The sequence below is a fragment of the Aphelocoma coerulescens genome, chromosome 15 (genome assembly GCF_041296385.1).
Source record: "Aphelocoma coerulescens isolate FSJ_1873_10779 chromosome 15, UR_Acoe_1.0, whole genome shotgun sequence".
Classification (NCBI taxonomy): Eukaryota; Metazoa; Chordata; class Aves; order Passeriformes; family Corvidae; genus Aphelocoma; species Aphelocoma coerulescens.
In genome coordinates, this window is record NC_091029.1 from 11,083,654 (window position 1) to 11,221,819 (window position 138,166).

A 138,166-nucleotide genomic window follows, 5' to 3' on the forward strand; every position below is an offset into this window, starting at 1 on the left:
GGCTGTTACTTGTGGAGCCTTTTGCTTTGGTAGCAGCAGCTGCTGCAAGTGGGCGACGGAGCTGCGAGAGTGTACACAGCGTGACGGTACGTCTATCTGAGAAGGAAGCCGCCGAGCCGCAGTGTGTTGTGCTCAGTTTCGAGGCTGCTTGGAGGAGGGGGGGTCCCAGAAGAACGCCTTCTTTCTGGACGCGTCCTTCTGGGCGTGCTCAAGCTGCACGGACGTTGCAGCCCTGAAGGTCGAAGAACCTGTTTCTGGCCAGGTTGTGTGCTGGAGTGCAAGGGCTGCGCCTTACTTTGTGAAGCAGGCAGAGCATTCTCAGCTGAATCTGCTTGTGAAGCAGCTCTTGGCTGGACATTTGAAATTCGCTCCACTGAGTACATTAGCCCGGTGCCCAGCTGCTTCGTTCTTCGCCTTCTGTGGTCCGGACAGAACTGAAGCGCAGCGATGGCTTGGAGCTTTGCCGCTCTTCAGCGTGAACACTGCAACGCAGCCACAGTGTGCTGTGCACGGATTTCCCTCAGCTCGACGTACAGTCGTTGTCTTGCCGTTTTCCCAGCGTCGAAAGTGTCCGTGGAGCTCTCGCTCAGCGAAATGCGTCAGGAGAGAAACACTTGCTGGATTAGCTTTTCGCTGGCCGAGACTTTCCACGCAGCACCGCAATTCGGGCAAGGAGGAGGAGAAAGGCAGAACATCTTTGCGTCCTGGCACCTTCTTCTTTGCGAGACGCCTATCCGCGTCTTCCCTCCCTGCAAGGCTGTAAGGTTCGCCGTGCTACTTGGACCCGAGAAGGAAGGTGCAGAGAGCACCGCGATCTGACGGCGCTGTGCGGGCTGTAAAAGAGAGAGGGCTGCCGCCGGAAGGTGGTGCAAAATACAGCTTTCCACGCGTCCAGGGCAAGCTCCGGCTGAGCTTCTTGACCTAAAGCTGTTCTCTGTGCCAGACGCAGCTGAGACCCTTTACATTTGGACGACAGCAAAGACCCCATGTGCTGGTGTACGTCGCTGCGAGGGAAAGTGCATAGGCCAGGCGTGTTACGGCAGAAGCAGTCGGCTGGAGCGTTTGGCTGCCGGCGCAGTGCTCTGTGCGACCAGTGAGACGACGGCTCGACTCCGGCAGAAAGGAAAGCGCGACATCGTGGTACGAAGAGCATAAGAATGACGGCAGGGCACCGAGCTGCTGTGCGCATCGCACAGGCTGCCAGAGGAAGCGTGGCTGTCACTCGCTTCTTTGCGGATTCACGTTAGCAGCTGGAAACAGAAAGTTCAACTTGCAGCTACTGGTGCTGCTACCCATTTCTCTTCCAGCTTTCCCTGGAAAGAGTCGTGCCCAGCTTCGTGCTTGGAGATGCAGAGGCGACCAGTGGTAGATGCGGCAGAGACTGGAAATACTACCGAGTGCAGCGGACAGTTTCTGCTGCTTCACGTGAGGCAAGGCGAAAGTGCAGCCCAGCAGTGGCTGTTACTTGTGGAGCCTTTTGCTTTGGTAGCAGCAGCTGCTGCAAGTGGGCGACGGAGCTGCGAGAGTGTACACAGCGTGACGGTACGTCTATCTGAGAAGGAAGCCGCCGAGCCGCAGTGTGTTGTGCTCAGTTTCGAGGCTGCTTGGAGGAGGGGGGGTCCCAGAAGAACGCCTTCTTTCTGGACGCGTCCTTCTGGGCGTGCTCAAGCTGCACGGACGTTGCAGCCCTGAAGGTCGAAGAACCTGTTTCTGGCCAGGTTGTGTGCTGGAGTGCAAGGGCTGCGCCTTACTTTGTGAAGCAGGCAGAGCATTCTCAGCTGAATCTGCTTGTGAAGCAGCTCTTGGCTGGACATTTGAAATTCGCTCCACTGAGTACATTAGCCCGGTGCCCAGCTGCTTCGTTCTTCGCCTTCTGTGGTCCGGACAGAACTGAAGCGCAGCGATGGCTTGGAGCTTTGCCGCTCTTCAGCGTGAACACTGCAACGCAGCCACAGTGTGCTGTGCACGGATTTCCCTCAGCTCGACGTACAGTCGTTGTCTTGCCGTTTTCCCAGCGTCGAAAGTGTCCGTGGAGCTCTCGCTCAGCGAAATGCGTCAGGAGAGAAACACTTGCTGGATTAGCTTTTCGCTGGCCGAGACTTTCCACGCAGCACCGCAATTCGGGCAAGGAGGAGGAGAAAGGCAGAACATCTTTGCGTCCTGGCACCTTCTTCTTTGCGAGACGCCTATCCGCGTCTTCCCTCCCTGCAAGGCTGTAAGGTTCGCCGTGCTACTTGGACCCGAGAAGGAAGGTGCAGAGAGCACCGCGATCTGACGGCGCTGTGCGGGCTGTAAAAGAGAGAGGGCTGCCGCCGGAAGGTGGTGCAAAATACAGCTTTCCACGCGTCCAGGGCAAGCTCCGGCTGAGCTTCTTGACCTAAAGCTGTTCTCTGTGCCAGACGCAGCTGAGACCCTTTACATTTGGACGACAGCAAAGACCCCATGTGCTGGTGTACGTCGCTGCGAGGGAAAGTGCATAGGCCAGGCGTGTTACGGCAGAAGCAGTCGGCTGGAGCGTTTGGCTGCCGGCGCAGTGCTCTGTGCGACCAGTGAGACGACGGCTCGACTCCGGCAGAAAGGAAAGCGCGACATCGTGGTACGAAGAGCATAAGAATGACGGCAGGGCACCGAGCTGCTGTGCGCATCGCACAGGCTGCCAGAGGAAGCGTGGCTGTCACTCGCTTCTTTGCGGATTCACGTTAGCAGCTGGAAACAGAAAGTTCAACTTGCAGCTACTGGTGCTGCTACCCATTTCTCTTCCAGCTTTCCCTGGAAAGAGTCGTGCCCAGCTTCGTGCTTGGAGATGCAGAGGCAACCAGTGGTAGATGCGGCAGAGACTGGAAATACTACCGAGTGCAGCGGACAGTTTCTGCTGCTTCACGTGAGGCAAGGCGAAAGTGCAGCCCAGCAGTGGCTGTTACTTGTGGAGCCTTTTGCTTTGGTAGCAGCAGCTGCTGCAAGTGGGCGACGGAGCTGCGAGAGTGTACACAGCGTGACGGTACGTCTATCTGAGAAGGAAGCCGCCGAGCCGCAGTGTGTTGTGCTCAGTTTCGAGGCTGCTTGGAGGAGGGGGGGTCCCAGAAGAACGCCTTCTTTCTGGACGCGTCCTTCTGGGCGTGCTCAAGCTGCACGGACGTTGCAGCCCTGAAGGTCGAAGAACCTGTTTCTGGCCAGGTTGTGTGCTGGAGTGCAAGGGCTGCGCCTTACTTTGTGAAGCAGGCAGAGCATTCTCAGCTGAATCTGCTTGTGAAGCAGCTCTTGGCTGGACATTTGAAATTCGCTCCACTGAGTACATTAGCCCGGTGCCCAGCTGCTTCGTTCTTCGCCTTCTGTGGTCCGGACAGAACTGAAGCGCAGCGATGGCTTGGAGCTTTGCCGCTCTTCAGCGTGAACACTGCAACGCAGCCACAGTGTGCTGTGCACGGATTTCCCTCAGCTCGACGTACAGTCGTTGTCTTGCCGTTTCCCAGCGTCGAAAGTGTCCGTGGAGCTCTCGCTCAGCGAAATGCGTCAGGAGAGAAACACTTGCTGGATTAGCTTTTCGCTGGCCGAGACTTTCCACGCAGCACCGCAATTCGGGCAAGGAGGAGGAGAAAGGCAGAACATCTTTGCGTCCTGGCACCTTCTTCTTTGCGAGACGCCTATCCGCGTCTTCCCTCCCTGCAAGGCTGTAAGGTTCGCCGTGCTACTTGGACCCGAGAAGGAAGGTGCAGAGAGCACCGCGATCTGACGGCGCTGTGCGGGCTGTAAAAGAGAGAGGGCTGCCGCCGGAAGGTGGTGCAAAATACAGCTTTCCACGCGTCCAGGGCAAGCTCCGGCTGAGCTTCTTGACCTAAAGCTGTTCTCTGTGCCAGACGCAGCTGAGACCCTTTACATTTGGACGACAGCAAAGACCCCATGTGCTGGTGTACGTCGCTGCGAGGGAAAGTGCATAGGCCAGGCGTGTTACGGCAGAAGCAGTCGGCTGGAGCGTTTGGCTGCCGGCGCAGTGCTCTGTGCGACCAGTGAGACGACGGCTCGACTCCGGCAGAAAGGAAAGCGCGACATCGTGGTACGAAGAGCATAAGAATGACGGCAGGGCACCGAGCTGCTGTGCGCATCGCACAGGCTGCCAGAGGAAGCGTGGCTGTCACTCGCTTCTTTGCGGATTCACGTTAGCAGCTGGAAACAGAAAGTTCAACTTGCAGCTACTGGTGCTGCTACCCATTTCTCTTCCAGCTTTCCCTGGAAAGAGTCGTGCCCAGCTTCGTGCTTGGAGATGCAGAGGCGACCAGTGGTAGATGCGGCAGAGACTGGAAATACTACCGAGTGCAGCGGACAGTTTCTGCTGCTTCACGTGAGGCAAGGCGAAAGTGCAGCCCAGCAGTGGCTGTTACTTGTGCAGCCTTTTGCTTTGGTAGCAGCAGCTGCTGCAAGTGGGCGACGGAGCTGCGAGAGTGTACACAGCGTGACGGTACGTCTATCTGAGAAGGAAGCCGCCGAGCCGCAGTGTGTTGTGCTCAGTTTCGAGGCTGCTTGGAGGAGGGGGGGTCCCAGAAGAACGCCCTCTTTCTGGACGCGTCCTTCTGGGCGTGCTCAAGCTGCACGGACGTTGCAGCCCTGAAGGTCGAAGAACCTGTTTCTGGCCAGGTTGTGTGCTGGAGTGCAAGGGCTGCGCCTTACTTTGTGAAGCAGGCAGAGCATTCTCAGCTGAATCTGCTTGTGAAGCAGCTCTTGGCTGGACATTTGAAATTCGCTCCACTGAGTACATTAGCCCGGTGCCCAGCTGCTTCGTTCTTCGCCTTCTGTGGTCCGGACAGAACTGAAGCGCAGCGATGGCTTGGAGCTTTGCCGCTCTTCAGCGTGAACACTGCAACGCAGCCACAGTGTGCTGTGCACGGATTTCCCTCAGCTCGACGTACAGTCGTTGTCTTGCCGTTTCCCACCGTCGAAAGTGTCCGTGGAGCTCTCGCTCAGCGAAATGCGTCAGGAGAGAAACACTTGCTGGATTAGCTTTTCGCTGGCCGAGACTTTCCACGCAGCACCGCAATTCGGGCAAGGAGGAGGAGAAAGGCAGAACATCTTTGCGTCCTGGCACCTTCTTCTTTGCGAGACGCCTATCCGCGTCTTCCCTCCCTGCAAGGCTGTAAGGTTCGCCGTGCTACTTGGACCCGAGAAGGAAGGTGCAGAGAGCACCGCGATCTGACGGCGCTGTGCGGGCTGTAAAAGAGAGAGGGCTGCCGCCGGAAGGTGGTGCAAAATACAGCTTTCCACGCGTCCAGGGCAAGCTCCGGCTGAGCTTCTTGACCTAAAGCTGTTCTCTGTGCCAGACGCAGCTGAGACCCTTTACATTTGGACGACAGCAAAGACCCCATGTGCTGGTGTACGTCGCTGCGAGGGAAAGTGCATAGGCCAGGCGTGTTACGGCAGAAGCAGTCGGCTGGAGCGTTTGGCTGCCGGCGCAGTGCTCTGTGCGACCAGTGAGACGACGGCTCGACTCCGGCAGAAAGGAAAGCGCGACATCGTGGTACGAAGAGCATAAGAATGACGGCAGGGCACCGAGCTGCTGTGCGCATCGCACAGGCTGCCAGAGGAAGCGTGGCTGTCACTCGCTTCTTTGCGGATTCACGTTAGCAGCTGGAAACAGAAAGTTCAACTTGCAGCTACTGGTGCTGCTACCCATTTCTCTTCCAGCTTTCCCTGGAAAGAGTCGTGCCCAGCTTCGTGCTTGGAGATGCAGAGGCGACCAGTGGTAGATGCGGCAGAGACTGGAAATACTACCGAGTGCAGCGGACAGTTTCTGCTGCTTCACGTGAGGCAAGGCGAAAGTGCAGCCCAGCAGTGGCTGTTACTTGTGGAGCCTTTTGCTTTGGTAGCAGCAGCTGCTGCAAGTGGGCGACGGAGCTGCGAGAGTGTACACAGCGTGACGGTACGTCTATCTGAGAAGGAAGCCGCCGAGCCGCAGTGTGTTGTGCTCAGTTTCGAGGCTGCTTGGAGGAGGGGGGGTCCCAGAAGAACGCCCTCTTTCTGGACGCGTCCTTCTGGGCGTGCTCAAGCTGCACGGACGTTGCAGCCCTGAAGGTCGAAGAACCTGTTTCTGGCCAGGTTGTGTGCTGGAGTGCAAGGGCTGCGCCTTACTTTGTGAAGCAGGCAGAGCATTCTCAGCTGAATCTGCTTGTGAAGCAGCTCTTGGCTGGACATTTGAAATTCGCTCCACTGAGTACATTAGCCCGGTGCCCAGCTGCTTCGTTCTTCGCCTTCTGTGGTCCGGACAGAACTGAAGCGCAGCGATGGCTTGGAGCTTTGCCGCTCTTCAGCGTGAACACTGCAACGCAGCCACAGTGTGCTGTGCACGGATTTCCCTCAGCTCGACGTACAGTCGTTGTCTTGCCGTTTCCCAGCGTCGAAAGTGTCCGTGGAGCTCTCGCTCAGCGAAATGCGTCAGGAGAGAAACACTTGCTGGATTAGCTTTTCGCTGGCCGAGACTTTCCACGCAGCACCGCAATTCGGGCAAGGAGGAGGAGAAAGGCAGAACATCTTTGCGTCCTGGCACCTTCTTCTTTGCGAGACGCCTATCCGCGTCTTCCCTCCCTGCAAGGCTGTAAGGTTCGCCGTGCTACTTGGACCCGAGAAGGAAGGTGCAGAGAGCACCGCGATCTGACGGCGCTGTGCGGGCTGTAAAAGAGAGAGGGCTGCCGCCGGAAGGTGGTGCAAAATACAGCTTTCCACGCGTCCAGGGCAAGCTCCGGCTGAGCTTCTTGACCTAAAGCTGTTCTCTGTGCCAGACGCAGCTGAGACCCTTTACATTTGGACGACAGCAAAGACCCCATGTGCTGGTGTACGTCGCTGCGAGGGAAAGTGCATAGGCCAGGCGTGTTACGGCAGAAGCAGTCGGCTGGAGCGTTTGGCTGCCGGCGCAGTGCTCTGTGCGACCAGTGAGACGACGGCTCGACTCCGGCAGAAAGGAAAGCGCGACATCGTGGTACGAAGAGCATAAGAATGACGGCAGGGCACCGAGCTGCTGTGCGCATCGCACAGGCTGCCAGAGGAAGCGTGGCTGTCACTCGCTTCTTTGCGGATTCACGTTAGCAGCTGGAAACAGAAAGTTCAACTTGCAGCTACTGGTGCTGCTACCCATTTCTCTTCCAGCTTTCCCTGGAAAGAGTCGTGCCCAGCTTCGTGCTTGGAGATGCAGAGGCGACCAGTGGTAGATGCGGCAGAGACTGGAAATACTACCGAGTGCAGCGGACAGTTTCTGCTGCTTCACGTGAGGCAAGGCGAAAGTGCAGCCCAGCAGTGGCTGTTACTTGTGGAGCCTTTTGCTTTGGTAGCAGCAGCTGCTGCAAGTGGGCGACGGAGCTGCGAGAGTGTACACAGCGTGACGGTACGTCTATCTGAGAAGGAAGCCGCCGAGCCGCAGTGTGTTGTGCTCAGTTTCGAGGCTGCTTGGAGGAGGGGGGGTCCCAGAAGAACGCCTTCTTTCTGGACGCGTCCTTCTGGGCGTGCTCAAGCTGCACGGACGTTGCAGCCCTGAAGGTCGAAGAACCTGTTTCTGGCCAGGTTGTGTGCTGGAGTGCAAGGGCTGCGCCTTACTTTGTGAAGCAGGCAGAGCATTCTCAGCTGAATCTGCTTGTGAAGCAGCTCTTGGCTGGACATTTGAAATTCGCTCCACTGAGTACATTAGCCCGGTGCCCAGCTGCTTCGTTCTTCGCCTTCTGTGGTCCGGACAGAACTGAAGCGCAGCGATGGCTTGGAGCTTTGCCGCTCTTCAGCGTGAACACTGCAACGCAGCCACAGTGTGCTGTGCACGGATTTCCCTCAGCTCGACGTACAGTCGTTGTCTTGCCGTTTCCCAGCGTCGAAAGTGTCCGTGGAGCTCTCGCTCAGCGAAATGCGTCAGGAGAGAAACACTTGCTGGATTAGCTTTTCGCTGGCCGAGACTTTCCACGCAGCACCGCAATTCGGGCAAGGAGGAGGAGAAAGGCAGAACATCCTTGCGTCCTGGCACCTTCTTCTTTGCGAGACGCCTATCCGCGTCTTCCCTCCCTGCAAGGCTGTAAGGTTCGCCGTGCTACTTGGACCCGAGAAGGAAGGTGCAGAGAGCACCGCGATCTGACGGCGCTGTGCGGGCTGTAAAAGAGAGAGGGCTGCCGCCGGAAGGTGGTGCAAAATACAGCTTTCCACGCGTCCAGGGCAAGCTCCGGCTGAGCTTCTTGACCTAAAGCTGTTCTCTGTGCCAGACGCAGCTGAGACCCTTTACATTTGGACGACAGCAAAGACCCCATGTGCTGGTGTACGTCGCTGCGAGGGAAAGTGCATAGGCCAGGCGTGTTACGGCAGAAGCAGTCGGCTGGAGCGTTTGGCTGCCGGCGCAGTGCTCTGTGCGACCAGTGAGACGACGGCTCGACTCCGGCAGAAAGGAAAGCGCGACATCGTGGTACGAAGAGCATAAGAATGACGGCAGGGCACCGAGCTGCTGTGCGCATCGCACAGGCTGCCAGAGGAAGCGTGGCTGTCACTCGCTTCTTTGCGGATTCACGTTAGCAGCTGGAAACAGAAAGTTCAACTTGCAGCTACTGGTGCTGCTACCCATTTCTCTTCCAGCTTTCCCTGGAAAGAGTCGTGCCCAGCTTCGTGCTTGGAGATGCAGAGGCGACCAGTGGTAGATGCGGCAGAGACTGGAAATACTACCGAGTGCAGCGGACAGTTTCTGCTGCTTCACGTGAGGCAAGGCGAAAGTGCAGCCCAGCAGTGGCTGTTACTTGTGGAGCCTTTTGCTTTGGTAGCAGCAGCTGCTGCAAGTGGGCGACGGAGCTGCGAGAGTGTACACAGCGTGACGGTACGTCTATCTGAGAAGGAAGCCGCCGAGCCGCAGTGTGTTGTGCTCAGTTTCGAGGCTGCTTGGAGGAGGGGGGGTCCCAGAAGAACGCCCTCTTTCTGGACGCGTCCTTCTGGGCGTGCTCAAGCTGCACGGACGTTGCAGCCCTGAAGGTCGAAGAACCTGTTTCTGGCCAGGTTGTGTGCTGGAGTGCAAGGGCTGCGCCTTACTTTGTGAAGCAGGCAGAGCATTCTCAGCTGAATCTGCTTGTGAAGCAGCTCTTGGCTGGACATTTGAAATTCGCTCCACTGAGTACATTAGCCCGGTGCCCAGCTGCTTCGTTCTTCGCCTTCTGTGGTCCGGACAGAACTGAAGCGCAGCGATGGCTTGGAGCTTTGCCGCTCTTCAGCGTGAACACTGCAACGCAGCCACAGTGTGCTGTGCACGGATTTCCCTCAGCTCGACGTACAGTCGTTGTCTTGCCGTTTCCCAGCGTCGAAAGTGTCCGTGGAGCTCTCGCTCAGCGAAATGCGTCAGGAGAGAAACACTTGCTGGATTAGCTTTTCGCTGGCCGAGACTTTCCACGCAGCACCGCAATTCGGGCAAGGAGGAGGAGAAAGGCAGAACATCTTTGCGTCCTGGCACCTTCTTCTTTGCGAGACGCCTATCCGCGTCTTCCCTCCCTGCAAGGCTGTAAGGTTCGCCGTGCTACTTGGACCCGAGAAGGAAGGTGCAGAGAGCACCGCGATCTGACGGCGCTGTGCGGGCTGTAAAAGAGAGAGGGCTGCCGCCGGAAGGTGGTGCAAAATACAGCTTTCCACGCGTCCAGGGCAAGCTCCGGCTGAGCTTCTTGACCTAAAGCTGTTCTCTGTGCCAGACGCAGCTGAGACCCTTTACATTTGGACGACAGCAAAGACCCCATGTGCTGGTGTACGTCGCTGCGAGGGAAAGTGCATAGGCCAGGCGTGTTACGGCAGAAGCAGTCGGCTGGAGCGTTTGGCTGCCGGCGCAGTGCTCTGTGCGACCAGTGAGACGACGGCTCGACTCCGGCAGAAAGGAAAGCGCGACATCGTGGTACGAAGAGCATAAGAATGACGGCAGGGCACCGAGCTGCTGTGCGCATCGCACAGGCTGCCAGAGGAAGCGTGGCTGTCACTCGCTTCTTTGCGGATTCACGTTAGCAGCTGGAAACAGAAAGTTCAACTTGCAGCTACTGGTGCTGCTACCCATTTCTCTTCCAGCTTTCCCTGGAAAGAGTCGTGCCCAGCTTCGTGCTTGGAGATGCAGAGGCGACCAGTGGTAGATGCGGCAGAGACTGGAAATACTACCGAGTGCAGCGGACAGTTTCTGCTGCTTCACGTGAGGCAAGGCGAAAGTGCAGCCCAGCAGTGGCTGTTACTTGTGGAGCCTTTTGCTTTGGTAGCAGCAGCTGCTGCAAGTGGGCGACGGAGCTGCGAGAGTGTACACAGCGTGACGGTACGTCTATCTGAGAAGGAAGCCGCCGAGCCGCAGTGTGTTGTGCTCAGTTTCGAGGCTGCTTGGAGGAGGGGGGGTCCCAGAAGAACGCCCTCTTTCTGGACGCGTCCTTCTGGGCGTGCTCAAGCTGCACGGACGTTGCAGCCCTGAAGGTCGAAGAACCTGTTTCTGGCCAGGTTGTGTGCTGGAGTGCAAGGGCTGCGCCTTACTTTGTGAAGCAGGCAGAGCATTCTCAGCTGAATCTGCTTGTGAAGCAGCTCTTGGCTGGACATTTGAAATTCGCTCCACTGAGTACATTAGCCCGGTGCCCAGCTGCTTCGTTCTTCGCCTTCTGTGGTCCGGACAGAACTGAAGCGCAGCGATGGCTTGGAGCTTTGCCGCTCTTCAGCGTGAACACTGCAACGCAGCCACAGTGTGCTGTGCACGGATTTCCCTCAGCTCGACGTACAGTCGTTGTCTTGCCGTTTCCCAGCGTCGAAAGTGTCCGTGGAGCTCTCGCTCAGCGAAATGCGTCAGGAGAGAAACACTTGCTGGATTAGCTTTTCGCTGGCCGAGACTTTCCACGCAGCACCGCAATTCGGGCAAGGAGGAGGAGAAAGGCAGAACATCTTTGCGTCCTGGCACCTTCTTCTTTGCGAGACGCCTATCCGCGTCTTCCCTCCCTGCAAGGCTGTAAGGTTCGCCGTGCTACTTGGACCCGAGAAGGAAGGTGCAGAGAGCACCGCGATCTGACGGCGCTGTGCGGGCTGTAAAAGAGAGAGGGCTGCCGCCGGAAGGTGGTGCAAAATACAGCTTTCCACGCGTCCAGGGCAAGCTCCGGCTGAGCTTCTTGACCTAAAGCTGTTCTCTGTGCCAGACGCAGCTGAGACCCTTTACATTTGGACGACAGCAAAGACCCCATGTGCTGGTGTACGTCGCTGCGAGGGAAAGTGCATAGGCCAGGCGTGTTACGGCAGAAGCAGTCGGCTGGAGCGTTTGGCTGCCGGCGCAGTGCTCTGTGCGACCAGTGAGACGACGGCTCGACTCCGGCAGAAAGGAAAGCGCGACATCGTGGTACGAAGAGCATAAGAATGACGGCAGGGCACCGAGCTGCTGTGCGCATCGCACAGGCTGCCAGAGGAAGCGTGGCTGTCACTCGCTTCTTTGCGGATTCACGTTAGCAGCTGGAAACAGAAAGTTCAACTTGCAGCTACTGGTGCTGCTACCCATTTCTCTTCCAGCTTTCCCTGGAAAGAGTCGTGCCCAGCTTCGTGCTTGGAGATGCAGAGGCGACCAGTGGTAGATGCGGCAGAGACTGGAAATACTACCGAGTGCAGCGGACAGTTTCTGCTGCTTCACGTGAGGCAAGGCGAAAGTGCAGCCCAGCAGTGGCTGTTACTTGTGGAGCCTTTTGCTTTGGTAGCAGCAGCTGCTGCAAGTGGGCGACGGAGCTGCGAGAGTGTACACAGCATGACGGTACGTCTATCTGAGAAGGAAGCCGCCGAGCCGCAGTGTGTTGTGCTCAGTTTCGAGGCTGCTTGGAGGAGGGGGGGTCCCAGAAGAACGCCTTCTTTCTGGACGCGTCCTTCTGGGCGTGCTCAAGCTGCACGGACGTTGCAGCCCTGAAGGTCGAAGAACCTGTTTCTGGCCAGGTTGTGTGCTGGAGTGCAAGGGCTGCGCCTTACTTTGTGAAGCAGGCAGAGCATTCTCAGCTGAATCTGCTTGTGAAGCAGCTCTTGGCTGGACATTTGAAATTCGCTCCACTGAGTACATTAGCCCGGTGCCCAGCTGCTTCGTTCTTCGCCTTCTGTGGTCCGGACAGAACTGAAGCGCAGCGATGGCTTGGAGCTTTGCCGCTCTTCAGCGTGAACACTGCAACGCAGCCACAGTGTGCTGTGCACGGATTTCCCTCAGCTCGACGTACAGTCGTTGTCTTGCCGTTTTCCCAGCGTCGAAAGTGTCCGTGGAGCTCTCGCTCAGCGAAATGCGTCAGGAGAGAAACACTTGCTGGATTAGCTTTTCGCTGGCCGAGACTTTCCACGCAGCACCGCAATTCGGGCAAGGAGGAGGAGAAAGGCAGAACATCTTTGCGTCCTGGCACCTTCTTCTTTGCGAGACGCCTATCCGCGTCTTCCCTCCCTGCAAGGCTGTAAGGTTTGCCGTGCTACTTGGACCCGAGAAGGAAGGTGCAGAGAGCACCGCGATCTGACGGCGCTGTGCGGGCTGTAAAAGAGAGAGGGCTGCCGCCGGAAGGTGGTGCAAAATACAGCTTTCCACGCGTCCAGGGCAAGCTCCGGCTGAGCTTCTTGACCTAAAGCTGTTCTCTGTGCCAGACGCAGCTGAGACCCTTTACATTTGGACGACAGCAAAGACCCCATGTGCTGGTGTACGTCGCTGCGAGGGAAAGTGCATAGGCCAGGCGTGTTACGGCAGAAGCAGTCGGCTGGAGCGTTTGGCTGCCGGCGCAGTGCTCTGTGCGACCAGTGAGACGACGGCTCGACTCCGGCAGAAAGGAAAGCGCGACATCGTGGTACGAAGAGCATAAGAATGACGGCAGGGCACCGAGCTGCTGTGCGCATCGCACAGGCTGCCAGAGGAAGCGTGGCTGTCACTCGCTTCTTTGCGGATTCACGTTAGCAGCTGGAAACAGAAAGTTCAACTTGCAGCTACTGGTGCTGCTACCCATTTCTCTTCCAGCTTTCCCTGGAAAGAGTCGTGCCCAGCTTCGTGCTTGGAGATGCAGAGGCGACCAGTGGTAGATGCGGCAGAGACTGGAAATACTACCGAGTGCAGCGGACAGTTTCTGCTGCTTCACGTGAGGCAAGGCGAAAGTGCAGCCCAGCAGTGGCTGTTACTTGTGGAGCCTTTTGCTTTGGTAGCAGCAGCTGCTGCAAGTGGGCGACGGAGCTGCGAGAGTGTACACAGCGTGACGGTACGTCTATCTGAGAAGGAAGCCGCCGAGCCGCAGTGTGTTGTGCTCAGTTTCGAGGCTGCTTGGAGGAGGGGGGGTCCCAGAAGAACGCCTTCTTTCTGGACGCGTCCTTCTGGGCGTGCTCAAGCTGCACGGACGTTGCAGCCCTGAAGGTCGAAGAACCTGTTTCTGGCCAGGTTGTGTGCTGGAGTGCAAGGGCTGCGCCTTACTTTGTGAAGCAGGCAGAGCATTCTCAGCTGAATCTGCTTGTGAAGCAGCTCTTGGCTGGACATTTGAAATTCGCTCCACTGAGTACATTAGCCCGGTGCCCAGCTGCTTCGTTCTTCGCCTTCTGTGGTCCGGACAGAACTGAAGCGCAGCGATGGCTTGGAGCTTTGCCGCTCTTCAGCGTGAACACTGCAACGCAGCCACAGTGTGCTGTGCACGGATTTCCCTCAGCTCGACGTACAGTCGTTGTCTTGCCGTTTTCCCAGCGTCGAAAGTGTCCGTGGAGCTCTCGCTCAGCGAAATGCGTCAGGAGAGAAACACTTGCTGGATTAGCTTTTCGCTGGCCGAGACTTTCCACGCAGCACCGCAATTCGGGCAAGGAGGAGGAGAAAGGCAGAACATCTTTGCGTCCTGGCACCTTCTTCTTTGCGAGACGCCTATCCGCGTCTTCCCTCCCTGCAAGGCTGTAAGGTTCGCCGTGCTACTTGGACCCGAGAAGGAAGGTGCAGAGAGCACCGCGATCTGACGGCGCTGTGCGGGCTGTAAAAGAGAGAGGGCTGCCGCCGGAAGGTGGTGCAAAATACAGCTTTCCACGCGTCCAGGGCAAGCTCCGGCTGAGCTTCTTGACCTAAAGCTGTTCTCTGTGCCAGACGCAGCTGAGACCCTTTACATTTGGACGACAGCAAAGACCCCATGTGCTGGTGTACGTCGCTGCGAGGGAAAGTGCATAGGCCAGGCGTGTTACGGCAGAAGCAGTCGGCTGGAGCGTTTGGCTGCCGGCGCAGTGCTCTGTGCGACCAGTGAGACGACGGCTCGACTCCGGCAGAAAGGAAAGCGCGACATCGTGGTACGAAGAGCATAAGAATGACGGCAGGGCACCGAGCTGCTGTGCGCATCGCACAGGCTGCCAGAGGAAGCGTGGCTGTCACTCGCTTCTTTGCGGATTCACGTTAGCAGCTGGAAACAGAAAGTTCAACTTGCAGCTACTGGTGCTGCTACCCATTTCTCTTCCAGCTTTCCCTGGAAAGAGTCGTGCCCAGCTTCGTGCTTGGAGATGCAGAGGCGACCAGTGGTAGATGCGGCAGAGACTGGAAATACTACCGAGTGCAGCGGACAGTTTCTGCTGCTTCACGTGAGGCAAGGCGAAAGTGCAGCCCAGCAGTGGCTGTTACTTGTGGAGCCTTTTGCTTTGGTAGCAGCAGCTGCTGCAAGTGGGCGACGGAGCTGCGAGAGTGTACACAGCGTGACGGTACGTCTATCTGAGAAGGAAGCCGCCGAGCCGCAGTGTGTTGTGCTCAGTTTCGAGGCTGCTTGGAGGAGGGGGGGTCCCAGAAGAACGCCCTCTTTCTGGACGCGTCCTTCTGGGCGTGCTCAAGCTGCACGGACGTTGCAGCCCTGAAGGTCGAAGAACCTGTTTCTGGCCAGGTTGTGTGCTGGAGTGCAAGGGCTGCGCCTTACTTTGTGAAGCAGGCAGAGCATTCTCAGCTGAATCTGCTTGTGAAGCAGCTCTTGGCTGGACATTTGAAATTCGCTCCACTGAGTACATTAGCCCGGTGCCCAGCTGCTTCGTTCTTCGCCTTCTGTGGTCCGGACAGAACTGAAGCGCAGCGATGGCTTGGAGCTTTGCCGCTCTTCAGCGTGAACACTGCAACGCAGCCACAGTGTGCTGTGCACGGATTTCCCTCAGCTCGACGTACAGTCGTTGTCTTGCCGTTTCCCAGCGTCGAAAGTGTCCGTGGAGCTCTCGCTCAGCGAAATGCGTCAGGAGAGAAACACTTGCTGGATTAGCTTTTCGCTGGCCGAGACTTTCCACGCAGCACCGCAATTCGGGCAAGGAGGAGGAGAAAGGCAGAACATCTTTGCGTCCTGGCACCTTCTTCTTTGCGAGACGCCTATCCGCGTCTTCCCTCCCTGCAAGGCTGTAAGGTTCGCCGTGCTACTTGGACCCGAGAAGGAAGGTGCAGAGAGCACCGCGATCTGACGGCGCTGTGCGGGCTGTAAAAGAGAGAGGGCTGCCGCCGGAAGGTGGTGCAAAATACAGCTTTCCACGCGTCCAGGGCAAGCTCCGGCTGAGCTTCTTGACCTAAAGCTGTTCTCTGTGCCAGACGCAGCTGAGACCCTTTACATTTGGACGACAGCAAAGACCCCATGTGCTGGTGTACGTCGCTGCGAGGGAAAGTGCATAGGCCAGGCGTGTTACGGCAGAAGCAGTCGGCTGGAGCGTTTGGCTGCCGGCGCAGTGCTCTGTGCGACCAGTGAGACGACGGCTCGACTCCGGCAGAAAGGAAAGCGCGACATCGTGGTACGAAGAGCATAAGAATGACGGCAGGGCACCGAGCTGCTGTGCGCATCGCACAGGCTGCCAGAGGAAGCGTGGCTGTCACTCGCTTCTTTGCGGATTCACGTTAGCAGCTGGAAACAGAAAGTTCAACTTGCAGCTACTGGTGCTGCTACCCATTTCTCTTCCAGCTTTCCCTGGAAAGAGTCGTGCCCAGCTTCGTGCTTGGAGATGCAGAGGCGACCAGTGGTAGATGCGGCAGAGACTGGAAATACTACCGAGTGCAGCGGACAGTTTCTGCTGCTTCACGTGAGGCAAGGCGAAAGTGCAGCCCAGCAGTGGCTGTTACTTGTGGAGCCTTTTGCTTTGGTAGCAGCAGCTGCTGCAAGTGGGCGACGGAGCTGCGAGAGTGTACACAGCGTGACGGTACGTCTATCTGAGAAGGAAGCCGCCGAGCCGCAGTGTGTTGTGCTCAGTTTCGAGGCTGCTTGGAGGAGGGGGGGTCCCAGAAGAACGCCCTCTTTCTGGACGCGTCCTTCTGGGCGTGCTCAAGCTGCACGGACGTTGCAGCCCTGAAGGTCGAAGAACCTGTTTCTGGCCAGGTTGTGTGCTGGAGTGCAAGGGCTGCGCCTTACTTTGTGAAGCAGGCAGAGCATTCTCAGCTGAATCTGCTTGTGAAGCAGCTCTTGGCTGGACATTTGAAATTCGCTCCACTGAGTACATTAGCCCGGTGCCCAGCTGCTTCGTTCTTCGCCTTCTGTGGTCCGGACAGAACTGAAGCGCAGCGATGGCTTGGAGCTTTGCCGCTCTTCAGCGTGAACACTGCAACGCAGCCACAGTGTGCTGTGCACGGATTTCCCTCAGCTCGACGTACAGTCGTTGTCTTGCCGTTTCCCAGCGTCGAAAGTGTCCGTGGAGCTCTCGCTCAGCGAAATGCGTCAGGAGAGAAACACTTGCTGGATTAGCTTTTCGCTGGCCGAGACTTTCCACGCAGCACCGCAATTCGGGCAAGGAGGAGGAGAAAGGCAGAACATCTTTGCGTCCTGGCACCTTCTTCTTTGCGAGACGCCTATCCGCGTCTTCCCTCCCTGCAAGGCTGTAAGGTTCGCCGTGCTACTTGGACCCGAGAAGGAAGGTGCAGAGAGCACCGCGATCTGACGGCGCTGTGCGGGCTGTAAAAGAGAGAGGGCTGCCGCCGGAAGGTGGTGCAAAATACAGCTTTCCACGCGTCCAGGGCAAGCTCCGGCTGAGCTTCTTGACCTAAAGCTGTTCTCTGTGCCAGACGCAGCTGAGACCCTTTACATTTGGACGACAGCAAAGACCCCATGTGCTGGTGTACGTCGCTGCGAGGGAAAGTGCATAGGCCAGGCGTGTTACGGCAGAAGCAGTCGGCTGGAGCGTTTGGCTGCCGGCGCAGTGCTCTGTGCGACCAGTGAGACGACGGCTCGACTCCGGCAGAAAGGAAAGCGCGACATCGTGGTACGAAGAGCATAAGAATGACGGCAGGGCACCGAGCTGCTGTGCGCATCGCACAGGCTGCCAGAGGAAGCGTGGCTGTCACTCGCTTCTTTGCGGATTCACGTTAGCAGCTGGAAACAGAAAGTTCAACTTGCAGCTACTGGTGCTGCTACCCATTTCTCTTCCAGCTTTCCCTGGAAAGAGTCGTGCCCAGCTTCGTGCTTGGAGATGCAGAGGCGACCAGTGGTAGATGCGGCAGAGACTGGAAATACTACCGAGTGCAGCGGACAGTTTCTGCTGCTTCACGTGAGGCAAGGCGAAAGTGCAGCCCAGCAGTGGCTGTTACTTGTGGAGCCTTTTGCTTTGGTAGCAGCAGCTGCTGCAAGTGGGCGACGGAGCTGCGAGAGTGTACACAGCGTGACGGTACGTCTATCTGAGAAGGAAGCCGCCGAGCCGCAGTGTGTTGTGCTCAGTTTCGAGGCTGCTTGGAGGAGGGGGGGTCCCAGAAGAACGCCCTCTTTCTGGACGCGTCCTTCTGGGCGTGCTCAAGCTGCACGGACGTTGCAGCCCTGAAGGTCGAAGAACCTGTTTCTGGCCAGGTTGTGTGCTGGAGTGCAAGGGCTGCGCCTTACTTTGTGAAGCAGGCAGAGCATTCTCAGCTGAATCTGCTTGTGAAGCAGCTCTTGGCTGGACATTTGAAATTCGCTCCACTGAGTACATTAGCCCGGTGCCCAGCTGCTTCGTTCTTCGCCTTCTGTGGTCCGGACAGAACTGAAGCGCAGCGATGGCTTGGAGCTTTGCCGCTCTTCAGCGTGAACACTGCAACGCAGCCACAGTGTGCTGTGCACGGATTTCCCTCAGCTCGACGTACAGTCGTTGTCTTGCCGTTTCCCAGCGTCGAAAGTGTCCGTGGAGCTCTCGCTCAGCGAAATGCGTCAGGAGAGAAACACTTGCTGGATTAGCTTTTCGCTGGCCGAGACTTTCCACGCAGCACCGCAATTCGGGCAAGGAGGAGGAGAAAGGCAGAACATCTTTGCGTCCTGGCACCTTCTTCTTTGCGAGACGCCTATCCGCGTCTTCCCTCCCTGCAAGGCTGTAAGGTTCGCCGTGCTACTTGGACCCGAGAAGGAAGGTGCAGAGAGCACCGCGATCTGACGGCGCTGTGCGGGCTGTAAAAGAGAGAGGGCTGCCGCCGGAAGGTGGTGCAAAATACAGCTTTCCACGCGTCCAGGGCAAGCTCCGGCTGAGCTTCTTGACCTAAAGCTGTTCTCTGTGCCAGACGCAGCTGAGACCCTTTACATTTGGACGACAGCAAAGACCCCATGTGCTGGTGTACGTCGCTGCGAGGGAAAGTGCATAGGCCAGGCGTGTTACGGCAGAAGCAGTCGGCTGGAGCGTTTGGCTGCCGGCGCAGTGCTCTGTGCGACCAGTGAGACGACGGCTCGACTCCGGCAGAAAGGAAAGCGCGACATCGTGGTACGAAGAGCATAAGAATGACGGCAGGGCACCGAGCTGCTGTGCGCATCGCACAGGCTGCCAGAGGAAGCGTGGCTGTCACTCGCTTCTTTGCGGATTCACGTTAGCAGCTGGAAACAGAAAGTTCAACTTGCAGCTACTGGTGCTGCTACCCATTTCTCTTCCAGCTTTCCCTGGAAAGAGTCGTGCCCAGCTTCGTGCTTGGAGATGCAGAGGCGACCAGTGGTAGATGCGGCAGAGACTGGAAATACTACCGAGTGCAGCGGACAGTTTCTGCTGCTTCACGTGAGGCAAGGCGAAAGTGCAGCCCAGCAGTGGCTGTTACTTGTGGAGCCTTTTGCTTTGGTAGCAGCAGCTGCTGCAAGTGGGCGACGGAGCTGCGAGAGTGTACACAGCATGACGGTACGTCTATCTGAGAAGGAAGCCGCCGAGCCGCAGTGTGTTGTGCTCAGTTTCGAGGCTGCTTGGAGGAGGGGGGGTCCCAGAAGAACGCCTTCTTTCTGGACGCGTCCTTCTGGGCGTGCTCAAGCTGCACGGACGTTGCAGCCCTGAAGGTCGAAGAACCTGTTTCTGGCCAGGTTGTGTGCTGGAGTGCAAGGGCTGCGCCTTACTTTGTGAAGCAGGCAGAGCATTCTCAGCTGAATCTGCTTGTGAAGCAGCTCTTGGCTGGACATTTGAAATTCGCTCCACTGAGTACATTAGCCCGGTGCCCAGCTGCTTCGTTCTTCGCCTTCTGTGGTCCGGACAGAACTGAAGCGCAGCGATGGCTTGGAGCTTTGCCGCTCTTCAGCGTGAACACTGCAACGCAGCCACAGTGTGCTGTGCACGGATTTCCCTCAGCTCGACGTACAGTCGTTGTCTTGCCGTTTTCCCAGCGTCGAAAGTGTCCGTGGAGCTCTCGCTCAGCGAAATGCGTCAGGAGAGAAACACTTGCTGGATTAGCTTTTCGCTGGCCGAGACTTTCCACGCAGCACCGCAATTCGGGCAAGGAGGAGGAGAAAGGCAGAACATCTTTGCGTCCTGGCACCTTCTTCTTTGCGAGACGCCTATCCGCGTCTTCCCTCCCTGCAAGGCTGTAAGGTTTGCCGTGCTACTTGGACCCGAGAAGGAAGGTGCAGAGAGCACCGCGATCTGACGGCGCTGTGCGGGCTGTAAAAGAGAGAGGGCTGCCGCCGGAAGGTGGTGCAAAATACAGCTTTCCACGCGTCCAGGGCAAGCTCCGGCTGAGCTTCTTGACCTAAAGCTGTTCTCTGTGCCAGACGCAGCTGAGACCCTTTACATTTGGACGACAGCAAAGACCCCATGTGCTGGTGTACGTCGCTGCGAGGGAAAGTGCATAGGCCAGGCGTGTTACGGCAGAAGCAGTCGGCTGGAGCGTTTGGCTGCCGGCGCAGTGCTCTGTGCGACCAGTGAGACGACGGCTCGACTCCGGCAGAAAGGAAAGCGCGACATCGTGGTACGAAGAGCATAAGAATGACGGCAGGGCACCGAGCTGCTGTGCGCATCGCACAGGCTGCCAGAGGAAGCGTGGCTGTCACTCGCTTCTTTGCGGATTCACGTTAGCAGCTGGAAACAGAAAGTTCAACTTGCAGCTACTGGTGCTGCTACCCATTTCTCTTCCAGCTTTCCCTGGAAAGAGTCGTGCCCAGCTTCGTGCTTGGAGATGCAGAGGCGACCAGTGGTAGATGCGGCAGAGACTGGAAATACTACCGAGTGCAGCGGACAGTTTCTGCTGCTTCACGTGAGGCAAGGCGAAAGTGCAGCCCAGCAGTGGCTGTTACTTGTGGAGCCTTTTGCTTTGGTAGCAGCAGCTGCTGCAAGTGGGCGACGGAGCTGCGAGAGTGTACACAGCGTGACGGTACGTCTATCTGAGAAGGAAGCCGCCGAGCCGCAGTGTGTTGTGCTCAGTTTCGAGGCTGCTTGGAGGAGGGGGGGTCCCAGAAGAACGCCTTCTTTCTGGACGCGTCCTTCTGGGCGTGCTCAAGCTGCACGGACGTTGCAGCCCTGAAGGTCGAAGAACCTGTTTCTGGCCAGGTTGTGTGCTGGAGTGCAAGGGCTGCGCCTTACTTTGTGAAGCAGGCAGAGCATTCTCAGCTGAATCTGCTTGTGAAGCAGCTCTTGGCTGGACATTTGAAATTCGCTCCACTGAGTACATTAGCCCGGTGCCCAGCTGCTTCGTTCTTCGCCTTCTGTGGTCCGGACAGAACTGAAGCGCAGCGATGGCTTGGAGCTTTGCCGCTCTTCAGCGTGAACACTGCAACGCAGCCACAGTGTGCTGTGCACGGATTTCCCTCAGCTCGACGTACAGTCGTTGTCTTGCCGTTTTCCCAGCGTCGAAAGTGTCCGTGGAGCTCTCGCTCAGCGAAATGCGTCAGGAGAGAAACACTTGCTGGATTAGCTTTTCGCTGGCCGAGACTTTCCACGCAGCACCGCAATTCGGGCAAGGAGGAGGAGAAAGGCAGAACATCTTTGCGTCCTGGCACCTTCTTCTTTGCGAGACGCCTATCCGCGTCTTCCCTCCCTGCAAGGCTGTAAGGTTCGCCGTGCTACTTGGACCCGAGAAGGAAGGTGCAGAGAGCACCGCGATCTGACGGCGCTGTGCGGGCTGTAAAAGAGAGAGGGCTGCCGCCGGAAGGTGGTGCAAAATACAGCTTTCCACGCGTCCAGGGCAAGCTCCGGCTGAGCTTCTTGACCTAAAGCTGTTCTCTGTGCCAGACGCAGCTGAGACCCTTTACATTTGGACGACAGCAAAGACCCCATGTGCTGGTGTACGTCGCTGCGAGGGAAAGTGCATAGGCCAGGCGTGTTACGGCAGAAGCAGTCGGCTGGAGCGTTTGGCTGCCGGCGCAGTGCTCTGTGCGACCAGTGAGACGACGGCTCGACTCCGGCAGAAAGGAAAGCGCGACATCGTGGTACGAAGAGCATAAGAATGACGGCAGGGCACCGAGCTGCTGTGCGCATCGCACAGGCTGCCAGAGGAAGCGTGGCTGTCACTCGCTTCTTTGCGGATTCACGTTAGCAGCTGGAAACAGAAAGTTCAACTTGCAGCTACTGGTGCTGCTACCCATTTCTCTTCCAGCTTTCCCTGGAAAGAGTCGTGCCCAGCTTCGTGCTTGGAGATGCAGAGGCGACCAGTGGTAGATGCGGCAGAGACTGGAAATACTACCGAGTGCAGCGGACAGTTTCTGCTGCTTCACGTGAGGCAAGGCGAAAGTGCAGCCCAGCAGTGGCTGTTACTTGTGGAGCCTTTTGCTTTGGTAGCAGCAGCTGCTGCAAGTGGGCGACGGAGCTGCGAGAGTGTACACAGCGTGACGGTACGTCTATCTGAGAAGGAAGCCGCCGAGCCGCAGTGTGTTGTGCTCAGTTTCGAGGCTGCTTGGAGGAGGGGGGGTCCCAGAAGAACGCCTTCTTTCTGGACGCGTCCTTCTGGGCGTGCTCAAGCTGCACGGACGTTGCAGCCCTGAAGGTCGAAGAACCTGTTTCTGGCCAGGTTGTGTGCTGGAGTGCAAGGGCTGCGCCTTACTTTGTGAAGCAGGCAGAGCATTCTCAGCTGAATCTGCTTGTGAAGCAGCTCTTGGCTGGACATTTGAAATTCGCTCCACTGAGTACATTAGCCCGGTGCCCAGCTGCTTCGTTCTTCGCCTTCTGTGGTCCGGACAGAACTGAAGCGCAGCGATGGCTTGGAGCTTTGCCGCTCTTCAGCGTGAACACTGCAACGCAGCCACAGTGTGCTGTGCACGGATTTCCCTCAGCTCGACGTACAGTCGTTGTCTTGCCGTTTCCCAGCGTCGAAAGTGTCCGTGGAGCTCTCGCTCAGCGAAATGCGTCAGGAGAGAAACACTTGCTGGATTAGCTTTTCGCTGGCCGAGACTTTCCACGCAGCACCGCAATTCGGGCAAGGAGGAGGAGAAAGGCAGAACATCTTTGCGTCCTGGCACCTTCTTCTTTGCGAGACGCCTATCCGCGTCTTCCCTCCCTGCAAGGCTGTAAGGTTCGCCGTGCTACTTGGACCCGAGAAGGAAGGTGCAGAGAGCACCGCGATCTGACGGCGCTGTGCGGGCTGTAAAAGAGAGAGGGCTGCCGCCGGAAGGTGGTGCAAAATACAGCTTTCCACGCGTCCAGGGCAAGCTCCGGCTGAGCTTCTTGACCTAAAGCTGTTCTCTGTGCCAGACGCAGCTGAGACCCTTTACATTTGGACGACAGCAAAGACCCCATGTGCTGGTGTACGTCGCTGCGAGGGAAAGTGCATAGGCCAGGCGTGTTACGGCAGAAGCAGTCGGCTGGAGCGTTTGGCTGCCGGCGCAGTGCTCTGTGCGACCAGTGAGACGACGGCTCGACTCCGGCAGAAAGGAAAGCGCGACATCGTGGTACGAAGAGCATAAGAATGACGGCAGGGCACCGAGCTGCTGTGCGCATCGCACAGGCTGCCAGAGGAAGCGTGGCTGTCACTCGCTTCTTTGCGGATTCACGTTAGCAGCTGGAAACAGAAAGTTCAACTTGCAGCTACTGGTGCTGCTACCCATTTCTCTTCCAGCTTTCCCTGGAAAGAGTCGTGCCCAGCTTCGTGCTTGGAGATGCAGAGGCGACCAGTGGTAGATGCGGCAGAGACTGGAAATACTACCGAGTGCAGCGGACAGTTTCTGCTGCTTCACGTGAGGCAAGGCGAAAGTGCAGCCCAGCAGTGGCTGTTACTTGTGGAGCCTTTTGCTTTGGTAGCAGCAGCTGCTGCAAGTGGGCGACGGAGCTGCGAGAGTGTACACAGCGTGACGGTACGTCTATCTGAGAAGGAAGCCGCCGAGCCGCAGTGTGTTGTGCTCAGTTTCGAGGCTGCTTGGAGGAGGGGGGGTCCCAGAAGAACGCCCTCTTTCTGGACGCGTCCTTCTGGGCGTGCTCAAGCTGCACGGACGTTGCAGCCCTGAAGGTCGAAGAACCTGTTTCTGGCCAGGTTGTGTGCTGGAGTGCAAGGGCTGCGCCTTACTTTGTGAAGCAGGCAGAGCATTCTCAGCTGAATCTGCTTGTGAAGCAGCTCTTGGCTGGACATTTGAAATTCGCTCCACTGAGTACATTAGCCCGGTGCCCAGCTGCTTCGTTCTTCGCCTTCTGTGGTCCGGACAGAACTGAAGCGCAGCGATGGCTTGGAGCTTTGCCGCTCTTCAGCGTGAACACTGCAACGCAGCCACAGTGTGCTGTGCACGGATTTCCCTCAGCTCGACGTACAGTCGTTGTCTTGCCGTTTCCCAGCGTCGAAAGTGTCCGTGGAGCTCTCGCTCAGCGAAATGCGTCAGGAGAGAAACACTTGCTGGATTAGCTTTTCGCTGGCCGAGACTTTCCACGCAGCACCGCAATTCGGGCAAGGAGGAGGAGAAAGGCAGAACATCTTTGCGTCCTGGCACCTTCTTCTTTGCGAGACGCCTATCCGCGTCTTCCCTCCCTGCAAGGCTGTAAGGTTCGCCGTGCTACTTGGACCCGAGAAGGAAGGTGCAGAGAGCACCGCGATCTGACGGCGCTGTGCGGGCTGTAAAAGAGAGAGGGCTGCCGCCGGAAGGTGGTGCAAAATACAGCTTTCCACGCGTCCAGGGCAAGCTCCGGCTGAGCTTCTTGACCTAAAGCTGTTCTCTGTGCCAGACGCAGCTGAGACCCTTTACATTTGGACGACAGCAAAGACCCCATGTGCTGGTGTACGTCGCTGCGAGGGAAAGTGCATAGGCCAGGCGTGTTACGGCAGAAGCAGTCGGCTGGAGCGTTTGGCTGCCGGCGCAGTGCTCTGTGCGACCAGTGAGACGACGGCTCGACTCCGGCAGAAAGGAAAGCGCGACATCGTGGTACGAAGAGCATAAGAATGACGGCAGGGCACCGAGCTGCTGTGCGCATCGCACAGGCTGCCAGAGGAAGCGTGGCTGTCACTCGCTTCTTTGCGGATTCACGTTAGCAGCTGGAAACAGAAAGTTCAACTTGCAGCTACTGGTGCTGCTACCCATTTCTCTTCCAGCTTTCCCTGGAAAGAGTCGTGCCCAGCTTCGTGCTTGGAGATGCAGAGGCGACCAGTGGTAGATGCGGCAGAGACTGGAAATACTACCGAGTGCAGCGGACAGTTTCTGCTGCTTCACGTGAGGCAAGGCGAAAGTGCAGCCCAGCAGTGGCTGTTACTTGTGGAGCCTTTTGCTTTGGTAGCAGCAGCTGCTGCAAGTGGGCGACGGAGCTGCGAGAGTGTACACAGCGTGACGGTACGTCTATCTGAGAAGGAAGCCGCCGAGCCGCAGTGTGTTGTGCTCAGTTTCGAGGCTGCTTGGAGGAGGGGGGGTCCCAGAAGAACGCCCTCTTTCTGGACGCGTCCTTCTGGGCGTGCTCAAGCTGCACGGACGTTGCAGCCCTGAAGGTCGAAGAACCTGTTTCTGGCCAGGTTGTGTGCTGGAGTGCAAGGGCTGCGCCTTACTTTGTGAAGCAGGCAGAGCATTCTCAGCTGAATCTGCTTGTGAAGCAGCTCTTGGCTGGACATTTGAAATTCGCTCCACTGAGTACATTAGCCCGGTGCCCAGCTGCTTCGTTCTTCGCCTTCTGTGGTCCGGACAGAACTGAAGCGCAGCGATGGCTTGGAGCTTTGCCGCTCTTCAGCGTGAACACTGCAACGCAGCCACAGTGTGCTGTGCACGGATTTCCCTCAGCTCGACGTACAGTCGTTGTCTTGCCGTTTCCCAGCGTCGAAAGTGTCCGTGGAGCTCTCGCTCAGCGAAATGCGTCAGGAGAGAAACACTTGCTGGATTAGCTTTTCGCTGGCCGAGACTTTCCACGCAGCACCGCAATTCGGGCAAGGAGGAGGAGAAAGGCAGAACATCTTTGCGTCCTGGCACCTTCTTCTTTGCGAGACGCCTATCCGCGTCTTCCCTCCCTGCAAGGCTGTAAGGTTCGCCGTGCTACTTGGACCCGAGAAGGAAGGTGCAGAGAGCACCGCGATCTGACGGCGCTGTGCGGGCTGTAAAAGAGAGAGGGCTGCCGCCGGAAGGTGGTGCAAAATACAGCTTTCCACGCGTCCAGGGCAAGCTCCGGCTGAGCTTCTTGACCTAAAGCTGTTCTCTGTGCCAGACGCAGCTGAGACCCTTTACATTTGGACGACAGCAAAGACCCCATGTGCTGGTGTACGTCGCTGCGAGGGAAAGTGCATAGGCCAGGCGTGTTACGGCAGAAGCAGTCGGCTGGAGCGTTTGGCTGCCGGCGCAGTGCTCTGTGCGACCAGTGAGACGACGGCTCGACTCCGGCAGAAAGGAAAGCGCGACATCGTGGTACGAAGAGCATAAGAATGACGGCAGGGCACCGAGCTGCTGTGCGCATCGCACAGGCTGCCAGAGGAAGCGTGGCTGTCACTCGCTTCTTTGCGGATTCACGTTAGCAGCTGGAAACAGAAAGTTCAACTTGCAGCTACTGGTGCTGCTACCCATTTCTCTTCCAGCTTTCCCTGGAAAGAGTCGTGCCCAGCTTCGTGCTTGGAGATGCAGAGGCGACCAGTGGTAGATGCGGCAGAGACTGGAAATACTACCGAGTGCAGCGGACAGTTTCTGCTGCTTCACGTGAGGCAAGGCGAAAGTGCAGCCCAGCAGTGGCTGTTACTTGTGGAGCCTTTTGCTTTGGTAGCAGCAGCTGCTGCAAGTGGGCGACGGAGCTGCGAGAGTGTACACAGCGTGACGGTACGTCTATCTGAGAAGGAAGCCGCCGAGCCGCAGTGTGTTGTGCTCAGTTTCGAGGCTGCTTGGAGGAGGGGGGGTCCCAGAAGAACGCCCTCTTTCTGGACGCGTCCTTCTGGGCGTGCTCAAGCTGCACGGACGTTGCAGCCCTGAAGGTCGAAGAACCTGTTTCTGGCCAGGTTGTGTGCTGGAGTGCAAGGGCTGCGCCTTACTTTGTGAAGCAGGCAGAGCATTCTCAGCTGAATCTGCTTGTGAAGCAGCTCTTGGCTGGACATTTGAAATTCGCTCCACTGAGTACATTAGCCCGGTGCCCAGCTGCTTCGTTCTTCGCCTTCTGTGGTCCGGACAGAACTGAAGCGCAGCGATGGCTTGGAGCTTTGCCGCTCTTCAGCGTGAACACTGCAACGCAGCCACAGTGTGCTGTGCACGGATTTCCCTCAGCTCGACGTACAGTCGTTGTCTTGCCGTTTCCCAGCGTCGAAAGTGTCCGTGGAGCTCTCGCTCAGCGAAATGCGTCAGGAGAGAAACACTTGCTGGATTAGCTTTTCGCTGGCCGAGACTTTCCACGCAGCACCGCAATTCGGGCAAGGAGGAGGAGAAAGGCAGAACATCTTTGCGTCCTGGCACCTTCTTCTTTGCGAGACGCCTATCCGCGTCTTCCCTCCCTGCAAGGCTGTAAGGTTCGCCGTGCTACTTGGACCCGAGAAGGAAGGTGCAGAGAGCACCGCGATCTGACGGCGCTGTGCGGGCTGTAAAAGAGAGAGGGCTGCCGCCGGAAGGTGGTGCAAAATACAGCTTTCCACGCGTCCAGGGCAAGCTCCGGCTGAGCTTCTTGACCTAAAGCTGTTCTCTGTGCCAGACGCAGCTGAGACCCTTTACATTTGGACGACAGCAAAGACCCCATGTGCTGGTGTACGTCGCTGCGAGGGAAAGTGCATAGGCCAGGCGTGTTACGGCAGAAGCAGTCGGCTGGAGCGTTTGGCTGCCGGCGCAGTGCTCTGTGCGACCAGTGAGACGACGGCTCGACTCCGGCAGAAAGGAAAGCGCGACATCGTGGTACGAAGAGCATAAGAATGACGGCAGGGCACCGAGCTGCTGTGCGCATCGCACAGGCTGCCAGAGGAAGCGTGGCTGTCACTCGCTTCTTTGCGGATTCACGTTAGCAGCTGGAAACAGAAAGTTCAACTTGCAGCTACTGGTGCTGCTACCCATTTCTCTTCCAGCTTTCCCTGGAAAGAGTCGTGCCCAGCTTCGTGCTTGGAGATGCAGAGGCGACCAGTGGTAGATGCGGCAGAGACTGGAAATACTACCGAGTGCAGCGGACAGTTTCTGCTGCTTCACGTGAGGCAAGGCGAAAGTGCAGCCCAGCAGTGGCTGTTACTTGTGGAGCCTTTTGCTTTGGTAGCAGCAGCTGCTGCAAGTGGGCGACGGAGCTGCGAGAGTGTACACAGCGTGACGGTACGTCTATCTGAGAAGGAAGCCGCCGAGCCGCAGTGTGTTGTGCTCAGTTTCGAGGCTGCTTGGAGGAGGGGGGGTCCCAGAAGAACGCCTTCTTTCTGGACGCGTCCTTCTGGGCGTGCTCAAGCTGCACGGACGTTGCAGCCCTGAAGGTCGAAGAACCTGTTTCTGGCCAGGTTGTGTGCTGGAGTGCAAGGGCTGCGCCTTACTTTGTGAAGCAGGCAGAGCATTCTCAGCTGAATCTGCTTGTGAAGCAGCTCTTGGCTGGACATTTGAAATTCGCTCCACTGAGTACATTAGCCCGGTGCCCAGCTGCTTCGTTCTTCGCCTTCTGTGGTCCGGACAGAACTGAAGCGCAGCGATGGCTTGGAGCTTTGCCGCTCTTCAGCGTGAACACTGCAACGCAGCCACAGTGTGCTGTGCACGGATTTCCCTCAGCTCGACGTACAGTCGTTGTCTTGCCGTTTCCCAGCGTCGAAAGTGTCCGTGGAGCTCTCGCTCAGCGAAACGCGTCAGGAGAGAAACACTTGCTGGATTAGCTTTTCGCTGGCCGAGACTTTCCACGCAGCACCGCAATTCGGGCAAGGAGGAGGAGAAAGGCAGAACATCTTTGCGTCCTGGCACCTTCTTCTTTGCGAGACGCCTATCCGCGTCTTCCCTCCCTGCAAGGCTGTAAGGTTCGCCGTGCTACTTGGACCCGAGAAGGAAGGTGCAGAGAGCACCGCGATCTGACGGCGCTGTGCGGGCTGTAAAAGAGAGAGGGCTGCCGCCGGAAGGTGGTGCAAAATACAGCTTTCCACGCGTCCAGGGCAAGCTCCGGCTGAGCTTCTTGACCTAAAGCTGTTCTCTGTGCCAGACGCAGCTGAGACCCTTTACATTTGGACGACAGCAAAGACCCCATGTGCTGGTGTACGTCGCTGCGAGGGAAAGTGCATAGGCCAGGCGTGTTACGGCAGAAGCAGTCGGCTGGAGCGTTTGGCTGCCGGCGCAGTGCTCTGTGCGACCAGTGAGACGACGGCTCGACTCCGGCAGAAAGGAAAGCGCGACATCGTGGTACGAAGAGCATAAGAATGACGGCAGGGCACCGAGCTGCTGTGCGCATCGCACAGGCTGCCAGAGGAAGCGTGGCTGTCACTCGCTTCTTTGCGGATTCACGTTAGCAGCTGGAAACAGAAAGTTCAACTTGCAGCTACTGGTGCTGCTACCCATTTCTCTTCCAGCTTTCCCTGGAAAGAGTCGTGCCCAGCTTCGTGCTTGGAGATGCAGAGGCGACCAGTGGTAGATGCGGCAGAGACTGGAAATACTACCGAGTGCAGCGGACAGTTTCTGCTGCTTCACGTGAGGCAAGGCGAAAGTGCAGCCCAGCAGTGGCTGTTACTTGTGGAGCCTTTTGCTTTGGTAGCAGCAGCTGCTGCAAGTGGGCGACGGAGCTGCGAGAGTGTACACAGCGTGACGGTACGTCTATCTGAGAAGGAAGCCGCCGAGCCGCAGTGTGTTGTGCTCAGTTTCGAGGCTGCTTGGAGGAGGGGGGGTCCCAGAAGAACGCCTTCTTTCTGGACGCGTCCTTCTGGGCGTGCTCAAGCTGCACGGACGTTGCAGCCCTGAAGGTCGAAGAACCTGTTTCTGGCCAGGTTGTGTGCTGGAGTGCAAGGGCTGCGCCTTACTTTGTGAAGCAGGCAGAGCATTCTCAGCTGAATCTGCTTGTGAAGCAGCTCTTGGCTGGACATTTGAAATTCGCTCCACTGAGTACATTAGCCCGGTGCCCAGCTGCTTCGTTCTTCGCCTTCTGTGGTCCGGACAGAACTGAAGCGCAGCGATGGCTTGGAGCTTTGCCGCTCTTCAGCGTGAACACTGCAACGCAGCCACAGTGTGCTGTGCACGGATTTCCCTCAGCTCGACGTACAGTCGTTGTCTTGCCGTTTCCCAGCGTCGAAAGTGTCCGTGGAGCTCTCGCTCAGCGAAATGCGTCAGGAGAGAAACACTTGCTGGATTAGCTTTTCGCTGGCCGAGACTTTCCACGCAGCACCGCAATTCGGGCAAGGAGGAGGAGAAAGGCAGAACATCTTTGCGTCCTGGCACCTTCTTCTTTGCGAGACGCCTATCCGCGTCTTCCCTCCCTGCAAGGCTGTAAGGTTCGCCGTGCTACTTGGACCCGAGAAGGAAGGTGCAGAGAGCACCGCGATCTGACGGCGCTGTGCGGGCTGTAAAAGAGAGAGGGCTGCCGCCGGAAGGTGGTGCAAAATACAGCTTTCCACGCGTCCAGGGCAAGCTCCGGCTGAGCTTCTTGACCTAAAGCTGTTCTCTGTGCCAGACGCAGCTGAGACCCTTTACATTTGGACGACAGCAAAGACCCCATGTGCTGGTGTACGTCGCTGCGAGGGAAAGTGCATAGGCCAGGCGTGTTACGGCAGAAGCAGTCGGCTGGAGCGTTTGGCTGCCGGCGCAGTGCTCTGTGCGACCAGTGAGACGACGGCTCGACTCCGGCAGAAAGGAAAGCGCGACATCGTGGTACGAAGAGCATAAGAATGACGGCAGGGCACCGAGCTGCTGTGCGCATCGCACAGGCTGCCAGAGGAAGCGTGGCTGTCACTCGCTTCTTTGCGGATTCACGTTAGCAGCTGGAAACAGAAAGTTCAACTTGCAGCTACTGGTGCTGCTACCCATTTCTCTTCCAGCTTTCCCTGGAAAGAGTCGTGCCCAGCTTCGTGCTTGGAGATGCAGAGGCGACCAGTGGTAGATGCGGCAGAGACTGGAAATACTACCGAGTGCAGCGGACAGTTTCTGCTGCTTCACGTGAGGCAAGGCGAAAGTGCAGCCCAGCAGTGGCTGTTACTTGTGGAGCCTTTTGCTTTGGTAGCAGCAGCTGCTGCAAGTGGGCGACGGAGCTGCGAGAGTGTACACAGCGTGACGGTACGTCTATCTGAGAAGGAAGCCGCCGAGCCGCAGTGTGTTGTGCTCAGTTTCGAGGCTGCTTGGAGGAGGGGGGGTCCCAGAAGAACGCCTTCTTTCTGGACGCGTCCTTCTGGGCGTGCTCAAGCTGCACGGACGTTGCAGCCCTGAAGGTCGAAGAACCTGTTTCTGGCCAGGTTGTGTGCTGGAGTGCAAGGGCTGCGCCTTACTTTGTGAAGCAGGCAGAGCATTCTCAGCTGAATCTGCTTGTGAAGCAGCTCTTGGCTGGACATTTGAAATTCGCTCCACTGAGTACATTAGCCCGGTGCCCAGCTGCTTCGTTCTTCGCCTTCTGTGGTCCGGACAGAACTGAAGCGCAGCGATGGCTTGGAGCTTTGCCGCTCTTCAGCGTGAACACTGCAACGCAGCCACAGTGTGCTGTGCACGGATTTCCCTCAGCTCGACGTACAGTCGTTGTCTTGCCGTTTCCCAGCGTCGAAAGTGTCCGTGGAGCTCTCGCTCAGCGAAATGCGTCAGGAGAGAAACACTTGCTGGATTAGCTTTTCGCTGGCCGAGACTTTCCACGCAGCACCGCAATTCGGGCAAGGAGGAGGAGAAAGGCAGAACATCTTTGCGTCCTGGCACCTTCTTCTTTGCGAGACGCCTATCCGCGTCTTCCCTCCCTGCAAGGCTGTAAGGTTCGCCGTGCTACTTGGACCCGAGAAGGAAGGTGCAGAGAGCACCGCGATCTGACGGCGCTGTGCGGGCTGTAAAAGAGAGAGGGCTGCCGCCGGAAGGTGGTGCAAAATACAGCTTTCCACGCGTCCAGGGCAAGCTCCGGCTGAGCTTCTTGACCTAAAGCTGTTCTCTGTGCCAGACGCAGCTGAGACCCTTTACATTTGGACGACAGCAAAGACCCCATGTGCTGGTGTACGTCGCTGCGAGGGAAAGTGCATAGGCCAGGCGTGTTACGGCAGAAGCAGTCGGCTGGAGCGTTTGGCTGCCGGCGCAGTGCTCTGTGCGACCAGTGAGACGACGGCTCGACTCCGGCAGAAAGGAAAGCGCGACATCGTGGTACGAAGAGCATAAGAATGACGGCAGGGCACCGAGCTGCTGTGCGCATCGCACAGGCTGCCAGAGGAAGCGTGGCTGTCACTCGCTTCTTTGCGGATTCACGTTAGCAGCTGGAAACAGAAAGTTCAACTTGCAGCTACTGGTGCTGCTACCCATTTCTCTTCCAGCTTTCCCTGGAAAGAGTCGTGCCCAGCTTCGTGCTTGGAGATGCAGAGGCGACCAGTGGTAGATGCGGCAGAGACTGGAAATACTACCGAGTGCAGCGGACAGTTTCTGCTGCTTCACGTGAGGCAAGGCGAAAGTGCAGCCCAGCAGTGGCTGTTACTTGTGGAGCCTTTTGCTTTGGTAGCAGCAGCTGCTGCAAGTGGGCGACGGAGCTGCGAGAGTGTACACAGCGTGACGGTACGTCTATCTGAGAAGGAAGCCGCCGAGCCGCAGTGTGTTGTGCTCAGTTTCGAGGCTGCTTGGAGGAGGGGGGGTCCCAGAAGAACGCCTTCTTTCTGGACGCGTCCTTCTGGGCGTGCTCAAGCTGCACGGACGTTGCAGCCCTGAAGGTCGAAGAACCTGTTTCTGGCCAGGTTGTGTGCTGGAGTGCAAGGGCTGCGCCTTACTTTGTGAAGCAGGCAGAGCATTCTCAGCTGAATCTGCTTGTGAAGCAGCTCTTGGCTGGACATTTGAAATTCGCTCCACTGAGTACATTAGCCCGGTGCCCAGCTGCTTCGTTCTTCGCCTTCTGTGGTCCGGACAGAACTGAAGCGCAGCGATGGCTTGGAGCTTTGCCGCTCTTCAGCGTGAACACTGCAACGCAGCCACAGTGTGCTGTGCACGGATTTCCCTCAGCTCGACGTACAGTCGTTGTCTTGCCGTTTCCCAGCGTCGAAAGTGTCCGTGGAGCTCTCGCTCAGCGAAATGCGTCAGGAGAGAAACACTTGCTGGATTAGCTTTTCGCTGGCCGAGACTTTCCACGCAGCACCGCAATTCGGGCAAGGAGGAGGAGAAAGGCAGAACATCTTTGCGTCCTGGCACCTTCTTCTTTGCGAGACGCCTATCCGCGTCTTCCCTCCCTGCAAGGCTGTAAGGTTCGCCGTGCTACTTGGACCCGAGAAGGAAGGTGCAGAGAGCACCGCGATCTGACGGCGCTGTGCGGGCTGTAAAAGAGAGAGGGCTGCCGCCGGAAGGTGGTGCAAAATACAGCTTTCCACGCGTCCAGGGCAAGCTCCGGCTGAGCTTCTTGACCTAAAGCTGTTCTCTGTGCCAGACGCAGCTGAGACCCTTTACATTTGGACGACAGCAAAGACCCCATGTGCTGGTGTACGTCGCTGCGAGGGAAAGTGCATAGGCCAGGCGTGTTACGGCAGAAGCAGTCGGCTGGAGCGTTTGGCTGCCGGCGCAGTGCTCTGTGCGACCAGTGAGACGACGGCTCGACTCCGGCAGAAAGGAAAGCGCGACATCGTGGTACGAAGAGCATAAGAATGACGGCAGGGCACCGAGCTGCTGTGCGCATCGCACAGGCTGCCAGAGGAAGCGTGGCTGTCACTCGCTTCTTTGCGGATTCACGTTAGCAGCTGGAAACAGAAAGTTCAACTTGCAGCTACTGGTGCTGCTACCCATTTCTCTTCCAGCTTTCCCTGGAAAGAGTCGTGCCCAGCTTCGTGCTTGGAGATGCAGAGGCGACCAGTGGTAGATGCGGCAGAGACTGGAAATACTACCGAGTGCAGCGGACAGTTTCTGCTGCTTCACGTGAGGCAAGGCGAAAGTGCAGCCCAGCAGTGGCTGTTACTTGTGGAGCCTTTTGCTTTGGTAGCAGCAGCTGCTGCAAGTGGGCGACGGAGCTGCGAGAGTGTACACAGCGTGACGGTACGTCTATCTGAGAAGGAAGCCGCCGAGCCGCAGTGTGTTGTGCTCAGTTTCGAGGCTGCTTGGAGGAGGGGGGGTCCCAGAAGAACGCCTTCTTTCTGGACGCGTCCTTCTGGGCGTGCTCAAGCTGCACGGACGTTGCAGCCCTGAAGGTCGAAGAACCTGTTTCTGGCCAGGTTGTGTGCTGGAGTGCAAGGGCTGCGCCTTACTTTGTGAAGCAGGCAGAGCATTCTCAGCTGAATCTGCTTGTGAAGCAGCTCTTGGCTGGACATTTGAAATTCGCTCCACTGAGTACATTAGCCCGGTGCCCAGCTGCTTCGTTCTTCGCCTTCTGTGGTCCGGACAGAACTGAAGCGCAGCGATGGCTTGGAGCTTTGCCGCTCTTCAGCGTGAACACTGCAACGCAGCCACAGTGTGCTGTGCACGGATTTCCCTCAGCTCGACGTACAGTCGTTGTCTTGCCGTTTCCCAGCGTCGAAAGTGTCCGTGGAGCTCTCGCTCAGCGAAATGCGTCAGGAGAGAAACACTTGCTGGATTAGCTTTTCGCTGGCCGAGACTTTCCACGCAGCACCGCAATTCGGGCAAGGAGGAGGAGAAAGGCAGAACATCTTTGCGTCCTGGCACCTTCTTCTTTGCGAGACGCCTATCCGCGTCTTCCCTCCCTGCAAGGCTGTAAGGTTCGCCGTGCTACTTGGACCCGAGAAGGAAGGTGCAGAGAGCACCGCGATCTGACGGCGCTGTGCGGGCTGTAAAAGAGAGAGGGCTGCCGCCGGAAGGTGGTGCAAAATACAGCTTTCCACGCGTCCAGGGCAAGCTCCGGCTGAGCTTCTTGACCTAAAGCTGTTCTCTGTGCCAGACGCAGCTGAGACCCTTTACATTTGGACGACAGCAAAGACCCCATGTGCTGGTGTACGTCGCTGCGAGGGAAAGTGCATAGGCCAGGCGTGTTACGGCAGAAGCAGTCGGCTGGAGCGTTTGGCTGCCGGCGCAGTGCTCTGTGCGACCAGTGAGACGACGGCTCGACTCCGGCAGAAAGGAAAGCGCGACATCGTGGTACGAAGAGCATAAGAATGACGGCAGGGCACCGAGCTGCTGTGCGCATCGCACAGGCTGCCAGAGGAAGCGTGGCTGTCACTCGCTTCTTTGCGGATTCACGTTAGCAGCTGGAAACAGAAAGTTCAACTTGCAGCTACTGGTGCTGCTACCCATTTCTCTTCCAGCTTTCCCTGGAAAGAGTCGTGCCCAGCTTCGTGCTTGGAGATGCAGAGGCGACCAGTGGTAGATGCGGCAGAGACTGGAAATACTACCGAGTGCAGCGGACAGTTTCTGCTGCTTCACGTGAGGCAAGGCGAAAGTGCAGCCCAGCAGTGGCTGTTACTTGTGGAGCCTTTTGCTTTGGTAGCAGCAGCTGCTGCAAGTGGGCGACGGAGCTGCGAGAGTGTACACAGCGTGACGGTACGTCTATCTGAGAAGGAAGCCGCCGAGCCGCAGTGTGTTGTGCTCAGTTTCGAGGCTGCTTGGAGGAGGGGGGGTCCCAGAAGAACGCCCTCTTTCTGGACGCGTCCTTCTGGGCGTGCTCAAGCTGCACGGACGTTGCAGCCCTGAAGGTCGAAGAACCTGTTTCTGGCCAGGTTGTGTGCTGGAGTGCAAGGGCTGCGCCTTACTTTGTGAAGCAGGCAGAGCATTCTCAGCTGAATCTGCTTGTGAAGCAGCTCTTGGCTGGACATTTGAAATTCGCTCCACTGAGTACATTAGCCCGGTGCCCAGCTGCTTCGTTCTTCGCCTTCTGTGGTCCGGACAGAACTGAAGCGCAGCGATGGCTTGGAGCTTTGCCGCTCTTCAGCGTGAACACTGCAACGCAGCCACAGTGTGCTGTGCACGGATTTCCCTCAGCTCGACGTACAGTCGTTGTCTTGCCGTTTCCCAGCGTCGAAAGTGTCCGTGGAGCTCTCGCTCAGCGAAATGCGTCAGGAGAGAAACACTTGCTGGATTAGCTTTTCGCTGGCCGAGACTTTCCACGCAGCACCGCAATTCGGGCAAGGAGGAGGAGAAAGGCAGAACATCTTTGCGTCCTGGCACCTTCTTCTTTGCGAGACGCCTATCCGCGTCTTCCCTCCCTGCAAGGCTGTAAGGTTCGCCGTGCTACTTGGACCCGAGAAGGAAGGTGCAGAGAGCACCGCGATCTGACGGCGCTGTGCGGGCTGTAAAAGAGAGAGGGCTGCCGCCGGAAGGTGGTGCAAAATACAGCTTTCCACGCGTCCAGGGCAAGCTCCGGCTGAGCTTCTTGACCTAAAGCTGTTCTCTGTGCCAGACGCAGCTGAGACCCTTTACATTTGGACGACAGCAAAGACCCCATGTGCTGGTGTACGTCGCTGCGAGGGAAAGTGCATAGGCCAGGCGTGTTACGGCAGAAGCAGTCGGCTGGAGCGTTTGGCTGCCGGCGCAGTGCTCTGTGCGACCAGTGAGACGACGGCTCGACTCCGGCAGAAAGGAAAGCGCGACATCGTGGTACGAAGAGCATAAGAATGACGGCAGGGCACCGAGCTGCTGTGCGCATCGCACAGGCTGCCAGAGGAAGCGTGGCTGTCACTCGCTTCTTTGCGGATTCACGTTAGCAGCTGGAAACAGAAAGTTCAACTTGCAGCTACTGGTGCTGCTACCCATTTCTCTTCCAGCTTTCCCTGGAAAGAGTCGTGCCCAGCTTCGTGCTTGGAGATGCAGAGGCGACCAGTGGTAGATGCGGCAGAGACTGGAAATACTACCGAGTGCAGCGGACAGTTTCTGCTGCTTCACGTGAGGCAAGGCGAAAGTGCAGCCCAGCAGTGGCTGTTACTTGTGGAGCCTTTTGCTTTGGTAGCAGCAGCTGCTGCAAGTGGGCGACGGAGCTGCGAGAGTGTACACAGCGTGACGGTACGTCTATCTGAGAAGGAAGCCGCCGAGCCGCAGTGTGTTGTGCTCAGTTTCGAGGCTGCTTGGAGGAGGGGGGGTCCCAGAAGAACGCCCTCTTTCTGGACGCGTCCTTCTGGGCGTGCTCAAGCTGCACGGACGTTGCAGCCCTGAAGGTCGAAGAACCTGTTTCTGGCCAGGTTGTGTGCTGGAGTGCAAGGGCTGCGCCTTACTTTGTGAAGCAGGCAGAGCATTCTCAGCTGAATCTGCTTGTGAAGCAGCTCTTGGCTGGACATTTGAAATTCGCTCCACTGAGTACATTAGCCCGGTGCCCAGCTGCTTCGTTCTTCGCCTTCTGTGGTCCGGACAGAACTGAAGCGCAGCGATGGCTTGGAGCTTTGCCGCTCTTCAGCGTGAACACTGCAACGCAGCCACAGTGTGCTGTGCACGGATTTCCCTCAGCTCGACGTACAGTCGTTGTCTTGCCGTTTCCCAGCGTCGAAAGTGTCCGTGGAGCTCTCGCTCAGCGAAATGCGTCAGGAGAGAAACACTTGCTGGATTAGCTTTTCGCTGGCCGAGACTTTCCACGCAGCACCGCAATTCGGGCAAGGAGGAGGAGAAAGGCAGAACATCTTTGCGTCCTGGCACCTTCTTCTTTGCGAGACGCCTATCCGCGTCTTCCCTCCCTGCAAGGCTGTAAGGTTCGCCGTGCTACTTGGACCCGAGAAGGAAGGTGCAGAGAGCACCGCGATCTGACGGCGCTGTGCGGGCTGTAAAAGAGAGAGGGCTGCCGCCGGAAGGTGGTGCAAAATACAGCTTTCCACGCGTCCAGGGCAAGCTCCGGCTGAGCTTCTTGACCTAAAGCTGTTCTCTGTGCCAGACGCAGCTGAGACCCTTTACATTTGGACGACAGCAAAGACCCCATGTGCTGGTGTACGTCGCTGCGAGGGAAAGTGCATAGGCCAGGCGTGTTACGGCAGAAGCAGTCGGCTGGAGCGTTTGGCTGCCGGCGCAGTGCTCTGTGCGACCAGTGAGACGACGGCTCGACTCCGGCAGAAAGGAAAGCGCGACATCGTGGTACGAAGAGCATAAGAATGACGGCAGGGCACCGAGCTGCTGTGCGCATCGCACAGGCTGCCAGAGGAAGCGTGGCTGTCACTCGCTTCTTTGCGGATTCACGTTAGCAGCTGGAAACAGAAAGTTCAACTTGCAGCTACTGGTGCTGCTACCCATTTCTCTTCCAGCTTTCCCTGGAAAGAGTCGTGCCCAGCTTCGTGCTTGGAGATGCAGAGGCGACCAGTGGTAGATGCGGCAGAGACTGGAAATACTACCGAGTGCAGCGGACAGTTTCTGCTGCTTCACGTGAGGCAAGGCGAAAGTGCAGCCCAGCAGTGGCTGTTACTTGTGGAGCCTTTTGCTTTGGTAGCAGCAGCTGCTGCAAGTGGGCGACGGAGCTGCGAGAGTGTACACAGCGTGACGGTACGTCTATCTGAGAAGGAAGCCGCCGAGCCGCAGTGTGTTGTGCTCAGTTTCGAGGCTGCTTGGAGGAGGGGGGGTCCCAGAAGAACGCCTTCTTTCTGGACGCGTCCTTCTGGGCGTGCTCAAGCTGCACGGACGTTGCAGCCCTGAAGGTCGAAGAACCTGTTTCTGGCCAGGTTGTGTGCTGGAGTGCAAGGGCTGCGCCTTACTTTGTGAAGCAGGCAGAGCATTCTCAGCTGAATCTGCTTGTGAAGCAGCTCTTGGCTGGACATTTGAAATTCGCTCCACTGAGTACATTAGCCCGGTGCCCAGCTGCTTCGTTCTTCGCCTTCTGTGGTCCGGACAGAACTGAAGCGCAGCGATGGCTTGGAGCTTTGCCGCTCTTCAGCGTGAACACTGCAACGCAGCCACAGTGTGCTGTGCACGGATTTCCCTCAGCTCGACGTACAGTCGTTGTCTTGCCGTTTCCCAGCGTCGAAAGTGTCCGTGGAGCTCTCGCTCAGCGAAATGCGTCAGGAGAGAAACACTTGCTGGATTAGCTTTTCGCTGGCCGAGACTTTCCACGCAGCACCGCAATTCGGGCAAGGAGGAGGAGAAAGGCAGAACATCTTTGCGTCCTGGCACCTTCTTCTTTGCGAGACGCCTATCCGCGTCTTCCCTCCCTGCAAGGCTGTAAGGTTCGCCGTGCTACTTGGACCCGAGAAGGAAGGTGCAGAGAGCACCGCGATCTGACGGCGCTGTGCGGGCTGTAAAAGAGAGAGGGCTGCCGCCGGAAGGTGGTGCAAAATACAGCTTTCCACGCGTCCAGGGCAAGCTCCGGCTGAGCTTCTTGACCTAAAGCTGTTCTCTGTGCCAGACGCAGCTGAGACCCTTTACATTTGGACGACAGCAAAGACCCCATGTGCTGGTGTACGTCGCTGCGAGGGAAAGTGCATAGGCCAGGCGTGTTACGGCAGAAGCAGTCGGCTGGAGCGTTTGGCTGCCGGCGCAGTGCTCTGTGCGACCAGTGAGACGACGGCTCGACTCCGGCAGAAAGGAAAGCGCGACATCGTGGTACGAAGAGCATAAGAATGACGGCAGGGCACCGAGCTGCTGTGCGCATCGCACAGGCTGCCAGAGGAAGCGTGGCTGTCACTCGCTTCTTTGCGGATTCACGTTAGCAGCTGGAAACAGAAAGTTCAACTTGCAGCTACTGGTGCTGCTACCCATTTCTCTTCCAGCTTTCCCTGGAAAGAGTCGTGCCCAGCTTCGTGCTTGGAGATGCAGAGGCGACCAGTGGTAGATGCGGCAGAGACTGGAAATACTACCGAGTGCAGCGGACAGTTTCTGCTGCTTCACGTGAGGCAAGGCGAAAGTGCAGCCCAGCAGTGGCTGTTACTTGTGGAGCCTTTTGCTTTGGTAGCAGCAGCTGCTGCAAGTGGGCGACGGAGCTGCGAGAGTGTACACAGCGTGACGGTACGTCTATCTGAGAAGGAAGCCGCCGAGCCGCAGTGTGTTGTGCTCAGTTTCGAGGCTGCTTGGAGGAGGGGGGTCCCAGAAGAACGCCTTCTTTCTGGACGCGTCCTTCTGGGCGTGCTCAAGCTGCACGGACGTTGCAGCCCTGAAGGTCGAAGAACCTGTTTCTGGCCAGGTTGTGTGCTGGAGTGCAAGGGCTGCGCCTTACTTTGTGAAGCAGGCAGAGCATTCTCAGCTGAATCTGCTTGTGAAGCAGCTCTTGGCTGGACATTTGAAATTCGCTCCACTGAGTACATTAGCCCGGTGCCCAGCTGCTTCGTTCTTCGCCTTCTGTGGTCCGGACAGAACTGAAGCGCAGCGATGGCTTGGAGCTTTGCCGCTCTTCAGCGTGAACACTGCAACGCAGCCACAGTGTGCTGTGCACGGATTTCCCTCAGCTCGACGTACAGTCGTTGTCTTGCCGTTTCCCAGCGTCGAAAGTGTCCGTGGAGCTCTCGCTCAGCGAAATGCGTCAGGAGAGAAACACTTGCTGGATTAGCTTTTCGCTGGCCGAGACTTTCCACGCAGCACCGCAATTCGGGCAAGGAGGAGGAGAAAGGCAGAACATCTTTGCGTCCTGGCACCTTCTTCTTTGCGAGACGCCTATCCGCGTCTTCCCTCCCTGCAAGGCTGTAAGGTTCGCCGTGCTACTTGGACCCGAGAAGGAAGGTGCAGAGAGCACCGCGATCTGACGGCGCTGTGCGGGCTGTAAAAGAGAGAGGGCTGCCGCCGGAAGGTGGTGCAAAATACAGCTTTCCACGCGTCCAGGGCAAGCTCCGGCTGAGCTTCTTGACCTAAAGCTGTTCTCTGTGCCAGACGCAGCTGAGACCCTTTACATTTGGACGACAGCAAAGACCCCATGTGCTGGTGTACGTCGCTGCGAGGGAAAGTGCATAGGCCAGGCGTGTTACGGCAGAAGCAGTCGGCTGGAGCGTTTGGCTGCCGGCGCAGTGCTCTGTGCGACCAGTGAGACGACGGCTCGACTCCGGCAGAAAGGAAAGCGCGACATCGTGGTACGAAGAGCATAAGAATGACGGCAGGGCACCGAGCTGCTGTGCGCATCGCACAGGCTGCCAGAGGAAGCGTGGCTGTCACTCGCTTCTTTGCGGATTCACGTTAGCAGCTGGAAACAGAAAGTTCAACTTGCAGCTACTGGTGCTGCTACCCATTTCTCTTCCAGCTTTCCCTGGAAAGAGTCGTGCCCAGCTTCGTGCTTGGAGATGCAGAGGCGACCAGTGGTAGATGCGGCAGAGACTGGAAATACTACCGAGTGCAGCGGACAGTTTCTGCTGCTTCACGTGAGGCAAGGCGAAAGTGCAGCCCAGCAGTGGCTGTTACTTGTGGAGCCTTTTGCTTTGGTAGCAGCAGCTGCTGCAAGTGGGCGACGGAGCTGCGAGAGTGTACACAGCGTGACGGTACGTCTATCTGAGAAGGAAGCCGCCGAGCCGCAGTGTGTTGTGCTCAGTTTCGAGGCTGCTTGGAGGAGGGGGGGTCCCAGAAGAACGCCTTCTTTCTGGACGCGTCCTTCTGGGCGTGCTCAAGCTGCACGGACGTTGCAGCCCTGAAGGTCGAAGAACCTGTTTCTGGCCAGGTTGTGTGCTGGAGTGCAAGGGCTGCGCCTTACTTTGTGAAGCAGGCAGAGCATTCTCAGCTGAATCTGCTTGTGAAGCAGCTCTTGGCTGGACATTTGAAATTCGCTCCACTGAGTACATTAGCCCGGTGCCCAGCTGCTTCGTTCTTCGCCTTCTGTGGTCCGGACAGAACTGAAGCGCAGCGATGGCTTGGAGCTTTGCCGCTCTTCAGCGTGAACACTGCAACGCAGCCACAGTGTGCTGTGCACGGATTTCCCTCAGCTCGACGTACAGTCGTTGTCTTGCCGTTTCCCAGCGTCGAAAGTGTCCGTGGAGCTCTCGCTCAGCGAAATGCGTCAGGAGAGAAACACTTGCTGGATTAGCTTTTCGCTGGCCGAGACTTTCCACGCAGCACCGCAATTCGGGCAAGGAGGAGGAGAAAGGCAGAACATCTTTGCGTCCTGGCACCTTCTTCTTTGCGAGACGCCTATCCGCGTCTTCCCTCCCTGCAAGGCTGTAAGGTTCGCCGTGCTACTTGGACCCGAGAAGGAAGGTGCAGAGAGCACCGCGATCTGACGGCGCTGTGCGGGCTGTAAAAGAGAGAGGGCTGCCGCCGGAAGGTGGTGCAAAATACAGCTTTCCACGCGTCCAGGGCAAGCTCCGGCTGAGCTTCTTGACCTAAAGCTGTTCTCTGTGCCAGACGCAGCTGAGACCCTTTACATTTGGACGACAGCAAAGACCCCATGTGCTGGTGTACGTCGCTGCGAGGGAAAGTGCATAGGCCAGGCGTGTTACGGCAGAAGCAGTCGGCTGGAGCGTTTGGCTGCCGGCGCAGTGCTCTGTGCGACCAGTGAGACGACGGCTCGACTCCGGCAGAAAGGAAAGCGCGACATCGTGGTACGAAGAGCATAAGAATGACGGCAGGGCACCGAGCTGCTGTGCGCATCGCACAGGCTGCCAGAGGAAGCGTGGCTGTCACTCGCTTCTTTGCGGATTCACGTTAGCAGCTGGAAACAGAAAGTTCAACTTGCAGCTACTGGTGCTGCTACCCATTTCTCTTCCAGCTTTCCCTGGAAAGAGTCGTGCCCAGCTTCGTGCTTGGAGATGCAGAGGCGACCAGTGGTAGATGCGGCAGAGACTGGAAATACTACCGAGTGCAGCGGACAGTTTCTGCTGCTTCACGTGAGGCAAGGCGAAAGTGCAGCCCAGCAGTGGCTGTTACTTGTGGAGCCTTTTGCTTTGGTAGCAGCAGCTGCTGCAAGTGGGCGACGGAGCTGCGAGAGTGTACACAGCGTGACGGTACGTCTATCTGAGAAGGAAGCCGCCGAGCCGCAGTGTGTTGTGCTCAGTTTCGAGGCTGCTTGGAGGAGGGGGGTCCCAGAAGAACGCCTTCTTTCTGGACGCGTCCTTCTGGGCGTGCTCAAGCTGCACGGACGTTGCAGCCCTGAAGGTCGAAGAACCTGTTTCTGGCCAGGTTGTGTGCTGGAGTGCAAGGGCTGCGCCTTACTTTGTGAAGCAGGCAGAGCATTCTCAGCTGAATCTGCTTGTGAAGCAGCTCTTGGCTGGACATTTGAAATTCGCTCCACTGAGTACATTAGCCCGGTGCCCAGCTGCTTCGTTCTTCGCCTTCTGTGGTCCGGACAGAACTGAAGCGCAGCGATGGCTTGGAGCTTTGCCGCTCTTCAGCGTGAACACTGCAACGCAGCCACAGTGTGCTGTGCACGGATTTCCCTCAGCTCGACGTACAGTCGTTGTCTTGCCGTTTCCCAGCGTCGAAAGTGTCCGTGGAGCTCTCGCTCAGCGAAATGCGTCAGGAGAGAAACACTTGCTGGATTAGCTTTTCGCTGGCCGAGACTTTCCACGCAGCACCGCAATTCGGGCAAGGAGGAGGAGAAAGGCAGAACATCCTTGCGTCCTGGCACCTTCTTCTTTGCGAGACGCCTATCCGCGTCTTCCCTCCCTGCAAGGCTGTAAGGTTCGCCGTGCTACTTGGACCCGAGAAGGAAGGTGCAGAGAGCACCGCGATCTGACGGCGCTGTGCGGGCTGTAAAAGAGAGAGGGCTGCCGCCGGAAGGTGGTGCAAAATACAGCTTTCCACGCGTCCAGGGCAAGCTCCGGCTGAGCTTCTTGACCTAAAGCTGTTCTCTGTGCCAGACGCAGCTGAGACCCTTTACATTTGGACGACAGCAAAGACCCCATGTGCTGGTGTACGTCGCTGCGAGGGAAAGTGCATAGGCCAGGCGTGTTACGGCAGAAGCAGTCGGCTGGAGCGTTTGGCTGCCGGCGCAGTGCTCTGTGCGACCAGTGAGACGACGGCTCGACTCCGGCAGAAAGGAAAGCGCGACATCGTGGTACGAAGAGCATAAGAATGACGGCAGGGCACCGAGCTGCTGTGCGCATCGCACAGGCTGCCAGAGGAAGCGTGGCTGTCACTCGCTTCTTTGCGGATTCACGTTAGCAGCTGGAAACAGAAAGTTCAACTTGCAGCTACTGGTGCTGCTACCCATTTCTCTTCCAGCTTTCCCTGGAAAGAGTCGTGCCCAGCTTCGTGCTTGGAGATGCAGAGGCGACCAGTGGTAGATGCGGCAGAGACTGGAAATACTACCGAGTGCAGCGGACAGTTTCTGCTGCTTCACGTGAGGCAAGGCGAAAGTGCAGCCCAGCAGTGGCTGTTACTTGTGGAGCCTTTTGCTTTGGTAGCAGCAGCTGCTGCAAGTGGGCGACGGAGCTGCGAGAGTGTACACAGCGTGACGGTACGTCTATCTGAGAAGGAAGCCGCCGAGCCGCAGTGTGTTGTGCTCAGTTTCGAGGCTGCTTGGAGGAGGGGGGGTCCCAGAAGAACGCCCTCTTTCTGGACGCGTCCTTCTGGGCGTGCTCAAGCTGCACGGACGTTGCAGCCCTGAAGGTCGAATAACCTGTTTCTGGCCAGGTTGTGTGCTGGAGTGCAAGGGCTGCGCCTTACTTTGTGAAGCAGGCAGAGCATTCTCAGCTGAATCTGCTTGTGAAGCAGCTCTTGGCTGGACATTTGAAATTCGCTCCACTGAGTACATTAGCCCGGTGCCCAGCTGCTTCGTTCTTCGCCTTCTGTGGTCCGGACAGAACTGAAGCGCAGCGATGGCTTGGAGCTTTGCCGCTCTTCAGCGTGAACACTGCAACGCAGCCACAGTGTGCTGTGCACGGATTTCCCTCAGCTCGACGTACAGTCGTTGTCTTGCCGTTTCCCAGCGTCGAAAGTGTCCGTGGAGCTCTCGCTCAGCGAAATGCGTCAGGAGAGAAACACTTGCTGGATTAGCTTTTCGCTGGCCGAGACTTTCCACGCAGCACCGCAATTCGGGCAAGGAGGAGGAGAAAGGCAGAACATCTTTGCGTCCTGGCACCTTCTTCTTTGCGAGACGCCTATCCGCGTCTTCCCTCCCTGCAAGGCTGTAAGGTTCGCCGTGCTACTTGGACCCGAGAAGGAAGGTGCAGAGAGCACCGCGATCTGACGGCGCTGTGCGGGCTGTAAAAGAGAGAGGGCTGCCGCCGGAAGGTGGTGCAAAATACAGCTTTCCACGCGTCCAGGGCAAGCTCCGGCTGAGCTTCTTGACCTAAAGCTGTTCTCTGTGCCAGACGCAGCTGAGACCCTTTACATTTGGACGACAGCAAAGACCCCATGTGCTGGTGTACGTCGCTGCGAGGGAAAGTGCATAGGCCAGGCGTGTTACGGCAGAAGCAGTCGGCTGGAGCGTTTGGCTGCCGGCGCAGTGCTCTGTGCGACCAGTGAGACGACGGCTCGACTCCGGCAGAAAGGAAAGCGCGACATCGTGGTACGAAGAGCATAAGAATGACGGCAGGGCACCGAGCTGCTGTGCGCATCGCACAGGCTGCCAGAGGAAGCGTGGCTGTCACTCGCTTCTTTGCGGATTCACGTTAGCAGCTGGAAACAGAAAGTTCAACTTGCAGCTACTGGTGCTGCTACCCATTTCTCTTCCAGCTTTCCCTGGAAAGAGTCGTGCCCAGCTTCGTGCTTGGAGATGCAGAGGCGACCAGTGGTAGATGCGGCAGAGACTGGAAATACTACCGAGTGCAGCGGACAGTTTCTGCTGCTTCACGTGAGGCAAGGCGAAAGTGCAGCCCAGCAGTGGCTGTTACTTGTGGAGCCTTTTGCTTTGGTAGCAGCAGCTGCTGCAAGTGGGCGACGGAGCTGCGAGAGTGTACACAGCGTGACGGTACGTCTATCTGAGAAGGAAGCCGCCGAGCCGCAGTGTGTTGTGCTCAGTTTCGAGGCTGCTTGGAGGAGGGGGGGTCCCAGAAGAACGCCTTCTTTCTGGACGCGTCCTTCTGGGCGTGCTCAAGCTGCACGGACGTTGCAGCCCTGAAGGTCGAAGAACCTGTTTCTGGCCAGGTTGTGTGCTGGAGTGCAAGGGCTGCGCCTTACTTTGTGAAGCAGGCAGAGCATTCTCAGCTGAATCTGCTTGTGAAGCAGCTCTTGGCTGGACATTTGAAATTCGCTCCACTGAGTACATTAGCCCGGTGCCCAGCTGCTTCGTTCTTCGCCTTCTGTGGTCCGGACAGAACTGAAGCGCAGCGATGGCTTGGAGCTTTGCCGCTCTTCAGCGTGAACACTGCAACGCAGCCACAGTGTGCTGTGCACGGATTTCCCTCAGCTCGACGTACAGTCGTTGTCTTGCCGTTTCCCAGCGTCGAAAGTGTCCGTGGAGCTCTCGCTCAGCGAAATGCGTCAGGAGAGAAACACTTGCTGGATTAGCTTTTCGCTGGCCGAGACTTTCCACGCAGCACCGCAATTCGGGCAAGGAGGAGGAGAAAGGCAGAACATCTTTGCGTCCTGGCACCTTCTTCTTTGCGAGACGCCTATCCGCGTCTTCCCTCCCTGCAAGGCTGTAAGGTTCGCCGTGCTACTTGGACCCGAGAAGGAAGGTGCAGAGAGCACCGCGATCTGACGGCGCTGTGCGGGCTGTAAAAGAGAGAGGGCTGCCGCCGGAAGGTGGTGCAAAATACAGCTTTCCACGCGTCCAGGGCAAGCTCCGGCTGAGCTTCTTGACCTAAAGCTGTTCTCTGTGCCAGACGCAGCTGAGACCCTTTACATTTGGACGACAGCAAAGACCCCATGTGCTGGTGTACGTCGCTGCGAGGGAAAGTGCATAGGCCAGGCGTGTTACGGCAGAAGCAGTCGGCTGGAGCGTTTGGCTGCCGGCGCAGTGCTCTGTGCGACCAGTGAGACGACGGCTCGACTCCGACAGAAAGGAAAGCGCGACATCGTGGTACGAAGAGCATAAGAATGACGGCAGGGCACCGAGCTGCTGTGCGCATCGCACAGGCTGCCAGAGGAAGCGTGGCTGTCACTCGCTTCTTTGCGGATTCACGTTAGCAGCTGGAAACAGAAAGTTCAACTTGCAGCTACTGGTGCTGCTACCCATTTCTCTTCCAGCTTTCCCTGGAAAGAGTCGTGCCCAGCTTCGTGCTTGGAGATGCAGAGGCGACCAGTGGTAGATGCGGCAGAGACTGGAAATACTACCGAGTGCAGCGGACAGTTTCTGCTGCTTCACGTGAGGCAAGGCGAAAGTGCAGCCCAGCAGTGGCTGTTACTTGTGGAGCCTTTTGCTTTGGTAGCAGCAGCTGCTGCAAGTGGGCGACGGAGCTGCGAGAGTGTACACAGCGTGACGGTACGTCTATCTGAGAAGGAAGCCGCCGAGCCGCAGTGTGTTGTGCTCAGTTTCGAGGCTGCTTGGAGGAGGGGGGGTCCCAGAAGAACGCCTTCTTTCTGGACGCGTCCTTCTGGGCGTGCTCAAGCTGCACGGACGTTGCAGCCCTGAAGGTCGAAGAACCTGTTTCTGGCCAGGTTGTGTGCTGGAGTGCAAGGGCTGCGCCTTACTTTGTGAAGCAGGCAGAGCATTCTCAGCTGAATCTGCTTGTGAAGCAGCTCTTGGCTGGACATTTGAAATTCGCTCCACTGAGTACATTAGCCCGGTGCCCAGCTGCTTCGTTCTTCGCCTTCTGTGGTCCGGACAGAACTGAAGCGCAGCGATGGCTTGGAGCTTTGCCGCTCTTCAGCGTGAACACTGCAACGCAGCCACAGTGTGCTGTGCACGGATTTCCCTCAGCTCGACGTACAGTCGTTGTCTTGCCGTTTCCCAGCGTCGAAAGTGTCCGTGGAGCTCTCGCTCAGCGAAATGCGTCAGGAGAGAAACACTTGCTGGATTAGCTTTTCGCTGGCCGAGACTTTCCACGCAGCACCGCAATTCGGGCAAGGAGGAGGAGAAAGGCAGAACATCTTTGCGTCCTGGCACCTTCTTCTTTGCGAGACGCCTATCCGCGTCTTCCCTCCCTGCAAGGCTGTAAGGTTCGCCGTGCTACTTGGACCCGAGAAGGAAGGTGCAGAGAGCACCGCGATCTGACGGCGCTGTGCGGGCTGTAAAAGAGAGAGGGCTGCCGCCGGAAGGTGGTGCAAAATACAGCTTTCCACGCGTCCAGGGCAAGCTCCGGCTGAGCTTCTTGACCTAAAGCTGTTCTCTGTGCCAGACGCAGCTGAGACCCTTTACATTTGGACGACAGCAAAGACCCCATGTGCTGGTGTACGTCGCTGCGAGGGAAAGTGCATAGGCCAGGCGTGTTACGGCAGAAGCAGTCGGCTGGAGCGTTTGGCTGCCGGCGCAGTGCTCTGTGCGACCAGTGAGACGACGGCTCGACTCCGGCAGAAAGGAAAGCGCGACATCGTGGTACGAAGAGCATAAGAATGACGGCAGGGCACCGAGCTGCTGTGCGCATCGCACAGGCTGCCAGAGGAAGCGTGGCTGTCACTCGCTTCTTTGCGGATTCACGTTAGCAGCTGGAAACAGAAAGTTCAACTTGCAGCTACTGGTGCTGCTACCCATTTCTCTTCCAGCTTTCCCTGGAAAGAGTCGTGCCCAGCTTCGTGCTTGGAGATGCAGAGGCGACCAGTGGTAGATGCGGCAGAGACTGGAAATACTACCGAGTGCAGCGGACAGTTTCTGCTGCTTCACGTGAGGCAAGGCGAAAGTGCAGCCCAGCAGTGGCTGTTACTTGTGGAGCCTTTTGCTTTGGTAGCAGCAGCTGCTGCAAGTGGGCGACGGAGCTGCGAGAGTGTACACAGCGTGACGGTACGTCTATCTGAGAAGGAAGCCGCCGAGCCGCAGTGTGTTGTGCTCAGTTTCGAGGCTGCTTGGAGGAGGGGGGGTCCCAGAAGAACGCCTTCTTTCTGGACGCGTCCTTCTGGGCGTGCTCAAGCTGCACGGACGTTGCAGCCCTGAAGGTCGAAGAACCTGTTTCTGGCCAGGTTGTGTGCTGGAGTGCAAGGGCTGCGCCTTACTTTGTGAAGCAGGCAGAGCATTCTCAGCTGAATCTGCTTGTGAAGCAGCTCTTGGCTGGACATTTGAAATTCGCTCCACTGAGTACATTAGCCCGGTGCCCAGCTGCTTCGTTCTTCGCCTTCTGTGGTCCGGACAGAACTGAAGCGCAGCGATGGCTTGGAGCTTTGCCGCTCTTCAGCGTGAACACTGCAACGCAGCCACAGTGTGCTGTGCACGGATTTCCCTCAGCTCGACGTACAGTCGTTGTCTTGCCGTTTCCCAGCGTCGAAAGTGTCCGTGGAGCTCTCGCTCAGCGAAATGCGTCAGGAGAGAAACACTTGCTGGATTAGCTTTTCGCTGGCCGAGACTTTCCACGCAGCACCGCAATTCGGGCAAGGAGGAGGAGAAAGGCAGAACATCTTTGCGTCCTGGCACCTTCTTCTTTGCGAGACGCCTATCCGCGTCTTCCCTCCCTGCAAGGCTGTAAGGTTCGCCGTGCTACTTGGACCCGAGAAGGAAGGTGCAGAGAGCACCGCGATCTGACGGCGCTGTGCGGGCTGTAAAAGAGAGAGGGCTGCCGCCGGAAGGTGGTGCAAAATACAGCTTTCCACGCGTCCAGGGCAAGCTCCGGCTGAGCTTCTTGACCTAAAGCTGTTCTCTGTGCCAGACGCAGCTGAGACCCTTTACATTTGGACGACAGCAAAGACCCCATGTGCTGGTGTACGTCGCTGCGAGGGAAAGTGCATAGGCCAGGCGTGTTACGGCAGAAGCAGTCGGCTGGAGCGTTTGGCTGCCGGCGCAGTGCTCTGTGCGACCAGTGAGACGACGGCTCGACTCCGGCAGAAAGGAAAGCGCGACATCGTGGTACGAAGAGCATAAGAATGACGGCAGGGCACCGAGCTGCTGTGCGCATCGCACAGGCTGCCAGAGGAAGCGTGGCTGTCACTCGCTTCTTTGCGGATTCACGTTAGCAGCTGGAAACAGAAAGTTCAACTTGCAGCTACTGGTGCTGCTACCCATTTCTCTTCCAGCTTTCCCTGGAAAGAGTCGTGCCCAGCTTCGTGCTTGGAGATGCAGAGGCGACCAGTGGTAGATGCGGCAGAGACTGGAAATACTACCGAGTGCAGCGGACAGTTTCTGCTGCTTCACGTGAGGCAAGGCGAAAGTGCAGCCCAGCAGTGGCTGTTACTTGTGGAGCCTTTTGCTTTGGTAGCAGCAGCTGCTGCAAGTGGGCGACGGAGCTGCGAGAGTGTACACAGCGTGACGGTACGTCTATCTGAGAAGGAAGCCGCCGAGCCGCAGTGTGTTGTGCTCAGTTTCGAGGCTGCTTGGAGGAGGGGGGTCCCAGAAGAACGCCTTCTTTCTGGACGCGTCCTTCTGGGCGTGCTCAAGCTGCACGGACGTTGCAGCCCTGAAGGTCGAAGAACCTGTTTCTGGCCAGGTTGTGTGCTGGAGTGCAAGGGCTGCGCCTTACTTTGTGAAGCAGGCAGAGCATTCTCAGCTGAATCTGCTTGTGAAGCAGCTCTTGGCTGGACATTTGAAATTCGCTCCACTGAGTACATTAGCCCGGTGCCCAGCTGCTTCGTTCTTCGCCTTCTGTGGTCCGGACAGAACTGAAGCGCAGCGATGGCTTGGAGCTTTGCCGCTCTTCAGCGTGAACACTGCAACGCAGCCACAGTGTGCTGTGCACGGATTTCCCTCAGCTCGACGTACAGTCGTTGTCTTGCCGTTTCCCAGCGTCGAAAGTGTCCGTGGAGCTCTCGCTCAGCGAAATGCGTCAGGAGAGAAACACTTGCTGGATTAGCTTTTCGCTGGCCGAGACTTTCCACGCAGCACCGCAATTCGGGCAAGGAGGAGGAGAAAGGCAGAACATCTTTGCGTCCTGGCACCTTCTTCTTTGCGAGACGCCTATCCGCGTCTTCCCTCCCTGCAAGGCTGTAAGGTTCGCCGTGCTACTTGGACCCGAGAAGGAAGGTGCAGAGAGCACCGCGATCTGACGGCGCTGTGCGGGCTGTAAAAGAGAGAGGGCTGCCGCCGGAAGGTGGTGCAAAATACAGCTTTCCACGCGTCCAGGGCAAGCTCCGGCTGAGCTTCTTGACCTAAAGCTGTTCTCTGTGCCAGACGCAGCTGAGACCCTTTACATTTGGACGACAGCAAAGACCCCATGTGCTGGTGTACGTCGCTGCGAGGGAAAGTGCATAGGCCAGGCGTGTTACGGCAGAAGCAGTCGGCTGGAGCGTTTGGCTGCCGGCGCAGTGCTCTGTGCGACCAGTGAGACGACGGCTCGACTCCGGCAGAAAGGAAAGCGCGACATCGTGGTACGAAGAGCATAAGAATGACGGCAGGGCACCGAGCTGCTGTGCGCATCGCACAGGCTGCCAGAGGAAGCGTGGCTGTCACTCGCTTCTTTGCGGATTCACGTTAGCAGCTGGAAACAGAAAGTTCAACTTGCAGCTACTGGTGCTGCTACCCATTTCTCTTCCAGCTTTCCCTGGAAAGAGTCGTGCCCAGCTTCGTGCTTGGAGATGCAGAGGCGACCAGTGGTAGATGCGGCAGAGACTGGAAATACTACCGAGTGCAGCGGACAGTTTCTGCTGCTTCACGTGAGGCAAGGCGAAAGTGCAGCCCAGCAGTGGCTGTTACTTGTGGAGCCTTTTGCTTTGGTAGCAGCAGCTGCTGCAAGTGGGCGACGGAGCTGCGAGAGTGTACACAGCGTGACGGTACGTCTATCTGAGAAGGAAGCCGCCGAGCCGCAGTGTGTTGTGCTCAGTTTCGAGGCTGCTTGGAGGAGGGGGGGTCCCAGAAGAACGCCTTCTTTCTGGACGCGTCCTTCTGGGCGTGCTCAAGCTGCACGGACGTTGCAGCCCTGAAGGTCGAAGAACCTGTTTCTGGCCAGGTTGTGTGCTGGAGTGCAAGGGCTGCGCCTTACTTTGTGAAGCAGGCAGAGCATTCTCAGCTGAATCTGCTTGTGAAGCAGCTCTTGGCTGGACATTTGAAATTCGCTCCACTGAGTACATTAGCCCGGTGCCCAGCTGCTTCGTTCTTCGCCTTCTGTGGTCCGGACAGAACTGAAGCGCAGCGATGGCTTGGAGCTTTGCCGCTCTTCAGCGTGAACACTGCAACGCAGCCACAGTGTGCTGTGCACGGATTTCCCTCAGCTCGACGTACAGTCGTTGTCTTGCCGTTTCCCAGCGTCGAAAGTGTCCGTGGAGCTCTCGCTCAGCGAAATGCGTCAGGAGAGAAACACTTGCTGGATTAGCTTTTCGCTGGCCGAGACTTTCCACGCAGCACCGCAATTCGGGCAAGGAGGAGGAGAAAGGCAGAACATCTTTGCGTCCTGGCACCTTCTTCTTTGCGAGACGCCTATCCGCGTCTTCCCTCCCTGCAAGGCTGTAAGGTTCGCCGTGCTACTTGGACCCGAGAAGGAAGGTGCAGAGAGCACCGCGATCTGACGGCGCTGTGCGGGCTGTAAAAGAGAGAGGGCTGCCGCCGGAAGGTGGTGCAAAATACAGCTTTCCACGCGTCCAGGGCAAGCTCCGGCTGAGCTTCTTGACCTAAAGCTGTTCTCTGTGCCAGACGCAGCTGAGACCCTTTACATTTGGACGACAGCAAAGACCCCATGTGCTGGTGTACGTCGCTGCGAGGGAAAGTGCATAGGCCAGGCGTGTTACGGCAGAAGCAGTCGGCTGGAGCGTTTGGCTGCCGGCGCAGTGCTCTGTGCGACCAGTGAGACGACGGCTCGACTCCGGCAGAAAGGAAAGCGCGACATCGTGGTACGAAGAGCATAAGAATGACGGCAGGGCACCGAGCTGCTGTGCGCATCGCACAGGCTGCCAGAGGAAGCGTGGCTGTCACTCGCTTCTTTGCGGATTCACGTTAGCAGCTGGAAACAGAAAGTTCAACTTGCAGCTACTGGTGCTGCTACCCATTTCTCTTCCAGCTTTCCCTGGAAAGAGTCGTGCCCAGCTTCGTGCTTGGAGATGCAGAGGCGACCAGTGGTAGATGCGGCAGAGACTGGAAATACTACCGAGTGCAGCGGACAGTTTCTGCTGCTTCACGTGAGGCAAGGCGAAAGTGCAGCCCAGCAGTGGCTGTTACTTGTGGAGCCTTTTGCTTTGGTAGCAGCAGCTGCTGCAAGTGGGCGACGGAGCTGCGAGAGTGTACACAGCGTGACGGTACGTCTATCTGAGAAGGAAGCCGCCGAGCCGCAGTGTGTTGTGCTCAGTTTCGAGGCTGCTTGGAGGAGGGGGGTCCCAGAAGAACGCCTTCTTTCTGGACGCGTCCTTCTGGGCGTGCTCAAGCTGCACGGACGTTGCAGCCCTGAAGGTCGAAGAACCTGTTTCTGGCCAGGTTGTGTGCTGGAGTGCAAGGGCTGCGCCTTACTTTGTGAAGCAGGCAGAGCATTCTCAGCTGAATCTGCTTGTGAAGCAGCTCTTGGCTGGACATTTGAAATTCGCTCCACTGAGTACATTAGCCCGGTGCCCAGCTGCTTCGTTCTTCGCCTTCTGTGGTCCGGACAGAACTGAAGCGCAGCGATGGCTTGGAGCTTTGCCGCTCTTCAGCGTGAACACTGCAACGCAGCCACAGTGTGCTGTGCACGGATTTCCCTCAGCTCGACGTACAGTCGTTGTCTTGCCGTTTCCCAGCGTCGAAAGTGTCCGTGGAGCTCTCGCTCAGCGAAATGCGTCAGGAGAGAAACACTTGCTGGATTAGCTTTTCGCTGGCCGAGACTTTCCACGCAGCACCGCAATTCGGGCAAGGAGGAGGAGAAAGGCAGAACATCTTTGCGTCCTGGCACCTTCTTCTTTGCGAGACGCCTATCCGCGTCTTCCCTCCCTGCAAGGCTGTAAGGTTCGCCGTGCTACTTGGACCCGAGAAGGAAGGTGCAGAGAGCACCGCGATCTGACGGCGCTGTGCGGGCTGTAAAAGAGAGAGGGCTGCCGCCGGAAGGTGGTGCAAAATACAGCTTTCCACGCGTCCAGGGCAAGCTCCGGCTGAGCTTCTTGACCTAAAGCTGTTCTCTGTGCCAGACGCAGCTGAGACCCTTTACATTTGGACGACAGCAAAGACCCCATGTGCTGGTGTACGTCGCTGCGAGGGAAAGTGCATAGGCCAGGCGTGTTACGGCAGAAGCAGTCGGCTGGAGCGTTTGGCTGCCGGCGCAGTGCTCTGTGCGACCAGTGAGACGACGGCTCGACTCCGGCAGAAAGGAAAGCGCGACATCGTGGTACGAAGAGCATAAGAATGACGGCAGGGCACCGAGCTGCTGTGCGCATCGCACAGGCTGCCAGAGGAAGCGTGGCTGTCACTCGCTTCTTTGCGGATTCACGTTAGCAGCTGGAAACAGAAAGTTCAACTTGCAGCTACTGGTGCTGCTACCCATTTCTCTTCCAGCTTTCCCTGGAAAGAGTCGTGCCCAGCTTCGTGCTTGGAGATGCAGAGGCGACCAGTGGTAGATGCGGCAGAGACTGGAAATACTACCGAGTGCAGCGGACAGTTTCTGCTGCTTCACGTGAGGCAAGGCGAAAGTGCAGCCCAGCAGTGGCTGTTACTTGTGGAGCCTTTTGCTTTGGTAGCAGCAGCTGCTGCAAGTGGGCGACGGAGCTGCGAGAGTGTACACAGCGTGACGGTACGTCTATCTGAGAAGGAAGCCGCCGAGCCGCAGTGTGTTGTGCTCAGTTTCGAGGCTGCTTGGAGGAGGGGGGGTCCCAGAAGAACGCCTTCTTTCTGGACGCGTCCTTCTGGGCGTGCTCAAGCTGCACGGACGTTGCAGCCCTGAAGGTCGAAGAACCTGTTTCTGGCCAGGTTGTGTGCTGGAGTGCAAGGGCTGCGCCTTACTTTGTGAAGCAGGCAGAGCATTCTCAGCTGAATCTGCTTGTGAAGCAGCTCTTGGCTGGACATTTGAAATTCGCTCCACTGAGTACATTAGCCCGGTGCCCAGCTGCTTCGTTCTTCGCCTTCTGTGGTCCGGACAGAACTGAAGCGCAGCGATGGCTTGGAGCTTTGCCGCTCTTCAGCGTGAACACTGCAACGCAGCCACAGTGTGCTGTGCACGGATTTCCCTCAGCTCGACGTACAGTCGTTGTCTTGCCGTTTCCCAGCGTCGAAAGTGTCCGTGGAGCTCTCGCTCAGCGAAATGCGTCAGGAGAGAAACACTTGCTGGATTAGCTTTTCGCTGGCCGAGACTTTCCACGCAGCACCGCAATTCGGGCAAGGAGGAGGAGAAAGGCAGAACATCTTTGCGTCCTGGCACCTTCTTCTTTGCGAGACGCCTATCCGCGTCTTCCCTCCCTGCAAGGCTGTAAGGTTCGCCGTGCTACTTGGACCCGAGAAGGAAGGTGCAGAGAGCACCGCGATCTGACGGCGCTGTGCGGGCTGTAAAAGAGAGAGGGCTGCCGCCGGAAGGTGGTGCAAAATACAGCTTTCCACGCGTCCAGGGCAAGCTCCGGCTGAGCTTCTTGACCTAAAGCTGTTCTCTGTGCCAGACGCAGCTGAGACCCTTTACATTTGGACGACAGCAAAGACCCCATGTGCTGGTGTACGTCGCTGCGAGGGAAAGTGCATAGGCCAGGCGTGTTACGGCAGAAGCAGTCGGCTGGAGCGTTTGGCTGCCGGCGCAGTGCTCTGTGCGACCAGTGAGACGACGGCTCGACTCCGGCAGAAAGGAAAGCGCGACATCGTGGTACGAAGAGCATAAGAATGACGGCAGGGCACCGAGCTGCTGTGCGCATCGCACAGGCTGCCAGAGGAAGCGTGGCTGTCACTCGCTTCTTTGCGGATTCACGTTAGCAGCTGGAAACAGAAAGTTCAACTTGCAGCTACTGGTGCTGCTACCCATTTCTCTTCCAGCTTTCCCTGGAAAGAGTCGTGCCCAGCTTCGTGCTTGGAGATGCAGAGGCGACCAGTGGTAGATGCGGCAGAGACTGGAAATACTACCGAGTGCAGCGGACAGTTTCTGCTGCTTCACGTGAGGCAAGGCGAAAGTGCAGCCCAGCAGTGGCTGTTACTTGTGGAGCCTTTTGCTTTGGTAGCAGCAGCTGCTGCAAGTGGGCGACGGAGCTGCGAGAGTGTACACAGCGTGACGGTACGTCTATCTGAGAAGGAAGCCGCCGAGCCGCAGTGTGTTGTGCTCAGTTTCGAGGCTGCTTGGAGGAGGGGGGGTCCCAGAAGAACGCCTTCTTTCTGGACGCGTCCTTCTGGGCGTGCTCAAGCTGCACGGACGTTGCAGCCCTGAAGGTCGAAGAACCTGTTTCTGGCCAGGTTGTGTGCTGGAGTGCAAGGGCTGCGCCTTACTTTGTGAAGCAGGCAGAGCATTCTCAGCTGAATCTGCTTGTGAAGCAGCTCTTGGCTGGACATTTGAAATTCGCTCCACTGAGTACATTAGCCCGGTGCCCAGCTGCTTCATTCTTCGCCTTCTGTGGTCCGGACAGAACTGAAGCGCAGCGATGGCTTGGAGCTTTGCCGCTCTTCAGCGTGAACACTGCAACGCAGCCACAGTGTGCTGTGCACGGATTTCCCTCAGCTCGACGTACAGTCGTTGTCTTGCCGTTTCCCAGCGTCGAAAGTGTCCGTGGAGCTCTCGCTCAGCGAAATGCGTCAGGAGAGAAACACTTGCTGGATTAGCTTTTCGCTGGCCGAGACTTTCCACGCAGCACCGCAATTCGGGCAAGGAGGAGGAGAAAGGCAGAACATCTTTGCGTCCTGGCACCTTCTTCTTTGCGAGACGCCTATCCGCGTCTTCCCTCCCTGCAAGGCTGTAAGGTTCGCCGTGCTACTTGGACCCGAGAAGGAAGGTGCAGAGAGCACCGCGATCTGACGGCGCTGTGCGGGCTGTAAAAGAGAGAGGGCTGCCGCCGGAAGGTGGTGCAAAATACAGCTTTCCACGCGTCCAGGGCAAGCTCCGGCTGAGCTTCTTGACCTAAAGCTGTTCTCTGTGCCAGACGCAGCTGAGACCCTTTACATTTGGACGACAGCAAAGACCCCATGTGCTGGTGTACGTCGCTGCGAGGGAAAGTGCATAGGCCAGGCGTGTTACGGCAGAAGCAGTCGGCTGGAGCGTTTGGCTGCCGGCGCAGTGCTCTGTGCGACCAGTGAGACGACGGCTCGACTCCGGCAGAAAGGAAAGCGCGACATCGTGGTACGAAGAGCATAAGAATGACGGCAGGGCACCGAGCTGCTGTGCGCATCGCACAGGCTGCCAGAGGAAGCGTGGCTGTCACTCGCTTCTTTGCGGATTCACGTTAGCAGCTGGAAACAGAAAGTTCAACTTGCAGCTACTGGTGCTGCTACCCATTTCTCTTCCAGCTTTCCCTGGAAAGAGTCGTGCCCAGCTTCGTGCTTGGAGATGCAGAGGCGACCAGTGGTAGATGCGGCAGAGACTGGAAATACTACCGAGTGCAGCGGACAGTTTCTGCTGCTTCACGTGAGGCAAGGCGAAAGTGCAGCCCAGCAGTGGCTGTTACTTGTGGAGCCTTTTGCTTTGGTAGCAGCAGCTGCTGCAAGTGGGCGACGGAGCTGCGAGAGTGTACACAGCGTGACGGTACGTCTATCTGAGAAGGAAGCCGCCGAGCCGCAGTGTGTTGTGCTCAGTTTCGAGGCTGCTTGGAGGAGGGGGGGTCCCAGAAGAACGCCCTCTTTCTGGACGCGTCCTTCTGGGCGTGCTCAAGCTGCACGGACGTTGCAGCCCTGAAGGTCGAAGAACCTGTTTCTGGCCAGGTTGTGTGCTGGAGTGCAAGGGCTGCGCCTTACTTTGTGAAGCAGGCAGAGCATTCTCAGCTGAATCTGCTTGTGAAGCAGCTCTTGGCTGGACATTTGAAATTCGCTCCACTGAGTACATTAGCCCGGTGCCCAGCTGCTTCGTTCTTCGCCTTCTGTGGTCCGGACAGAACTGAAGCGCAGCGATGGCTTGGAGCTTTGCCGCTCTTCAGCGTGAACACTGCAACGCAGCCACAGTGTGCTGTGCACGGATTTCCCTCAGCTCTACGTACAGTCGTTGTCTTGCCGTTTCCCAGCGTCGAAAGTGTCCGTGGAGCTCTCGCTCAGCGAAATGCGTCAGGAGAGAAACACTTGCTGGATTAGCTTTTCGCTGGCCGAGACTTTCCACGCAGCACCGCAATTCGGGCAAGGAGGAGGAGAAAGGCAGAACATCTTTGCGTCCTGGCACCTTCTTCTTTGCGAGACGCCTATCCGCGTCTTCCCTCCCTGCAAGGCTGTAAGGTTCGCCGTGCTACTTGGACCCGAGAAGGAAGGTGCAGAGAGCACCGCGATCTGACGGCGCTGTGCGGGCTGTAAAAGAGAGAGGGCTGCCGCCGGAAGGTGGTGCAAAATACAGCTTTCCACGCGTCCAGGGCAAGCTCCGGCTGAGCTTCTTGACCTAAAGCTGTTCTCTGTGCCAGACGCAGCTGAGACCCTTTACATTTGGACGACAGCAAAGACCCCATGTGCTGGTGTACGTCGCTGCGAGGGAAAGTGCATAGGCCAGGCGTGTTACGGCAGAAGCAGTCGGCTGGAGCGTTTGGCTTCCGGCGCAGTGCTCTGTGCGACCAGTGAGACGACGGCTCGACTCCGGCAGAAAGGAAAGCGCGACATCGTGGTACGAAGAGCATAAGAATGACGGCAGGGCACCGAGCTGCTGTGCGCATCGCACAGGCTGCCAGAGGAAGCGTGGCTGTCACTCGCTTCTTTGCGGATTCACGTTAGCAGCTGGAAACAGAAAGTTCAACTTGCAGCTACTGGTGCTGCTATCCATTTCTCTTCCAGCTTTCCCTGGAAAGAGTCGTGCCCAGCTTCGTGCTTGGAGATGCAGAGGCGACCAGTGGTAGATGCGGCAGAGACTGGAAATACTACCGAGTGCAGCGGACAGTTTCTGCTGCTTCACGTGAGGCAAGGCGAAAGTGCAGCCCAGCAGTGGCTGTTACTTGTGGAGCCTTTTGCTTTGGTAGCAGCAGCTGCTGCAAGTGGGCGACGGAGCTGCGAGAGTGTACACAGCGTGACGGTACGTCTATCTGAGAAGGAAGCCGCCGAGCCGCAGTGTGTTGTGCTCAGTTTCGAGGCTGCTTGGAGGAGGGGGGGTCCCAGAAGAACGCCCTCTTTCTGGACGCGTCCTTCTGGGCGTGCTCAAGCTGCACGGACGTTGCAGCCCTGAAGGTCGAAGAACCTGTTTCTGGCCAGGTTGTGTGCTGGAGTGCAAGGGCTGCGCCTTACTTTGTGAAGCAGGCAGAGCATTCTCAGCTGAATCTGCTTGTGAAGCAGCTCTTGGCTGGACATTTGAAATTCGCTCCACTGAGTACATTAGCCCGGTGCCCAGCTGCTTCGTTCTTCGCCTTCTGTGGTCCGGACAGAACTGAAGCGCAGCGATGGCTTGGAGCTTTGCCGCTCTTCAGCGTGAACACTGCAACGCAGCCACAGTGTGCTGTGCACGGATTTCCCTCAGCTCGACGTACAGTCGTTGTCTTGCCGTTTCCCAGCGTCGAAAGTGTCCGTGGAGCTCTCGCTCAGCGAAATGCGTCAGGAGAGAAACACTTGCTGGATTAGCTTTTCGCTGGCCGAGACTTTCCACGCAGCACCGCAATTCGGGCAAGGAGGAGGAGAAAGGCAGAACATCTTTGCGTCCTGGCACCTTCTTCTTTGCGAGACGCCTATCCGCGTCTTCCCTCCCTGCAAGGCTGTAAGGTTCGCCGTGCTACTTGGACCCGAGAAGGAAGGTGCAGAGAGCACCGCGATCTGACGGCGCTGTGCGGGCTGTAAAAGAGAGAGGGCTGCCGCCGGAAGGTGGTGCAAAATACAGCTTTCCACGCGTCCAGGGCAAGCTCCGGCTGAGCTTCTTGACCTAAAGCTGTTCTCTGTGCCAGACGCAGCTGAGACCCTTTACATTTGGACGACAGCAAAGACCCCATGTGCTGGTGTACGTCGCTGCGAGGGAAAGTGCATAGGCCAGGCGTGTTACGGCAGAAGCAGTCGGCTGGAGCGTTTGGCTGCCGGCGCAGTGCTCTGTGCGACCAGTGAGACGACGGCTCGACTCCGGCAGAAAGGAAAGCGCGACATCGTGGTACGAAGAGCATAAGAATGACGGCAGGGCACCGAGCTGCTGTGCGCATCGCACAGGCTGCCAGAGGAAGCGTGGCTGTCACTCGCTTCTTTGCGGATTCACGTTAGCAGCTGGAAACAGAAAGTTCAACTTGCAGCTACTGGTGCTGCTACCCATTTCTCTTCCAGCTTTCCCTGGAAAGAGTCGTGCCCAGCTTCGTGCTTGGAGATGCAGAGGCGACCAGTGGTAGATGCGGCAGAGACTGGAAATACTACCGAGTGCAGCGGACAGTTTCTGCTGCTTCACGTGAGGCAAGGCGAAAGTGCAGCCCAGCAGTGGCTGTTACTTGTGGAGCCTTTTGCTTTGGTAGCAGCAGCTGCTGCAAGTGGGCGACGGAGCTGCGAGAGTGTACACAGCGTGACGGTACGTCTATCTGAGAAGGAAGCCGCCGAGCCGCAGTGTGTTGTGCTCAGTTTCGAGGCTGCTTGGAGGAGGGGGGTCCCAGAAGAACGCCTTCTTTCTGGACGCGTCCTTCTGGGCGTGCTCAAGCTGCACGGACGTTGCAGCCCTGAAGGTCGAAGAACCTGTTTCTGGCCAGGTTGTGTGCTGGAGTGCAAGGGCTGCGCCTTACTTTGTGAAGCAGGCAGAGCATTCTCAGCTGAATCTGCTTGTGAAGCAGCTCTTGGCTGGACATTTGAAATTCGCTCCACTGAGTACATTAGCCCGGTGCCCAGCTGCTTCGTTCTTCGCCTTCTGTGGTCCGGACAGAACTGAAGCGCAGCGATGGCTTGGAGCTTTGCCGCTCTTCAGCGTGAACACTGCAACGCAGCCACAGTGTGCTGTGCACGGATTTCCCTCAGCTCGACGTACAGTCGTTGTCTTGCCGTTTCCCAGCGTCGAAAGTGTCCGTGGAGCTCTCGCTCAGCGAAATGCGTCAGGAGAGAAACACTTGCTGGATTAGCTTTTCGCTGGCCGAGACTTTCCACGCAGCACCGCAATTCGGGCAAGGAGGAGGAGAAAGGCAGAACATCTTTGCGTCCTGGCACCTTCTTCTTTGCGAGACGCCTATCCGCGTCTTCCCTCCCTGCAAGGCTGTAAGGTTCGCCGTGCTACTTGGACCCGAGAAGGAAGGTGCAGAGAGCACCGCGATCTGACGGCGCTGTGCGGGCTGTAAAAGAGAGAGGGCTGCCGCCGGAAGGTGGTGCAAAATACAGCTTTCCACGCGTCCAGGGCAAGCTCCGGCTGAGCTTCTTGACCTAAAGCTGTTCTCTGTGCCAGACGCAGCTGAGACCCTTTACATTTGGACGACAGCAAAGACCCCATGTGCTGGTGTACGTCGCTGCGAGGGAAAGTGCATAGGCCAGGCGTGTTACGGCAGAAGCAGTCGGCTGGAGCGTTTGGCTGCCGGCGCAGTGCTCTGTGCGACCAGTGAGACGACGGCTCGACTCCGGCAGAAAGGAAAGCGCGACATCGTGGTACGAAGAGCATAAGAATGACGGCAGGGCACCGAGCTGCTGTGCGCATCGCACAGGCTGCCAGAGGAAGCGTGGCTGTCACTCGCTTCTTTGCGGATTCACGTTAGCAGCTGGAAACAGAAAGTTCAACTTGCAGCTACTGGTGCTGCTACCCATTTCTCTTCCAGCTTTCCCTGGAAAGAGTCGTGCCCAGCTTCGTGCTTGGAGATGCAGAGGCGACCAGTGGTAGATGCGGCAGAGACTGGAAATACTACCGAGTGCAGCGGACAGTTTCTGCTGCTTCACGTGAGGCAAGGCGAAAGTGCAGCCCAGCAGTGGCTGTTACTTGTGGAGCCTTTTGCTTTGGTAGCAGCAGCTGCTGCAAGTGGGCGACGGAGCTGCGAGAGTGTACACAGCGTGACGGTACGTCTATCTGAGAAGGAAGCCGCCGAGCCGCAGTGTGTTGTGCTCAGTTTCGAGGCTGCTTGGAGGAGGGGGGTCCCAGAAGAACGCCTTCTTTCTGGACGCGTCCTTCTGGGCGTGCTCAAGCTGCACGGACGTTGCAGCCCTGAAGGTCGAAGAACCTGTTTCTGGCCAGGTTGTGTGCTGGAGTGCAAGGGCTGCGCCTTACTTTGTGAAGCAGGCAGAGCATTCTCAGCTGAATCTGCTTGTGAAGCAGCTCTTGGCTGGACATTTGAAATTCGCTCCACTGAGTACATTAGCCCGGTGCCCAGCTGCTTCGTTCTTCGCCTTCTGTGGTCCGGACAGAACTGAAGCGCAGCGATGGCTTGGAGCTTTGCCGCTCTTCAGCGTGAACACTGCAACGCAGCCACAGTGTGCTGTGCACGGATTTCCCTCAGCTCGACGTACAGTCGTTGTCTTGCCGTTTCCCAGCGTCGAAAGTGTCCGTGGAGCTCTCGCTCAGCGAAATGCGTCAGGAGAGAAACACTTGCTGGATTAGCTTTTCGCTGGCCGAGACTTTCCACGCAGCACCGCAATTCGGGCAAGGAGGAGGAGAAAGGCAGAACATCTTTGCGTCCTGGCACCTTCTTCTTTGCGAGACGCCTATCCGCGTCTTCCCTCCCTGCAAGGCTGTAAGGTTCGCCGTGCTACTTGGACCCGAGAAGGAAGGTGCAGAGAGCACCGCGATCTGACGGCGCTGTGCGGGCTGTAAAAGAGAGAGGGCTGCCGCCGGAAGGTGGTGCAAAATACAGCTTTCCACGCGTCCAGGGCAAGCTCCGGCTGAGCTTCTTGACCTAAAGCTGTTCTCTGTGCCAGACGCAGCTGAGACCCTTTACATTTGGACGACAGCAAAGACCCCATGTGCTGGTGTACGTCGCTGCGAGGGAAAGTGCATAGGCCAGGCGTGTTACGGCAGAAGCAGTCGGCTGGAGCGTTTGGCTGCCGGCGCAGTGCTCTGTGCGACCAGTGAGACGACGGCTCGACTCCGGCAGAAAGGAAAGCGCGACATCGTGGTACGAAGAGCATAAGAATGACGGCGGGGCACCGAGCTGCTGTGCGCATCGCACAGGCTGCCAGAGGAAGCGTGGCTGTCACTCGCTTCTTTGCGGATTCACGTTAGCAGCTGGAAACAGAAAGTTCAACTTGCAGCTACTGGTGCTGCTACCCATTTCTCTTCCAGCTTTCCCTGGAAAGAGTCGTGCCCAGCTTCGTGCTTGGAGATGCAGAGGCGACCAGTGGTAGATGCGGCAGAGACTGGAAATACTACCGAGTGCAGCGGACAGTTTCTGCTGCTTCACGTGAGGCAAGGCGAAAGTGCAGCCCAGCAGTGGCTGTTACTTGTGGAGCCTTTTGCTTTGGTAGCAGCAGCTGCTGCAAGTGGGCGACGGAGCTGCGAGAGTGTACACAGCGTGACGGTACGTCTATCTGAGAAGGAAGCCGCCGAGCCGCAGTGTGTTGTGCTCAGTTTCGAGGCTGCTTGGAGGAGGGGGGGTCCCAGAAGAACGCCCTCTTTCTGGACGCGTCCTTCTGGGCGTGCTCAAGCTGCACGGACGTTGCAGCCCTGAAGGTCGAAGAACCTGTTTCTGGCCAGGTTGTGTGCTGGAGTGCAAGGGCTGCGCCTTACTTTGTGAAGCAGGCAGAGCATTCTCAGCTGAATCTGCTTGTGAAGCAGCTCTTGGCTGGACATTTGAAATTCGCTCCACTGAGTACATTAGCCCGGTGCCCAGCTGCTTCGTTCTTCGCCTTCTGTGGTCCGGACAGAACTGAAGCGCAGCGATGGCTTGGAGCTTTGCCGCTCTTCAGCGTGAACACTGCAACGCAGCCACAGTGTGCTGTGCACGGATTTCCCTCAGCTCGACGTACAGTCGTTGTCTTGCCGTTTCCCAGCGTCGAAAGTGTCCGTGGAGCTCTCGCTCAGCGAAATGCGTCAGGAGAGAAACACTTGCTGGATTAGCTTTTCGCTGGCCGAGACTTTCCACGCAGCACCGCAATTCGGGCAAGGAGGAGGAGAAAGGCAGAACATCTTTGCGTCCTGGCACCTTCTTCTTTGCGAGACGCCTATCCGCGTCTTCCCTCCCTGCAAGGCTGTAAGGTTCGCCGTGCTACTTGGACCCGAGAAGGAAGGTGCAGAGAGCACCGCGATCTGACGGCGCTGTGCGGGCTGTAAAAGAGAGAGGGCTGCCGCCGGAAGGTGGTGCAAAATACAGCTTTCCACGCGTCCAGGGCAAGCTCCGGCTGAGCTTCTTGACCTAAAGCTGTTCTCTGTGCCAGACGCAGCTGAGACCCTTTACATTTGGACGACAGCAAAGACCCCATGTGCTGGTGTACGTCGCTGCGAGGGAAAGTGCATAGGCCAGGCGTGTTACGGCAGAAGCAGTCGGCTGGAGCGTTTGGCTGCCGGCGCAGTGCTCTGTGCGACCAGTGAGACGACGGCTCGACTCCGGCAGAAAGGAAAGCGCGACATCGTGGTACGAAGAGCATAAGAATGACGGCAGGGCACCGAGCTGCTGTGCGCATCGCACAGGCTGCCAGAGGAAGCGTGGCTGTCACTCGCTTCTTTGCGGATTCACGTTAGCAGCTGGAAACAGAAAGTTCAACTTGCAGCTACTGGTGCTGCTACCCATTTCTCTTCCAGCTTTCCCTGGAAAGAGTCGTGCCCAGCTTCGTGCTTGGAGATGCAGAGGCGACCAGTGGTAGATGCGGCAGAGACTGGAAATACTACCGAGTGCAGCGGACAGTTTCTGCTGCTTCACGTGAGGCAAGGCGAAAGTGCAGCCCAGCAGTGGCTGTTACTTGTGGAGCCTTTTGCTTTGGTAGCAGCAGCTGCTGCAAGTGGGCGACGGAGCTGCGAGAGTGTACACAGCGTGACGGTACGTCTATCTGAGAAGGAAGCCGCCGAGCCGCAGTGTGTTGTGCTCAGTTTCGAGGCTGCTTGGAGGAGGGGGGGTCCCAGAAGAACGCCTTCTTTCTGGACGCGTCCTTCTGGGCGTGCTCAAGCTGCACGGACGTTGCAGCCCTGAAGGTCGAAGAACCTGTTTCTGGCCAGGTTGTGTGCTGGAGTGCAAGGGCTGCGCCTTACTTTGTGAAGCAGGCAGAGCATTCTCAGCTGAATCTGCTTGTGAAGCAGCTCTTGGCTGGACATTTGAAATTCGCTCCACTGAGTACATTAGCCCGGTGCCCAGCTGCTTCGTTCTTCGCCTTCTGTGGTCCGGACAGAACTGAAGCGCAGCGATGGCTTGGAGCTTTGCCGCTCTTCAGCGTGAACACTGCAACGCAGCCACAGTGTGCTGTGCACGGATTTCCCTCAGCTCGACGTACAGTCGTTGTCTTGCCGTTTCCCAGCGTCGAAAGTGTCCGTGGAGCTCTCGCTCAGCGAAATGCGTCAGGAGAGAAACACTTGCTGGATTAGCTTTTCGCTGGCCGAGACTTTCCACGCAGCACCGCAATTCGGGCAAGGAGGAGGAGAAAGGCAGAACATCTTTGCGTCCTGGCACCTTCTTCTTTGCGAGACGCCTATCCGCGTCTTCCCTCCCTGCAAGGCTGTAAGGTTCGCCGTGCTACTTGGACCCGAGAAGGAAGGTGCAGAGAGCACCGCGATCTGACGGCGCTGTGCGGGCTGTAAAAGAGAGAGGGCTGCCGCCGGAAGGTGGTGCAAAATACAGCTTTCCACGCGTCCAGGGCAAGCTCCGGCTGAGCTTCTTGACCTAAAGCTGTTCTCTGTGCCAGACGCAGCTGAGACCCTTTACATTTGGACGACAGCAAAGACCCCATGTGCTGGTGTACGTCGCTGCGAGGGAAAGTGCATAGGCCAGGCGTGTTACGGCAGAAGCAGTCGGCTGGAGCGTTTGGCTGCCGGCGCAGTGCTCTGTGCGACCAGTGAGACGACGGCTCGACTCCGGCAGAAAGGAAAGCGCGACATCGTGGTACGAAGAGCATAAGAATGACGGCAGGGCACCGAGCTGCTGTGCGCATCGCACAGGCTGCCAGAGGAAGCGTGGCTGTCACTCGCTTCTTTGCGGATTCACGTTAGCAGCTGGAAACAGAAAGTTCAACTTGCAGCTACTGGTGCTGCTACCCATTTCTCTTCCAGCTTTCCCTGGAAAGAGTCGTGCCCAGCTTCGTGCTTGGAGATGCAGAGGCGACCAGTGGTAGATGCGGCAGAGACTGGAAATACTACCGAGTGCAGCGGACAGTTTCTGCTGCTTCACGTGAGGCAAGGCGAAAGTGCAGCCCAGCAGTGGCTGTTACTTGTGGAGCCTTTTGCTTTGGTAGCAGCAGCTGCTGCAAGTGGGCGACGGAGCTGCGAGAGTGTACACAGCGTGACGGTACGTCTATCTGAGAAGGAAGCCGCCGAGCCGCAGTGTGTTGTGCTCAGTTTCGAGGCTGCTTGGAGGAGGGGGGGTCCCAGAAGAACGCCCTCTTTCTGGACGCGTCCTTCTGGGCGTGCTCAAGCTGCACGGACGTTGCAGCCCTGAAGGTCGAAGAACCTGTTTCTGGCCAGGTTGTGTGCTGGAGTGCAAGGGCTGCGCCTTACTTTGTGAAGCAGGCAGAGCATTCTCAGCTGAATCTGCTTGTGAAGCAGCTCTTGGCTGGACATTTGAAATTCGCTCCACTGAGTACATTAGCCCGGTGCCCAGCTGCTTCGTTCTTCGCCTTCTGTGGTCCGGACAGAACTGAAGCGCAGCGATGGCTTGGAGCTTTGCCGCTCTTCAGCGTGAACACTGCAACGCAGCCACAGTGTGCTGTGCACGGATTTCCCTCAGCTCGACGTACAGTCGTTGTCTTGCCGTTTCCCAGCGTCGAAAGTGTCCGTGGAGCTCTCGCTCAGCGAAATGCGTCAGGAGAGAAACACTTGCTGGATTAGCTTTTCGCTGGCCGAGACTTTCCACGCAGCACCACAATTCGGGCAAGGAGGAGGAGAAAGGCAGAACATCTTTGCGTCCTGGCACCTTCTTCTTTGCGAGACGCCTATCCGCGTCTTCCCTCCCTGCAAGGCTGTAAGGTTCGCCGTGCTACTTGGACCCGAGAAGGAAGGTGCAGAGAGCACCGCGATCTGACGGCGCTGTGCGGGCTGTAAAAGAGAGAGGGCTGCCGCCGGAAGGTGGTGCAAAATACAGCTTTCCACGTGTCCAGGGCAAGCTCCGGCTGAGCTTCTTGACCTAAAGCTGTTCTCTGTGCCAGACGCAGCTGAGACCCTTTACATTTGGACGACAGCAAAGACCCCATGTGCTGGTGTACGTCGCTGCGAGGGAAAGTGCATAGGCCAGGCGTGTTACGGCAGAAGCAGTCGGCTGGAGCGTTTGGCTGCCGGCGCAGTGCTCTGTGCGACCAGTGAGACGACGGCTCGACTCCGGCAGAAAGGAAAGCGCGACATCGTGGTACGAAGAGCATAAGAATGACGGCAGGGCACCGAGCTGCTGTGCGCATCGCACAGGCTGCCAGAGGAAGCGTGGCTGTCACTCGCTTCTTTGCGGATTCACGTTAGCAGCTGGAAACAGAAAGTTCAACTTGCAGCTACTGGTGCTGCTATCCATTTCTCTTCCAGCTTTCCCTGGAAAGAGTCGTGCCCAGCTTCGTGCTTGGAGATGCAGAGGCGACCAGTGGTAGATGCGGCAGAGACTGGAAATACTACCGAGTGCAGCGGACAGTTTCTGCTGCTTCACGTGAGGCAAGGCGAAAGTGCAGCCCAGCAGTGGCTGTTACTTGTGGAGCCTTTTGCTTTGGTAGCAGCAGCTGCTGCAAGTGGGCGACGGAGCTGCGAGAGTGTACACAGCGTGACGGTACGTCTATCTGAGAAGGAAGCCGCCGAGCCGCAGTGTGTTGTGCTCAGTTTCGAGGCTGCTTGGAGGAGGGGGGGTCCCAGAAGAACGCCCTCTTTCTGGACGCGTCCTTCTGGGCGTGCTCAAGCTGCACGGACGTTGCAGCCCTGAAGGTCGAAGAACCTGTTTCTGGCCAGGTTGTGTGCTGGAGTGCAAGGGCTGCGCCTTACTTTGTGAAGCAGGCAGAGCATTCTCAGCTGAATCTGCTTGTGAAGCAGCTCTTGGCTGGACATTTGAAATTCGCTCCACTGAGTACATTAGCCCGGTGCCCAGCTGCTTCGTTCTTCGCCTTCTGTGGTCCGGACAGAACTGAAGCGCAGCGATGGCTTGGAGCTTTGCCGCTCTTCAGCGTGAACACTGCAACGCAGCCACAGTGTGCTGTGCACGGATTTCCCTCAGCTCGACGTACAGTCGTTGTCTTGCCGTTTCCCAGCGTCGAAAGTGTCCGTGGAGCTCTCGCTCAGCGAAATGCGTCAGGAGAGAAACACTTGCTGGATTAGCTTTTCGCTGGCCGAGACTTTCCACGCAGCACCGCAATTCGGGCAAGGAGGAGGAGAAAGGCAGAACATCTTTGCGTCCTGGCACCTTCTTCTTTGCGAGACGCCTATCCGCGTCTTCCCTCCCTGCAAGGCTGTAAGGTTCGCCGTGCTACTTGGACCCGAGAAGGAAGGTGCAGAGAGCACCGCGATCTGACGGCGCTGTGCGGGCTGTAAAAGAGAGAGGGCTGCCGCCGGAAGGTGGTGCAAAATACAGCTTTCCACGCGTCCAGGGCAAGCTCCGGCTGAGCTTCTTGACCTAAAGCTGTTCTCTGTGCCAGACGCAGCTGAGACCCTTTACATTTGGACGACAGCAAAGACCCCATGTGCTGGTGTACGTCGCTGCGAGGGAAAGTGCATAGGCCAGGCGTGTTACGGCAGAAGCAGTCGGCTGGAGCGTTTGGCTGCCGGCGCAGTGCTCTGTGCGACCAGTGAGACGACGGCTCGACTCCGGCAGAAAGGAAAGCGCGACATCGTGGTACGAAGAGCATAAGAATGACGGCAGGGCACCGAGCTGCTGTGCGCATCGCACAGGCTGCCAGAGGAAGCGTGGCTGTCACTCGCTTCTTTGCGGATTCACGTTAGCAGCTGGAAACAGAAAGTTCAACTTGCAGCTACTGGTGCTGCTACCCATTTCTCTTCCAGCTTTCCCTGGAAAGAGTCGTGCCCAGCTTCGTGCTTGGAGATGCAGAGGCGACCAGTGGTAGATGCGGCAGAGACTGGAAATACTACCGAGTGCAGCGGACAGTTTCTGCTGCTTCACGTGAGGCAAGGCGAAAGTGCAGCCCAGCAGTGGCTGTTACTTGTGGAGCCTTTTGCTTTGGTAGCAGCAGCTGCTGCAAGTGGGCGACGGAGCTGCGAGAGTGTACACAGCGTGACGGTACGTCTATCTGAGAAGGAAGCCGCCGAGCCGCAGTGTGTTGTGCTCAGTTTCGAGGCTGCTTGGAGGAGGGGGGGTCCCAGAAGAACGCCCTCTTTCTGGACGCGTCCTTCTGGGCGTGCTCAAGCTGCACGGACGTTGCAGCCCTGAAGGTCGAAGAACCTGTTTCTGGCCAGGTTGTGTGCTGGAGTGCAAGGGCTGCGCCTTACTTTGTGAAGCAGGCAGAGCATTCTCAGCTGAATCTGCTTGTGAAGCAGCTCTTGGCTGGACATTTGAAATTCGCTCCACTGAGTACATTAGCCCGGTGCCCAGCTGCTTCGTTCTTCGCCTTCTGTGGTCCGGACAGAACTGAAGCGCAGCGATGGCTTGGAGCTTTGCCGCTCTTCAGCGTGAACACTGCAACGCAGCCACAGTGTGCTGTGCACGGATTTCCCTCAGCTCGACGTACAGTCGTTGTCTTGCCGTTTCCCAGCGTCGAAAGTGTCCGTGGAGCTCTCGCTCAGCGAAATGCGTCAGGAGAGAAACACTTGCTGGATTAGCTTTTCGCTGGCCGAGACTTTCCACGCAGCACCGCAATTCGGGCAAGGAGGAGGAGAAAGGCAGAACATCTTTGCGTCCTGGCACCTTCTTCTTTGCGAGACGCCTATCCGCGTCTTCCCTCCCTGCAAGGCTGTAAGGTTCGCCGTGCTACTTGGACCCGAGAAGGAAGGTGCAGAGAGCACCGCGATCTGACGGCGCTGTGCGGGCTGTAAAAGAGAGAGGGCTGCCGCCGGAAGGTGGTGCAAAATACAGCTTTCCACGCGTCCAGGGCAAGCTCCGGCTGAGCTTCTTGACCTAAAGCTGTTCTCTGTGCCAGACGCAGCTGAGACCCTTTACATTTGGACGACAGCAAAGACCCCATGTGCTGGTGTACGTCGCTGCGAGGGAAAGTGCATAGGCCAGGCGTGTTACGGCAGAAGCAGTCGGCTGGAGCGTTTGGCTGCCGGCGCAGTGCTCTGTGCGACCAGTGAGACGACGGCTCGACTCCGGCAGAAAGGAAAGCGCGACATCGTGGTACGAAGAGCATAAGAATGACGGCAGGGCACCGAGCTGCTGTGCGCATCGCACAGGCTGCCAGAGGAAGCGTGGCTGTCACTCGCTTCTTTGCGGATTCACGTTAGCAGCTGGAAACAGAAAGTTCAACTTGCAGCTACTGGTGCTGCTATCCATTTCTCTTCCAGCTTTCCCTGGAAAGAGTCGTGCCCAGCTTCGTGCTTGGAGATGCAGAGGCGACCAGTGGTAGATGCGGCAGAGACTGGAAATACTACCGAGTGCAGCGGACAGTTTCTGCTGCTTCACGTGAGGCAAGGCGAAAGTGCAGCCCAGCAGTGGCTGTTACTTGTGGAGCCTTTTGCTTTGGTAGCAGCAGCTGCTGCAAGTGGGCGACGGAGCTGCGAGAGTGTACACAGCGTGACGGTACGTCTATCTGAGAAGGAAGCCGCCGAGCCGCAGTGTGTTGTGCTCAGTTTCGAGGCTGCTTGGAGGAGGGGGGGTCCCAGAAGAACGCCCTCTTTCTGGACGCGTCCTTCTGGGCGTGCTCAAGCTGCACGGACGTTGCAGCCCTGAAGGTCGAAGAACCTGTTTCTGGCCAGGTTGTGTGCTGGAGTGCAAGGGCTGCGCCTTACTTTGTGAAGCAGGCAGAGCATTCTCAGCTGAATCTGCTTGTGAAGCAGCTCTTGGCTGGACATTTGAAATTCGCTCCACTGAGTACATTAGCCCGGTGCCCAGCTGCTTCGTTCTTCGCCTTCTGTGGTCCGGACAGAACTGAAGCGCAGCGATGGCTTGGAGCTTTGCCGCTCTTCAGCGTGAACACTGCAACGCAGCCACAGTGTGCTGTGCACGGATTTCCCTCAGCTCGACGTACAGTCGTTGTCTTGCCGTTTCCCAGCGTCGAAAGTGTCCGTGGAGCTCTCGCTCAGCGAAATGCGTCAGGAGAGAAACACTTGCTGGATTAGCTTTTCGCTGGCCGAGACTTTCCACGCAGCACCGCAATTCGGGCAAGGAGGAGGAGAAAGGCAGAACATCTTTGCGTCCTGGCACCTTCTTCTTTGCGAGACGCCTATCCGCGTCTTCCCTCCCTGCAAGGCTGTAAGGTTCGCCGTGCTACTTGGACCCGAGAAGGAAGGTGCAGAGAGCACCGCGATCTGACGGCGCTGTGCGGGCTGTAAAAGAGAGAGGGCTGCCGCCGGAAGGTGGTGCAAAATACAGCTTTCCACGCGTCCAGGGCAAGCTCCGGCTGAGCTTCTTGACCTAAAGCTGTTCTCTGTGCCAGACGCAGCTGAGACCCTTTACATTTGGACGACAGCAAAGACCCCATGTGCTGGTGTACGTCGCTGCGAGGGAAAGTGCATAGGCCAGGCGTGTTACGGCAGAAGCAGTCGGCTGGAGCGTTTGGCTGCCGGCGCAGTGCTCTGTGCGACCAGTGAGACGACGGCTCGACTCCGGCAGAAAGGAAAGCGCGACATCGTGGTACGAAGAGCATAAGAATGACGGCAGGGCACCGAGCTGCTGTGCGCATCGCACAGGCTGCCAGAGGAAGCGTGGCTGTCACTCGCTTCTTTGCGGATTCACGTTAGCAGCTGGAAACAGAAAGTTCAACTTGCAGCTACTGGTGCTGCTACCCATTTCTCTTCCAGCTTTCCCTGGAAAGAGTCGTGCCCAGCTTCGTGCTTGGAGATGCAGAGGCGACCAGTGGTAGATGCGGCAGAGACTGGAAATACTACCGAGTGCAGCGGACAGTTTCTGCTGCTTCACGTGAGGCAAGGCGAAAGTGCAGCCCAGCAGTGGCTGTTACTTGTGGAGCCTTTTGCTTTGGTAGCAGCAGCTGCTGCAAGTGGGCGACGGAGCTGCGAGAGTGTACACAGCGTGACGGTACGTCTATCTGAGAAGGAAGCCGCCGAGCCGCAGTGTGTTGTGCTCAGTTTCGAGGCTGCTTGGAGGAGGGGGGTCCCAGAAGAACGCCTTCTTTCTGGACGCGTCCTTCTGGGCGTGCTCAAGCTGCACGGACGTTGCAGCCCTGAAGGTCGAAGAACCTGTTTCTGGCCAGGTTGTGTGCTGGAGTGCAAGGGCTGCGCCTTACTTTGTGAAGCAGGCAGAGCATTCTCAGCTGAATCTGCTTGTGAAGCAGCTCTTGGCTGGACATTTGAAATTCGCTCCACTGAGTACATTAGCCCGGTGCCCAGCTGCTTCGTTCTTCGCCTTCTGTGGTCCGGACAGAACTGAAGCGCAGCGATGGCTTGGAGCTTTGCCGCTCTTCAGCGTGAACACTGCAACGCAGCCACAGTGTGCTGTGCACGGATTTCCCTCAGCTCGACGTACAGTCGTTGTCTTGCCGTTTCCCAGCGTCGAAAGTGTCCGTGGAGCTCTCGCTCAGCGAAATGCGTCAGGAGAGAAACACTTGCTGGATTAGCTTTTCGCTGGCCGAGACTTTCCACGCAGCACCGCAATTCGGGCAAGGAGGAGGAGAAAGGCAGAACATCTTTGCGTCCTGGCACCTTCTTCTTTGCGAGACGCCTATCCGCGTCTTCCCTCCCTGCAAGGCTGTAAGGTTCGCCGTGCTACTTGGACCCGAGAAGGAAGGTGCAGAGAGCACCGCGATCTGACGGCGCTGTGCGGGCTGTAAAAGAGAGAGGGCTGCCGCCGGAAGGTGGTGCAAAATACAGCTTTCCACGCGTCCAGGGCAAGCTCCGGCTGAGCTTCTTGACCTAAAGCTGTTCTCTGTGCCAGACGCAGCTGAGACCCTTTACATTTGGACGACAGCAAAGACCCCATGTGCTGGTGTACGTCGCTGCGAGGGAAAGTGCATAGGCCAGGCGTGTTACGGCAGAAGCAGTCGGCTGGAGCGTTTGGCTGCCGGCGCAGTGCTCTGTGCGACCAGTGAGACGACGGCTCGACTCCGGCAGAAAGGAAAGCGCGACATCGTGGTACGAAGAGCATAAGAATGACGGCAGGGCACCGAGCTGCTGTGCGCATCGCACAGGCTGCCAGAGGAAGCGTGGCTGTCACTCGCTTCTTTGCGGATTCACGTTAGCAGCTGGAAACAGAAAGTTCAACTTGCAGCTACTGGTGCTGCTACCCATTTCTCTTCCAGCTTTCCCTGGAAAGAGTCGTGCCCAGCTTCGTGCTTGGAGATGCAGAGGCGACCAGTGGTAGATGCGGCAGAGACTGGAAATACTACCGAGTGCAGCGGACAGTTTCTGCTGCTTCACGTGAGGCAAGGCGAAAGTGCAGCCCAGCAGTGGCTGTTACTTGTGGAGCCTTTTGCTTTGGTAGCAGCAGCTGCTGCAAGTGGGCGACGGAGCTGCGAGAGTGTACACAGCGTGACGGTACGTCTATCTGAGAAGGAAGCCGCCGAGCCGCAGTGTGTTGTGCTCAGTTTCGAGGCTGCTTGGAGGAGGGGGGGTCCCAGAAGAACGCCTTCTTTCTGGACGCGTCCTTCTGGGCGTGCTCAAGCTGCACGGACGTTGCAGCCCTGAAGGTCGAAGAACCTGTTTCTGGCCAGGTTGTGTGCTGGAGTGCAAGGGCTGCGCCTTACTTTGTGAAGCAGGCAGAGCATTCTCAGCTGAATCTGCTTGTGAAGCAGCTCTTGGCTGGACATTTGAAATTCGCTCCACTGAGTACATTAGCCCGGTGCCCAGCTGCTTCGTTCTTCGCCTTCTGTGGTCCGGACAGAACTGAAGCGCAGCGATGGCTTGGAGCTTTGCCGCTCTTCAGCGTGAACACTGCAACGCAGCCACAGTGTGCTGTGCACGGATTTCCCTCAGCTCGACGTACAGTCGTTGTCTTGCCGTTTTCCCAGCGTCGAAAGTGTCCGTGGAGCTCTCGCTCAGCGAAATGCGTCAGGAGAGAAACACTTGCTGGATTAGCTTTTCGCTGGCCGAGACTTTCCACGCAGCACCGCAATTCGGGCAAGGAGGAGGAGAAAGGCAGAACATCTTTGCGTCCTGGCACCTTCTTCTTTGCGAGACGCCTATCCGCGTCTTCCCTCCCTGCAAGGCTGTAAGGTTCGCCGTGCTACTTGGACCCGAGAAGGAAGGTGCAGAGAGCACCGCGATCTGACGGCGCTGTGCGGGCTGTAAAAGAGAGAGGGCTGCCGCCGGAAGGTGGTGCAAAATACAGCTTTCCACGCGTCCAGGGCAAGCTCCGGCTGAGCTTCTTGACCTAAAGCTGTTCTCTGTGCCAGACGCAGCTGAGACCCTTTACATTTGGACGACAGCAAAGACCCCATGTGCTGGTGTACGTCGCTGCGAGGGAAAGTGCATAGGCCAGGCGTGTTACGGCAGAAGCAGTCGGCTGGAGCGTTTGGCTGCCGGCGCAGTGCTCTGTGCGACCAGTGAGACGACGGCTCGACTCCGGCAGAAAGGAAAGCGCGACATCGTGGTACGAAGAGCATAAGAATGACGGCAGGGCACCGAGCTGCTGTGCGCATCGCACAGGCTGCCAGAGGAAGCGTGGCTGTCACTCGCTTCTTTGCGGATTCACGTTAGCAGCTGGAAACAGAAAGTTCAACTTGCAGCTACTGGTGCTGCTACCCATTTCTCTTCCAGCTTTCCCTGGAAAGAGTCGTGCCCAGCTTCGTGCTTGGAGATGCAGAGGCGACCAGTGGTAGATGCGGCAGAGACTGGAAATACTACCGAGTGCAGCGGACAGTTTCTGCTGCTTCACGTGAGGCAAGGCGAAAGTGCAGCCCAGCAGTGGCTGTTACTTGTGGAGCCTTTTGCTTTGGTAGCAGCAGCTGCTGCAAGTGGGCGACGGAGCTGCGAGAGTGTACACAGCGTGACGGTACGTCTATCTGAGAAGGAAGCCGCCGAGCCGCAGTGTGTTGTGCTCAGTTTCGAGGCTGCTTGGAGGAGGGGGGGTCCCAGAAGAACGCCCTCTTTCTGGACGCGTCCTTCTGGGCGTGCTCAAGCTGCACGGACGTTGCAGCCCTGAAGGTCGAAGAACCTGTTTCTGGCCAGGTTGTGTGCTGGAGTGCAAGGGCTGCGCCTTACTTTGTGAAGCAGGCAGAGCATTCTCAGCTGAATCTGCTTGTGAAGCAGCTCTTGGCTGGACATTTGAAATTCGCTCCACTGAGTACATTAGCCCGGTGCCCAGCTGCTTCGTTCTTCGCCTTCTGTGGTCCGGACAGAACTGAAGCGCAGCGATGGCTTGGAGCTTTGCCGCTCTTCAGCGTGAACACTGCAACGCAGCCACAGTGTGCTGTGCACGGATTTCCCTCAGCTCGACGTACAGTCGTTGTCTTGCCGTTTCCCAGCGTCGAAAGTGTCCGTGGAGCTCTCGCTCAGCGAAATGCGTCAGGAGAGAAACACTTGCTGGATTAGCTTTTCGCTGGCCGAGACTTTCCACGCAGCACCGCAATTCGGGCAAGGAGGAGGAGAAAGGCAGAACATCTTTGCGTCCTGGCACCTTCTTCTTTGCGAGACGCCTATCCGCGTCTTCCCTCCCTGCAAGGCTGTAAGGTTCGCCGTGCTACTTGGACCCGAGAAGGAAGGTGCAGAGAGCACCGCGATCTGACGGCGCTGTGCGGGCTGTAAAAGAGAGAGGGCTGCCGCCGGAAGGTGGTGCAAAATACAGCTTTCCACGCGTCCAGGGCAAGCTCCGGCTGAGCTTCTTGACCTAAAGCTGTTCTCTGTGCCAGACGCAGCTGAGACCCTTTACATTTGGACGACAGCAAAGACCCCATGTGCTGGTGTACGTCGCTGCGAGGGAAAGTGCATAGGCCAGGCGTGTTACGGCAGAAGCAGTCGGCTGGAGCGTTTGGCTGCCGGCGCAGTGCTCTGTGCGACCAGTGAGACGACGGCTCGACTCCGGCAGAAAGGAAAGCGCGACATCGTGGTACGAAGAGCATAAGAATGACGGCAGGGCACCGAGCTGCTGTGCGCATCGCACAGGCTGCCAGAGGAAGCGTGGCTGTCACTCGCTTCTTTGCGGATTCACGTTAGCAGCTGGAAACAGAAAGTTCAACTTGCAGCTACTGGTGCTGCTACCCATTTCTCTTCCAGCTTTCCCTGGAAAGAGTCGTGCCCAGCTTCGTGCTTGGAGATGCAGAGGCGACCAGTGGTAGATGCGGCAGAGACTGGAAATACTACCGAGTGCAGCGGACAGTTTCTGCTGCTTCACGTGAGGCAAGGCGAAAGTGCAGCCCAGCAGTGGCTGTTACTTGTGGAGCCTTTTGCTTTGGTAGCAGCAGCTGCTGCAAGTGGGCGACGGAGCTGCGAGAGTGTACACAGCGTGACGGTACGTCTATCTGAGAAGGAAGCCGCCGAGCCGCAGTGTGTTGTGCTCAGTTTCGAGGCTGCTTGGAGGAGGGGGGGTCCCAGAAGAACGCCTTCTTTCTGGACGCGTCCTTCTGGGCGTGCTCAAGCTGCACGGACGTTGCAGCCCTGAAGGTCGAAGAACCTGTTTCTGGCCAGGTTGTGTGCTGGAGTGCAAGGGCTGCGCCTTACTTTGTGAAGCAGGCAGAGCATTCTCAGCTGAATCTGCTTGTGAAGCAGCTCTTGGCTGGACATTTGAAATTCGCTCCACTGAGTACATTAGCCCGGTGCCCAGCTGCTTCGTTCTTCGCCTTCTGTGGTCCGGACAGAACTGAAGCGCAGCGATGGCTTGGAGCTTTGCCGCTCTTCAGCGTGAACACTGCAACGCAGCCACAGTGTGCTGTGCACGGATTTCCCTCAGCTCGACGTACAGTCGTTGTCTTGCCGTTTCCCAGCGTCGAAAGTGTCCGTGGAGCTCTCGCTCAGCGAAATGCGTCAGGAGAGAAACACTTGCTGGATTAGCTTTTCGCTGGCCGAGACTTTCCACGCAGCACCGCAATTCGGGCAAGGAGGAGGAGAAAGGCAGAACATCTTTGCGTCCTGGCACCTTCTTCTTTGCGAGACGCCTATCCGCGTCTTCCCTCCCTGCAAGGCTGTAAGGTTCGCCGTGCTACTTGGACCCGAGAAGGAAGGTGCAGAGAGCACCGCGATCTGACGGCGCTGTGCGGGCTGTAAAAGAGAGAGGGCTGCCGCCGGAAGGTGGTGCAAAATACAGCTTTCCACGCGTCCAGGGCAAGCTCCGGCTGAGCTTCTTGACCTAAAGCTGTTCTCTGTGCCAGACGCAGCTGAGACCCTTTACATTTGGACGACAGCAAAGACCCCATGTGCTGGTGTACGTCGCTGCGAGGGAAAGTGCATAGGCCAGGCGTGTTACGGCAGAAGCAGTCGGCTGGAGCGTTTGGCTGCCGGCGCAGTGCTCTGTGCGACCAGTGAGACGACGGCTCGACTCCGGCAGAAAGGAAAGCGCGACATCGTGGTACGAAGAGCATAAGAATGACGGCAGGGCACCGAGCTGCTGTGCGCATCGCACAGGCTGCCAGAGGAAGCGTGGCTGTCACTCGCTTCTTTGCGGATTCACGTTAGCAGCTGGAAACAGAAAGTTCAACTTGCAGCTACTGGTGCTGCTACCCATTTCTCTTCCAGCTTTCCCTGGAAAGAGTCGTGCCCAGCTTCGTGCTTGGAGATGCAGAGGCGACCAGTGGTAGATGCGGCAGAGACTGGAAATACTACCGAGTGCAGCGGACAGTTTCTGCTGCTTCACGTGAGGCAAGGCGAAAGTGCAGCCCAGCAGTGGCTGTTACTTGTGCAGCCTTTTGCTTTGGTAGCAGCAGCTGCTGCAAGTGGGCGACGGAGCTGCGAGAGTGTACACAGCGTGACGGTACGTCTATCTGAGAAGGAAGCCGCCGAGCCGCAGTGTGTTGTGCTCAGTTTCGAGGCTGCTTGGAGGAGGGGGGTCCCAGAAGAACGCCCTCTTTCTGGACGCGTCCTTCTGGGCGTGCTCAAGCTGCACGGACGTTGCAGCCCTGAAGGTCGAAGAACCTGTTTCTGGCCAGGTTGTGTGCTGGAGTGCAAGGGCTGCGCCTTACTTTGTGAAGCAGGCAGAGCATTCTCAGCTGAATCTGCTTGTGAAGCAGCTCTTGGCTGGACATTTGAAATTCGCTCCACTGAGTACATTAGCCCGGTGCCCAGCTGCTTCGTTCTTCGCCTTCTGTGGTCCGGACAGAACTGAAGCGCAGCGATGGCTTGGAGCTTTGCCGCTCTTCAGCGTGAACACTGCAACGCAGCCACAGTGTGCTGTGCACGGATTTCCCTCAGCTCGACGTACAGTCGTTGTCTTGCCGTTTCCCAGCGTCGAAAGTGTCCGTGGAGCTCTCGCTCAGCGAAATGCGTCAGGAGAGAAACACTTGCTGGATTAGCTTTTCGCTGGCCGAGACTTTCCACGCAGCACCGCAATTCGGGCAAGGAGGAGGAGAAAGGCAGAACATCTTTGCGTCCTGGCACCTTCTTCTTTGCGAGACGCCTATCCGCGTCTTCCCTCCCTGCAAGGCTGTAAGGTTCGCCGTGCTACTTGGACCCGAGAAGGAAGGTGCAGAGAGCACCGCGATCTGACGGCGCTGTGCGGGCTGTAAAAGAGAGAGGGCTGCCGCCGGAAGGTGGTGCAAAATACAGCTTTCCACGCGTCCAGGGCAAGCTCCGGCTGAGCTTCTTGACCTAAAGCTGTTCTCTGTGCCAGACGCAGCTGAGACCCTTTACATTTGGACGACAGCAAAGACCCCATGTGCTGGTGTACGTCGCTGCGAGGGAAAGTGCATAGGCCAGGCGTGTTACGGCAGAAGCAGTCGGCTGGAGCGTTTGGCTGCCGGCGCAGTGCTCTGTGCGACCAGTGAGACGACGGCTCGACTCCGGCAGAAAGGAAAGCGCGACATCGTGGTACGAAGAGCATAAGAATGACGGCAGGGCACCGAGCTGCTGTGCGCATCGCACAGGCTGCCAGAGGAAGCGTGGCTGTCACTCGCTTCTTTGCGGATTCACGTTAGCAGCTGGAAACAGAAAGTTCAACTTGCAGCTACTGGTGCTGCTACCCATTTCTCTTCCAGCTTTCCCTGGAAAGAGTCGTGCCCAGCTTCGTGCTTGGAGATGCAGAGGCGACCAGTGGTAGATGCGGCAGAGACTGGAAATACTACCGAGTGCAGCGGACAGTTTCTGCTGCTTCACGTGAGGCAAGGCGAAAGTGCAGCCCAGCAGTGGCTGTTACTTGTGGAGCCTTTTGCTTTGGTAGCAGCAGCTGCTGCAAGTGGGCGACGGAGCTGCGAGAGTGTACACAGCGTGACGGTACGTCTATCTGAGAAGGAAGCCGCCGAGCCGCAGTGTGTTGTGCTCAGTTTCGAGGCTGCTTGGAGGAGGGGGGGTCCCAGAAGAACGCCTTCTTTCTGGACGCGTCCTTCTGGGCGTGCTCAAGCTGCACGGACGTTGCAGCCCTGAAGGTCGAAGAACCTGTTTCTGGCCAGGTTGTGTGCTGGAGTGCAAGGGCTGCGCCTTACTTTGTGAAGCAGGCAGAGCATTCTCAGCTGAATCTGCTTGTGAAGCAGCTCTTGGCTGGACATTTGAAATTCGCTCCACTGAGTACATTAGCCCGGTGCCCAGCTGCTTCGTTCTTCGCCTTCTGTGGTCCGGACAGAACTGAAGCGCAGCGATGGCTTGGAGCTTTGCCGCTCTTCAGCGTGAACACTGCAACGCAGCCACAGTGTGCTGTGCACGGATTTCCCTCAGCTCGACGTACAGTCGTTGTCTTGCCGTTTCCCAGCGTCGAAAGTGTCCGTGGAGCTCTCGCTCAGCGAAATGCGTCAGGAGAGAAACACTTGCTGGATTAGCTTTTCGCTGGCCGAGACTTTCCACGCAGCACCGCAATTCGGGCAAGGAGGAGGAGAAAGGCAGAACATCTTTGCGTCCTGGCACCTTCTTCTTTGCGAGACGCCTATCCGCGTCTTCCCTCCCTGCAAGGCTGTAAGGTTCGCCGTGCTACTTGGACCCGAGAAGGAAGGTGCAGAGAGCACCGCGATCTGACGGCGCTGTGCGGGCTGTAAAAGAGAGAGGGCTGCCGCCGGAAGGTGGTGCAAAATACAGCTTTCCACGCGTCCAGGGCAAGCTCCGGCTGAGCTTCTTGACCTAAAGCTGTTCTCTGTGCCAGACGCAGCTGAGACCCTTTACATTTGGACGACAGCAAAGACCCCATGTGCTGGTGTACGTCGCTGCGAGGGAAAGTGCATAGGCCAGGCGTGTTACGGCAGAAGCAGTCGGCTGGAGCGTTTGGCTGCCGGCGCAGTGCTCTGTGCGACCAGTGAGACGACGGCTCGACTCCGGCAGAAAGGAAAGCGCGACATCGTGGTACGAAGAGCATAAGAATGACGGCAGGGCACCGAGCTGCTGTGCGCATCGCACAGGCTGCCAGAGGAAGCGTGGCTGTCACTCGCTTCTTTGCGGATTCACGTTAGCAGCTGGAAACAGAAAGTTCAACTTGCAGCTACTGGTGCTGCTACCCATTTCTCTTCCAGCTTTCCCTGGAAAGAGTCGTGCCCAGCTTCGTGCTTGGAGATGCAGAGGCGACCAGTGGTAGATGCGGCAGAGACTGGAAATACTACCGAGTGCAGCGGACAGTTTCTGCTGCTTCACGTGAGGCAAGGCGAAAGTGCAGCCCAGCAGTGGCTGTTACTTGTGCAGCCTTTTGCTTTGGTAGCAGCAGCTGCTGCAAGTGGGCGACGGAGCTGCGAGAGTGTACACAGCGTGACGGTACGTCTATCTGAGAAGGAAGCCGCCGAGCCGCAGTGTGTTGTGCTCAGTTTCGAGGCTGCTTGGAGGAGGGGGGTCCCAGAAGAACGCCTTCTTTCTGGACGCGTCCTTCTGGGCGTGCTCAAGCTGCACGGACGTTGCAGCCCTGAAGGTCGAAGAACCTGTTTCTGGCCAGGTTGTGTGCTGGAGTGCAAGGGCTGCGCCTTACTTTGTGAAGCAGGCAGAGCATTCTCAGCTGAATCTGCTTGTGAAGCAGCTCTTGGCTGGACATTTGAAATTCGCTCCACTGAGTACATTAGCCCGGTGCCCAGCTGCTTCGTTCTTCGCCTTCTGTGGTCCGGACAGAACTGAAGCGCAGCGATGGCTTGGAGCTTTGCCGCTCTTCAGCGTGAACACTGCAACGCAGCCACAGTGTGCTGTGCACGGATTTCCCTCAGCTCGACGTACAGTCGTTGTCTTGCCGTTTCCCAGCGTCGAAAGTGTCCGTGGAGCTCTCGCTCAGCGAAATGCGTCAGGAGAGAAACACTTGCTGGATTAGCTTTTCGCTGGCCGAGACTTTCCACGCAGCACCGCAATTCGGGCAAGGAGGAGGAGAAAGGCAGAACATCTTTGCGTCCTGGCACCTTCTTCTTTGCGAGACGCCTATCCGCGTCTTCCCTCCCTGCAAGGCTGTAAGGTTCGCCGTGCTACTTGGACCCGAGAAGGAAGGTGCAGAGAGCACCGCGATCTGACGGCGCTGTGCGGGCTGTAAAAGAGAGAGGGCTGCCGCCGGAAGGTGGTGCAAAATACAGCTTTCCACGCGTCCAGGGCAAGCTCCGGCTGAGCTTCTTGACCTAAAGCTGTTCTCTGTGCCAGACGCAGCTGAGACCCTTTACATTTGGACGACAGCAAAGACCCCATGTGCTGGTGTACGTCGCTGCGAGGGAAAGTGCATAGGCCAGGCGTGTTACGGCAGAAGCAGTCGGCTGGAGCGTTTGGCTGCCGGCGCAGTGCTCTGTGCGACCAGTGAGACGACGGCTCGACTCCGGCAGAAAGGAAAGCGCGACATCGTGGTACGAAGAGCATAAGAATGACGGCAGGGCACCGAGCTGCTGTGCGCATCGCACAGGCTGCCAGAGGAAGCGTGGCTGTCACTCGCTTCTTTGCGGATTCACGTTAGCAGCTGGAAACAGAAAGTTCAACTTGCAGCTACTGGTGCTGCTACCCATTTCTCTTCCAGCTTTCCCTGGAAAGAGTCGTGCCCAGCTTCGTGCTTGGAGATGCAGAGGCGACCAGTGGTAGATGCGGCAGAGACTGGAAATACTACCGAGTGCAGCGGACAGTTTCTGCTGCTTCACGTGAGGCAAGGCGAAAGTGCAGCCCAGCAGTGGCTGTTACTTGTGGAGCCTTTTGCTTTGGTAGCAGCAGCTGCTGCAAGTGGGCGACGGAGCTGCGAGAGTGTACACAGCGTGACGGTACGTCTATCTGAGAAGGAAGCCGCCGAGCCGCAGTGTGTTGTGCTCAGTTTCGAGGCTGCTTGGAGGAGGGGGGGTCCCAGAAGAACGCCTTCTTTCTGGACGCGTCCTTCTGGGCGTGCTCAAGCTGCACGGACGTTGCAGCCCTGAAGGTCGAAGAACCTGTTTCTGGCCAGGTTGTGTGCTGGAGTGCAAGGGCTGCGCCTTACTTTGTGAAGCAGGCAGAGCATTCTCAGCTGAATCTGCTTGTGAAGCAGCTCTTGGCTGGACATTTGAAATTCGCTCCACTGAGTACATTAGCCCGGTGCCCAGCTGCTTCGTTCTTCGCCTTCTGTGGTCCGGACAGAACTGAAGCGCAGCGATGGCTTGGAGCTTTGCCGCTCTTCAGCGTGAACACTGCAACGCAGCCACAGTGTGCTGTGCACGGATTTCCCTCAGCTCGACGTACAGTCGTTGTCTTGCCGTTTTCCCAGCGTCGAAAGTGTCCGTGGAGCTCTCGCTCAGCGAAATGCGTCAGGAGAGAAACACTTGCTGGATTAGCTTTTCGCTGGCCGAGACTTTCCACGCAGCACCGCAATTCGGGCAAGGAGGAGGAGAAAGGCAGAACATCTTTGCGTCCTGGCACCTTCTTCTTTGCGAGACGCCTATCCGCGTCTTCCCTCCCTGCAAGGCTGTAAGGTTCGCCGTGCTACTTGGACCCGAGAAGGAAGGTGCAGAGAGCACCGCGATCTGACGGCGCTGTGCGGGCTGTAAAAGAGAGAGGGCTGCCGCCGGAAGGTGGTGCAAAATACAGCTTTCCACGCGTCCAGGGCAAGCTCCGGCTGAGCTTCTTGACCTAAAGCTGTTCTCTGTGCCAGACGCAGCTGAGACCCTTTACATTTGGACGACAGCAAAGACCCCATGTGCTGGTGTACGTCGCTGCGAGGGAAAGTGCATAGGCCAGGCGTGTTACGGCAGAAGCAGTCGGCTGGAGCGTTTGGCTGCCGGCGCAGTGCTCTGTGCGACCAGTGAGACGACGGCTCGACTCCGGCAGAAAGGAAAGCGCGACATCGTGGTACGAAGAGCATAAGAATGACGGCAGGGCACCGAGCTGCTGTGCGCATCGCACAGGCTGCCAGAGGAAGCGTGGCTGTCACTCGCTTCTTTGCGGATTCACGTTAGCAGCTGGAAACAGAAAGTTCAACTTGCAGCTACTGGTGCTGCTACCCATTTCTCTTCCAGCTTTCCCTGGAAAGAGTCGTGCCCAGCTTCGTGCTTGGAGATGCAGAGGCGACCAGTGGTAGATGCGGCAGAGACTGGAAATACTACCGAGTGCAGCGGACAGTTTCTGCTGCTTCACGTGAGGCAAGGCGAAAGTGCAGCCCAGCAGTGGCTGTTACTTGTGGAGCCTTTTGCTTTGGTAGCAGCAGCTGCTGCAAGTGGGCGACGGAGCTGCGAGAGTGTACACAGCGTGACGGTACGTCTATCTGAGAAGGAAGCCGCCGAGCCGCAGTGTGTTGTGCTCAGTTTCGAGGCTGCTTGGAGGAGGGGGGTCCCAGAAGAACGCCTTCTTTCTGGACGCGTCCTTCTGGGCGTGCTCAAGCTGCACGGACGTTGCAGCCCTGAAGGTCGAAGAACCTGTTTCTGGCCAGGTTGTGTGCTGGAGTGCAAGGGCTGCGCCTTACTTTGTGAAGCAGGCAGAGCATTCTCAGCTGAATCTGCTTGTGAAGCAGCTCTTGGCTGGACATTTGAAATTCGCTCCACTGAGTACATTAGCCCGGTGCCCAGCTGCTTCGTTCTTCGCCTTCTGTGGTCCGGACAGAACTGAAGCGCAGCGATGGCTTGGAGCTTTGCCGCTCTTCAGCGTGAACACTGCAACGCAGCCACAGTGTGCTGTGCACGGATTTCCCTCAGCTCGACGTACAGTCGTTGTCTTGCCGTTTCCCAGCGTCGAAAGTGTCCGTGGAGCTCTCGCTCAGCGAAATGCGTCAGGAGAGAAACACTTGCTGGATTAGCTTTTCGCTGGCCGAGACTTTCCACGCAGCACCGCAATTCGGGCAAGGAGGAGGAGAAAGGCAGAACATCTTTGCGTCCTGGCACCTTCTTCTTTGCGAGACGCCTATCCGCGTCTTCCCTCCCTGCAAGGCTGTAAGGTTCGCCGTGCTACTTGGACCCGAGAAGGAAGGTGCAGAGAGCACCGCGATCTGACGGCGCTGTGCGGGCTGTAAAAGAGAGAGGGCTGCCGCCGGAAGGTGGTGCAAAATACAGCTTTCCACGCGTCCAGGGCAAGCTCCGGCTGAGCTTCTTGACCTAAAGCTGTTCTCTGTGCCAGACGCAGCTGAGACCCTTTACATTTGGACGACAGCAAAGACCCCATGTGCTGGTGTACGTCGCTGCGAGGGAAAGTGCATAGGCCAGGCGTGTTACGGCAGAAGCAGTCGGCTGGAGCGTTTGGCTGCCGGCGCAGTGCTCTGTGCGACCAGTGAGACGACGGCTCGACTCCGGCAGAAAGGAAAGCGCGACATCGTGGTACGAAGAGCATAAGAATGACGGCAGGGCACCGAGCTGCTGTGCGCATCGCACAGGCTGCCAGAGGAAGCGTGGCTGTCACTCGCTTCTTTGCGGATTCACGTTAGCAGCTGGAAACAGAAAGTTCAACTTGCAGCTACTGGTGCTGCTACCCATTTCTCTTCCAGCTTTCCCTGGAAAGAGTCGTGCCCAGCTTCGTGCTTGGAGATGCAGAGGCGACCAGTGGTAGATGCGGCAGAGACTGGAAATACTACCGAGTGCAGCGGACAGTTTCTGCTGCTTCACGTGAGGCAAGGCGAAAGTGCAGCCCAGCAGTGGCTGTTACTTGTGGAGCCTTTTGCTTTGGTAGCAGCAGCTGCTGCAAGTGGGCGACGGAGCTGCGAGAGTGTACACAGCGTGACGGTACGTCTATCTGAGAAGGAAGCCGCCGAGCCGCAGTGTGTTGTGCTCAGTTTCGAGGCTGCTTGGAGGAGGGGGGTCCCAGAAGAACGCCTTCTTTCTGGACGCGTCCTTCTGGGCGTGCTCAAGCTGCACGGACGTTGCAGCCCTGAAGGTCGAAGAACCTGTTTCTGGCCAGGTTGTGTGCTGGAGTGCAAGGGCTGCGCCTTACTTTGTGAAGCAGGCAGAGCATTCTCAGCTGAATCTGCTTGTGAAGCAGCTCTTGGCTGGACATTTGAAATTCGCTCCACTGAGTACATTAGCCCGGTGCCCAGCTGCTTCGTTCTTCGCCTTCTGTGGTCCGGACAGAACTGAAGCGCAGCGATGGCTTGGAGCTTTGCCGCTCTTCAGCGTGAACACTGCAACGCAGCCACAGTGTGCTGTGCACGGATTTCCCTCAGCTCGACGTACAGTCGTTGTCTTGCCGTTTCCCAGCGTCGAAAGTGTCCGTGGAGCTCTCGCTCAGCGAAATGCATCAGGAGAGAAACACTTGCTGGATTAGCTTTTCGCTGGCCGAGACTTTCCACGCAGCACCGCAATTCGGGCAAGGAGGAGGAGAAAGGCAGAACATCTTTGCGTCCTGGCACCTTCTTCTTTGCGAGACGCCTATCCGCGTCTTCCCTCCCTGCAAGGCTGTAAGGTTCGCCGTGCTACTTGGACCCGAGAAGGAAGGTGCAGAGAGCACCGCGATCTGACGGCGCTGTGCGGGCTGTAAAAGAGAGAGGGCTGCCGCCGGAAGGTGGTGCAAAATACAGCTTTCCACGCGTCCAGGGCAAGCTCCGGCTGAGCTTCTTGACCTAAAGCTGTTCTCTGTGCCAGACGCAGCTGAGACCCTTTACATTTGGACGACAGCAAAGACCCCATGTGCTGGTGTACGTCGCTGCGAGGGAAAGTGCATAGGCCAGGCGTGTTACGGCAGAAGCAGTCGGCTGGAGCGTTTGGCTGCCGGCGCAGTGCTCTGTGCGACCAGTGAGACGACGGCTCGACTCCGGCAGAAAGGAAAGCGCGACATCGTGGTACGAAGAGCATAAGAATGACGGCAGGGCACCGAGCTGCTGTGCGCATCGCACAGGCTGCCAGAGGAAGCGTGGCTGTCACTCGCTTCTTTGCGGATTCACGTTAGCAGCTGGAAACAGAAAGTTCAACTTGCAGCTACTGGTGCTGCTACCCATTTCTCTTCCAGCTTTCCCTGGAAAGAGTCGTGCCCAGCTTCGTGCTTGGAGATGCAGAGGCGACCAGTGGTAGATGCGGCAGAGACTGGAAATACTACCGAGTGCAGCGGACAGTTTCTGCTGCTTCACGTGAGGCAAGGCGAAAGTGCAGCCCAGCAGTGGCTGTTACTTGTGGAGCCTTTTGCTTTGGTAGCAGCAGCTGCTGCAAGTGGGCGACGGAGCTGCGAGAGTGTACACAGCGTGACGGTACGTCTATCTGAGAAGGAAGCCGCCGAGCCGCAGTGTGTTGTGCTCAGTTTCGAGGCTGCTTGGAGGAGGGGGGTCCCAGAAGAACGCCTTCTTTCTGGACGCGTCCTTCTGGGCGTGCTCAAGCTGCACGGACGTTGCAGCCCTGAAGGTCGAAGAACCTGTTTCTGGCCAGGTTGTGTGCTGGAGTGCAAGGGCTGCGCCTTACTTTGTGAAGCAGGCAGAGCATTCTCAGCTGAATCTGCTTGTGAAGCAGCTCTTGGCTGGACATTTGAAATTCGCTCCACTGAGTACATTAGCCCGGTGCCCAGCTGCTTCGTTCTTCGCCTTCTGTGGTCCGGACAGAACTGAAGCGCAGCGATGGCTTGGAGCTTTGCCGCTCTTCAGCGTGAACACTGCAACGCAGCCACAGTGTGCTGTGCACGGATTTCCCTCAGCTCGACGTACAGTCGTTGTCTTGCCGTTTCCCAGCGTCGAAAGTGTCCGTGGAGCTCTCGCTCAGCGAAATGCGTCAGGAGAGAAACACTTGCTGGATTAGCTTTTCGCTGGCCGAGACTTTCCACGCAGCACCGCAATTCGGGCAAGGAGGAGGAGAAAGGCAGAACATCTTTGCGTCCTGGCACCTTCTTCTTTGCGAGACGCCTATCCGCGTCTTCCCTCCCTGCAAGGCTGTAAGGTTCGCCGTGCTACTTGGACCCGAGAAGGAAGGTGCAGAGAGCACCGCGATCTGACGGCGCTGTGCGGGCTGTAAAAGAGAGAGGGCTGCCGCCGGAAGGTGGTGCAAAATACAGCTTTCCACGCGTCCAGGGCAAGCTCCGGCTGAGCTTCTTGACCTAAAGCTGTTCTCTGTGCCAGACGCAGCTGAGACCCTTTACATTTGGACGACAGCAAAGACCCCATGTGCTGGTGTACGTCGCTGCGAGGGAAAGTGCATAGGCCAGGCGTGTTACGGCAGAAGCAGTCGGCTGGAGCGTTTGGCTGCCGGCGCAGTGCTCTGTGCGACCAGTGAGACGACGGCTCGACTCCGGCAGAAAGGAAAGCGCGACATCATGGTACGAAGAGCATAAGAATGACGGCAGGGCACCGAGCTGCTGTGCGCATCGCACAGGCTGCCAGAGGAAGCGTGGCTGTCACTCGCTTCTTTGCGGATTCACGTTAGCAGCTGGAAACAGAAAGTTCAACTTGCAGCTACTGGTGCTGCTACCCATTTCTCTTCCAGCTTTCCCTGGAAAGAGTCGTGCCCAGCTTCGTGCTTGGAGATGCAGAGGCGACCAGTGGTAGATGCGGCAGAGACTGGAAATACTACCGAGTGCAGCGGACAGTTTCTGCTGCTTCACGTGAGGCAAGGCGAAAGTGCAGCCCAGCAGTGGCTGTTACTTGTGGAGCCTTTTGCTTTGGTAGCAGCAGCTGCTGCAAGTGGGCGACGGAGCTGCGAGAGTGTACACAGCGTGACGGTACGTCTATCTGAGAAGGAAGCCGCCGAGCCGCAGTGTGTTGTGCTCAGTTTCGAGGCTGCTTGGAGGAGGGGGGGTCCCAGAAGAACGCCCTCTTTCTGGACGCGTCCTTCTGGGCGTGCTCAAGCTGCACGGACGTTGCAGCCCTGAAGGTCGAAGAACCTGTTTCTGGCCAGGTTGTGTGCTGGAGTGCAAGGGCTGCGCCTTACTTTGTGAAGCAGGCAGAGCATTCTCAGCTGAATCTGCTTGTGAAGCAGCTCTTGGCTGGACATTTGAAATTCGCTCCACTGAGTACATTAGCCCGGTGCCCAGCTGCTTCGTTCTTCGCCTTCTGTGGTCCGGACAGAACTGAAGCGCAGCGATGGCTTGGAGCTTTGCCGCTCTTCAGCGTGAACACTGCAACGCAGCCACAGTGTGCTGTGCACGGATTTCCCTCAGCTCGACGTACAGTCGTTGTCTTGCCGTTTCCCAGCGTCGAAAGTGTCCGTGGAGCTCTCGCTCAGCGAAATGCGTCAGGAGAGAAACACTTGCTGGATTAGCTTTTCGCTGGCCGAGACTTTCCACGCAGCACCGCAATTCGGGCAAGGAGGAGGAGAAAGGCAGAACATCTTTGCGTCCTGGCACCTTCTTCTTTGCGAGACGCCTATCCGCGTCTTCCCTCCCTACAAGGCTGTAAGGTTCGCCGTGCTACTTGGACCCGAGAAGGAAGGTGCAGAGAGCACCGCGATCTGACGGCGCTGTGCGGGCTGTAAAAGAGAGAGGGCTGCCGCCGGAAGGTGGTGCAAAATACAGCTTTCCACGCGTCCAGGGCAAGCTCCGGCTGAGCTTCTTGACCTAAAGCTGTTCTCTGTGCCAGACGCAGCTGAGACCCTTTACATTTGGACGACAGCAAAGACCCCATGTGCTGGTGTACGTCGCTGCGAGGGAAAGTGCATAGGCCAGGCGTGTTACGGCAGAAGCAGTCGGCTGGAGCGTTTGGCTGCCGGCGCAGTGCTCTGTGCGACCAGTGAGACGACGGCTCGACTCCGGCAGAAAGGAAAGCGCGACATCGTGGTACGAAGAGCATAAGAATGACGGCAGGGCACCGAGCTGCTGTGCGCATCGCACAGGCTGCCAGAGGAAGCGTGGCTGTCACTCGCTTCTTTGCGGATTCACGTTAGCAGCTGGAAACAGAAAGTTCAACTTGCAGCTACTGGTGCTGCTACCCATTTCTCTTCCAGATTTCCCTGGAAAGAGTCGTGCCCAGCTTCGTGCTTGGAGATGCAGAGGCGACCAGTGGTAGATGCGGCAGAGACTGGAAATACTACCGAGTGCAGCGGACAGTTTCTGCTGCTTCACGTGAGGCAAGGCGAAAGTGCAGCCCAGCAGTGGCTGTTACTTGTGGAGCCTTTTGCTTTGGTAGCAGCAGCTGCTGCAAGTGGGCGACGGAGCTGCGAGAGTGTACACAGCGTGACGGTACGTCTATCTGAGAAGGAAGCCGCCGAGCCGCAGTGTGTTGTGCTCAGTTTCGAGGCTGCTTGGAGGAGGGGGGTCCCAGAAGAACGCCTTCTTTCTGGACGCGTCCTTCTGGGCGTGCTCAAGCTGCACGGACGTTGCAGCCCTGAAGGTCGAAGAACCTGTTTCTGGCCAGGTTGTGTGCTGGAGTGCAAGGGCTGCGCCTTACTTTGTGAAGCAGGCAGAGCATTCTCAGCTGAATCTGCTTGTGAAGCAGCTCTTGGCTGGACATTTGAAATTCGCTCCACTGAGTACATTAGCCCGGTGCCCAGCTGCTTCGTTCTTCGCCTTCTGTGGTCCGGACAGAACTGAAGCGCAGCGATGGCTTGGAGCTTTGCCGCTCTTCAGCGTGAACACTGCAACGCAGCCACAGTGTGCTGTGCACGGATTTCCCTCAGCTCGACGTACAGTCGTTGTCTTGCCGTTTCCCAGCGTCGAAAGTGTCCGTGGAGCTCTCGCTCAGCGAAATGCGTCAGGAGAGAAACACTTGCTGGATTAGCTTTTCGCTGGCCGAGACTTTCCACGCAGCACCGCAATTCGGGCAAGGAGGAGGAGAAAGGCAGAACATCTTTGCGTCCTGGCACCTTCTTCTTTGCGAGACGCCTATCCGCGTCTTCCCTCCCTGCAAGGCTGTAAGGTTCGCCGTGCTACTTGGACCCGAGAAGGAAGGTGCAGAGAGCACCGCGATCTGACGGCGCTGTGCGGGCTGTAAAAGAGAGAGGGCTGCCGCCGGAAGGTGGTGCAAAATACAGCTTTCCACGCGTCCAGGGCAAGCTCCGGTTGAGCTTCTTGACCTAAAGCTGTTCTCTGTGCCAGACGCAGCTGAGACCCTTTACATTTGGACGACAGCAAAGACCCCATGTGCTGGTGTACGTCGCTGCGAGGGAAAGTGCATAGGCCAGGCGTGTTACGGCAGAAGCAGTCGGCTGGAGCGTTTGGCTGCCGGCGCAGTGCTCTGTGCGACCAGTGAGACGACGGCTCGACTCCGGCAGAAAGGAAAGCGCGACATCGTGGTACGAAGAGCATAAGAATGACGGCAGGGCACCGAGCTGCTGTGCGCATCGCACAGGCTGCCAGAGGAAGCGTGGCTGTCACTCGCTTCTTTGCGGATTCACGTTAGCAGCTGGAAACAGAAAGTTCAACTTGCAGCTACTGGTGCTGCTACCCATTTCTCTTCCAGCTTTCCCTGGAAAGAGTCGTGCCCAGCTTCGTGCTTGGAGATGCAGAGGCGACCAGTGGTAGATGCGGCAGAGACTGGAAATACTACCGAGTGCAGCGGACAGTTTCTGCTGCTTCACGTGAGGCAAGGCGAAAGTGCAGCCCAGCAGTGGCTGTTACTTGTGGAGCCTTTTGCTTTGGTAGCAGCAGCTGCTGCAAGTGGGCGACGGAGCTGCGAGAGTGTACACAGCGTGACGGTACGTCTATCTGAGAAGGAAGCCGCCGAGCCGCAGTGTGTTGTGCTCAGTTTCGAGGCTGCTTGGAGGAGGGGGGGTCCCAGAAGAACGCCCTCTTTCTGGACGCGTCCTTCTGGGCGTGCTCAAGCTGCACGGACGTTGCAGCCCTGAAGGTCGAAGAACCTGTTTCTGGCCAGGTTGTGTGCTGGAGTGCAAGGGCTGCGCCTTACTTTGTGAAGCAGGCAGAGCATTCTCAGCTGAATCTGCTTGTGAAGCAGCTCTTGGCTGGACATTTGAAATTCGCTCCACTGAGTACATTAGCCCGGTGCCCAGCTGCTTCGTTCTTCGCCTTCTGTGGTCCGGACAGAACTGAAGCGCAGCGATGGCTTGGAGCTTTGCCGCTCTTCAGCGTGAACACTGCAACGCAGCCACAGTGTGCTGTGCACGGATTTCCCTCAGCTCGACGTACAGTCGTTGTCTTGCCGTTTCCCAGCGTCGAAAGTGTCCGTGGAGCTCTCGCTCAGCGAAATGCGTCAGGAGAGAAACACTTGCTGGATTAGCTTTTCGCTGGCCGAGACTTTCCACGCAGCACCGCAATTCGGGCAAGGAGGAGGAGAAAGGCAGAACATCTTTGCGTCCTGGCACCTTCTTCTTTGCGAGACGCCTATCCGCGTCTTCCCTCCCTGCAAGGCTGTAAGGTTCGCCGTGCTACTTGGACCCGAGAAGGAAGGTGCAGAGAGCACCGCGATCTGACGGCGCTGTGCGGGCTGTAAAAGAGAGAGGGCTGCCGCCGGAAGGTGGTGCAAAATACAGCTTTCCACGCGTCCAGGGCAAGCTCCGGCTGAGCTTCTTGACCTAAAGCTGTTCTCTGTGCCAGACGCAGCTGAGACCCTTTACATTTGGACGACAGCAAAGACCCCATGTGCTGGTGTACGTCGCTGCGAGGGAAAGTGCATAGGCCAGGCGTGTTACGGCAGAAGCAGTCGGCTGGAGCGTTTGGCTGCCGGCGCAGTGCTCTGTGCGACCAGTGAGACGACGGCTCGACTCCGGCAGAAAGGAAAGCGCGACATCGTGGTACGAAGAGCATAAGAATGACGGCAGGGCACCGAGCTGCTGTGCGCATCGCACAGGCTGCCAGAGGAAGCGTGGCTGTCACTCGCTTCTTTGCGGATTCACGTTAGCAGCTGGAAACAGAAAGTTCAACTTGCAGCTACTGGTGCTGCTACCCATTTCTCTTCCAGCTTTCCCTGGAAAGAGTCGTGCCCAGCTTCGTGCTTGGAGATGCAGAGGCGACCAGTGGTAGATGCGGCAGAGACTGGAAATACTACCGAGTGCAGCGGACAGTTTCTGCTGCTTCACGTGAGGCAAGGCGAAAGTGCAGCCCAGCAGTGGCTGTTACTTGTGGAGCCTTTTGCTTTGGTAGCAGCAGCTGCTGCAAGTGGGCGACGGAGCTGCGAGAGTGTACACAGCGTGACGGTACGTCTATCTGAGAAGGAAGCCGCCGAGCCGCAGTGTGTTGTGCTCAGTTTCGAGGCTGCTTGGAGGAGGGGGGGTCCCAGAAGAACGCCCTCTTTCTGGACGCGTCCTTCTGGGCGTGCTCAAGCTGCACGGACGTTGCAGCCCTGAAGGTCGAAGAACCTGTTTCTGGCCAGGTTGTGTGCTGGAGTGCAAGGGCTGCGCCTTACTTTGTGAAGCAGGCAGAGCATTCTCAGCTGAATCTGCTTGTGAAGCAGCTCTTGGCTGGACATTTGAAATTCGCTCCACTGAGTACATTAGCCCGGTGCCCAGCTGCTTCGTTCTTCGCCTTCTGTGGTCCGGACAGAACTGAAGCGCAGCGATGGCTTGGAGCTTTGCCGCTCTTCAGCGTGAACACTGCAACGCAGCCACAGTGTGCTGTGCACGGATTTCCCTCAGCTCGACGTACAGTCGTTGTCTTGCCGTTTCCCAGCGTCGAAAGTGTCCGTGGAGCTCTCGCTCAGCGAAATGCGTCAGGAGAGAAACACTTGCTGGATTAGCTTTTCGCTGGCCGAGACTTTCCACGCAGCACCGCAATTCGGGCAAGGAGGAGGAGAAAGGCAGAACATCTTTGCGTCCTGGCACCTTCTTCTTTGCGAGACGCCTATCCGCGTCTTCCCTCCCTACAAGGCTGTAAGGTTCGCCGTGCTACTTGGACCCGAGAAGGAAGGTGCAGAGAGCACCGCGATCTGACGGCGCTGTGCGGGCTGTAAAAGAGAGAGGGCTGCCGCCGGAAGGTGGTGCAAAATACAGCTTTCCACGCGTCCAGGGCAAGCTCCGGCTGAGCTTCTTGACCTAAAGCTGTTCTCTGTGCCAGACGCAGCTGAGACCCTTTACATTTGGACGACAGCAAAGACCCCATGTGCTGGTGTACGTCGCTGCGAGGGAAAGTGCATAGGCCAGGCGTGTTACGGCAGAAGCAGTCGGCTGGAGCGTTTGGCTGCCGGCGCAGTGCTCTGTGCGACCAGTGAGACGACGGCTCGACTCCGGCAGAAAGGAAAGCGCGACATCGTGGTACGAAGAGCATAAGAATGACGGCAGGGCACCGAGCTGCTGTGCGCATCGCACAGGCTGCCAGAGGAAGCGTGGCTGTCACTCGCTTCTTTGCGGATTCACGTTAGCAGCTGGAAACAGAAAGTTCAACTTGCAGCTACTGGTGCTGCTACCCATTTCTCTTCCAGCTTTCCCTGGAAAGAGTCGTGCCCAGCTTCGTGCTTGGAGATGCAGAGGCGACCAGTGGTAGATGCGGCAGAGACTGGAAATACTACCGAGTGCAGCGGACAGTTTCTGCTGCTTCACGTGAGGCAAGGCGAAAGTGCAGCCCAGCAGTGGCTGTTACTTGTGGAGCCTTTTGCTTTGGTAGCAGCAGCTGCTGCAAGTGGGCGACGGAGCTGCGAGAGTGTACACAGCGTGACGGTACGTCTATCTGAGAAGGAAGCCGCCGAGCCGCAGTGTGTTGTGCTCAGTTTCGAGGCTGCTTGGAGGAGGGGGGTCCCAGAAGAACGCCCTCTTTCTGGACGCGTCCTTCTGGGCGTGCTCAAGCTGCACGGACGTTGCAGCCCTGAAGGTCGAAGAACCTGTTTCTGGCCAGGTTGTGTGCTGGAGTGCAAGGGCTGCGCCTTACTTTGTGAAGCAGGCAGAGCATTCTCAGCTGAATCTGCTTGTGAAGCAGCTCTTGGCTGGACATTTGAAATTCGCTCCACTGAGTACATTAGCCCGGTGCCCAGCTGCTTCGTTCTTCGCCTTCTGTGGTCCGGACAGAACTGAAGCGCAGCGATGGCTTGGAGCTTTGCCGCTCTTCAGCGTGAACACTGCAACGCAGCCACAGTGTGCTGTGCACGGATTTCCCTCAGCTCGACGTACAGTCGTTGTCTTGCCGTTTCCCAGCGTCGAAAGTGTCCGTGGAGCTCTCGCTCAGCGAAATGCGTCAGGAGAGAAACACTTGCTGGATTAGCTTTTCGCTGGCCGAGACTTTCCACGCAGCACCGCAATTCGGGCAAGGAGGAGGAGAAAGGCAGAACATCTTTGCGTCCTGGCACCTTCTTCTTTGCGAGACGCCTATCCGCGTCTTCCCTCCCTGCAAGGCTGTAAGGTTCGCCGTGCTACTTGGACCCGAGAAGGAAGGTGCAGAGAGCACCGCGATCTGACGGCGCTGTGCGGGCTGTAAAAGAGAGAGGGCTGCCGCCGGAAGGTGGTGCAAAATACAGCTTTCCACGCGTCCAGGGCAAGCTCCGGTTGAGCTTCTTGACCTAAAGCTGTTCTCTGTGCCAGACGCAGCTGAGACCCTTTACATTTGGACGACAGCAAAGACCCCATGTGCTGGTGTACGTCGCTGCGAGGGAAAGTGCATAGGCCAGGCGTGTTACGGCAGAAGCAGTCGGCTGGAGCGTTTGGCTGCCGGCGCAGTGCTCTGTGCGACCAGTGAGACGACGGCTCGACTCCGGCAGAAAGGAAAGCGCGACATCGTGGTACGAAGAGCATAAGAATGACGGCAGGGCACCGAGCTGCTGTGCGCATCGCACAGGCTGCCAGAGGAAGCGTGGCTGTCACTCGCTTCTTTGCGGATTCACGTTAGCAGCTGGAAACAGAAAGTTCAACTTGCAGCTACTGGTGCTGCTACCCATTTCTCTTCCAGCTTTCCCTGGAAAGAGTCGTGCCCAGCTTCGTGCTTGGAGATGCAGAGGCGACCAGTGGTAGATGCGGCAGAGACTGGAAATACTACCGAGTGCAGCGGACAGTTTCTGCTGCTTCACGTGAGGCAAGGCGAAAGTGCAGCCCAGCAGTGGCTGTTACTTGTGGAGCCTTTTGCTTTGGTAGCAGCAGCTGCTGCAAGTGGGCGACGGAGCTGCGAGAGTGTACACAGCGTGACGGTACGTCTATCTGAGAAGGAAGCCGCCGAGCCGCAGTGTGTTGTGCTCAGTTTCGAGGCTGCTTGGAGGAGGGGGGGTCCCAGAAGAACGCCCTCTTTCTGGACGCGTCCTTCTGGGCGTGCTCAAGCTGCACGGACGTTGCAGCCCTGAAGGTCGAAGAACCTGTTTCTGGCCAGGTTGTGTGCTGGAGTGCAAGGGCTGCGCCTTACTTTGTGAAGCAGGCAGAGCATTCTCAGCTGAATCTGCTTGTGAAGCAGCTCTTGGCTGGACATTTGAAATTCGCTCCACTGAGTACATTAGCCCGGTGCCCAGCTGCTTCGTTCTTCGCCTTCTGTGGTCCGGACAGAACTGAAGCGCAGCGATGGCTTGGAGCTTTGCCGCTCTTCAGCGTGAACACTGCAACGCAGCCACAGTGTGCTGTGCACGGATTTCCCTCAGCTCGACGTACAGTCGTTGTCTTGCCGTTTCCCAGCGTCGAAAGTGTCCGTGGAGCTCTCGCTCAGCGAAATGCGTCAGGAGAGAAACACTTGCTGGATTAGCTTTTCGCTGGCCGAGACTTTCCACGCAGCACCGCAATTCGGGCAAGGAGGAGGAGAAAGGCAGAACATCTTTGCGTCCTGGCACCTTCTTCTTTGCGAGACGCCTATCCGCGTCTTCCCTCCCTGCAAGGCTGTAAGGTTCGCCGTGCTACTTGGACCCGAGAAGGAAGGTGCAGAGAGCACCGCGATCTGACGGCGCTGTGCGGGCTGTAAAAGAGAGAGGGCTGCCGCCGGAAGGTGGTGCAAAATACAGCTTTCCACGCGTCCAGGGCAAGCTCCGGCTGAGCTTCTTGACCTAAAGCTGTTCTCTGTGCCAGACGCAGCTGAGACCCTTTACATTTGGACGACAGCAAAGACCCCATGTGCTGGTGTACGTCGCTGCGAGGGAAAGTGCATAGGCCAGGCGTGTTACGGCAGAAGCAGTCGGCTGGAGCGTTTGGCTGCCGGCGCAGTGCTCTGTGCGACCAGTGAGACGACGGCTCGACTCCGGCAGAAAGGAAAGCGCGACATCGTGGTACGAAGAGCATAAGAATGACGGCAGGGCACCGAGCTGCTGTGCGCATCGCACAGGCTGCCAGAGGAAGCGTGGCTGTCACTCGCTTCTTTGCGGATTCACGTTAGCAGCTGGAAACAGAAAGTTCAACTTGCAGCTACTGGTGCTGCTACCCATTTCTCTTCCAGCTTTCCCTGGAAAGAGTCGTGCCCAGCTTCGTGCTTGGAGATGCAGAGGCGACCAGTGGTAGATGCGGCAGAGACTGGAAATACTACCGAGTGCAGCGGACAGTTTCTGCTGCTTCACGTGAGGCAAGGCGAAAGTGCAGCCCAGCAGTGGCTGTTACTTGTGGAGCCTTTTGCTTTGGTAGCAGCAGCTGCTGCAAGTGGGCGACGGAGCTGCGAGAGTGTACACAGCGTGACGGTACGTCTATCTGAGAAGGAAGCCGCCGAGCCGCAGTGTGTTGTGCTCAGTTTCGAGGCTGCTTGGAGGAGGGGGGGTCCCAGAAGAACGCCTTCTTTCTGGACGCGTCCTTCTGGGCGTGCTCAAGCTGCACGGACGTTGCAGCCCTGAAGGTCGAAGAACCTGTTTCTGGCCAGGTTGTGTGCTGGAGTGCAAGGGCTGCGCCTTACTTTGTGAAGCAGGCAGAGCATTCTCAGCTGAATCTGCTTGTGAAGCAGCTCTTGGCTGGACATTTGAAATTCGCTCCACTGAGTACATTAGCCCGGTGCCCAGCTGCTTCGTTCTTCGCCTTCTGTGGTCCGGACAGAACTGAAGCGCAGCGATGGCTTGGAGCTTTGCCGCTCTTCAGCGTGAACACTGCAACGCAGCCACAGTGTGCTGTGCACGGATTTCCCTCAGCTCGACGTACAGTCGTTGTCTTGCCGTTTCCCAGCGTCGAAAGTGTCCGTGGAGCTCTCGCTCAGCGAAATGCGTCAGGAGAGAAACACTTGCTGGATTAGCTTTTCGCTGGCCGAGACTTTCCACGCAGCACCGCAATTCGGGCAAGGAGGAGGAGAAAGGCAGAACATCTTTGCGTCCTGGCACCTTCTTCTTTGCGAGACGCCTATCCGCGTCTTCCCTCCCTGCAAGGCTGTAAGGTTCGCCGTGCTACTTGGACCCGAGAAGGAAGGTGCAGAGAGCACCGCGATCTGACGGCGCTGTGCGGGCTGTAAAAGAGAGAGGGCTGCCGCCGGAAGGTGGTGCAAAATACAGCTTTCCACGCGTCCAGGGCAAGCTCCGGCTGAGCTTCTTGACCTAAAGCTGTTCTCTGTGCCAGACGCAGCTGAGACCCTTTACATTTGGACGACAGCAAAGACCCCATGTGCTGGTGTACGTCGCTGCGAGGGAAAGTGCATAGGCCAGGCGTGTTACGGCAGAAGCAGTCGGCTGGAGCGTTTGGCTGCCGGCGCAGTGCTCTGTGCGACCAGTGAGACGACGGCTCGACTCCGGCAGAAAGGAAAGTGCGACATCGTGGTACGAAGAGCATAAGAATGACGGCAGGGCACCGAGCTGCTGTGCGCATCGCACAGGCTGCCAGAGGAAGCGTGGCTGTCACTCGCTTCTTTGCGGATTCACGTTAGCAGCTGGAAACAGAAAGTTCAACTTGCAGCTACTGGTGCTGCTACCCATTTCTCTTCCAGCTTTCCCTGGAAAGAGTCGTGCCCAGCTTCGTGCTTGGAGATGCAGAGGCGACCAGTGGTAGATGCGGCAGAGACTGGAAATACTACCGAGTGCAGCGGACAGTTTCTGCTGCTTCACGTGAGGCAAGGCGAAAGTGCAGCCCAGCAGTGGCTGTTACTTGTGCAGCCTTTTGCTTTGGTAGCAGCAGCTGCTGCAAGTGGGCGACGGAGCTGCGAGAGTGTACACAGCGTGACGGTACGTCTATCCGAGAAGGAAGCCGCCGAGCCGCAGTGTGTTGTGCTCAGTTTCGAGGCTGCTTGGAGGAGGGGGGGTCCCAGAAGAACGCCTTCTTTCTGGACGCGTCCTTCTGGGCGTGCTCAAGCTGCACGGACGTTGCAGCCCTGAAGGTCGAAGAACCTGTTTCTGGCCAGGTTGTGTGCTGGAGTGCAAGGGCTGCGCCTTACTTTGTGAAGCAGGCAGAGCATTCTCAGCTGAATCTGCTTGTGAAGCAGCTCTTGGCTGGACATTTGAAATTCGCTCCACTGAGTACATTAGCCCGGTGCCCAGCTGCTTCGTTCTTCGCCTTCTGTGGTCCGGACAGAACTGAAGCGCAGCGATGGCTTGGAGCTTTGCCGCTCTTCAGCGTGAACACTGCAACGCAGCCACAGTGTGCTGTGCACGGATTTCCCTCAGCTCGACGTACAGTCGTTGTCTTGCCGTTTCCCAGCGTCGAAAGTGTCCGTGGAGCTCTCGCTCAGCGAAATGCGTCAGGAGAGAAACACTTGCTGGATTAGCTTTTCGCTGGCCGAGACTTTCCACGCAGCACCGCAATTCGGGCAAGGAGGAGGAGAAAGGCAGAACATCTTTGCGTCCTGGCACCTTCTTCTTTGCGAGACGCCTATCCGCGTCTTCCCTCCCTGCAAGGCTGTAAGGTTCGCCGTGCTACTTGGACCCGAGAAGGAAGGTGCAGAGAGCACCGCGATCTGACGGCGCTGTGCGGGCTGTAAAAGAGAGAGGGCTGCCGCCGGAAGGTGGTGCAAAATACAGCTTTCCACGCGTCCAGGGCAAGCTCCGGCTGAGCTTCTTGACCTAAAGCTGTTCTCTGTGCCAGACGCAGCTGAGACCCTTTACATTTGGACGACAGCAAAGACCCCATGTGCTGGTGTACGTCGCTGCGAGGGAAAGTGCATAGGCCAGGCGTGTTACGGCAGAAGCAGTCGGCTGGAGCGTTTGGCTGCCGGCGCAGTGCTCTGTGCGACCAGTGAGACGACGGCTCGACTCCGGCAGAAAGGAAAGCGCGACATCGTGGTACGAAGAGCATAAGAATGACGGCAGGGCACCGAGCTGCTGTGCGCATCGCACAGGCTGCCAGAGGAAGCGTGGCTGTCACTCGCTTCTTTGCGGATTCACGTTAGCAGCTGGAAACAGAAAGTTCAACTTGCAGCTACTGGTGCTGCTACCCATTTCTCTTCCAGCTTTCCCTGGAAAGAGTCGTGCCCAGCTTCGTGCTTGGAAATGCAGAGGCGACCAGTGGTAGATGCGGCAGAGACTGGAAATACTACCGAGTGCAGCGGACAGTTTCTGCTGCTTCACGTGAGGCAAGGCGAAAGTGCAGCCCAGCAGTGGCTGTTACTTGTGCAGCCTTTTGCTTTGGTAGCAGCAGCTGCTGCAAGTGGGCGACGGAGCTGCGAGAGTGTACACAGCGTGACGGTACGTCTATCTGAGAAGGAAGCCGCCGAGCCGCAGTGTGTTGTGCTCAGTTTCGAGGCTGCTTGGAGGAGGGGGGTCCCAGAAGAACGCCTTCTTTCTGGACGCGTCCTTCTGGGCGTGCTCAAGCTGCACGGACGTTGCAGCCCTGAAGGTCGAAGAACCTGTTTCTGGCCAGGTTGTGTGCTGGAGTGCAAGGGCTGCGCCTTACTTTGTGAAGCAGGCAGAGCATTCTCAGCTGAATCTGCTTGTGAAGCAGCTCTTGGCTGGACATTTGAAATTCGCTCCACTGAGTACATTAGCCCGGTGCCCAGCTGCTTCGTTCTTCGCCTTCTGTGGTCCGGACAGAACTGAAGCGCAGCGATGGCTTGGAGCTTTGCCGCTCTTCAGCGTGAACACTGCAACGCAGCCACAGTGTGCTGTGCACGGATTTCCCTCAGCTCGACGTACAGTCGTTGTCTTGCCGTTTCCCAGCGTCGAAAGTGTCCGTGGAGCTCTCGCTCAGCGAAATGCGTCAGGAGAGAAACACTTGCTGGATTAGCTTTTCGCTGGCCGAGACTTTCCACGCAGCACCGCAATTCGGGCAAGGAGGAGGAGAAAGGCAGAACATCTTTGCGTCCTGGCACCTTCTTCTTTGCGAGACGCCTATCCGCGTCTTCCCTCCCTGCAAGGCTGTAAGGTTCGCCGTGCTACTTGGACCCGAGAAGGAAGGTGCAGAGAGCACCGCGATCTGACGGCGCTGTGCGGGCTGTAAAAGAGAGAGGGCTGCCGCCGGAAGGTGGTGCAAAATACAGCTTTCCACGCGTCCAGGGCAAGCTCCGGCTGAGCTTCTTGACCTAAAGCTGTTCTCTGTGCCAGACGCAGCTGAGACCCTTTACATTTGGACGACAGCAAAGACCCCATGTGCTGGTGTACGTCGCTGCGAGGGAAAGTGCATAGGCCAGGCGTGTTACGGCAGAAGCAGTCGGCTGGAGCGTTTGGCTGCCGGCGCAGTGCTCTGTGCGACCAGTGAGACGACGGCTCGACTCCGGCAGAAAGGAAAGCGCGACATCGTGGTACGAAGAGCATAAGAATGACGGCAGGGCACCGAGCTGCTGTGCGCATCGCACAGGCTGCCAGAGGAAGCGTGGCTGTCACTCGCTTCTTTGCGGATTCACGTTAGCAGCTGGAAACAGAAAGTTCAACTTGCAGCTACTGGTGCTGCTACCCATTTCTCTTCCAGCTTTCCCTGGAAAGAGTCGTGCCCAGCTTCGTGCTTGGAGATGCAGAGGCGACCAGTGGTAGATGCGGCAGAGACTGGAAATACTACCGAGTGCAGCGGACAGTTTCTGCTGCTTCACGTGAGGCAAGGCGAAAGTGCAGCCCAGCAGTGGCTGTTACTTGTGGAGCCTTTTGCTTTGGTAGCAGCAGCTGCTGCAAGTGGGCGACGGAGCTGCGAGAGTGTACACAGCGTGACGGTACGTCTATCTGAGAAGGAAGCCGCCGAGCCGCAGTGTGTTGTGCTCAGTTTCGAGGCTGCTTGGAGGAGGGGGGGTCCCAGAAGAACGCCTTCTTTCTGGACGCGTCCTTCTGGGCGTGCTCAAGCTGCACGGACGTTGCAGCCCTGAAGGTCGAAGAACCTGTTTCTGGCCAGGTTGTGTGCTGGAGTGCAAGGGCTGCGCCTTACTTTGTGAAGCAGGCAGAGCATTCTCAGCTGAATCTGCTTGTGAAGCAGCTCTTGGCTGGACATTTGAAATTCGCTCCACTGAGTACATTAGCCCGGTGCCCAGCTGCTTCGTTCTTCGCCTTCTGTGGTCCGGACAGAACTGAAGCGCAGCGATGGCTTGGAGCTTTGCCGCTCTTCAGCGTGAACACTGCAACGCAGCCACAGTGTGCTGTGCACGGATTTCCCTCAGCTCGACGTACAGTCGTTGTCTTGCCGTTTCCCAGCGTCGAAAGTGTCCGTGGAGCTCTCGCTCAGCGAAATGCGTCAGGAGAGAAACACTTGCTGGATTAGCTTTTCGCTGGCCGAGACTTTCCACGCAGCACCGCAATTCGGGCAAGGAGGAGGAGAAAGGCAGAACATCTTTGCGTCCTGGCACCTTCTTCTTTGCGAGACGCCTATCCGCGTCTTCCCTCCCTGCAAGGCTGTAAGGTTCGCCGTGCTACTTGGACCCGAGAAGGAAGGTGCAGAGAGCACCGCGATCTGACGGCGCTGTGCGGGCTGTAAAAGAGAGAGGGCTGCCGCCGGAAGGTGGTGCAAAATACAGCTTTCCACGCGTCCAGGGCAAGCTCCGGCTGAGCTTCTTGACCTAAAGCTGTTCTCTGTGCCAGACGCAGCTGAGACCCTTTACATTTGGACGACAGCAAAGACCCCATGTGCTGGTGTACGTCGCTGCGAGGGAAAGTGCATAGGCCAGGCGTGTTACGGCAGAAGCAGTCGGCTGGAGCGTTTGGCTGCCGGCGCAGTGCTCTGTGCGACCAGTGAGACGACGGCTCGACTCCGGCAGAAAGGAAAGCGCGACATCGTGGTACGAAGAGCATAAGAATGACGGCAGGGCACCGAGCTGCTGTGCGCATCGCACAGGCTGCCAGAGGAAGCGTGGCTGTCACTCGCTTCTTTGCGGATTCACGTTAGCAGCTGGAAACAGAAAGTTCAACTTGCAGCTACTGGTGCTGCTACCCATTTCTCTTCCAGCTTTCCCTGGAAAGAGTCGTGCCCAGCTTCGTGCTTGGAGATGCAGAGGCGACCAGTGGTAGATGCGGCAGAGACTGGAAATACTACCGAGTGCAGCGGACAGTTTCTGCTGCTTCACGTGAGGCAAGGCGAAAGTGCAGCCCAGCAGTGGCTGTTACTTGTGCAGCCTTTTGCTTTGGTAGCAGCAGCTGCTGCAAGTGGGCGACGGAGCTGCGAGAGTGTACACAGCGTGACGGTACGTCTATCTGAGAAGGAAGCCGCCGAGCCGCAGTGTGTTGTGCTCAGTTTCGAGGCTGCTTGGAGGAGGGGGGGTCCCAGAAGAACGCCCTCTTTCTGGACGCGTCCTTCTGGGCGTGCTCAAGCTGCACGGACGTTGCAGCCCTGAAGGTCGAAGAACCTGTTTCTGGCCAGGTTGTGTGCTGGAGTGCAAGGGCTGCGCCTTACTTTGTGAAGCAGGCAGAGCATTCTCAGCTGAATCTGCTTGTGAAGCAGCTCTTGGCTGGACATTTGAAATTCGCTCCACTGAGTACATTAGCCCGGTGCCCAGCTGCTTCGTTCTTCGCCTTCTGTGGTCCGGACAGAACTGAAGCGCAGCGATGGCTTGGAGCTTTGCCGCTCTTCAGCGTGAACACTGCAACGCAGCCACAGTGTGCTGTGCACGGATTTCCCTCAGCTCGACGTACAGTCGTTGTCTTGCCGTTTCCCAGCGTCGAAAGTGTCCGTGGAGCTCTCGCTCAGCGAAATGCGTCAGGAGAGAAACACTTGCTGGATTAGCTTTTCGCTGGCCGAGACTTTCCACGCAGCACCGCAATTCGGGCAAGGAGGAGGAGAAAGGCAGAACATCTTTGCGTCCTGGCACCTTCTTCTTTGCGAGACGCCTATCCGCGTCTTCCCTCCCTGCAAGGCTGTAAGGTTCGCCGTGCTACTTGGACCCGAGAAGGAAGGTGCAGAGAGCACCGCGATCTGACGGCGCTGTGCGGGCTGTAAAAGAGAGAGGGCTGCCGCCGGAAGGTGGTGCAAAATACAGCTTTCCACGCGTCCAGGGCAAGCTCCGGCTGAGCTTCTTGACCTAAAGCTGTTCTCTGTGCCAGACGCAGCTGAGACCCTTTACATTTGGACGACAGCAAAGACCCCATGTGCTGGTGTACGTCGCTGCGAGGGAAAGTGCATAGGCCAGGCGTGTTACGGCAGAAGCAGTCGGCTGGAGCGTTTGGCTGCCGGCGCAGTGCTCTGTGCGACCAGTGAGACGACGGCTCGACTCCGGCAGAAAGGAAAGCGCGACATCGTGGTACGAAGAGCATAAGAATGACGGCAGGGCACCGAGCTGCTGTGCGCATCGCACAGGCTGCCAGAGGAAGCGTGGCTGTCACTCGCTTCTTTGCGGATTCACGTTAGCAGCTGGAAACAGAAAGTTCAACTTGCAGCTACTGGTGCTGCTACCCATTTCTCTTCCAGCTTTCCCTGGAAAGAGTCGTGCCCAGCTTCGTGCTTGGAGATGCAGAGGCGACCAGTGGTAGATGCGGCAGAGACTGGAAATACTACCGAGTGCAGCGGACAGTTTCTGCTGCTTCACGTGAGGCAAGGCGAAAGTGCAGCCCAGCAGTGGCTGTTACTTGTGCAGCCTTTTGCTTTGGTAGCAGCAGCTGCTGCAAGTGGGCGACGGAGCTGCGAGAGTGTACACAGCGTGACGGTACGTCTATCTGAGAAGGAAGCCGCCGAGCCGCAGTGTGTTGTGCTCAGTTTCGAGGCTGCTTGGAGGAGGGGGGGTCCCAGAAGAACGCCCTCTTTCTGGACGCGTCCTTCTGGGCGTGCTCAAGCTGCACGGACGTTGCAGCCCTGAAGGTCGAAGAACCTGTTTCTGGCCAGGTTGTGTGCTGGAGTGCAAGGGCTGCGCCTTACTTTGTGAAGCAGGCAGAGCATTCTCAGCTGAATCTGCTTGTGAAGCAGCTCTTGGCTGGACATTTGAAATTCGCTCCACTGAGTACATTAGCCCGGTGCCCAGCTGCTTCGTTCTTCGCCTTCTGTGGTCCGGACAGAACTGAAGCGCAGCGATGGCTTGGAGCTTTGCCGCTCTTCAGCGTGAACACTGCAACGCAGCCACAGTGTGCTGTGCACGGATTTCCCTCAGCTCGACGTACAGTCGTTGTCTTGCCGTTTCCCAGCGTCGAAAGTGTCCGTGGAGCTCTCGCTCAGCGAAATGCGTCAGGAGAGAAACACTTGCTGGATTAGCTTTTCGCTGGCCGAGACTTTCCACGCAGCACCGCAATTCGGGCAAGGAGGAGGAGAAAGGCAGAACATCTTTGCGTCCTGGCACCTTCTTCTTTGCGAGACGCCTATCCGCGTCTTCCCTCCCTGCAAGGCTGTAAGGTTCGCCGTGCTACTTGGACCCGAGAAGGAAGGTGCAGAGAGCACCGCGATCTGACGGCGCTGTGCGGGCTGTAAAAGAGAGAGGGCTGCCGCCGGAAGGTGGTGCAAAATACAGCTTTCCACGCGTCCAGGGCAAGCTCCGGCTGAGCTTCTTGACCTAAAGCTGTTCTCTGTGCCAGACGCAGCTGAGACCCTTTACATTTGGACGACAGCAAAGACCCCATGTGCTGGTGTACGTCGCTGCGAGGGAAAGTGCATAGGCCAGGCGTGTTACGGCAGAAGCAGTCGGCTGGAGCGTTTGGCTGCCGGCGCAGTGCTCTGTGCGACCAGTGAGACGACGGCTCGACTCCGGCAGAAAGGAAAGCGCGACATCGTGGTACGAAGAGCATAAGAATGACGGCAGGGCACCGAGCTGCTGTGCGCATCGCACAGGCTGCCAGAGGAAGCGTGGCTGTCACTCGCTTCTTTGCGGATTCACGTTAGCAGCTGGAAACAGAAAGTTCAACTTGCAGCTACTGGTGCTGCTACCCATTTCTCTTCCAGCTTTCCCTGGAAAGAGTCGTGCCCAGCTTCGTGCTTGGAGATGCAGAGGCGACCAGTGGTAGATGCGGCAGAGACTGGAAATACTACCGAGTGCAGCGGACAGTTTCTGCTGCTTCACGTGAGGCAAGGCGAAAGTGCAGCCCAGCAGTGGCTGTTACTTGTGGAGCCTTTTGCTTTGGTAGCAGCAGCTGCTGCAAGTGGGCGACGGAGCTGCGAGAGTGTACACAGCGTGACGGTACGTCTATCTGAGAAGGAAGCCGCCGAGCCGCAGTGTGTTGTGCTCAGTTTCGAGGCTGCTTGGAGGAGGGGGGGTCCCAGAAGAACGCCCTCTTTCTGGACGCGTCCTTCTGGGCGTGCTCAAGCTGCACGGACGTTGCAGCCCTGAAGGTCGAAGAACCTGTTTCTGGCCAGGTTGTGTGCTGGAGTGCAAGGGCTGCGCCTTACTTTGTGAAGCAGGCAGAGCATTCTCAGCTGAATCTGCTTGTGAAGCAGCTCTTGGCTGGACATTTGAAATTCGCTCCACTGAGTACATTAGCCCGGTGCCCAGCTGCTTCGTTCTTCGCCTTCTGTGGTCCGGACAGAACTGAAGCGCAGCGATGGCTTGGAGCTTTGCCGCTCTTCAGCGTGAACACTGCAACGCAGCCACAGTGTGCTGTGCACGGATTTCCCTCAGCTCGACGTACAGTCGTTGTCTTGCCGTTTCCCAGCGTCGAAAGTGTCCGTGGAGCTCTCGCTCAGCGAAATGCGTCAGGAGAGAAACACTTGCTGGATTAGCTTTTCGCTGGCCGAGACTTTCCACGCAGCACCGCAATTCGGGCAAGGAGGAGGAGAAAGGCAGAACATCTTTGCGTCCTGGCACCTTCTTCTTTGCGAGACGCCTATCCGCGTCTTCCCTCCCTGCAAGGCTGTAAGGTTCGCCGTGCTACTTGGACCCGAGAAGGAAGGTGCAGAGAGCACCGCGATCTGACGGCGCTGTGCGGGCTGTAAAAGAGAGAGGGCTGCCGCCGGAAGGTGGTGCAAAATACAGCTTTCCACGCGTCCAGGGCAAGCTCCGGCTGAGCTTCTTGACCTAAAGCTGTTCTCTGTGCCAGACGCAGCTGAGACCCTTTACATTTGGACGACAGCAAAGACCCCATGTGCTGGTGTACGTCGCTGCGAGGGAAAGTGCATAGGCCAGGCGTGTTACGGCAGAAGCAGTCGGCTGGAGCGTTTGGCTGCCGGCGCAGTGCTCTGTGCGACCAGTGAGACGACGGCTCGACTCCGGCAGAAAGGAAAGCGCGACATCGTGGTACGAAGAGCATAAGAATGACGGCAGGGCACCGAGCTGCTGTGCGCATCGCACAGGCTGCCAGAGGAAGCGTGGCTGTCACTCGCTTCTTTGCGGATTCACGTTAGCAGCTGGAAACAGAAAGTTCAACTTGCAGCTACTGGTGCTGCTACCCATTTCTCTTCCAGCTTTCCCTGGAAAGAGTCGTGCCCAGCTTCGTGCTTGGAGATGCAGAGGCGACCAGTGGTAGATGCGGCAGAGACTGGAAATACTACCGAGTGCAGCGGACAGTTTCTGCTGCTTCACGTGAGGCAAGGCGAAAGTGCAGCCCAGCAGTGGCTGTTACTTGTGGAGCCTTTTGCTTTGGTAGCAGCAGCTGCTGCAAGTGGGCGACGGAGCTGCGAGAGTGTACACAGCGTGACGGTACGTCTATCTGAGAAGGAAGCCGCCGAGCCGCAGTGTGTTGTGCTCAGTTTCGAGGCTGCTTGGAGGAGGGGGGGTCCCAGAAGAACGCCCTCTTTCTGGACGCGTCCTTCTGGGCGTGCTCAAGCTGCACGGACGTTGCAGCCCTGAAGGTCGAAGAACCTGTTTCTGGCCAGGTTGTGTGCTGGAGTGCAAGGGCTGCGCCTTACTTTGTGAAGCAGGCAGAGCATTCTCAGCTGAATCTGCTTGTGAAGCAGCTCTTGGCTGGACATTTGAAATTCGCTCCACTGAGTACATTAGCCCGGTGCCCAGCTGCTTCGTTCTTCGCCTTCTGTGGTCCGGACAGAACTGAAGCGCAGCGATGGCTTGGAGCTTTGCCGCTCTTCAGCGTGAACACTGCAACGCAGCCACAGTGTGCTGTGCACGGATTTCCCTCAGCTCGACGTACAGTCGTTGTCTTGCCGTTTCCCAGCGTCGAAAGTGTCCGTGGAGCTCTCGCTCAGCGAAATGCGTCAGGAGAGAAACACTTGCTGGATTAGCTTTTCGCTGGCCGAGACTTTCCACGCAGCACCGCAATTCGGGCAAGGAGGAGGAGAAAGGCAGAACATCTTTGCGTCCTGGCACCTTCTTCTTTGCGAGACGCCTATCCGCGTCTTCCCTCCCTGCAAGGCTGTAAGGTTCGCCGTGCTACTTGGACCCGAGAAGGAAGGTGCAGAGAGCACCGCGATCTGACGGCGCTGTGCGGGCTGTAAAAGAGAGAGGGCTGCCGCCGGAAGGTGGTGCAAAATACAGCTTTCCACGCGTCCAGGGCAAGCTCCGGCTGAGCTTCTTGACCTAAAGCTGTTCTCTGTGCCAGACGCAGCTGAGACCCTTTACATTTGGACGACAGCAAAGACCCCATGTGCTGGTGTACGTCGCTGCGAGGGAAAGTGCATAGGCCAGGCGTGTTACGGCAGAAGCAGTCGGCTGGAGCGTTTGGCTGCCGGCGCAGTGCTCTGTGCGACCAGTGAGACGACGGCTCGACTCCGGCAGAAAGGAAAGCGCGACATCGTGGTACGAAGAGCATAAGAATGACGGCAGGGCACCGAGCTGCTGTGCGCATCGCACAGGCTGCCAGAGGAAGCGTGGCTGTCACTCGCTTCTTTGCGGATTCACGTTAGCAGCTGGAAACAGAAAGTTCAACTTGCAGCTACTGGTGCTGCTACCCATTTCTCTTCCAGCTTTCCCTGGAAAGAGTCGTGCCCAGCTTCGTGCTTGGAGATGCAGAGGCGACCAGTGGTAGATGCGGCAGAGACTGGAAATACTACCGAGTGCAGCGGACAGTTTCTGCTGCTTCACGTGAGGCAAGGCGAAAGTGCAGCCCAGCAGTGGCTGTTACTTGTGGAGCCTTTTGCTTTGGTAGCAGCAGCTGCTGCAAGTGGGCGACGGAGCTGCGAGAGTGTACACAGCGTGACGGTACGTCTATCTGAGAAGGAAGCCGCCGAGCCGCAGTGTGTTGTGCTCAGTTTCGAGGCTGCTTGGAGGAGGGGGGTCCCAGAAGAACGCCTTCTTTCTGGACGCGTCCTTCTGGGCGTGCTCAAGCTGCACGGACGTTGCAGCCCTGAAGGTCGAAGAACCTGTTTCTGGCCAGGTTGTGTGCTGGAGTGCAAGGGCTGCGCCTTACTTTGTGAAGCAGGCAGAGCATTCTCAGCTGAATCTGCTTGTGAAGCAGCTCTTGGCTGGACATTTGAAATTCGCTCCACTGAGTACATTAGCCCGGTGCCCAGCTGCTTCGTTCTTCGCCTTCTGTGGTCCGGACAGAACTGAAGCGCAGCGATGGCTTGGAGCTTTGCCGCTCTTCAGCGTGAACACTGCAACGCAGCCACAGTGTGCTGTGCACGGATTTCCCTCAGCTCGACGTACAGTCGTTGTCTTGCCGTTTCCCAGCGTCGAAAGTGTCCGTGGAGCTCTCGCTCAGCGAAATGCGTCAGGAGAGAAACACTTGCTGGATTAGCTTTTCGCTGGCCGAGACTTTCCACGCAGCACCGCAATTCGGGCAAGGAGGAGGAGAAAGGCAGAACATCTTTGCGTCCTGGCACCTTCTTCTTTGCGAGACGCCTATCCGCGTCTTCCCTCCCTGCAAGGCTGTAAGGTTCGCCGTGCTACTTGGACCCGAGAAGGAAGGTGCAGAGAGCACCGCGATCTGACGGCGCTGTGCGGGCTGTAAAAGAGAGAGGGCTGCCGCCGGAAGGTGGTGCAAAATACAGCTTTCCACGCGTCCAGGGCAAGCTCCGGCTGAGCTTCTTGACCTAAAGCTGTTCTCTGTGCCAGACGCAGCTGAGACCCTTTACATTTGGACGACAGCAAAGACCCCATGTGCTGGTGTACGTCGCTGCGAGGGAAAGTGCATAGGCCAGGCGTGTTACGGCAGAAGCAGTCGGCTGGAGCGTTTGGCTGCCGGCGCAGTGCTCTGTGCGACCAGTGAGACGACGGCTCGACTCCGGCAGAAAGGAAAGCGCGACATCGTGGTACGAAGAGCATAAGAATGACGGCAGGGCACCGAGCTGCTGTGCGCATCGCACAGGCTGCCAGAGGAAGCGTGGCTGTCACTCGCTTCTTTGCGGATTCACGTTAGCAGCTGGAAACAGAAAGTTCAACTTGCAGCTACTGGTGCTGCTACCCATTTCTCTTCCAGCTTTCCCTGGAAAGAGTCGTGCCCAGCTTCGTGCTTGGAGATGCAGAGGCGACCAGTGGTAGATGCGGCAGAGACTGGAAATACTACCGAGTGCAGCGGACAGTTTCTGCTGCTTCACGTGAGGCAAGGCGAAAGTGCAGCCCAGCAGTGGCTGTTACTTGTGGAGCCTTTTGCTTTGGTAGCAGCAGCTGCTGCAAGTGGGCGACGGAGCTGCGAGAGTGTACACAGCGTGACGGTACGTCTATCTGAGAAGGAAGCCGCCGAGCCGCAGTGTGTTGTGCTCAGTTTCGAGGCTGCTTGGAGGAGGGGGGGTCCCAGAAGAACGCCCTCTTTCTGGACGCGTCCTTCTGGGCGTGCTCAAGCTGCACGGACGTTGCAGCCCTGAAGGTCGAAGAACCTGTTTCTGGCCAGGTTGTGTGCTGGAGTGCAAGGGCTGCGCCTTACTTTGTGAAGCAGGCAGAGCATTCTCAGCTGAATCTGCTTGTGAAGCAGCTCTTGGCTGGACATTTGAAATTCGCTCCACTGAGTACATTAGCCCGGTGCCCAGCTGCTTCGTTCTTCGCCTTCTGTGGTCCGGACAGAACTGAAGCGCAGCGATGGCTTGGAGCTTTGCCGCTCTTCAGCGTGAACACTGCAACGCAGCCACAGTGTGCTGTGCACGGATTTCCCTCAGCTCGACGTACAGTCGTTGTCTTGCCGTTTCCCAGCGTCGAAAGTGTCCGTGGAGCTCTCGCTCAGCGAAATGCGTCAGGAGAGAAACACTTGCTGGATTAGCTTTTCGCTGGCCGAGACTTTCCACGCAGCACCGCAATTCGGGCAAGGAGGAGGAGAAAGGCAGAACATCTTTGCGTCCTGGCACCTTCTTCTTTGCGAGACGCCTATCCGCGTCTTCCCTCCCTGCAAGGCTGTAAGGTTCGCCGTGCTACTTGGACCCGAGAAGGAAGGTGCAGAGAGCACCGCGATCTGACGGCGCTGTGCGGGCTGTAAAAGAGAGAGGGCTGCCGCCGGAAGGTGGTGCAAAATACAGCTTTCCACGCGTCCAGGGCAAGCTCCGGCTGAGCTTCTTGACCTAAAGCTGTTCTCTGTGCCAGACGCAGCTGAGACCCTTTACATTTGGACGACAGCAAAGACCCCATGTGCTGGTGTACGTCGCTGCGAGGGAAAGTGCATAGGCCAGGCGTGTTACGGCAGAAGCAGTCGGCTGGAGCGTTTGGCTGCCGGCGCAGTGCTCTGTGCGACCAGTGAGACGACGGCTCGACTCCGGCAGAAAGGAAAGCGCGACATCGTGGTACGAAGAGCATAAGAATGACGGCAGGGCACCGAGCTGCTGTGCGCATCGCACAGGCTGCCAGAGGAAGCGTGGCTGTCACTCGCTTCTTTGCGGATTCACGTTAGCAGCTGGAAACAGAAAGTTCAACTTGCAGCTACTGGTGCTGCTACCCATTTCTCTTCCAGCTTTCCCTGGAAAGAGTCGTGCCCAGCTTCGTGCTTGGAGATGCAGAGGCGACCAGTGGTAGATGCGGCAGAGACTGGAAATACTACCGAGTGCAGCGGACAGTTTCTGCTGCTTCACGTGAGGCAAGGCGAAAGTGCAGCCCAGCAGTGGCTGTTACTTGTGGAGCCTTTTGCTTTGGTAGCAGCAGCTGCTGCAAGTGGGCGACGGAGCTGCGAGAGTGTACACAGCGTGACGGTACGTCTATCTGAGAAGGAAGCCGCCGAGCCGCAGTGTGTTGTGCTCAGTTTCGAGGCTGCTTGGAGGAGGGGGGGTCCCAGAAGAACGCCCTCTTTCTGGACGCGTCCTTCTGGGCGTGCTCAAGCTGCACGGACGTTGCAGCCCTGAAGGTCGAAGAACCTGTTTCTGGCCAGGTTGTGTGCTGGAGTGCAAGGGCTGCGCCTTACTTTGTGAAGCAGGCAGAGCATTCTCAGCTGAATCTGCTTGTGAAGCAGCTCTTGGCTGGACATTTGAAATTCGCTCCACTGAGTACATTAGCCCGGTGCCCAGCTGCTTCGTTCTTCGCCTTCTGTGGTCCGGACAGAACTGAAGCGCAGCGATGGCTTGGAGCTTTGCCGCTCTTCAGCGTGAACACTGCAACGCAGCCACAGTGTGCTGTGCACGGATTTCCCTCAGCTCGACGTACAGTCGTTGTCTTGCCGTTTCCCAGCGTCGAAAGTGTCCGTGGAGCTCTCGCTCAGCGAAATGCGTCAGGAGAGAAACACTTGCTGGATTAGCTTTTCGCTGGCCGAGACTTTCCACGCAGCACCGCAATTCGGGCAAGGAGGAGGAGAAAGGCAGAACATCTTTGCGTCCTGGCACCTTCTTCTTTGCGAGACGCCTATCCGCGTCTTCCCTCCCTGCAAGGCTGTAAGGTTCGCCGTGCTACTTGGACCCGAGAAGGAAGGTGCAGAGAGCACCGCGATCTGACGGCGCTGTGCGGGCTGTAAAAGAGAGAGGGCTGCCGCCGGAAGGTGGTGCAAAATACAGCTTTCCACGCGTCCAGGGCAAGCTCCGGCTGAGCTTCTTGACCTAAAGCTGTTCTCTGTGCCAGACGCAGCTGAGACCCTTTACATTTGGACGACAGCAAAGACCCCATGTGCTGGTGTACGTCGCTGCGAGGGAAAGTGCATAGGCCAGGCGTGTTACGGCAGAAGCAGTCGGCTGGAGCGTTTGGCTGCCGGCGCAGTGCTCTGTGCGACCAGTGAGACGACGGCTCGACTCCGGCAGAAAGGAAAGCGCGACATCGTGGTACGAAGAGCATAAGAATGACGGCAGGGCACCGAGCTGCTGTGCGCATCGCACAGGCTGCCAGAGGAAGCGTGGCTGTCACTCGCTTCTTTGCGGATTCACGTTAGCAGCTGGAAACAGAAAGTTCAACTTGCAGCTACTGGTGCTGCTACCCATTTCTCTTCCAGCTTTCCCTGGAAAGAGTCGTGCCCAGCTTCGTGCTTGGAGATGCAGAGGCGACCAGTGGTAGATGCGGCAGAGACTGGAAATACTACCGAGTGCAGCGGACAGTTTCTGCTGCTTCACGTGAGGCAAGGCGAAAGTGCAGCCCAGCAGTGGCTGTTACTTGTGGAGCCTTTTGCTTTGGTAGCAGCAGCTGCTGCAAGTGGGCGACGGAGCTGCGAGAGTGTACACAGCGTGACGGTACGTCTATCTGAGAAGGAAGCCGCCGAGCCGCAGTGTGTTGTGCTCAGTTTCGAGGCTGCTTGGAGGAGGGGGGTCCCAGAAGAACGCCTTCTTTCTGGACGCGTCCTTCTGGGCGTGCTCAAGCTGCACGGACGTTGCAGCCCTGAAGGTCGAAGAACCTGTTTCTGGCCAGGTTGTGTGCTGGAGTGCAAGGGCTGCGCCTTACTTTGTGAAGCAGGCAGAGCATTCTCAGCTGAATCTGCTTGTGAAGCAGCTCTTGGCTGGACATTTGAAATTCGCTCCACTGAGTACATTAGCCCGGTGCCCAGCTGCTTCGTTCTTCGCCTTCTGTGGTCCGGACAGAACTGAAGCGCAGCGATGGCTTGGAGCTTTGCCGCTCTTCAGCGTGAACACTGCAACGCAGCCACAGTGTGCTGTGCACGGATTTCCCTCAGCTCGACGTACAGTCGTTGTCTTGCCGTTTCCCAGCGTCGAAAGTGTCCGTGGAGCTCTCGCTCAGCGAAATGCGTCAGGAGAGAAACACTTGCTGGATTAGCTTTTCGCTGGCCGAGACTTTCCACGCAGCACCGCAATTCGGGCAAGGAGGAGGAGAAAGGCAGAACATCTTTGCGTCCTGGCACCTTCTTCTTTGCGAGACGCCTATCCGCGTCTTCCCTCCCTGCAAGGCTGTAAGGTTCGCCGTGCTACTTGGACCCGAGAAGGAAGGTGCAGAGAGCACCGCGATCTGACGGCGCTGTGCGGGCTGTAAAAGAGAGAGGGCTGCCGCCGGAAGGTGGTGCAAAATACAGCTTTCCACGCGTCCAGGGCAAGCTCCGGCTGAGCTTCTTGACCTAAAGCTGTTCTCTGTGCCAGACGCAGCTGAGACCCTTTACATTTGGACGACAGCAAAGACCCCATGTGCTGGTGTACGTCGCTGCGAGGGAAAGTGCATAGGCCAGGCGTGTTACGGCAGAAGCAGTCGGCTGGAGCGTTTGGCTGCCGGCGCAGTGCTCTGTGCGACCAGTGAGACGACGGCTCGACTCCGGCAGAAAGGAAAGCGCGACATCGTGGTACGAAGAGCATAAGAATGACGGCAGGGCACCGAGCTGCTGTGCGCATCGCACAGGCTGCCAGAGGAAGCGTGGCTGTCACTCGCTTCTTTGCGGATTCACGTTAGCAGCTGGAAACAGAAAGTTCAACTTGCAGCTACTGGTGCTGCTACCCATTTCTCTTCCAGCTTTCCCTGGAAAGAGTCGTGCCCAGCTTCGTGCTTGGAGATGCAGAGGCGACCAGTGGTAGATGCGGCAGAGACTGGAAATACTACCGAGTGCAGCGGACAGTTTCTGCTGCTTCACGTGAGGCAAGGCGAAAGTGCAGCCCAGCAGTGGCTGTTACTTGTGGAGCCTTTTGCTTTGGTAGCAGCAGCTGCTGCAAGTGGGCGACGGAGCTGCGAGAGTGTACACAGCGTGACGGTACGTCTATCTGAGAAGGAAGCCGCCGAGCCGCAGTGTGTTGTGCTCAGTTTCGAGGCTGCTTGGAGGAGGGGGGTCCCAGAAGAACGCCTTCTTTCTGGACGCGTCCTTCTGGGCGTGCTCAAGCTGCACGGACGTTGCAGCCCTGAAGGTCGAAGAACCTGTTTCTGGCCAGGTTGTGTGCTGGAGTGCAAGGGCTGCGCCTTACTTTGTGAAGCAGGCAGAGCATTCTCAGCTGAATCTGCTTGTGAAGCAGCTCTTGGCTGGACATTTGAAATTCGCTCCACTGAGTACATTAGCCCGGTGCCCAGCTGCTTCGTTCTTCGCCTTCTGTGGTCTCGGACAGAACTGAAGCGCAGCGATGGCTTGGAGCTTTGCCGCTCTTCAGCGTGAACACTGCAACGCAGCCACAGTGTGCTGTGCACGGATTTCCCTCAGCTCGACGTACAGTCGTTGTCTTGCCGTTTCCCAGCGTCGAAAGTGTCCGTGGAGCTCTCGCTCAGCGAAATGCGTCAGGAGAGAAACACTTGCTGGATTAGCTTTTCGCTGGCCGAGACTTTCCACGCAGCACCGCAATTCGGGCAAGGAGGAGGAGAAAGGCAGAACATCTTTGCGTCCTGGCACCTTCTTCTTTGCGAGACGCCTATCCGCGTCTTCCCTCCCTGCAAGGCTGTAAGGTTCGCCGTGCTACTTGGACCCGAGAAGGAAGGTGCAGAGAGCACCGCGATCTGACGGCGCTGTGCGGGCTGTAAAAGAGAGAGGGCTGCCGCCGGAAGGTGGTGCAAAATACAGCTTTCCACGCGTCCAGGGCAAGCTCCGGCTGAGCTTCTTGACCTAAAGCTGTTCTCTGTGCCAGACGCAGCTGAGACCCTTTACATTTGGACGACAGCAAAGACCCCATGTGCTGGTGTACGTCGCTGCGAGGGAAAGTGCATAGGCCAGGCGTGTTACGGCAGAAGCAGTCGGCTGGAGCGTTTGGCTGCCGGCGCAGTGCTCTGTGCGACCAGTGAGACGACGGCTCGACTCCGGCAGAAAGGAAAGCGCGACATCGTGGTACGAAGAGCATAAGAATGACGGCAGGGCACCGAGCTGCTGTGCGCATCGCACAGGCTGCCAGAGGAAGCGTGGCTGTCACTCGCTTCTTTGCGGATTCACGTTAGCAGCTGGAAACAGAAAGTTCAACTTGCAGCTACTGGTGCTGCTACCCATTTCTCTTCCAGCTTTCCCTGGAAAGAGTCGTGCCCAGCTTCGTGCTTGGAGATGCAGAGGCGACCAGTGGTAGATGCGGCAGAGACTGGAAATACTACCGAGTGCAGCGGACAGTTTCTGCTGCTTCACGTGAGGCAAGGCGAAAGTGCAGCCCAGCAGTGGCTGTTACTTGTGGAGCCTTTTGCTTTGGTAGCAGCAGCTGCTGCAAGTGGGCGACGGAGCTGCGAGAGTGTACACAGCGTGACGGTACGTCTATCTGAGAAGGAAGCCGCCGAGCCGCAGTGTGTTGTGCTCAGTTTCGAGGCTGCTTGGAGGAGGGGGGTCCCAGAAGAACGCCTTCTTTCTGGACGCGTCCTTCTGGGCGTGCTCAAGCTGCACGGACGTTGCAGCCCTGAAGGTCGAAGAACCTGTTTCTGGCCAGGTTGTGTGCTGGAGTGCAAGGGCTGCGCCTTACTTTGTGAAGCAGGCAGAGCATTCTCAGCTGAATCTGCTTGTGAAGCAGCTCTTGGCTGGACATTTGAAATTCGCTCCACTGAGTACATTAGCCCGGTGCCCAGCTGCTTCGTTCTTCGCCTTCTGTGGTCCGGACAGAACTGAAGCGCAGCGATGGCTTGGAGCTTTGCCGCTCTTCAGCGTGAACACTGCAACGCAGCCACAGTGTGCTGTGCACGGATTTCCCTCAGCTCGACGTACAGTCGTTGTCTTGCCGTTTCCCAGCGTCGAAAGTGTCCGTGGAGCTCTCGCTCAGCGAAATGCGTCAGGAGAGAAACACTTGCTGGATTAGCTTTTCGCTGGCCGAGACTTTCCACGCAGCACCGCAATTCGGGCAAGGAGGAGGAGAAAGGCAGAACATCTTTGCGTCCTGGCACCTTCTTCTTTGCGAGACGCCTATCCGCGTCTTCCCTCCCTGCAAGGCTGTAAGGTTCGCCGTGCTACTTGGACCCGAGAAGGAAGGTGCAGAGAGCACCGCGATCTGACGGCGCTGTGCGGGCTGTAAAAGAGAGAGGGCTGCCGCCGGAAGGTGGTGCAAAATACAGCTTTCCACGCGTCCAGGGCAAGCTCCGGCTGAGCTTCTTGACCTAAAGCTGTTCTCTGTGCCAGACGCAGCTGAGACCCTTTACATTTGGACGACAGCAAAGACCCCATGTGCTGGTGTACGTCGCTGCGAGGGAAAGTGCATAGGCCAGGCGTGTTACGGCAGAAGCAGTCGGCTGGAGCGTTTGGCTGCCGGCGCAGTGCTCTGTGCGACCAGTGAGACGACGGCTCGACTCCGGCAGAAAGGAAAGCGCGACATCGTGGTACGAAGAGCATAAGAATGACGGCAGGGCACCGAGCTGCTGTGCGCATCGCACAGGCTGCCAGAGGAAGCGTGGCTGTCACTCGCTTCTTTGCGGATTCACGTTAGCAGCTGGAAACAGAAAGTTCAACTTGCAGCTACTGGTGCTGCTACCCATTTCTCTTCCAGCTTTCCCTGGAAAGAGTCGTGCCCAGCTTCGTGCTTGGAGATGCAGAGGCGACCAGTGGTAGATGCGGCAGAGACTGGAAATACTACCGAGTGCAGCGGACAGTTTCTGCTGCTTCACGTGAGGCAAGGCGAAAGTGCAGCCCAGCAGTGGCTGTTACTTGTGGAGCCTTTTGCTTTGGTAGCAGCAGCTGCTGCAAGTGGGCGACGGAGCTGCGAGAGTGTACACAGCGTGACGGTACGTCTATCTGAGAAGGAAGCCGCCGAGCCGCAGTGTGTTGTGCTCAGTTTCGAGGCTGCTTGGAGGAGGGGGGTCCCAGAAGAACGCCTTCTTTCTGGACGCGTCCTTCTGGGCGTGCTCAAGCTGCACGGACGTTGCAGCCCTGAAGGTCGAAGAACCTGTTTCTGGCCAGGTTGTGTGCTGGAGTGCAAGGGCTGCGCCTTACTTTGTGAAGCAGGCAGAGCATTCTCAGCTGAATCTGCTTGTGAAGCAGCTCTTGGCTGGACATTTGAAATTCGCTCCACTGAGTACATTAGCCCGGTGCCCAGCTGCTTCGTTCTTCGCCTTCTGTGGTCCGGACAGAACTGAAGCGCAGCGATGGCTTGGAGCTTTGCCGCTCTTCAGCGTGAACACTGCAACGCAGCCACAGTGTGCTGTGCACGGATTTCCCTCAGCTCGACGTACAGTCGTTGTCTTGCCGTTTCCCAGCGTCGAAAGTGTCCGTGGAGCTCTCGCTCAGCGAAATGCGTCAGGAGAGAAACACTTGCTGGATTAGCTTTTCGCTGGCCGAGACTTTCCACGCAGCACCGCAATTCGGGCAAGGAGGAGGAGAAAGGCAGAACATCTTTGCGTCCTGGCACCTTCTTCTTTGCGAGACGCCTATCCGCGTCTTCCCTCCCTGCAAGGCTGTAAGGTTCGCCGTGCTACTTGGACCCGAGAAGGAAGGTGCAGAGAGCACCGCGATCTGACGGCGCTGTGCGGGCTGTAAAAGAGAGAGGGCTGCCGCCGGAAGGTGGTGCAAAATACAGCTTTCCACGCGTCCAGGGCAAGCTCCGGCTGAGCTTCTTGACCTAAAGCTGTTCTCTGTGCCAGACGCAGCTGAGACCCTTTACATTTGGACGACAGCAAAGACCCCATGTGCTGGTGTACGTCGCTGCGAGGGAAAGTGCATAGGCCAGGCGTGTTACGGCAGAAGCAGTCGGCTGGAGCGTTTGGCTGCCGGCGCAGTGCTCTGTGCGACCAGTGAGACGACGGCTCGACTCCGGCAGAAAGGAAAGCGCGACATCGTGGTACGAAGAGCATAAGAATGACGGCAGGGCACCGAGCTGCTGTGCGCATCGCACAGGCTGCCAGAGGAAGCGTGGCTGTCACTCGCTTCTTTGCGGATTCACGTTAGCAGCTGGAAACAGAAAGTTCAACTTGCAGCTACTGGTGCTGCTACCCATTTCTCTTCCAGCTTTCCCTGGAAAGAGTCGTGCCCAGCTTCGTGCTTGGAGATGCAGAGGCGACCAGTGGTAGATGCGGCAGAGACTGGAAATACTACCGAGTGCAGCGGACAGTTTCTGCTGCTTCACGTGAGGCAAGGCGAAAGTGCAGCCCAGCAGTGGCTGTTACTTGTGGAGCCTTTTGCTTTGGTAGCAGCAGCTGCTGCAAGTGGGCGACGGAGCTGCGAGAGTGTACACAGCGTGACGGTACGTCTATCTGAGAAGGAAGCCGCCGAGCCGCAGTGTGTTGTGCTCAGTTTCGAGGCTGCTTGGAGGAGGGGGGTCCCAGAAGAACGCCTTCTTTCTGGACGCGTCCTTCTGGCGTGCTCAAGCTGCACGGACGTTGCAGCCCTGAAGGTCGAAGAACCTGTTTCTGGCCAGGTTGTGTGCTGGAGTGCAAGGGCTGCGCCTTACTTTGTGAAGCAGGCAGAGCATTCTCAGCTGAATCTGCTTGTGAAGCAGCTCTTGGCTGGACATTTGAAATTCGCTCCACTGAGTACATTAGCCCGGTGCCCAGCTGCTTCGTTCTTCGCCTTCTGTGGTCCGGACAGAACTGAAGCGCAGCGATGGCTTGGAGCTTTGCCGCTCTTCAGCGTGAACACTGCAACGCAGCCACAGTGTGCTGTGCACGGATTTCCCTCAGCTCGACGTACAGTCGTTGTCTTGCCGTTTCCCAGCGTCGAAAGTGTCCGTGGAGCTCTCGCTCAGCGAAATGCGTCAGGAGAGAAACACTTGCTGGATTAGCTTTTCGCTGGCCGAGACTTTCCACGCAGCACCGCAATTCGGGCAAGGAGGAGGAGAAAGGCAGAACATCTTTGCGTCCTGGCACCTTCTTCTTTGCGAGACGCCTATCCGCGTCTTCCCTCCCTGCAAGGCTGTAAGGTTCGCCGTGCTACTTGGACCCGAGAAGGAAGGTGCAGAGAGCACCGCGATCTGACGGCGCTGTGCGGGCTGTAAAAGAGAGAGGGCTGCCGCCGGAAGGTGGTGCAAAATACAGCTTTCCACGCGTCCAGGGCAAGCTCCGGCTGAGCTTCTTGACCTAAAGCTGTTCTCTGTGCCAGACGCAGCTGAGACCCTTTACATTTGGACGACAGCAAAGACCCCATGTGCTGGTGTACGTCGCTGCGAGGGAAAGTGCATAGGCCAGGCGTGTTACGGCAGAAGCAGTCGGCTGGAGCGTTTGGCTGCCGGCGCAGTGCTCTGTGCGACCAGTGAGACGACGGCTCGACTCCGGCAGAAAGGAAAGCGCGACATCGTGGTACGAAGAGCATAAGAATGACGGCAGGGCACCGAGCTGCTGTGCGCATCGCACAGGCTGCCAGAGGAAGCGTGGCTGTCACTCGCTTCTTTGCGGATTCACGTTAGCAGCTGGAAACAGAAAGTTCAACTTGCAGCTACTGGTGCTGCTACCCATTTCTCTTCCAGCTTTCCCTGGAAAGAGTCGTGCCCAGCTTCGTGCTTGGAGATGCAGAGGCGACCAGTGGTAGATGCGGCAGAGACTGGAAATACTACCGAGTGCAGCGGACAGTTTCTGCTGCTTCACGTGAGGCAAGGCGAAAGTGCAGCCCAGCAGTGGCTGTTACTTGTGGAGCCTTTTGCTTTGGTAGCAGCAGCTGCTGCAAGTGGGCGACGGAGCTGCGAGAGTGTACACAGCGTGACGGTACGTCTATCTGAGAAGGAAGCCGCCGAGCCGCAGTGTGTTGTGCTCAGTTTCGAGGCTGCTTGGAGGAGGGGGGTCCCAGAAGAACGCCTTCTTTCTGGACGCGTCCTTCTGGGCGTGCTCAAGCTGCACGGACGTTGCAGCCCTGAAGGTCGAAGAACCTGTTTCTGGCCAGGTTGTGTGCTGGAGTGCAAGGGCTGCGCCTTACTTTGTGAAGCAGGCAGAGCATTCTCAGCTGAATCTGCTTGTGAAGCAGCTCTTGGCTGGACATTTGAAATTCGCTCCACTGAGTACATTAGCCCGGTGCCCAGCTGCTTCGTTCTTCGCCTTCTGTGGTCCGGACAGAACTGAAGCGCAGCGATGGCTTGGAGCTTTGCCGCTCTTCAGCGTGAACACTGCAACGCAGCCACAGTGTGCTGTGCACGGATTTCCCTCAGCTCGACGTACAGTCGTTGTCTTGCCGTTTCCCAGCGTCGAAAGTGTCCGTGGAGCTCTCGCTCAGCGAAATGCGTCAGGAGAGAAACACTTGCTGGATTAGCTTTTCGCTGGCCGAGACTTTCCACGCAGCACCGCAATTCGGGCAAGGAGGAGGAGAAAGGCAGAACATCTTTGCGTCCTGGCACCTTCTTCTTTGCGAGACGCCTATCCGCGTCTTCCCTCCCTGCAAGGCTGTAAGGTTCGCCGTGCTACTTGGACCCGAGAAGGAAGGTGCAGAGAGCACCGCGATCTGACGGCGCTGTGCGGGCTGTAAAAGAGAGAGGGCTGCCGCCGGAAGGTGGTGCAAAATACAGCTTTCCACGCGTCCAGGGCAAGCTCCGGCTGAGCTTCTTGACCTAAAGCTGTTCTCTGTGCCAGACGCAGCTGAGACCCTTTACATTTGGACGACAGCAAAGACCCCATGTGCTGGTGTACGTCGCTGCGAGGGAAAGTGCATAGGCCAGGCGTGTTACGGCAGAAGCAGTCGGCTGGAGCGTTTGGCTGCCGGCGCAGTGCTCTGTGCGACCAGTGAGACGACGGCTCGACTCCGGCAGAAAGGAAAGCGCGACATCGTGGTACGAAGAGCATAAGAATGACGGCAGGGCACCGAGCTGCTGTGCGCATCGCACAGGCTGCCAGAGGAAGCGTGGCTGTCACTCGCTTCTTTGCGGATTCACGTTAGCAGCTGGAAACAGAAAGTTCAACTTGCAGCTACTGGTGCTGCTACCCATTTCTCTTCCAGCTTTCCCTGGAAAGAGTCGTGCCCAGCTTCGTGCTTGGAGATGCAGAGGCGACCAGTGGTAGATGCGGCAGAGACTGGAAATACTACCGAGTGCAGCGGACAGTTTCTGCTGCTTCACGTGAGGCAAGGCGAAAGTGCAGCCCAGCAGTGGCTGTTACTTGTGGAGCCTTTTGCTTTGGTAGCAGCAGCTGCTGCAAGTGGGCGACGGAGCTGCGAGAGTGTACACAGCGTGACGGTACGTCTATCTGAGAAGGAAGCCGCCGAGCCGCAGTGTGTTGTGCTCAGTTTCGAGGCTGCTTGGAGGAGGGGGGTCCCAGAAGAACGCCTTCTTTCTGGACGCGTCCTTCTGGGCGTGCTCAAGCTGCACGGACGTTGCAGCCCTGAAGGTCGAAGAACCTGTTTCTGGCCAGGTTGTGTGCTGGAGTGCAAGGGCTGCGCCTTACTTTGTGAAGCAGGCAGAGCATTCTCAGCTGAATCTGCTTGTGAAGCAGCTCTTGGCTGGACATTTGAAATTCGCTCCACTGAGTACATTAGCCCGGTGCCCAGCTGCTTCGTTCTTCGCCTTCTGTGGTCCGGACAGAACTGAAGCGCAGCGATGGCTTGGAGCTTTGCCGCTCTTCAGCGTGAACACTGCAACGCAGCCACAGTGTGCTGTGCACGGATTTCCCTCAGCTCGACGTACAGTCGTTGTCTTGCCGTTTCCCCAGCGTCGAAAGTGTCCGTGGAGCTCTCGCTCAGCGAAATGCGTCAGGAGAGAAACACTTGCTGGATTAGCTTTTCGCTGGCCGAGACTTTCCACGCAGCACCGCAATTCGGGCAAGGAGGAGGAGAAAGGCAGAACATCTTTGCGTCCTGGCACCTTCTTCTTTGCGAGACGCCTATCCGCGTCTTCCCTCCCTGCAAGGCTGTAAGGTTCGCCGTGCTACTTGGACCCGAGAAGGAAGGTGCAGAGAGCACCGCGATCTGACGGCGCTGTGCGGGCTGTAAAAGAGAGAGGGCTGCCGCCGGAAGGTGGTGCAAAATACAGCTTTCCACGCGTCCAGGGCAAGCTCCGGCTGAGCTTCTTGACCTAAAGCTGTTCTCTGTGCCAGACGCAGCTGAGACCCTTTACATTTGGACGACAGCAAAGACCCCATGTGCTGGTGTACGTCGCTGCGAGGGAAAGTGCATAGGCCAGGCGTGTTACGGCAGAAGCAGTCGGCTGGAGCGTTTGGCTGCCGGCGCAGTGCTCTGTGCGACCAGTGAGACGACGGCTCGACTCCGGCAGAAAGGAAAGCGCGACATCGTGGTACGAAGAGCATAAGAATGACGGCAGGGCACCGAGCTGCTGTGCGCATCGCACAGGCTGCCAGAGGAAGCGTGGCTGTCACTCGCTTCTTTGCGGATTCACGTTAGCAGCTGGAAACAGAAAGTTCAACTTGCAGCTACTGGTGCTGCTACCCATTTCTCTTCAGCTTTCCCTGGAAAGAGTCGTGCCCAGCTTCGTGCTTGGAGATGCAGAGGCGACCAGTGGTAGATGCGGCAGAGACTGGAAATACTACCGAGTGCAGCGGACAGTTTCTGCTGCTTCACGTGAGGCAAGGCGAAAGTGCAGCCCAGCAGTGGCTGTTACTTGTGGAGCCTTTTGCTTTGGTAGCAGCAGCTGCTGCAAGTGGGCGACGGAGCTGCGAGAGTGTACACAGCGTGACGGTACGTCTATCTGAGAAGGAAGCCGCCGAGCCGCAGTGTGTTGTGCTCAGTTTCGAGGCTGCTTGGAGGAGGGGGGTCCCAGAAGAACGCCTTCTTTCTGGACGCGTCCTTCTGGGCGTGCTCAAGCTGCACGGACGTTGCAGCCCTGAAGGTCGAAGAACCTGTTTCTGGCCAGGTTGTGTGCTGGAGTGCAAGGGCTGCGCCTTACTTTGTGAAGCAGGCAGAGCATTCTCAGCTGAATCTGCTTGTGAAGCAGCTCTTGGCTGGACATTTGAAATTCGCTCCACTGAGTACATTAGCCCGGTGCCAGCTGCTTCGTTCTTCGCCTTCTGTGGTCCGGACAGAACTGAAGCGCAGCGATGGCTTGGAGCTTTGCCGCTCTTCAGCGTGAACACTGCAACGCAGCCACAGTGTGCTGTGCACGGATTTCCCTCAGCTCGACGTACAGTCGTTGTCTTGCCGTTTCCCAGCGTCGAAAGTGTCCGTGGAGCTCTCGCTCAGCGAAATGCGTCAGGAGAGAAACACTTGCTGGATTAGCTTTTCGCTGGCCGAGACTTTCCACGCAGCACCGCAATTCGGGCAAGGAGGAGGAGAAAGGCAGAACATCTTTGCGTCCTGGCACCTTCTTCTTTGCGAGACGCCTATCCGCGTCTTCCCTCCCTGCAAGGCTGTAAGGTTCGCCGTGCTACTTGGACCCGAGAAGGAAGGTGCAGAGAGCACCGCGATCTGACGGCGCTGTGCGGGCTGTAAAAGAGAGAGGGCTGCCGCCGGAAGGTGGTGCAAAATACAGCTTTCCACGCGTCCAGGGCAAGCTCCGGCTGAGCTTCTTGACCTAAAGCTGTTCTCTGTGCCAGACGCAGCTGAGACCCTTTACATTTGGACGACAGCAAAGACCCCATGTGCTGGTGTACGTCGCTGCGAGGGAAAGTGCATAGGCCAGGCGTGTTACGGCAGAAGCAGTCGGCTGGAGCGTTTGGCTGCCGGCGCAGTGCTCTGTGCGACCAGTGAGACGACGGCTCGACTCCGCAGAAAGGAAAGCGCGACATCGTGGTACGAAGAGCATAAGAATGACGGCAGGGCACCGAGCTGCTGTGCGCATCGCACAGGCTGCCAGAGGAAGCGTGGCTGTCACTCGCTTCTTTGCGGATTCACGTTAGCAGCTGGAAACAGAAAGTTCAACTTGCAGCTACTGGTGCTGCTACCCATTTCTCTTCCAGCTTTCCCTGGAAAGAGTCGTGCCCAGCTTCGTGCTTGGAGATGCAGAGGCGACCAGTGGTAGATGCGGCAGAGACTGGAAATACTACCGAGTGCAGCGGACAGTTTCTGCTGCTTCACGTGAGGCAAGGCGAAAGTGCAGCCCAGCAGTGGCTGTTACTTGTGGAGCCTTTTGCTTTGGTAGCAGCAGCTGCTGCAAGTGGGCGACGGAGCTGCGAGAGTGTACACAGCGTGACGGTACGTCTATCTGAGAAGGAAGCCGCCGAGCCGCAGTGTGTTGTGCTCAGTTTCGAGGCTGCTTGGAGGAGGGGGGTCCCAGAAGAACGCCCTCTTTCTGGACGCGTCCTTCTGGGCGTGCTCAAGCTGCACGGACGTTGCAGCCCTGAAGGTCGAAGAACCTGTTTCTGGCCAGGTTGTGTGCTGGAGTGCAAGGGCTGCGCCTTACTTTGTGAAGCAGGCAGAGCATTCTCAGCTGAATCTGCTTGTGAAGCAGCTCTTGGCTGGACATTTGAAATTCGCTCCACTGAGTACATTAGCCCGGTGCCCAGCTGCTTCGTTCTTCGCCTTCTGTGGTCCGGACAGAACTGAAGCGCAGCGATGGCTTGGAGCTTTGCCGCTCTTCAGCGTGAACACTGCAACGCAGCCACAGTGTGCTGTGCACGGATTTCCCTCAGCTCGACGTACAGTCGTTGTCTTGCCGTTTCCCAGCGTCGAAAGTGTCCGTGGAGCTCTCGCTCAGCGAAATGCGTCAGGAGAGAAACACTTGCTGATTAGCTTTCGCTGGCCGAGACTTTCCACGCAGCACCGCAATTCGGGCAAGGAGGAGGAGAAAGGCAGAACATCTTTGCGTCCTGGCACCTTCTTCTTTGCGAGACGCCTATCCGCGTCTTCCCTCCTGCAAGGCTGTAAGGTTCGCCGTGCTACTTGGACCCGAGAAGGAAGGTGCAGAGAGCACCGCGATCTGACGGCGCTGTGCGGGCTGTAAAAGAGAGAGGGCTGCCGCCGGAAGGTGGTGCAAAATACAGCTTTCCACGCGTCCAGGGCAAGCTCCGGCTGAGCTTCTTGACCTAAAGCTGTTCTCTGTGCCAGACGCAGCTGAGACCCTTTACATTTGGACGACAGCAAAGACCCCATGTGCTGGTGTACGTCGCTGCGAGGGAAAGTGCATAGGCCAGGCGTGTTACGGCAGAAGCAGTCGGCTGGAGCGTTTGGCTGCCGGCGCAGTGCTCTGTGCGACCAGTGAGACGACGGCTCGACTCCGGCAGAAAGGAAAGCGCGACATCGTGGTACGAAGAGCATAAGAATGACGGCAGGGCACCGAGCTGCTGTGCGCATCGCACAGGCTGCCAGAGGAAGCGTGGCTGTCACTCGCTTCTTTGCGGATTCACGTTAGCAGCTGGAAACAGAAAGTTCAACTTGCAGCTACTGGTGCTGCTACCCATTTCTCTTCCAGCTTTCCCTGGAAAGAGTCGTGCCCAGCTTCGTGCTTGGAGATGCAGAGGCGACCAGTGGTAGATGCGGCAGAGACTGGAAATACTACCGAGTGCAGCGGACAGTTTCTGCTGCTTCACGTGAGGCAAGGCGAAAGTGCAGCCCAGCAGTGGCTGTTACTTGTGGAGCCTTTTGCTTTGGTAGCAGCAGCTGCTGCAAGTGGGCGACGGAGCTGCGAGAGTGTACACAGCGTGACGGTACGTCTATCTGAGAAGGAAGCCGCCGAGCCGCAGTGTGTTGTGCTCAGTTTCGAGGCTGCTTGGAGGAGGGGGGTCCCAGAAGAACGCCTTCTTTCTGGACGCGTCCTTCTGGGCGTGCTCAAGCTGCACGGACGTTGCAGCCCTGAAGGTCGAAGAACCTGTTTCTGGCCAGGTTGTGTGCTGTGAGTGCAAGGGCTGCGCCTTACTTTGTGAAGCAGGCAGAGCATTCTCAGCTGAATCTGCTTGTGAAGCAGCTCTTGGCTGGACATTTGAAATTCGCTCCACTGAGTACATTAGCCCGGTGCCCAGCTGCTTCGTTCTTCGCCTTCTGTGGTCCGGACAGAACTGAAGCGCAGCGATGGCTTGGAGCTTTGCCGCTCTTCAGCGTGAACACTGCAACGCAGCCACAGTGTGCTGTGCACGGATTTCCCTCAGCTCGACGTACAGTCGTTGTCTTGCCGTTTCCCCAGCGTCGAAAGTGTCCGTGGAGCTCTCGCTCAGCGAAATGCGTCAGGAGAGAAACACTTGCTGGATTAGCTTTTCGCTGGCCGAGACTTTCCACGCAGCACCGCAATTCGGGCAAGGAGGAGGAGAAAGGCAGAACATCTTTGCGTCCTGGCACCTTCTTCTTTGCGAGACGCCTATCCGCGTCTTCCCTCCCTGCAAGGCTGTAAGGTTCGCCGTGCTACTTGGACCCGAGAAGGAAGGTGCAGAGAGCACCGCGATCTGACGGCGCTGTGCGGGCTGTAAAAGAGAGAGGGCTGCCGCCGGAAGGTGGTGCAAAATACAGCTTTCCACGCGTCCAGGGCAAGCTCCGGCTGAGCTTCTTGACCTAAAGCTGTTCTCTGTGCCAGACGCAGCTGAGACCCTTTACATTTGGACGACAGCAAAGACCCCATGTGCTGGTGTACGTCGCTGCGAGGGAAAGTGCATAGGCCAGGCGTGTTACGGCAGAAGCAGTCGGCTGGAGCGTTTGGCTGCCGGCGCAGTGCTCTGTGCGACCAGTGAGACGACGGCTCGACTCCGGCAGAAAGGAAAGCGCGACATCGTGGTACGAAGAGCATAAGAATGACGGCAGGGCACCGAGCTGCTGTGCGCATCGCACAGGCTGCCAGAGGAAGCGTGGCTGTCACTCGCTTCTTTGCGGATTCACGTTAGCAGCTGGAAACAGAAAGTTCAACTTGCAGCTACTGGTGCTGCTACCCATTTCTCTTCCAGCTTTCCCTGGAAAGAGTCGTGCCCAGCTTCGTGCTTGGAGATGCAGAGGCGACCAGTGGTAGATGCGGCAGAGACTGGAAATACTACCGAGTGCAGCGGACAGTTTCTGCTGCTTCACGTGAGGCAAGGCGAAAGTGCAGCCCAGCAGTGGCTGTTACTTGTGGAGCCTTTTGCTTTGGTAGCAGCAGCTGCTGCAAGTGGGCGACGGAGCTGCGAGAGTGTACACAGCGTGACGGTACGTCTAGCTGCGAGAGTGTACACAGCGTGGACGGTACGTCTATCTGAGAAGGAAGCCGCCGAGCCGCAGTGTGTTGTGCTCAGTTTCGAGGCTGCTTGGAGGAGGGGGGTCCCAGAAGAACGCCTTCTTTCTGGACGCGTCCTTCTGGGCGTGCTCAAGCTGCACGGACGTTGCAGCCCTGAAGGTCGAAGAACCTGTTTCTGGCCAGGTTGTGTGCTGGAGTGCAAGGGCTGCGCCTTACTTTGTGAAGCAGGCAGAGCATTCTCAGCTGAATCTGCTTGTGAAGCAGCTCTTGGCTGGACATTTGAAATTCGCTCCACTGAGTACATTAGCCCGGTGCCCAGCTGCTTCGTTCTTCGCCTTCTGTGGTCCGGACAGAACTGAAGCGCAGCGATGGCTTGGGAGCTTTGCCGCTCTTCAGCGTGAACACTGCAACGCAGCCACAGTGTGCTGTGCACGGATTTCCCTCAGCTCGACGTACAGTCGTTGTCTTGCCGTTTCCCAGCGTCGAAAGTGTCCGTGGAGCTCTCGCTCAGCGAAATGCGTCAGGAGAGAAACACTTGCTGGATTAGCTTTTCGCTGGCCGAGACTTTCCACGCAGCACCGCAATTCGGGCAAGGAGGAGGAGAAAGGCAGAACATCTTTGCGTCCTGGCACCTTCTTCTTTGCGAGACGCCTATCCGCGTCTTCCCTCCCTGCAAGGCTGTAAGGTTCGCCGTGCTACTTGGACCCGAGAAGGAAGGTGCAGAGAGCACCGCGATCTGACGGCGCTGTGCGGGCTGTAAAAGAGAGAGGGCTGCCGCCGGAAGGTGGTGCAAAATACAGCTTTCCACGCGTCCAGGGCAAGCTCCGGCTGAGCTTCTTGACCTAAAGCTGTTCTCTGTGCCAGACGCAGCTGAGACCCTTTACATTTGGACGACAGCAAAGACCCCCATGTGCTGGTGTACGTCGCTGCGAGGGAAAGTGCATAGGCCAGGCGTGTTACGGCAGAAGCAAGTCGGCTGGAGCGTTTGGCTGCCGGCGCAGTGCTCTGTGCGACCAGTGAGACGACGGCTCGACTCCGGCAGAAAGGAAAGCGCGACATCGTGGTACGAAGAGCATAAGAATGACGGCAGGGCACCGAGCTGCTGTGCGCATCGCACAGGCTGCCAGAGGAAGCGTGGCTGTCACTCGCTTCTTTGCGGATTCACGTTAGCAGCTGGAAACAGAAAGTTCAACTTGCAGCTACTGGTGCTGCTACCCATTTCTCTTCCAGCTTTCCCTGGAAAGAGTCGTGCCCAGCTTCGTGCTTGGAGATGCAGAGGCGACCAGTGGTAGATGCGGCAGAGACTGGAAATACTACCGAGTGCAGCGGACAGTTTCTGCTGCTTCACGTGAGGCAAGGCGAAAGTGCAGCCCAGCAGTGGCTGTTACTTGTGGAGCCTTTTGCTTTGGTAGCAGCAGCTGCTGCAATGTGGGCGACGGAGCTGCGAGAGTGTACACAGCGTGACGGTACGTCTATCTGAGAAGGAAGCCGCCGAGCCGCAGTGTGGTTGTGCTCAGTTTCGAGGCTGCTTGGAGGAGGGGGGTCCCAGAAGAACGCCTTCTTTTCTGGACGCGTCCTTCTGGGCGTGCTCAAGCTGCACGGACGTTGCAGCCCTGAAGGTCGAAGAACCTGTTTCTGGCCAGGTTGTGTGCTGGAGTGCAAGGGCTGCGCCTTACTTTGTGAAGCAGGCAGAGCATTCTCAGCTGAATCTGCTTGTGAAGCAGCTCTTGGCTGGACATTTGAAATTCGCTCCACTGAGTACATTAGCCCGGTGCCCAGCTGCTTCGTTCTTCGCCTTCTGTGGTCCGGACAGAACTGAAGCGCAGCGATGGCTTGGAGCTTTGCCGCTCTTCAGCGTGAACACTGCAACGCAGCCCACAGTGTGCTGTGCACGGATTTCCCTCAGCTCGACGTACAGTCGTTGTCTTGCCGTTTCCCAGCGTCGAAAGTGTCCGTGGAGCTCTCGCTCAGCGAAATGCGTCAGGAGAGAAACACTTGCTGGATTAGCTTTTCGCTGGCCGAGACTTTCCACGCAGCACCGCAATTCGGGCAAGGAGGAGGAGAAAGGCAGAACATCTTTGCGTCCTGGCACCTTCTTCTTTGCGAGACGCCTATCCGCGTCTTCCCTCCCTGCAAGGCTGTAAGGTTCGCCGTGCTACTTGGACCCGAGAAGGAAGGTGCAGAGAGCACCGCGATCTGACGGCGCTGTGCGGGCTGTAAAAGAGAGAGGGCTGCCGCCGGAAGGTGGTGCAAAATACAGCTTTCCACGCGTCCAGGGCAAGCTCCGGCTGAGCTTCTTGACCTAAAGCTGTTCTCTGTGCCAGACGCAGCTGAGACCCTTTACATTTGGACGACAGCAAAGACCCCATGTGCTGGTGTACGTCGCTGCGAGGGAAAGTGCATAGGCCAGGCGTGTTACGGCAGAAGCAGTCGGCTGGAGCGTTTGGCTGCCGGCGCAGTGCTCTGTGCGACCAGTGAGACGACGGCTCGACTCCGGCAGAAAGGAAAGCGCGACATCGTGGTACGAAGAGCATAAGAATGACGGCAGGGCACCGAGCTGCTGTGCGCATCGCACAGGCTGCCAGAGGAAGCGTGGCTGTCACTCGCTTCTTTGCGGATTCACGTTAGCAGCTGGAAACAGAAAGTTCAACTTGCAGCTACTGGTGCTGCTTACCCATTTCTCTTCCAGCTTTCCCTGGAAAGAGTCGTGCCCAGCTTCGTGCTTGGAGATGCAGAGGCGACCAGTGGTAGATGCGGCAGAGAGACTGGAAATACTACCGAGTGCAGCGGACAGTTTCTGCTGCTTCACGTGAGGCAAGGCGAAAGTGCAGCCCAGCAGTGGCTGTTACTTGTGGAGCCTTTTGCTTTGGTAGCAGCAGCTGCTGCAAGTGGGCGACGGAGCTGCGAGAGTGTACACAGCGTGACGGTACGTCTATCTGAGAAGGAAGCCGCCGAGCCGCAGTGTGTTGTGCTCAGTTTCGAGGCTGCTTGGAGGAGGGGGGGTCCCAGAAGAACGCCTTCTTTCTGGACGCGTCCTTCTGGGCGTGCTCAAGCTGCACGGACGTTGCAGCCCTGAAGGTCGAAGAACCTGTTTCTGGCCAGGGTTGTGTGCTGGAGTGCAAGGGCTGCGCCTTACTTTGTGAAGCAGGCAGAGCATTCTCAGCTGAATCTGCTTGTGAAGCAGCTCTTGGCTGGACATTTGAAATTCGCTCCACTGAGTACATTAGCCCGGTGCCCAGCTGCTTCGTTCTTCGCCTTCTGTGGTACCGGACAGAACTGAAGCGCAGCGATGGCTTGGAGCTTTGCCGCTCTTCAGCGTGAACACTGCAACGCAGCCACAGTGTGCTGTGCACGGATTTCCCTCAGCTCGACGTACAGTCGTTGTCTTGCCGTTTCCCAGCGTCGAAAGTGTCCGTGGAGCTCTCGCTCAGCGAAATGCGTCAGGAGAGAAACACTTGCTGGATTAGCTTTTCGCTGGCCGAGGACTTTCCACGCAGCACCGCAATTCGGGCAAGGAGGAGGAGAAAGGCAGAACATCTTTGCGTCCTGGCACCTTCTTCTTTGCGAGACGCCTATCCGCGTCTTCCCTCCCTGCAAGGCTGTAAGGTTCGCCGTGCTACTTGGACCCGAGAAGGAAGGTGCAGAGAGCACCGCGATCTGACGGCGCTGTGCGGGCTGTAAAAGAGAGAGGGCTGCCGCCGGAAGGTGGTGCAAAATACAGCTTTCCACGCGTCCAGGGCAAGCTCCGGCTGAGCTTCTTGACCTAAAGCTGTTCTCTGTGCCAGACGCAGCTGAGACCCTTTACATTTGGACGACAGCAAAGACCCCATGTGCTGGTGTACGTCGCTGCGAGGGAAAGTGCATAGGCCAGGCGTGTTACGGCAGAAGCAGTCGGCTGGAGCGTTTGGCTGCCGGCGCAGTGCTCTGTGCGACCAGTGAGACGACGGCTCGACTCCGGCAGAAAGGAAAGCGCGACATCGTGGTACGAAGAGCATAAGAATGACGGCAGGGCACCGAGCTGCTGTGCGCATCGCACAGGCTGCCAGAGGAAGCGTGGCTGTCACTCGGCTTCTTTGCGGATTCACGTTAGCAGCTGGAAACAGAAAGTTCAACTTGCAGCTACTGGTGCTGCTACCCATTTCTCTTCCAGCTTTCCCTGGAAAGAGTCGTGCCCAGCTTCGTGCTTGGAGATGCAGAGGCGACCAGTGGTAGATGCGGCAGAGACTGGAAATACTACCGAGTGCAGCGGACAGTTTCTGCTGCTTCACGTGAGGCAAGGCGAAAGTGCAGCCCAGCAGTGGCTGTTACTTGTGGAGCCTTTTGCTTTGGTAGCAGCAGCTGCTGCAAGTGGGCGACGGAGCTGCGAGAGTGTACACAGCGTGACGGTACGTCTATCTGAGAAGGAAGCCGCCGAGCCGCAGTGTGTTGTGCTCAGTTTCGAGGCTGCTTGGAGGAGGGGGGTCCCAGAAGAACGCCTTCTTTCTGGACGCGTCCTTCTGGGCGTGCTCAAGCTGCACGGACGTTGCAGCCCTGAAGGTCGAAGAACCTGTTTCTGGCCAGGTTGTGTGCTGGAGTGCAAGGGCTGCGCCTTACTTTGTGAAGCAGGCAGAGCATTCTCAGCTGAATCTGCTTGTGAAGCAGCTCTTGGCTGGACATTTGAAATTCGCTCCACTGAGTACATTAGCCCGGTGCCCAGCTGCTTCGTTCTTCGCCTTCTGTGGTCCGGACAGAACTGAAGCGCAGCGATGGCTTGGAGCTTTGCCGCTCTTCAGCGTGAACACTGCAACGCAGCCACAGTGTGCTGTGCACGGATTTCCCTCAGCTCGACGTACAGTCGTTGTCTTGCCGTTTCCCAGCGTCGAAAGTGTCCGTGGAGCTCTCGCTCAGCGAAATGCGTCAGGAGAGAAACACTTGCTGGATTAGCTTTTCGCTGGCCGAGACTTTCCACGCAGCACCGCAATTCGGGCAAGGAGGAGGAGAAAGGCAGAACATCTTTGCGTCCTGGCACCTTCTTCTTTGCGAGACGCCTATCCGCGTCTTCCCTCCCTGCAAGGCTGTAAGGTTCGCCGTGCTACTTGGACCCGAGAAGGAAGGTGCAGAGAGCACCGCGATCTGACGGCGCTGTGCGGGCTGTAAAAGAGAGAGGGCTGCCGCCGGAAGGTGGGTGCAAAATACAGCTTTCCACGCGTCCAGGGCAAGCTCCGGCTGAGCTTCTTGACCTAAAGCTGTTCTCTGTGCCCAGACGCAGCTGAGACCCTTTTCATTTGGACGACAGCAAAGACCCCATGTGCTGGTGTACGTCGCTGCGAGGGAAAGTGCATAGGCCAGGCGTGTTACGGCAGAAGCAGTCGGCTGGAGCGTTTGGCTGCCGGCGCAGTGCTCTGTGCGACCAGTGAGACGACGGCTCGACTCCGGCAGAAAGGAAAGCGCGACATCGTGGTACGAAGAGCATAAGAATGACGGCAGGGCACCGAGCTGCTGTGCGCATCGCACAGGCTGCCAGAGGAAGCGTGGCTGTCACTCGCTTCTTTGCGGATTCACGTTAGCAGCTGGAAACAGAAAGTTCAACTTGCAGCTACTGGTGCTGCTACCCATTTCTCTTCCAGCTTTCCTGGAAAGAGTCGTGCCCAGCTTCGTGCTTGGAGATGCAGAGGCGACCAGTGGTAGATGCGGCAGAGACTGGAAATACTACCGAGTGCAGCGGACAGTTTCTGCTGCTTCACGTGAGGCAAGGCGAAAGTGCAGCCCAGCAGTGGCTGTTACTTGTGGAGCCTTTTGCTTTGGTAGCAGCAGCTGCTGCAAGTGGGCGACGGAGCTGCGAGAGTGTACACAGCGTGACGGTACGTCTATCTGAGAAGGAAGCCGCCGAGCCGCAGTGTGTTGTGCTCAGTTTCGAGGCTGCTTGGAGGAGGGGGGTCCCAGAAGAACGCCTTCTTTCTGGACGCGTCCCTTCTGGGCGTGCTCAAGCTTGCACGGACGTTGCAGCCCTGAAGGTCGAAGAACCTGTTTCTGGCCAGGTTGTGTGCTGGAGTGCAAGGGCTGCGCCTTACTTTGTGAAGCAGGCAGAGCATTCTCAGCTGAATCTGCTTGTGAAGCAGCTCTTGGCTGGACATTTGAAATTCGCTCCACTGAGTACATTAGCCCGGTGCCCAGCTGCTTCGTTCTTCGCCTTCTGTGGTCCGGACAGAACTGAAGCGCAGCGATGGCTTGGAGCTTTGCCGCTCTTCAGCGTGAACACTGCAACGCAGCCACAGTGTGCTGTGCACGGATTTCCCTCAGCTCGACGTACAGTCGTTGTCTTGCCGTTTCCCAGCGTCGAAAGTGTCCGTGGAGCTCTCGCTCAGCGAAATGCGTCAGGAGAGAAACACTTGCTGGATTAGCTTTTTCGCTGGCCGAGACTTTCCACGCAGCACCGCAATTCGGGCAAGGAGGAGGAGAAAGGCAGAACATCTTTGCGTCCTGGCACCTTCTTCTTTGCGAGACGCCTATCCGCGTCTTCCCTCCCTGCAAGGCTGTAAGGTTCGCCGTGCTACTTGGACCCGAGAAGGAAGGTGCAGAGAGCACCGCGATCTGACGGCGCTGTGCGGGCTGTAAAAGAGAGAGGGCTGCCGCCGGAAGGTGGTGCAAAATACAGCTTTCCACGCGTCCAGGGCAAGCTCCGGCTGAGCTTCTTGACCTAAAGCTGTTCTCTGTGCCAGACGCAGCTGAGACCCTTTACATTTGGACGACAGCAAAGACCCCATGTGCTGGTGTACGTCGCTGCGAGGGAAAGTGCATAGGCCAGGCGTGTTACGGCAGAAGCAGTCGGCTGGAGCGTTTGGCTGCCGGCGCAGTGCTCTGTGCGACCAGTGAGACGACGGCTCGACTCCGGCAGAAAGGAAAGCGCGACATCGTGGTACGAAGAGCATAAGAATGACGGCAGGGCACCGAGCTGCTGTGCGCATCGCACAGGCTGCCAGAGGAAGCGTGGCTGTCACTCGCTTCTTTGCGGATTCACGTTAGCAGCTGGAAACAGAAAGTTACAACTTGCAGCTACTGGTGCTGCTACCCATTTCTCTTCCAGCTTTCCCTGGAAAGAGTCGTGCCCAGCTTCGTGCTTGGAGATGCAGAGGCGACCAGTGGTAGATGCGGCAGAGACTGGAAATACTACCGAGTGCAGCGGACAGTTTCTGCTGCTTCACGTGAGGCAAGGCGAAAGTGCAGCCCAGCAGTGGCTGTTACTTGTGGAGCCTTTTGCTTTGGTAGCAGCAGCTGCTGCAAGTGGGCGACGGAGCTGCGAGAGTGTACACAGCGTGACGGTACGTCTATCTGAGAAGGAAGCCGCCGAGCCGCAGTGTGTTGTGCTCAGTTTCGAGGCTGCTTGGAGGAGGGGGGTCCCAGAAGAACGCCTTCTTTCTGGACGCGTCCTTCTGGGCGTGCTCAAGCTGCACGGACGTTGCAGCCCTGAAGGTCGAAGAACCTGTTTCTGGCCAGGTTGTGTGCTGGAGTGCAAGGGCTGCGCCTTACTTTGTGAAGCAGGCAGAGCATTCTCAGCTGAATCTGCTTGTGAAGCAGCTCTTGGCTGGACATTTGAAATTCGCTCCACTGAGTACATTAGCCCGGTGCCCAGCTGCTTCGTTCTTGCCTTCTGTGGTCCGGACAGAACTGAAGCGCAGCGATGGCTTGGAGCTTTGCCGCTCTTCAGCGTGAACACTGCAACGCAGCCACAGTGTGCTGTGCACGGATTTCCCTCAGCTCGACGTACAGTCGTTGTCTTGCCGTTTCCCAGCGTCGAAAGTGGTCCGTGGAGCTCTCGCTCAGCGAAATGCGTCAGGAGAGAAACACTTGCTGGATTAGCTTTTCGCTGGCCGAGACTTTCCACGCAGCACCGCAATTCGGGCAAGGAGGAGGAGAAAGGCAGAACATCTTTGCGTCCTGGCACCTTCTTCTTTGCGAGACGCCTATCCGCGTCTTCCCTCCCTGCAAGGCTGTAAGGTTCGCCGTGCTACTTGGACCCGAGAAGGAAGGTGCAGAGAGCACCGCGATCTGACGGCGCTGTGCGGGCTGTAAAAGAGAGAGGGCTGCCGCCGGAAGGTGGTGCAAAATACAGCTTTCCACGCGTCCAGGGCAAGCTCCGGCTGAGCTTCTTGACCTAAAGCTGTTCTCTGTGCCAGACGCAGCTGAGACCCTTTACATTTGGACGACAGCAAAGACCCCATGTGCTGGTGTACGTCGCTGCGAGGGAAAGTGCATAGGCCAGGCGTGTTACGCAGAAGCAGTCGGCTGGAGCGTTTGGCTGCCGGCGCAGTGCTCTGTGCGACCAGGTGAGACGACGGCTCGACTCCGGCAGAAAGGAAAGCGCGACATCGTGGTACGAAGAGCATAAGAATGACGGCAGGGCACCGAGCTGCTGTGCGCATCGCACAGGCTGCCAGAGGAAGCGTGGCTGTCACTCGCTTCTTTGCGGATTCACGTTAGCAGCTGGAAACAGAAAGTTCAACTTGCAGCTACTGGTGCTGCTACCCATTTCTCTTCCAGCTTTCCCTGGAAAGAGTCGTGCCCAGCTTCGTGCTTGGAGATGCAGAGGCGACCAGTGGTAGATGCGGCAGAGACTGGAAATACTACCGAGTGCAGCGGACAGTTTCTGCTGCTTCACGTGAGGCAAGGCGAAAGTGCAGCCCAGCAGTGGCTGTTACTTGTGGAGCCTTTTGCTTTGGTAGCAGCAGCTGCTGCAAGTGGGCGGACGGAGCTGCGAGAGTGTACACAGCGTGACGGTACGTCTATCTGAGAAGGAAGCCGCCGAGCCGCAGTGTGTTGTGCTCAGTTTCGAGGCTGCTTGGAGGAGGGGGGTCCCAGAAGAACGCCTTCTTTCTGGACGCGTCCTTCTGGGCGTGCTCAAGCTGCACGGACGTTGCAGCCCTGAAGGTCGAAGAACCTGTTTCTGGCCAGGTTGTGTGCTGGAGTGCAAGGGCTGCGCCTTACTTTGTGAAGCAGGCAGAGCATTCTCAGCTGAATCTGCTTGTGAAGCAGCTCTTGGCTGGACATTTGAAATTCGCTCCACTGAGTACATTAGCCCGGTGCCCAGCTGCTTCGTTCTTCGCCTTCTGTGGTCCGGACAGACTGAAGCGCAGCGATGGCTTGGAGCTTTGCCGCTCTTCAGCGTGAACACTGCAACGCAGCCACAGTGTGCTGTGCACGGATTTCCCTCAGCTCGACGTACAGTCGTTGTCTTGCCGTTTCCCAGCGTCGAAAGTGTCCGTGGAGCTCTCGCTCAGCGAAATGCGTCAGGAGAGAAAACACTTGCTGGATTAGCTTTTCGCTGGCCGAGACTTTCCACGCAGCACCGCAATTCGGGCAAGGAGGAGGAGAAAGGCAGAACATCTTTGCGTCCTGGCACCTTCTTCTTTGCGAGACGCCTATCCGCGTCTTCCCTCCCTGCAAGGCTGTAAGGTTCGCCGTGCTACTTGGACCCGAGAAGGAAGGTGCAGAGAGCACCGCGATCTGACGGCGCTGTGCGGGCTGTAAAAGAGAGAGGGCTGCCGCCGGAAGGTGGTGCAAAATACAGCTTTCCACGCGTCCAGGGCAAAGCTCCGGCTGAGCTTCTTGACCTAAAGCTGTTCTCTGTGCCAGACGCAGCTGAGACCCTTTACATTTGGACGACAGCAAAGACCCCATGTGCTGGTGTACGTCGCTGCGAGGGAAAGTGCATAGGCCAGGCGTGTTACGGCAGAAGCAGTCGGCTGGAGCGTTTGGCTGCCGGCGCAGTGCTCTGTGCGACCAGTGAGACGACGGCTCGACTCCGGCAGAAAGGAAAGCGCGACATCGTGGTACGAAGAGCATAAGAATGACGGCAGGGCACCGAGCTGCTGTGCGCATCGCACAGGCTGCCAGAGGAAGCGTGGCTGTCACTCGCTTCTTTGCGGATTCACGTTAGCAGCTGGAAACAGAAAGTTCAACTTGCAGCTACTGGTGCTGCTACCCATTTCTCTTCCAGCTTTCCCTGGAAAGAGTCGTGCCCAGCTTCGTGCTTGGAGATGCAGAGGCGACCAGTGGTAGATGCGGCAGAGACTGGAAATACTACCGAGTGCAGCGGACAGTTTCTGCTGCTTCACGTGAGGCAAGGCGAAAGTGCAGCCCAGCAGTGGCTGTTACTTGTGCAGCCTTTTGCTTTGGTAGCAGCAGCTGCTGCAAGTGGGCGACGGAGCTGCGAGAGTGTACACAGCGTGACGGTACGTCTATCTGAGAAGGAAGCCGCCGAGCCGCAGTGTGTTGTGCTCAGTTTCGAGGCTGCTTGGAGGAGGGGGGGTCCCAGAAGAACGCCTTCTTTCTGGACGCGTCCTTCTGGGCGTGCTCAAGCTGCACGGACGTTGCAGCCCTGAAGGTCGAAGAACCTGTTTCTGGCCAGGTTGCTGGAGTGCAAGGGCTGCGCCTTACTTTGTGAAGCAGGCAGAGCATTCTCAGCTGAATCTGCTTGTGAAGCAGCTCTTGGCTGGACATTTGAAATTCGCTCCACTGAGTACATTAGCCCGGTGCCCAGCTGCTTCGTTCTTCGCCTTCTGTGGTCCGGACAGAACTGAAGCGCAGCGATGGCTTGGAGCTTTGCCGCTCTTCAGCGTGAACACTGCAACGCAGCCACAGTGTGCTGTGCACGGATTTCCCTCAGCTCGACGTACAGTCGTTGTCTTGCCGTTTCCCAGCGTCGAAAGTGTCCGTGGAGCTCTCGCTCAGCGAAAATGCGTCAGGAGAGAAACACTTGCTGGATTAGCTTTTCGCTGGCCGAGACTTTCCACGCAGCACCGCAATTCGGGCAAGGAGGAGGAGAAAGGCAGAACATCTTTGCGTCCTGGCACCTTCTTCTTTGCGAGACGCCTATCCGCGTCTTCCCTCCCTGCAAGGCTGTAAGGTTCGCCGTGCTACTTGGACCCGAGAAGGAAGGTGCAGAGAGCACCGCGATCTGACGGCGCTGTGCGGGCTGTAAAAGAGAGAGGGCTGCCGCCGGAAGGTGGTGCAAAATACAGCTTTCCACGCGTCCAGGGCAAGCTCCGGCTGAGCTTCTTGACCTAAAGCTGTTCTCTGTGCCAGACGCAGCTGAGACCCTTTACATTTGGACGACAGCAAAGACCCCATGTGCTGGTGTACGTCGCTGCGAGGGAAAGTGCATAGGCCAGGCGTGTTACGGCAGAAGCAGTCGGCTGGAGCGTTTGGCTGCCGGCGCAGTGCTCTGTGCGACCAGTGAGACGACGGCTCGACTCCGGCAGAAAGGAAAGCGCGACATCGTGGTACGAAGAGCATAAGAATGACGGCAGGGCACCGAGCTGCTGTGCGCATCGCACAGGCTGCCAGAGGAAGCGTGGCTGTCACTCGCTTCTTTGCGGATTCACGTTAGCAGCTGGAAACAGAAAGTTCAACTTGCAGCTACTGGTGCTGCTACCCATTTCTCTTCCAGCTTTCCCTGGAAAGAGTCGTGCCCAGCTTCGTGCTTGGAGATGCAGAGGCGACCAGTGGTAGA